We start from the raw sequence: 144,179 nt of genomic DNA, 5'->3' as shown, positions 1-144,179 counted from the left end.
TTTATGACGCTATGTGGTTTTTTCTCTACTTTACTTTTCTTAATTGTAATCTGCATTTCGTTTTGAAGGTTTCCTACAACTTTTCGTTTTTACATCGAACGTTAAAGCTTAAAAATTGTAAACGAACTTAAATTTTGAAATTATTTTAAAGTCTTAGTTCCACAGAATTAGTATCACCTGCAGAGAGAATACACGCTTCCATTTAATAGTCTTAATTCTTATATTACCGATATGAGAATTAGGGCTTGTAATTAAATATAATTTTTATATTCGATAGACAAGCAAAAAAAAACATTTTCAAGAGTTGGAGTCACCAAATAAAAGTTGAATCAAGGAATAATTAAATTCTAATTAAAATTCAATATTACTTTATACACTTTGATTGTCACTTACTTTTCCTAAACTCCTAAACGATGAGAAATTTTCAATATTTTCTATATTTATATGTATCTTTATTATATGTATATTGATATTGTACAGATATTATACTTAAAGTGGAAATTTATAATATCTGATTGTTCGGAAATGTTGAACATATAGTTTTCATTCAAAACAACTAATTTTTTGTTGTCCTATAGGAATTAAAATTACATTTGAGAATAATAGTTCATCAAATTTAATTTCACTGCACAGCAAAATATACATACATAAGCTCATAATATATGAATAAATATTTTATATAATTAATGTAAAAAAAATAAATAAATAAATTAAGTTGGAAAAAAGTTATTGTATAATCGCGGGAATAAAATAACAACACCTTAACGTGTTAAAATATTCCAAAAAATTTTCCAACATTTAATTCACTTGTTTTGCACTTACTAGACTCACTTACATACATTTTCGTAAATTATTCACTTACATTTATTAAATTTATTAATTTTTTAAGTTTTTTTTGTATTTTTCTTTTTTTATAACTTATGTATCAGAAATCTAATATAATATATATATATATATATATATATATATATTATTTATCTGATAGTAAATAATAAAACGAGTAATAATTGACCATATTTGCAGGTGTAATTGTATATATAAAGTAATAACATTTAAAACTTCAATTGAATTTGAAAAAAAATTTTTACTTATTCGTATATTATACAAGTACACACGCTTTATAGACACATAATACACACATATACCGTCATATAGAATGCGACATATGTATATATACGATTGCAATGTATAATTCGCATATTTCTGTATCTATTTTTAATTTAACTTTTATATTTGTCACAAATTCATTTCAGAAATCAATAGTCCAAAAAATTATAGTGTCATGTGGATTTTGCTGTAAATATTTAGAGGGGAATTGATAATATTATACAAAATTTACTAAGAAAAAAAAACGGCGACAGGTTCCCAGAAAACAAAAAGTCTTTAATGTAAACTATCCAAAATCATAGGGGATTTAAAATGAAGCATAGCTTTGTATCTACATATGTATTTTACTTAAAAAATAGAAATTATAAGAAATTTGAACTTTGAATTGCATATTAAAAAGTGGTGGTTTCCTTATCAATTCGTGCCAAATTAACATTTAACTTAACATTTTTATTAAGTATTTTAAATGTCATCTAAATGATTGAAATTTATACATCATAATCTGCTGAATGTCCAATACTGCAGAGTGCTATAGTATGAACATGAGTATAAGCACTAAGCCTTTTTTTAGATCAGTTGAAAAGTTGAGCTGAAATATATTCTTTTAGAACGGTTTAAATATGCAAACATTCAAAGAAACTGATGAATTAATATAAGAGCTTATAAGTAATAAACTTTTAAAGATGTACACGCAAATGCTAATATTACTAAATTTAGTGCTTTCTACACCTTTCTCCTAATTTCTTTAATGTATTCTTTGCAATATTCACTCTAATTTCTGTTTTTTCCTCAATTGTTCAATTTAACACTCAACCAATTCACAAGAAAAAAACCAAAAAGATATTCTTGATGTTATGGAAAAATATTTTCATTCAATATGTTCGTAAAGTGATGAAAGATCAAACTGTAATTTGGAAAAATCTACTAATGTCTTTTAAAAAAAACATTGTTCAAAATTTCAAGTGAATAATAATAAAATATTGGTAACACTTAATTTATAGAAATTCTAATAAAAAAAAAAAGTTATATACTGCATTTTGTAATGTACTTTTGTATAATTTCAATTATTATAGCGCAGCATTATATTAGACACATAATTTTTACATTATTTTAAATATGCATATATGTATATAAATATATGTAGATAGAGAAATTTTTATAAAGATTTGCATTAAAAGATAGACAACAGGTAATACGGCAATAAACTTTTTTTGTTTGCAGAAAAACTTACGTTCGAAACACACAAACATTAAAAGAATTCGAAATTGCAATTAGATAATAAAACGCAAATATTTGGAATTTCCACTCACCACAATATAAGTATATGATGTTTGTTCATATTTCATAAAATAATGGCCGCAGTTAAATCTTATTTGTTGACCTTATGTGTGACACAACAAATAAGATTTATACAAAAAATTCCATAAGCAAAAAATAATTAACTGAAATGAGGGAAGTTTTTTATGTACTCGTATCTTTTTTTCCAAATTTTATATTAGATATATAAAATACATACGTCTATTTGTAAACAGTGAGGTAAATGCAGGACGTTTATTAAAATTTATAATGATTAATTTAAGGCTCGCAGTAGGGAGAAATTTTTTAGTTAGTCAATTTAGAAAAGTATCCCAATTTATTTAAGGATTTAAATATAGAAAAGTAGTTTTTTAGTGTAAATAGAAGAATTTGTAATAGTGACTGTTGTCGTTGTCATAAAATTAATTTTCAAAAATAGAAATGATTAATATTTAATTTTTGGTGAAAGGTGCGTAAAAAGTGGCCTATTTTGGACTAATAGAAAGAAAGAATTTCGATCTGCATTGAAATCAAGTTACCGCTAATGCTTACACAATAGTTTGCAATTCAAACTTTTACTTTTTTGCAATTCATTAACTAGTCTCATAAAGTATGCGAAACCAATTAATTAACAGCAAAATATTTATCAAAACTCAAGAAATACAAAGTGTAATAGAAAATAAATATAATAAGTATAAAAAATGTCCTAAAATAATTCACATAACACACTTGAATTAAATGCAGATATTTAAAATAAAATAAAATTTAACAGTAAAAGAAAAACTGAGCTGCAGCAATTGCCCGTTCCAAAAAACCAAATTGGAATAATCAGCCAAACTACTCTATTTAATCATAATGTAGCATATAGAGGAATGTTTGTATAAATATGACACTAATATTAACCAAAGCGAGTCACTTGCTATTTTAAATTTTATTTATGAATTTTATTTTCTGTACAAAAAAAAATTTATTGGAACTATGAGACAAAAAACTAAAAATATTTTTATTCCTGTCGTTTGTCTTTTGTTTCAGTTTTTTATTCTATTTTTTTTATTTTTGTTTTTTTCTTTTTTTGTGATTGAATCATATGGGCACCTAAATTCATTCAATTTTTTTTTTGAATTTTTGTTCCCCCTTTTTCTTTTTAGATTTTCATTTTATTTCAAAGTGCTGTTAGTCATTTTAATTCAAGGTTTTATAATAGTCTCATTTTAACATGGATACTTGCAATTAACCCTATCACAGTACCTAGTGAAACAGTATTTTTTAAAATAATTTCGAAATATTTCATAACAAAAAAAAAAGATCTAGGTGAGATTCAAAGATTTTTCACAAGAAAACATAAAATAAAGCAACAGAAATCAAAATCAAAAACTTGAACGACTTGAAGTAATTGTGCCGGTTTTTTGCAAGAAAAAAAAAACAAAAAGAATGTACAACTATTTGAATTGAAAATTTTTATGCCAATCTATTTAAAGGGTTAAACGATTATAGAACTACAGACACAAATCATTATAATAAAAAGTTAAGATTAAAATAAACAGAACAAATACCAAAACCAAAAAAAAATTGTAATAAAATAAATTGCACTGAAGAAAATGAAAATTGATTTAAATTTTTAAGAAGTTCTATCTCTATCTACACTGCATTTTGAACTCACATAACACAGCAGAAGCGAAAACCAAAACAAAAAAAGCTCAAATATATCTTACTATGTTAAACTGTTTTCTTCATTATTGCATTCCCTTCCCGTATAACATTTATCAAAACCAAACTATTTCTGTGTTTAATTCTGATATTTACGGAAAAGCTAATCACGGTTCCGTAATACGAATCTAGTTTGAATTATTTTGGATAAATTCATTTTAAACAGTAATTACAAATGTAATATCAAATTGAATCATCATACATTCCGTAAAAATAATTTTTTTGTATGAATGACTCTCTTGTCTGCATACTTTTTTGCAATAACCCAGAACAATAAATTAATAAGTTGTTTTAAATTGCTTATGTCAACGTCATTACAATTTTCATTCAATCAAATCTACTTCAATTTCTTAAGTAAATTTTATACTTTATATGTTATCCTATAATGTTGTTATCATGGTCAAAGTATGATTATAACCCATACAACGCATTACAAACTTTCAAATAGTTAAATAATGCGTTTCGGTTATCTCTTACCAGATTTACTTACAAGTTGTTTATTATCTTCCATAATTTCCTGGATTTACTCAAAACCTTTTATTGCAATTAAAATTAAAAGTCAAAAGGAATAAAAATGTTGCATGGGAAATAATATATTTATTAATTTTGACTGCAACATTTTTAGTATTTTCAGTTTTTGTTTTTTCTAGTTGTTTTCCTTTTTTTAAGGTAATTGTAATGCAATCGATTCAATATAACACAATAAAGACAAACAAAAAAAACCTTAAAAAGTTAAAAATCGAAAAAAGAAACAACAAGGAAAACACAGCTAAGAAAAAAAATATAATAAAATCGAAAAAGAGTTATTACAATAATTTCTTTACTGAAAATGAATATCGTGGGAATAGGACCAAAATCGTGTCTAAATAGTTTTACTTTATTTTACTATACATGCATATATCGCGGTACTGATGGCACTAAACAAGTACCTATGCACAGTATACCGATAATACTGTTAAACTTTTGGTTGAATAACTTTTTCAGTTCAGTTTAGTAAAAATAGCTAGGTTTTTCTTTCTATTATATTCTGTATATACTATAAACTAGTGTCTAAAGGATTATTTTTAGAGAATATTTGTTTTTTGTTCTCGATTTTCGTTTTTCTTTCTTAACTTTTATTATTATACACCATAGATCTATATATGCTGGTAGTTAAAGGTTATTATGTTAAACTGATTTTGGTTAGTTCATCAGTAGGTTTTTTTTTTATATATGTATGCAGTATACTTTATATAGCTGAATAGCAATATAGTGGGTACAATATATACAAAAATATAATAATATAATTACATGGGTATACAAGGGTATATAAAATTCTCTAAAGAAGAAGAGTACATGGTGCATAAAATAAAATAACGTGGTTACGGTTATGAACAAATGTAAAAAAAAATAGAAGATTGTTAAATTAAAAATCTAGGGTAAATAATTCGTGTGATGATAATAATTTGAAGGTGTTGAAATGAATTTTGATTTTTTTTTATATTTATTTTTTTTTTATATTTATATTATATTTCTCTTTTGCATCAGCTATCTCTTTTTGGCATTTTGTAATTTTTATAGACAAGAGAAAATTGGTGATTTGATATAAATTTATTGCATTAGAGATAACTGCAGGTCAAAAAGAAATGAAGATTATGAATCCAGGCTTTTCTCTCTTTGCGAAATTTTCAAATTTCTACGTGAATTAAATTTATTTATATAAAAATATTTTATGATTGAACGTATATGATCCAAAAATTACATTTAAAGAAGATTTTATATTAATAAAAATATGCGTGTTAAAACAAACCATTCTTCCTTTCTTACATAATTTGTATAAGCCTTTGGATTTCTTTGAATAATCGAAATTAACATTCGAAATTATTGCACATAGAGGAAAATGTATTCTTTAGTGCGATAATTTCAAGCACAACTAAAAATTTGTTCTGAAAGTGACAAAGTTTTGAACTACTTAACAAGTGTACCTTGGGCATATTTACATAATTATCACTTGAATCTAAATTACTGTTTTTTTATGATATAGTGAAGCTTGCCTTTTCTAACTTTTTGTAAATTACTCTTTTTAAATCAGGATTTATTTTTATTTGTTTAACCTTCCGAGTGATAAGCTCAATTTTTCAATGATATGCTAACGTTCTCGATAATAATGTTTTTCTTACATTGGAACTTTTTCTCTATTTTCACCTCATTTATCACATTAAACGTGATTCGATTAATAAGAGTTCCATTGTATTATAATACATGATCTATGCATACAGCGTTATTAAAAGTGTTTAGCGATTCCATTTGAATAATATTGGTGAACATTTTGGAAAAATTACAAAAAAAAGGCTGTTGTGATCACCACATAACCGACCGCAAAGTATATTGCTTAGTTTAGCGGGAGTGCTTCAATAGATTAGCAGTCTTAATTAACATACCTAGAAAAATGTAAATTTGGCTCTTAGAAAAATGTTAAATTGACACGCAAAAAGGTGCAGTTCCCGAGGCCTGATAGGAAAAGTTGATCAATCCGTGACATATCAAAAATATACTCACATAAAAATTTCATGAAAATCGGTCCAGCTGAACTGGAGACACACGTGCACACATTAACCGACAGACAGACTGACACCCTTTTAAAAATAGTTTATTTACGCGTCCCAACTATGGAAAAGTACTTTCCCACTGAAATATCGACATCCGAAATTTGGTGCCATCATATAACCTTCTTTATTGTATGCAATGCGATTTGTGCTTATAAACAAAATTCTATAACATTATAGTACTAAAATACAATTTTCTGCTCTAAATATTTCAAACCTTGCATAATTTGGTAGAAAAAATAGTTTCCTTTCAAATTAAATTCAAAGTTGCATTCATTTAATTTAGGATTGTAACACATTTTTGAAAAATATAAACATTCTTTTAACTTAGAAATTAGTTTGCACAAATATATATGACACATATACGATTCTTACTTACTTTATTCTTACCCGAATTGTGTTGTTCTCTTTATTCTTACCCGAATTGTCAATTCCTATTTCAAACGTAAATTAGTTTTGTTGGAATTCATTTACGCTCCCATTTCTTTCAACTATTATTTAGCTTTCGAGCTATTAATCTTATGTAAAAAAAGGATTAGTATGAAAATATAAAATATGATTTCTATGTCTGCACTAATTTATTGTTCCACTTAAGTTCTTGTTTGATTATCCAGAAAATTGTTCATTCAAACTTTACAGATGGTATTATACAATTTTTTTTTCTATTAATTCTAAATATGATGACTAAATAAATATTATATAATTATTTTTATATCTTATCTCATAAATTTTATTATTTCTTAAGAATAGCACATTAACAATTTTGTATTTTCATTAATTTTTATTAGTGCGATTAGTATCTTTCTAGGAAGATGCATTAAATTTCGACACTCTCTCTATAATATATAAAGTTATATAAAACTGAACATATCAAATTCCATTAAAATTACCTTTTAAGTTCTGAACTAAATTATTTTGTATTCTTTTGGCTTCTGGCCCATTATCACTAAAGAATCATCGATCTCAATTAAAAATCCTTTTCAATAAAACGAATATAAAAGCAGTACAACATTACTCATAGACTTCTAAAATTTTATGCATTGTGTTCTTATATACTATTGATATATAATATATATATTAAAAGATAATATACAAATAAATATAGATAGCATAATATGATGTGGTATAATTTTTTCTATTTAAATTATTACGCTATTGTTGTAATAAAAAATTCTGTAGAATATTTTACATATATTCATGCAATATAAAAATTCTGCAATATGCATACGTACTACTTTATATATTTTTTTATTGTCTTATATATACAACTGCATCATTCTTAATGTATAGTTGTTTAGATATAAAATTCTGTTAAGATCTTTTGGGTTAGTTGAGTCAATTATAATCTCTTTTCTATATTCTATTTAAATAATAAAGCTAAAGTATAACGAAGCCAAAACATTGCAATAAGTTGATTAAATTACGATTTAGTTTGATTATTGTTGATTTCTTATATTATATGTGCCATTATTGTTGATTCTATAATGACTGGCTGTATTGTTGCCTGACTCTTTTTAAATTAAATGTTAAAAAGTTGATTAAAAATCATTGAAAAGATGAACGAATAAAAGAGATAAATTGATGAATTGTAAATTAAATTGTAGTTGAGTGGTTTATTGCGTTTATTAAAATTTTACAAGTTTTCTGTTATAAAATAAAAATATAATATTTACGTTAAGGAAATACGAAAAGCGAAAAATTTAAAAGGTACTTGATATAAAGTTGAAGCGGAGAATTGCTATTGTTTTGGCTCAATTATTAAAACTTCTGTGTTATAATTTTTGTGCTTTTTTCTATTTGTAATTATTTCAAAAGATTTATTATATATTTATTGAGTTTTACAGGTGTGTTATTTTTTTTTTTTTTTGAATTTTAGTACATTTAAAGTTTGTTTATGGTTAATTCATTTTATTTTATTTTAAATAAATTTTTCTTTATAATTATACAGAAATAAATATATTGAAACTTTGAATAAATGCTTTGTCGCTGATGAAATTTCATGATCATAAAATTCAAGGATTGTAAGTTTATGTATTTTAAAGCAAAAGTAAATTAAAATTTTCTTCAAAATTTAATTATTATTTTTAGAAACAATTTAGCATGTTATTATGAAAGACTGTTCATATACATACTTGGAAAATATCAATATTAAAAATTTTCTTAGTAAAAACATTTGCTATTTTACAAACTCACATTAAACACTTCTGAACGTTACAGGCTTATAACAGTACAATATGTACCCTCAATATATGCAATAACAATTTATTTAACACCATTTCATCATTACAAAGAATTGCTGCTTTAGATTATGTAAATGTGATATACAAAAATATTAAATGACACATCATCGTATGTCTTAACTATAAGGAACAAACCATAATCAAAAATTTCATTTTTACAATAACAATTAATAATTCTTTAATAACGTCTACATAATCAAATTGTACACAAACTTTACAAACGGCAGTGAAACGGAAAATTATTGACATGCTATTGTCCACAACAAAATATTGAAACCTTATTTAATGACTAATTTATTCACAAACGCTTGTTCTCAATAAAAGAACTCCACTTTGATACAGATAGAAAAACTAATTTGGCAAACAGAGTGCCTCTCAACTGATTAAAATGTTATTAGCAATGATTTTGTCATTTTATTTCCTAGTACTTATCGGTTAATTTTACATCGTAAGTTTACGTCAAAATCACGAAGTTAAAAATATCGCCTATATCACAAAGAGTGTGATTTGATTTTCTTTCGTATAACTAAAAGTAACTTTATTGAGTGGGCGCGGAACTAATTTTGGAGTATATTAATTACGTTACACATGTAGAACAGAATTACAAAAAAAAATTTTAACTCATTGCTCTATAATTATGTTAATCTCCAAATTAACCACAATATACATAGTTAATTTATAACAAATTTCTGTAATTATTTTTATGACATACAATAAGTTTTGATATAAATATAGGTTTGAACAAAAGTTACTCATCTGGCACTTATCATAATTAGAATATTTTAGTGACCTGTTATTATTGTTCATGAAAAATGTATATATAAATTCTGTAGTCATAATGAATGTGCATGGGAATATATTTATATTTAGGATTTCATATCAGACTTTATTTATAGACAATTAGATTGCCAAAATTTTCTACAATTTCGCGTAAGTTTTCTATAATTTTAACAAAGTTTATTAATCACTACAGTCATTTTGTGGTAATAGTAGCTATAACATAATTGACTCGCGATTTGAATGACCTATATAGCACAGTAACAATAGCTCAAGGAATTTTAAGTGGACTTGCGCTGTTAGAACAGTATCATGGGTTATTATATGAGTAGAAGTTATTACGCTATTATATGAGTACCACGAACTAATTCTCGCATCCATTCTTTTGTTTTTTCTTGGAAATAATTAATTTAAATACTTAAATTTTTTCTAGCTTACAGTTTATTTTTTTTTAAATAATATCTTAAGGAAATGCTACAATCACCATATTTATACTTACATGTATACATGACGTGTTTTTGTCATTAGTCAAATTTAATTGGTAAATTTTAGCTTGTACAAAAAATATGTTATTTCTATAAAAGTAGATTATTTGTGCAAGTACTTACATATAACCAGATTAAATTTTTATTTTTAAAAATTCTGTATATAAAGCATATATTATGAAACAACAATTAAGCTTCTTTGTTCTATTTCCCAACACATACATACGTACATGAATGTACCCATGCAAATAAGAATTTTATAAGTTTATAACTGTTTAGAAATTCTTCATTATTTAAATATAATATAATTTACTTGAATATAATTGGAAGTTTATTTTTAAAATAATAAAATTGTACCGCAGAAGCAATATTTCATAAAGTTCACAATTATAATAATGACTACAAGGTTTTTGAAAATTTCAGAAATTATTTTATTAGATTTCCTTATCAGATGAACTAAATAAATTGAACCTACAGTCTATGAAATGTTGTTTATGATTTTTAAATCCCTAAAGTTATTCACAATTTTCCATAACTTCTGAATAAATTAAAGTAATAAAACATTTTCAAATTTAAGTGGAAAAAATCTAATTATGATAATTTTTGAAATAATTGTTAAATTGGTGTATGCCATAAATTCTTCTTCTTGACCTAAAAAACATCAAATAAATTCTTATACTGTTAAAATTTTGAAAAGAAAATAATCAAATATTCACGTCATTTCAAAGAGTTTGACAATATTCGAAATGATAATTTGACTTTCCTTAGAGAGTCTAAAAAAAAACATTTAAGCTTTGATGTCTTTTATTGGAGGAGCTTATAAATTTTTTGTCTACATTGTTTTATTTGAATCAATTATTTTATTTAAATTTTGTCAGCGCGCGTTCCTGTTCTTAATAAAGCTATTTTTGTTTTTTTGTCCCACGCAATTTATCACCATGTTAAACGTTCAAATTGTTTGTTATGTTGATTGTGTAGCTTGCTTCGAGACTTTATCACAAACACAAAATTAGCCAGAAAAAGCCAGAAAAATTTTGGCTTGATTTTATCAAATGCTACTATATTTAAGCTTTTTGCAAAAATGTTAGAGTATAATTTGATTTACAGGAACAGAAAAACTCTATTTCTATTTTTGTCCTTATCGTCATGAAATTCATATTGGAATTTACTAAGTGTAATACTATTACATACTTTATCTCTGGAATGATTTAACAGCAAATGTATTTGCCTTCTATTTTTTCAAACAACAAATTTAATATTTACATTAAACTTTTCCCATTAAATAAGAGTACACAATTAAATAGTTAGAAATAGTTATATTTGAATAGTTAAATTGAATTTAAATAGTTAAATAGTAAAAGACCTATCCTAAAATTATTTAAATTATGTCATTAAAAACAAAGTGATATTTAAAATTAAACATCCGTAATTTTTAAGTGAATACCTAAAATTTTTAATGTTAATTTTAAAGATCTAATTATTTCTGTTTATTTCCACTGAACTGCTTTCAAAATTATCTTCCCATTTTGCTATTATTCGTCTATATAATACATTTGTGAACTGATAAACCATTTTAAGAAAACTTTGCAATAGCATTAATTCGGGAACATACAGTGAAACTATGATTTAACAAAAGGAAAATTCATTTTAGTCATTCAGTGAATTGAATGATTTCTTTTTAGAAATTCCGCTACTCTTTGATTTATGTTATATACTCATAGTGCATATTATGCATATAAAGAATCAAAAATAAAATTGTCACATAAATTATTGGAAAAACAAAAATCTTTTAATTTTCCTTATAGAAACCAATTTGAAAAATACAGAAAAAAAAATTTGCAGGCTAACAACTAATCATCTAATAAACCAATGAGCCAACCACAACTATAGCTAACTTACTCTGAGATATGGTGTTAACTTCTGTAAATATTCATTTTAATTTCAATAACATATTATTCTTATTGTGAATAGCAAGAAACTTTGCGCTATATTGATACGATTACTTAAAGTCAAATTAAAGTCAATAAATTTTTGCACTTTTTTTCTATTATTTTCCACGGTTGTTTCATTTTCTACTTACTTGCACATATACATATGCACATAAAATTTTTAACTTTTCTGTACGCTCTATAATTCTTCTATTTTGATCACGTTTGGTGCCAATAAAGTTTTTGTTCTTCAACCAAAACAAAAACGAAGAAAATTTAAATTTCTAACGAAATGCAAACGATTTTTAAAAAGACATTTTGTCTAGGATTTTTAAAACTATCAACAATAAAGTAAAAAATTTTACAAAATAATAGTATCGGACTAATCTTAGGGTACAAAACTCCTTGAAAAAATAAATTCAATTTTGCAAAACGAAATTTATAACACAAACAGACCTGAAAAGGAAATTTTATATGAATGTGTACAATTTTTAAGAGCTCAGTTTTTTGAATTTATTCCGAATATTTTAAATTAATTAAACAATTATTTTAGGTGTGCGTAGTTTTGAATTTTTTTTATTATGTTATGAACAGAATACGATATTGTTAATACTATACTCTGTATACTCTGCAAAACTGGTGTGAGTGTATAAAAGGTAAAATTTATTTATTTTCGAAAGGATTTTGAATTTCATTTCGACAGACAATTTTTAGAAATCTAAACAAAAATTAGATTTAGAAACCATTAATAAATTCAAACCTAAATAAATGTAAATATAAAAAAATAAAAATAATCTTCCATTATAACGTGATTTACAAAACTAGCCCTGTTAGAAGAAAATAATTTTTAAATTGTACTACTTTAAACTCGCTCCATATAAAGATTATTTATAAATAAATTAGGATTAAAGAAATGGTTGCAATGTTGGAAATATGAGGCATAGAAAATTTAGATTTTACAAACTTCGGGAAGCAATAACTTTCTGATGTGAAAAAAATCCCTCCATATCGGGAATGGATGTGAAAAAAATATCCTGTAACGAAATAAATTTATTATTTATTAGTTTCTAAGAGCTAGCTAAAACTTTAAAATTTAGACTTTTACATGTTACCATTCAATAAGCAGTCAAAAATTGGTACTTTTAGGGTTTTGAGAAACTGTAACTTTTAGAAAAGGAGAAATAGATAAAAATTTGCTTCAAAACAAATAAATTTTTAGTAAAAATATATTTGTATAGAAAATTTCAACAAAATTACGAAAAAAGTGAAAGTAATTAGTACTTGTTTCCAAATTTTTTTAGAAAACTTTTGAAAAGAAGTAATATTATAAAATATATAAATTAAACGGAATATTACGTAAAGTCATCGTCATAAGATGCAGCGCTAGTAAAAAAGCTGTCCTCCAGCTTCAAAGAAACAATAGCTCAAACATAACCAACATTTTTAAAACATAACCATGGAAAGGGAAATAAAATAGTTGGTGTTTGTAACTAATCAACCTTATTTTCTATTCACTTTAATTGCATTTTAATTAAATGAACCAAACTTCAGTTCATTTTAACAAAGAACAAACCTTAAAACATTTGACATTTTATTATTGAAATAGTGATTTTCTTTTTAATTTTTTGAAATTCGAAATATTGTCTATTGACCTATTAAAAATCAAATTCTTATCCTCTGAGTAATGATGAAGATTCATTGCATCCATTTACATTTAAATTCATTATTCGAAAATCTAATGCAGGTTAATCTAAAGTTAACTTGATAGTGGCAATGTAAAATTATAAAAGAGAAAGAAAAAAAATCTCAACTTTTGATTTTTGTTAGTGCTGACAATGAAAACGCTTCTCTGCCTTTTGTTGTTGTTGTGGAAAACATTACTCATAGAATGTTAAAGTCGAATAGACTTAAAATCTCAAGGTTTAAGTCATGGTAAGGCATGATTAAAAAATATCTTGTCTTTTTATACCCTGCACCTTCGTGAGTTATCTGCAGTATAGACATGTAATTAGTTTATATTCTTATTATATTCTTGCTCAGCGTAAAGTTCTGCGTTGCTTTAGACATGTCCTTCCGTCCGTCCATCCGTCCGATCGCACTATAACTCAAAAACGACACCAAACTTTCACAAGTTCTTTCTTTTAGACAAAGGGTTCGAGTAGCTGCCCTACAACTCAAAGAGTTCATTTTAAATTTTTCAAAAACTAATAAACGTATAAATGTGAATTTTTGTATCCGTGTGTCCAACTACATTCTACATATGCTCTTAAAATCTTTAATGGGATGGCTGCACCGATTCGGGTGGCTGCCATACAACTCCATAAGCTAATTTTAAATATTTGGAAAAATAATAAAGTCAGATTCATGAAACTTGGCAGTCATGTGTCCAATTATAGTTCAGACGTATTTGTGAAGTTTCTATAGAATAGTTTCACAGATTCGAGTTATTTCTATACAACAATGAAAGGTGCAGGGTATAATTCAATCAGTGTATACCGACTGAAACGTTTTTACTTGTTTTCTTAATAATTTCCTCTTATTTTCTAAATTTTCTTTTATAATAAGACGTGTGATGCTTTATGTTTGTGCTTATTGTTAGGCATTTCTGTTGTAGAGCAAATGTCATTTCTATTTGAACTTTCCATATTTCAATTTTATCCAGAAAAATTAATGCTTTTATGACGAATAGCAAAATGAACTCGAATTACATATGAATTAAGTATATAGAATAAAAACTCTCTTAAAAAATTTTTTACTCAAATGTTGTTTGCTCTAGTTTGCAATATTAAAATAAATATTAAAAATTCATCTTATAGAACCATATAGAAAACTTTAACTTCTGGAACAATTCTATAACATTTTGAAAACTGAAAACATCATCAAGTGTAAAAGTATTTTATTATACCTTAGTATTTTATATTATGATTTACCATTTTAAAATTTTTTATAATATTTATTTAAAATATTAAAAGATTCCACGCAACTCATGAAATATTGAAACTATTACTAAAGATCAGTATTCCAAAATCAGATAAGCAAAATTTTATATCAAATACTCAATCGAATGTTCCTATTCAATAGTTCCATTTTTTTTCTGTGACTAAGTTTTTCGGAATTTGTATGATAGCCGGACAACACTTTCGCTAAATTAGGGAATACTCTTTGGGATAGGTTATGGCTGGCCAAAACAGGTTTTATTAAGTGTCTTTCAGTTGTTTTCTTTTCCAATTTACCTCTTATAAATAAATTATATATAAAATGTCTAAAACTCCACCGTGCTTTTCCTATTTTATTAACCGTTATACAAAACTTATAGCCTCCTTCCAAGTCATCACCACCTGCTGTACGTCAATGCTCCGCTATGGAGAAGAATCTATAAATATAATGCATGTGTGAAAATTTTCAGTGTGACATAAATAAAATTGCTTATGTTAGCGTGTTTAAAGTAGAATTTTCAGTTCATAGGTTATTCAATAATTCTTACAAAATCCTTTAGTGCCGGTATCCAAATTTTTCAGATGTTGTTTGAATTCTGTCATGAAACGCATTTTTATTCGCAGTTGGCTCCCGAACTTTTCTTTGATTGCTACCGTTTTTTTTTTTATTTTCAAAAATCTTTTTTTCCCCATTGTGTTTATACAGAACATCTCACAACACAAGCTGAAAACGTCGTTCAATCACATAATAATTGTCAACAGATGCAGGACAGCTGTAGATCCAGCCACATTGCCGTCACTGGATATGTCTTTATAATTTCTGAGACGCAACTTCTATAAATTTATTTTGTAAAATTAATAGTCTAGTCTCTATAGTAAACGTTTAGGCTTTATTTCAGAATTTCAATTTAATTCCTCAAAAAATAAGGTCAATTAAGAAGTTTAACTAAAATATTTGCGGCTCTATCCTTGTTGGATGCTTCTAAATAAAGAATCCAAAATATTATTGCCTAACGTATTCAAATCTAATTTGATATTATTGTACCATTCAAACTAATTGCAAATACATAATTGAATCTCTAAGAAGCTATACAACTATTGTAAATGATAACCACCACAAAAAAATCACTATTAATCAAAATTTTTTAAATTACAATGCTCATATTTTGGAGAAACTTTTATTTCCTCGTTATAAATGCATTGGAATTTTAATATGCATTTCAAATTTGCGTGTTCTCTTTTTGTTGTTATTTGACTTCTTGTCTTCTGTCCATAACAATTATTGTAATAGTATATAATACAAAGTGAGGTTATAACACACCTTCGAAATGACTAAAGTTATACTATAATTTACTGTTACAACAGTAATGCAATAACAAGAGTAAATAAGTTACCAGCTTCTTTTCTTTTCTCAATTTTTGTTAATTTTTAATCGTAATTTTTTAAATTCCTATATTTTTCCAGTAACAAAAAAAAAACTTAAGAAAATAAAATAAAAAATTTGTTTTTCTTTTATGAAGACTCTAGTCCTAGCTATGTACTTGTACGTCTTCCAAAGTTAGAAAATTATATCAGAAAAATCAAAATGGGAAGAAAAGAAGAATAGAAAATAGGAGAAAGACTTCAAAGGAAATTTTACCGCAATAAATACAAAAAAGAAAAGCGTTTTTGGTTCTCTATGCATTTTCAAAAGTATTCCGTTTTATTTTTGTTACTTTTTCTGTTACTTTTTCTGTAGTTCTAAAAGTTCACCTTATAACAGATGAAAAACAAAATGAATAGAAAATACGAAAAAAAAAAAATATTTCAATTTTTTCGATTTGAAAGAGAGCATTGTCTATAGCAATAGTGATTTTTCCAATAGTTTTAAAATTTCGAAAAAGGGCTACCGGCATATGATAACATAACTAAGCGTTTTACATTTTCGCCATAACTCTTGAAAACAAGTTGAAATGAAAATTTTTAAAAGTTGAAATGAAAATTGCAATAATCGAGCATCATTTTCATTATATTAAAAACCTTGAAGAGCACAACAAAATAATGAAAATAAAAAAGAAAACATCACTTAACTAGATATAAAAGGTAGATATAAGATTTAAGATTAGTATTTTATGAGATACTTTGCTTAAGAAAAATTTATGAATAATTTTTTGCTTTTTGTAATTTATAGACCAAGAGCTCAATGAATAAAGAAATTTAAGCACGCAGTTCAATTATGTATTTTTGTTGTTGAGTTTTGAAAATGTTGCCACCTATATCGTTAGAACTGATATTAAAAAGGTTTTTCTAAATCCAATAATTACACTGAAAACAACAAGCATTATTTCAGACTGTAAAAGTTACTATAACAATTTCTGGATATCTATAAAATAATATAACTTCTAGATTTTATGCAATCTCTTTATTGCGATTTACTTTTGATTTTTCAAACGCACACTAAAAACTTTGCTAAAAATTCTAGATAGAGTTCAGCATTTATAGTAAAAGTTTCGATAGCAGTAAACCGTCATTAGTTTTAATTTTTTATACCCTGCACCTTCGTGAGGAGAACATTGACTTTGGTATGGAGTTTGTAACTACTTGGAGTAGTCATCTGCGACATGGACATACATATACATATATATTCTATTGCTCAGCGTAAAATTTTGCGTTGATTTAGCCATGTCCGTCCGACCGATCGCACGATAACTCAAAAACGAATACTGCAATCGACACCAAACTTTCACAAGTTGTTTCTTTAGTGCCAAGGACGAACCCCATTACAATTGGACCAATTTGGACAACGGGTTCGGATAGCTTAAATTTTAACAAATTCTAACAAATATACATTCTTATACATATAATTTTTTAAATAGTCCCAATAAGGCTTCGAAATCTTAAAAAAATACAACAGCTCTATATTTTCTTAAATATTTCACCTTTATAAATACTGACTCCTGGTCTAAAATAATTTTGTTATAAAATATTAAAAGTATTTGAAATATATTTTTTTAAAGGTTCATGACTATTTTAACGTCCTCAAAATATTCATATTTATATATATATGTGTATATGTACATACATAACAAAATAAATTCTTTTGTTGATCTCTGAGCAAATTGTTTCACAAAACAAAAATAATACATTTTCCTTTTGCTAGTTTGTTCAGTTCAGTGTTCAAATACATACATACATACTTATCACGTACAAAATACTATACATACGTTAAATATAAATAAATGTGTTTGATTCATTTGCTTCATATTATATTAAAAAAACTTATATTTAAAAGAAAAATATTTATTGGCCTATACTGTTAGTTATATCCCATATATGTATGAATGTATGTGGATATGTATCACATTTATGTTATTATTTACTATATTTAAGGATAAGAAGTTAAAATCTTTTGAAAGATAAAGATTCTTTATCAGATACCTTCTTTGGCGCCTTGATATAATGTCAAATATTATTTTAAATGAAATAAAAATTATTATAATAGCAATAGAAATTAAAAATCGATTTAAGAACCATTAAATTATCAATAAATTCCTATTGCATATACAAACAATATTTTATGAGAAATGTTGCAAATAAAGAATAGAAAATCGTGTTTTTCAATTGGGAAATTTTAGATCATTTTAAAAAATTTTTGTAATTGTTACAAAGTATAAAAATAATGTTAAAGTTTGAAGCAACTATTTCAAAATTGTTACTCCCGATTGTCTTAATGCTTTTAAGAGTCAAAAACAAAAATTGCAGCTCACAGTATTTTCATTAATTGATACCAAAATTAATAAGCATTAATTACGATGACAATCACACATCTATTAACTGAGCTAATCTGAAAGTTTTAACATGTATAATCTTAATCATTTTTCATAAAATTCTCTAATTCTTACTATGTCGGCGATTTAATTTCGTAAAACTCAAGTTTATTCGAGCTTATATAATGTGTATCCTTAATAAAAAGTATTATAATCAATACAAGAAATACCAAACTTATACGAATATCTACAACAAACAAGTAATTATAAATAAGATATGGAACAAGATGAGTTTTACTAGAATTCAATTTCAGTAACATTAACAGGTGGTTAAATATTCACATACTTAGGCTGCTATTCAATTATTCACAAATTTTGAAACATCACTATAGATATTGTACATAATTCAACTACTTAACTATAAAAGTTGAACATTTTGTTTGAGTCTTTCGTCTTATTGTTAGCTTTATTTTCTAAATATTTTATTTTGCTATTTACGTAAATTTTTTTTTTAATAAAATTAAATTTTTTAACGCAAATTATTGTACTTATAGTACACACTTTATATGTAGATTCTTGTATTTTTAATCATACCGATTGTAGGATGAGGCATCTAAAATATTTTACTATGTTCAAATATATTATTGGAAGTATTATTTACGTTTTCTCTAAATTGAGAAAAAGAATACACTCAAATTATGTACCTAAGTATATCATATTATACAATTATTTATATTATGCAAATACATATACAGATATTCTTGGCGTATTGTTTTTTTTAAACAATTCTTAAATCGTTTTTAATCACATACATATAAATAATAGCATTACTATTCTTTTCAATAAAAGTTAATAACTTGGATTTTTCCAATTCTAGGATAGTGCTATCTATGCATTATAAAAAATACAGCTAGTCACAAAAGTATTGACTCACAAAAAAGTGTAGTTTTTGACTCCTGTATATTGAGAAAAAATTTAAATAAGCCAAAGTAAAGCAATTTGTATATTATTCTTCAAATTTTTTTAGAATTTAAAAAAAAAAAACAACAAGAACAAAAATAACAACAAAAACAAAATTCATACTCCAAATTTTTACGCACAAAAGTATTGACTCATTATAAAAATATTCTTGAAAAATTGGGGAATTCCCATTTGTTAGCGGTTTATTCATTTGTAATGAGTGCTATAATAATTCTTAGCTGCCCTCTCATATTCCAATATTGAAGTTTAGCGTTTTGCGGCAATTAAAATTTAAAAAATGGGTAAAGTTCGAGAAAGAACATTGGAAGAAAGAAAAACCGTTATTTTTCTTCATGAGAAGGGGTATTCTCAAAGAAAAATTGGGCAACAGTTAAATATACCACAAAGCACCATTAAACATATAATAAAAAAATACACAACCCAAAATCTTTTAGAAAATAAGCCCCGTACTGGTAGGCCTAAAGTTTTGACCCCTAATGATGAAAGACAAATAATAAGATGGGTCAAAGAAAATCCGATGGCTAGTGGTGTAACCATTTGTAAAGAGATCCGGAAAGCGACAAAAACTAACGTTAGTGTTGAAACTGTGCGTAGGAGTATTAGAAATACTGGTAGAAATGGTCGTGCACCAAGAAAAAAACCTTGGATCGATGAAGTTAACAGAAAAAAACGTTTAACCTTTGTTAAGACTCATTTAACAAAAAATTTTGATTTTTGGGACAAAGTTATATTCAGCGACGAATGTAAGTTTGAAATTTTTGGATCATCCAAGAAACGTGTCTGGCGAAAACCTGGTCAAGAATTTGACAAACAAAATTTGTTACCGACAGTAAAACACGGTGGTGGATCAATAATGGTATGGGGCTGCATGTCGGCGAATGGCGTTGGTAACCTGCATTTTATAGATTCTACAATGGATAAATTCGTTTACCTTAACATTTTAAAACAAAATTTAAGAAGCAGTGCAGAAAAATTAGGGCTTTCTAATGATTATATGTTTCAACAAGACAATGACCCTAAACATTGTGCTTTCGTAGTGAAGGAATGGATCCTATATAATGTTCCAAAAAAGCTTGAAACACCTCCACAATCACCAGACATGAACCCCATAGAGCATTTATGGGCTCACTTAAAGTGTTCTTTGCTGAAACATGACATTAGAAGTAAAGAAGAGCTGAAATCCCACTTAAAAGAAGAATGGTCCAAAATTAGCACTTCCGTAACATCCAATCTGGTCCATTCAATGCCCAATAGACTTCGGAGTGTTATTAAATCAAAAGGATACCCAACCAAATATTAATATAAGATAAATTAACTTTTTTATTTGATTTCATATTTACTGAGTCAATACTTTTGTGCGTAAAAATTTGGAGTATGAATTTTGTTTTTGTTGTTATTTTTGTTTTTGTTGTTTTTTTTTTTTAAATTCTAAAAAAATTTGAAGAATAATATACAAATTGTTTTACTTTGGCTTATTTAAATTTTTTCTCAATATACAGGAGTCAAAAACTACACTTTTTTAAAATAATTAGAGGTGAGTCAATACTTTTGTGACTAGCTGTATGAAATTCGTATACATTGTAAAAACAATTCAGCCGGTATAAACCCACTAAATTATACCCTGCGCCTTCACAACCTGAGTTTAAAAATTTCTTTTTGAAATATTAAGAAGTAGCTTTCATTGTTGTATGGTAACTCGATATTCTAGTCTATCGAACTATCCAGTAATTATTGGACCCACGACTGTTAAATTTTATGAATCAAACATATTTTCGAATAAAATTAGCTTTTAGAATTGTATGGCAGCTACGCGAACCAGTACAGCCACTTCATTGAATTTCTTAGAGTATATGCAGCATGTAATGAAACACACCTATACAAATTAATATCTTAATTAGTTTTTGAAAAATTTAAAGTAACCTCTTTGAGTTGAACCCGTTATCCGAATTGGTCCGATTACAGTATTAGTCATCCTTGGAAAAAAAAGAAATTGTGTGAAAGCTTGGTTTCGGTTGTATTAATCGTTTTTGAGTTAATGCGCCATCTGACGGACAGATGGACAAACATGTCTAGACGACTCCTTCAATTAGTTACAAACTCCATGCCAAAGTTAATATATCCTTCACAAAGGTGCAGAGTGTAAAAATGCAAAAATTTTAAGAATTCACATAGTACAAGTTTTTTCGTCAAAAAGATAATCTGTAAGAAATACAAAGAAAATTGAATTTGTCTTAATTGGGTCCGAAACAAATATATTCTAATGTGTATGTATGTATATGCAATAAAGATATATGTATAAGTGCTTTTTTTCAACTGAATATTTGAAAAATTTTGTAATACTACATAATCGAAGTAAGACTGCATGTCTATAGTAATTTGGTAACGTTATGGTGTGCATACATAATTTAAATTTATTATAATGTTACAAACGAACTGGTAAATTTTAAATTCCTATTGCAAATGCTTCGTATATGCATAAGTGTATACAAGTAAATTATATCAAAAACGAAAATAAACGACACCAAGCATAAAAATTAAAATAATTTGCAAAAGACTTCAGTATAATGCGGCTAAATTCTTTTATAGTAATTGTAAGAAATTTACGCTTTTACTATAAGATATACACATGTACATATGTATATAGCATGTAGATAAGAAAATAGTTATTAGCGGAAAGAATTTATTTGAATTTACATTTATAAAATACTTTTAACTTCGTTCAATAATATTAAATCAAATAGCAACACAATTATTAACATTAATTTGTGTCAAAATATTTTAAAATTTTTCTCAGTACCTTTGTATAATTTTATATTAAACTTTTATTAAAAATGAACGAACCATTCTAGAATCGAAAATACAGCATAGAAATTTATAGAAATTTAGCAAACAACAAAGGAATAAGATCTTAAAACTCTCAGATGATTGAACTCTAAACTGCAATATTCTAAATTTTGCAAACGCAACGAAAGAACCCTCAATCTGAACCGAGTTTAAAACTAGAACTTTATTTTTAGCAATTTTCCAAAAAATTTTTGAAAAAAAGTGCTTATTAGTTTCACTCTGTCCGTCCGTTCTTCCGTCCGTCCGTCCGTGGACACTTTTTCTGTTTACAAAATTTCTACACCCTTGAAGATAGAAAGCTGAAATTATACGTACATAGATCTTTACTAGAAACTTATTTCCGTAGAACAAAATTTTTACCTATCTCCCCCCCCCCAAAACCCTAAAAACAGCCTTCTTTAACTATTTGTTGCAATGGAACCATAAGCATTTTCGAAATTTTGCAAATGCAGAAAGGCAGCAGCTTGCTTTCCCTAGCGTAGTATACTATAGATAAACTTTAAAAAAACAAAATGGCCGTTCAAATTTACCGTTATCTAAAGTCGTTTTTTTCCAAATTTTTGAATTCTTCTAGACCCCAGCCTGTAGAAGCTTGAAATTTTAGGGGGTTTTAGACATTAACAAATAGTTCATTTCGTTAGAAAAAATTTTTTTCCATCTTGACCCCCTCTCAAGTTATCGCCTCTTGAAATTTGTAAAATTTGAATTTTTGACACCTTATATTTTCGAAACCGCAAGCTTTTTCAAATTTCAATAAACGCAAAAAGCTAACGGTAAATTCCATGAAATTAAAAAATATAATTATTTTTCTTAACTCACACAATTAACCCTTAAAATCGAGCATTATATGTTAACCCCTCTTTATATTAATTTTTGCTTTATTTTATAGACTGCATGCACGCATCATCCTAAATATATGCAATCCTAGAAATAGTTTTGTATATGAATGAAAATAATTTTAATAGTGTGACAGGTTTATATAGACTGTATTTAAAAGCAAAATTTTCACTTGTTGAAGGTAAAAGTGCTACAATACAAACCATTGGTTTGACCCAACTTTATTAAACTATTAAGAACGGTGAAATCGGTGCAGAGCCAACTATAATTTAAATCTTCCAAACATGCAAATAAAAATAAAATTTTCTTTTGGAATTATTACATATTAGGATGTATATTGAGTGAATGTAAAGGTGTTCCTTTGCGAAACGTTATGTCGAGAACTTTTAAAATAATGAGTTCCACTTTAATCTAATATTCTAACCAAAACTATCCTATATTTCTAATAAAAAGGTTTATAACATGGGACAAAAACTAAAATCAAGATTTTCTTTTCATATTGTATTAAAAAACAAAAAACTAGACGCTTATAAAATCTTGTTTATTTAACTTTGAGGTATAAATGGCCAATATTTTATCACAGTATGATTCGATAAGACCTTGTCACCATATGTAAGTATACATATTCGAAACATCAGTCTAGCTGTATAACAAATAATATTTAAATCGGTTGACCTTTTTCAATATGACATAAAAACTTAAAATTTAATTCAGAAATGTAATTTTAATTGCAAAATAAGGTTGATCATTGAATAGATTACCCATAAGGTAAAGTATCATATTACATGTGATACCATATTATTGTAACTTTGAAGTCAGAGAAATCTAACTTCAAAGTTATATAATTATACAAATTTGCTAATTGGATTTATATCAACAATTATTCTATTCTGCTTTTTTCAAACTTAACAATGCAAATTTAATGTTTTTATTACCTATAGTAAAGTAGAAATATAATATTACAAATTTAGTGATTTTTGTTATTCAGAGATGTTCATAGAAAAAATTAATTTATAATGCATTGCTACAAATTACAAATTACAGAATATCCAAACAATTTTATTAGCACAAACAATATAGAAAAAATGTATAAAATACACAAATCAAAAATTTAAAATAACAAAAAACAAAGAGTATCTTCGTACATTTATAATATAACATACAAGAACGCAACAACTTTCGATGTCAAAATCATAAAATGTACAAATTGTTGATAGTTGAATAGAACAATTCATCATTTGATGGCAACAATATAATAATATATGAATGAGGAAACAATTATTATTGACGGTTATATGCAACTACATATATGTTTGTTCACATACATATATGTACATAGTGTGTAGTCAAAGTTGTAACGTATATTTTGTATTATAAAAATAAATATGTATGTAATCTTGAAGTATTGTGAAAACTTTTATATACCAACAGGCAAGACAAGAAGGCTTTAAAACTGAACACAAAATAACTCATCATCATCACTATAATATGAATATTGATCATGAGGTCATATGTATAGAAAAAAAATCTGATGTGGTCAGCACATAACCGACCGCAATGTGTATTGTCTAGTTAAGTGAAAGTGTTACAGAATATTATAAAAATGTCTGTTAAATACTTCTTTCCAATTTTTAGGACATTAGTAAGCTTATAGTTAGCATACCTAGAAAAATGTAAATTTGGCTCTTAGTAGAGTTTCGCTTTGTGCTACCCGAATTCCTTGAAATGCTCGCCAGTTAGTTTCGGTAACAACCAGAACTCAAATATCAAATTTCAAGGAACTCTACAATTCGTTCCGTAGATATGGTGAAAAATGTAAAATCGGCCCGCAGATCAGTTTTCGAGCCCTGATCTTTCAAAAAAATTTACATGTTCATTGTTTTAATACAAGCAATTCAAATATTAAATTTCAATGAAATCGGTTGATTATTTCTCTTTATATACACAAAAGTGTATGTTTGGTCCGTAGTAAACGTCTAGTTGCCGATGCCTGATCTTTCCAAAAAATTTACATGTTCATTGTTTTAATACGAGGAACTCAAATATTAAATTTCAATGAAATCGGTTGATTATTTCTCTTTATTAACACAAAAATGTATATTTGGCCCGTAGTAAACGTCCAGTTGCCGATACCTGATTTGTTCCAAAAGCTAGGAATTTTCACGGACGGTCAAACAAAGCTCATATATGAAATTTCAAGTAAATCGGTTGAATATTTTCTTCAAAATGGTGAAAAATGTAAAATCGGCCCGCAAATCAGTTTTCGAGCCCTGATCTTTCCAAAAAATTTATATGTTCATAGTTTTCATACGAGGAATTTATGTATTAAATTTCAATGAAATCGGTTGATTATTTCTCTTTATATACACAAAAATGTATATTTGGCCTGATTTCTTCCAAAAGTTAGGAGGTTTCATCGCCGATAGAGCAAGACTTATATATGAAATTTCAAGTAAATCGGTTGAATATGTTCTTCAATATGCTCAAAAATGCAAAACAGGCCCGCTAAAAAGTGCAGTTCCCGAGGCCTGATATATATCAAAAGTTGATCGATCCGTGCCGTGGTGGAAATAAGCTTACATATAAAATTTCATCAAAATCGGTTCAGCCGAACTTGAGATACACGCGTGCACACACAGACCGACAGACGGACAGACCGACAGACCGACAGGTTGCTAAAAATAGTTTATTTACACTTCCCTACTATGGAGAAGCATGTTCCCACCAAAAACTCGATATGCAAAATTTGTTGCCATCACATAACCTACCTATTGTTTACACAATACGGTTGGTAAAAAGAAATACTAAATAAAAAAAATTTAGAATATGTACACTTGTATGTGGTTGAACGAAATAAATAAAATTTAAGCTCATGATCGCTAAATTATTAGTCTACAAAGAGAATATTTCCTAAAATAATAATTTGTTCGAAATGTTGGTACAATTATTTCTGGAATTTTTTAATATAATTTTGTTTCGAATTGCCTATAGTAAAGTTAACAATTATATGTCATCATGTATTTTTGTTAGCAAATCCGCTTTAAATTCTCAGAGTGTGACCTCAGTTCTATAACAGTTAATTGTAAAGTGTAATTAAACTGCCCATAATAAAACTGACCTAATATTCTACCCAGCGGTATTAAAAATGCCCCCGTTTTAAATAATTACACCTAATTTTCACACCCTATTGTGGCCCTAAGCCTAATTAAATATAGTTAAAATTGGCAAGAACATTACAGTAAGTATGTAATTATTATTATTGAAATTGTAACAAAAGAGCGTTACAGATAATTTGTTTTTAATTTAGCAATTTACCAGCCTATAATTTTCTGTATCAGTCACAAATACAAAATTTCACATCGATCTCAAATCGAAAATTTCTTGCAATCTTTGAAAGCTTGGAATTTTCACGGACGGTCAAACAAAGCTCATATATGAAATTTCAAGTAAATCGGTTGAATATTTTCTTCAAAATGGTGAAAAATGTAAAATCGGCCCGCAAATCAGTTTTCGAGCCCTGATCTTTCCAAAAAATTTATATGTTCATAGTTTTCATACGAGGAATTTATGTATTAAATTTCAATGAAATCGGTTGATTATTTCTCTTTATATACACAAAAATGTATATTTGGCCTGATTTCTTCCAAAAGTTAGGAGGTTTCATCGCCGATAGAGCAAGACTTATATATGAAATTTCAAGTAAATCGGTTGAATATGTTCTTCAATATGCTCAAAAATGCAAAACAGGCCCGCTAAAAAGTGCAGTTCCCGAGGCCTGATATATATCAAAAGTTGATCGATCCGTGCCGTGGTGGAAATAAGCTTACATATAAAATTTCATCAAAATCGGTTCAGCCGAACTTGAGATACACGCGTGCACACACAGACCGACAGACGGACAGACCGACAGACCGACAGGTTGCTAAAAATAGTTTATTTACACTTCCCTACTATGGAGAAGCATGTTCCCACCAAAAACTCGATATGCAAAATTTGTTGCCATCACATAACCTACCTATTGTTTACACAATACGGTTGGTAAAAAGAAATACTAAATAAAAAAAATTTAGAATATGTACACTTGTATGTGGTTGAACGAAATAAATAAAATTTAAGCTCATGATCGCTAAATTATTAGTCTACAAAGAGAATATTTCCTAAAATAATAATTTGTTCGAAATGTTGGTACAATTATTTCTGGAATTTTTTAATATAATTTTGTTTCGAATTGCCTATAGTAAAGTTAACAATTATATGTCATCATGTATTTTTGTTAGCAAATCCGCTTTAAATTCTCAGAGTGTGACCTCAGTTCTATAACAGTTAATTGTAAAGTGTAATTAAACTGCCCATAATAAAACTGACCTAATATTCTACCCAGCGGTATTAAAAATGCCCCCGTTTTAAATAATTACACCTAATTTTCACACCCTATTGTGGCCCTAAGCCTAATTAAATATAGTTAAAATTGGCAAGAACATTACAGTAAGTATGTAATTATTATTATTGAAATTGTAACAAAAGAGCGTTACAGATAATTTGTTTTTAATTTAGCAATTTACCAGCCTATAATTTTCTGTATCAGTCACAAATACAAAATTTCACATCGATCTCAAATCGAAAATTTCTTGCAATCTTTGAAAGCTTGCAAAATTCGTTCCACTCAATTTGGTTTGGTTTCTTGTGGCAAATCTTACAGAAATTGTTCCCCATCCTAAGTCGATCATTTAATTTCAATGCTTTAAGAAAATGCTAAATGCGAAAATTTTGCTTTAAATTGATTGAATTTTTGAGTTTTTATTTATACATTCACTAATTTTTGATAAATATGTATATCGATAGAATTATTACTAGATCATTTAACGGCTTAGTTTCACTTAAGAAATATCAACTTATAACAACAAACTAAATTGGTAGGTAGAACAGACCATTTATATTAAGTGTCGATATATTTGTATTTCAAAATTTTAAAATACATACTACAAGAAAAGCACTAGAAGCCAAAATTCAGTACTAAATGAATTCGAAATCAAACAAACAAACAATCAGAACAAACAAATAAAATACATAAAAACATATGAAAACATAAACAAAAACTTTAACAAGAAACAGAACATCATTCAGCCGACATAACATTTGACTGACGAATAATGCCTAATATATTGATTTGATGTGACTAGACACAACATATATCTTTCTCTGTCTACTTTTTTTTTTCTTCTTTTTTATTTGTTTCTTTTTTTTTGTTTTGTGTTGTTGTGTAAAATGTTGTGATTTGTTTTTGATTTCTGAATAAATCAAAATCGATTATTGTTACAAAACGATTGATATTGTGAAGTTTTCCAATTTTCTTTATTTCATTTGGTAATTTTCATTTTTTTAGTTTTATTTCTTTTTTTATTATTCATGTTATGATGGTTGTTAGATGATTGACATAGTAACTCTGTGTCTTTGATTTTGATGCGTAAATATTTGTGTGGCATCATAGATAACTTTTTTTATTTCATTGGGCTTTACAAAATTAGAACAGGACAATAATAAATTTTCTCTGTTTTATAAATTTTATATATGAATGTATGTATGTATGTAAGTAAACACAATATAATGTATTATGAAAATGTAGAAATACGATGTAACAGCTAGGATTTCATACAGCATTTGTATAGAAGAATTAAAGTTAAAATATGATAAAATATAAAACTCAATAATATTAGAAGCTATAAGATTTATGTGTGGTATTTGAATAAATTTATTTTGAAGAAGTTTGAGCACTCAGATGACATCACTTACTTCACTGCTAGTTTTTTTTAAATTGCCATTTCAACTATTTAAAATTGTACTTTTGAATTGCAAAGTACGAGTTTTTTTTTCGTAAAACTATTAAATTAATGGAAAATATGTCAAAAATATTATTAAAATATTCATCGAGCACTATAAGCAGTACCGTTGTTATTTAGAATGACAAAATAAAATAAGTACACATGAGAAGTTTGTACCGTTCAAAATAATATTATTTATGTTATATAAACATAATTTTAGTTACAATTTTAGAATACTGCAATTTTTTACAATATTGCAATTTTAGACACAGGTACAGCACGATACATGCTATAAAAAAATTAACATCGGACAAATGTCGTTCATTAATAAGAACACGGAGTCGAGGCCTGTTTAGTGGATTTCGGAATGGCTTATAAGAATGTATGGATAGAAGGATTAATTTTTAATTTAATAAACTATGGATGAAGGATACTAATTATACGGCAGATTTTGCAGATGCGATATTATACCTTACCTGGTAGGTTTAGAGTGTGTATAGGAATGCACAGAAAGCCAGAATGAAACAGAATATCAACCATATTATTATTCAAATAAATACATTTATAGAATTGCCGGCATAAACATACTAGATAATTTTTTAATCAAATTGATACATAGACATTTTGATAAGGCATCGAAAACTCCAGCAAACGGTTTAATATTCAATATATTTTACCTTAATGTGGAGAATTTTAAACACACTTTAATATCGGGTTTGGTTGAACCTAAATATTCATGTACCTCTATTATAGCGAACTAAAATTTGATACGGTAAGCTAATATAGAGATACCTTTATAAAAAGAATTTACTGGTGATTGCAATAACAATAACAAATATTAAAAAAGGAAAGGCTGAGTGCAAATTGTACTTCCAGTATTTTCACATACAAGGTTAGGTATAAGTTAAGTTGATATAGGATTTTATATAATCGAATATTATTTTTCAAAAAACATAAAAAATAAAACAGTTAAGTTGATACATGTAAAATTCTAAACAAATAAAAATTATTATAACTCATAACAATATTAAAACACGTGTTCAATTTTCATAACAAAAAATTTAATAAAATGATTGTATATATATATATATATATATATATATATATATATATATATATATGTACATATGTATATTGGGCTTTGTGAAGCTCGCGTTAGGAATTGTTGGAAGTCACAAAGTAAGTCCTCGGGTACACTTGATTTTGAAAATAGTGTTTAACTTTGAATAATTTCATGAAGTTAGATAAGGAATAAGGAAAAACATTACAAAAGTTTGTTAATTTAATATGTTGCTTTACCTTACAAAATAGTATGTACAATGAGAAATACTCTATGCCAAAACCCGATGACGCAATTTTTTAGTATTTTTATATAAGATGCACTTAATCTAATAATCACATTCAATTAAAACTCTTTAAAGAATCGGTATCAACAATACTCGCTTTCATTATTTTCAATAAATTCTATTCATTTATAAAAAAATTTTTTTTGGTCTTTTAAATACACTCGCTTTATTATCCTTTATAATTCATGTTAAAAGATAAAAATAATTCGCGGTGTAACACCTTAAAAATTTAAACTGTACAAGCGGTTATCATATAAAAGAAATATTTTTCGTGATGAACTCAATAATGGAATACATGCACAACTATACAAACATCCAAACGTAAAAAATCAAAACAAATTTGTAATAATGTTTGTATAGTATGAAAAATTTAAAACAAAAAAAAAATATAAATGTTAAAGAGGACGAAAAAATTGCTGAAATCCCAGAAGTTCTTCCTTTAACTAAATTTCTAAATAAAGGAGCATAAAGAGGTGTAAAAAATTTGCTCTGACTTGATTATTGTGAATAACTGAATAAGAGTATAAAAATACCTCTATATTCCCTTGAATAAAAAAAAATAAAATAAATTCATGTAATTTTTTTAATTTTATTTCTTTTCGTTCATAAAGAAATTTTACTAGTGTATTTTAATCTAGTATCGAAATAAAACAAAAAGGTTATTGTTTTATAGTATAGAGAAAAAAATTTAAATATATAGGAATTCAATGTTAATGTCTCTATGGAAAAGAATTCACACAAATTCGGTAGATATCAAAAGCCATTCGTATAGGTGTCTCAATGCGTTCTAAAACATTATATTAATTCTTGTATGTATATACAGACAAGGGACAAAAATAATTAAAGAGGGAACAAGAGCAAAAAAAATAAGTATGTAGGAAAAATTGTGCAAAAAATATACAGGGTATTAACAAAAAATACTGTGACTTCATATATGCAAAACTTCGTAAACAACAATGAATACCAGTTGAATTGATCGAATAGAAAAATGGTATAGTTTTAAAAAAAGCAACAAGAAAAGCTCAAACTAAATCTAGAAGTTTATATCGAATACAGTATACAAAATGACGATTTAAAATATTATCCTCAAGACTTAATTTTACTTCATTTTCTCAGCCAACAGAAAAGAAGAAATATCGCATTCAAATTCTCATTTTCAGATTTCGCATTAGTTCTCAATACAAGTTTTAAAAATTTTAAAATATATGTCAAACAGACTTAATATCTTCTAAAACAAGTTGATCTAAATTTGCATATAAATCAAATTTCCGAAAAAGCGTTTAACATTGGTAAAATATTTCAAGGTTGAACATTACTTACTTTTCTATCAATGCATAATGAGACATTATAAAAATCCGCAATGCATAACGCAGCTTTTAAGTTTTGTGGAAAATTTTCTGAGGGTTTGCTATTTTTGATTTTAGAAATTTTATGACAGGTATTTTGAAAATACCTAATTTAGTATAATTGTATGAAAAAGGCTTGAAAATCAAACCTGGTGTGGTTTGTACGACGATTTTTCTAAAAGAAAAACTGGTCATCAAAGAGTTTTAATTGAAAAATTTACAACACTTAGAGACTTTTTATTATTTGAGAAAGCCTAACACAATGATTTCACTTTAGTTTATAATAATTCTAGTAAAATTTTGAATATTATGCTGAACTAGAATCGATTGTAAAACTCAAGTTTCAACAAGACAAATGCCTTTTTCTATTTTCACAAATTTTGAACTTAAGAAACAAGATTTGACTAAACTACTCTAAACTACTTTCAACTGTGTATTTTTTTATGAAATTTTTGTTCTAAATTAAATCTAAACAAAATTAAAATTTTCCCTCTTACTCACACAATTCCATATAGAAAAAAGAAAAATTAAAATAAACAACAATTCAGTTAAAATTTGCAATCTTTAGATTATGTGTTACTTCAAAAATCGTTGAGATGATTTTTGATCAAAATAACAACCATAGTCACGCTTTATTTAACTGATGAACCTAAACGATAATGAGTATTACGACCATTGAAAAATCACATACATACATAGATAGTTTGATCGGTTTTTTGTTCGGCATTTTTTTAAAAGTTTTACTTACAATTTTTCTGTATTACTCTTTTTTTTATTATTATTATTCAATATACTCTTGCTTCTGGGGATTAGAACATTATTCGGACCAAGTTTTACCTAATCCATAGTAAAAATCTCTTATTTAATAATAGCAAAGCATAAAAAAAGATCAATGTAAAAAATCAACAAAAAATGCAGTAGCAGAATTTGCAATTTAATGAAAACTTTAATGTAAAAAAAAAAAAACAAAAAAAAAATTTATTTATTTATGTCTTTCTCATCGTATAAGCTGTTGGTCGCTTTTTACTTATTATTGTTGCTGTTATGCTTTTATTTTTTTTAATTTTAGCCGAAAACAATTTTACACCTAAATTTAAAGTTAACAATATTAACAATTTTAGATTAAATAACAATGATAAGAGAAATGTTTCTTTACTGCGCTTTTCTTTTTCATATTATTTTTAATTTTTATCTATTTGTTCTCTTTATGCCCTCTGTATATATTGTATAACACTAACATTATATCGTAATTTTAAATAATTAAAGATATTTTAACGAACTATTCTTTGATGCAACTTTTTTTATAGTAACTTTTTCTATTTAATATTTTTGAAAATTAAATGAAAGACGGCAACACATTAATTGCGCTTATCATAGATGACACTAATGTTATCTATACTATTTTACTTTATATACATTGTGTATGTATATTGTACTAATTGTATAAAACGTATGCATGTACGTATGCATTCCATATGTTATATAAATTTTTTTTTTTAAAAGACGTCAATTCAAAATTGCTTAATCTGTTAATATTTATTTATAGGTGTAAGATAAAGTAATACAGATAATAATGGAAATTATGATAAAAACATTGTAATATGTAAATGATAAGTTCCTCAACAGAATCAAAATATTACTATACTTATTTCGAAGTGAAATAATCTCATGTTTACTTGTAAGTAGATGTATCTTGGTTGTTATGTATTATGGGTTTACATACAATGCTAAATTAATATAATTAATTAAACTACATAATGGTAAATTTGAACAAGGAAGAAAAGTATTACACCGTTCATACAAAGACGTGAAAATCCAAAAATATTGGAGAAAATGAACACCTTTAAACAAAATACTTGTATAAAAAAGATATTCTACCTAGTTAAGAACATTTAATTGTAAAACAATTGAATATGAAAATTTTAATAAATTTCCAACAAAATTAAAAATTCTTTTTTTGGTGAGTTCCACTATGTGCTCTTAAAATTTGTATATTTAGTAGTTTTAAGTAAAAGTTTGTACTACAATGAAATAAAATAAAAATAGGTATTAACAAAATACATAACTAAAAAGTTTCTTTGTATCTTCTCTTCCATTGTTAGCCCTTATAATAACAAATATTTCAATTTTCAGTTTTCGGTCGCTATTTATTTTTAACTTAAATCGAAATCGAAGATTTTAAATACCCCACTCAGTCATACAACTTTATCAAATTTGCAGTGACTTCTTTTAATTAGATAGGTTCCTATCTGAAAGCCCTGAAATTATTATGAGATCCCTAAGATTTTGAAAATAAAAAATGGAAATGTATAGAACATTGTCCCCTTCCTTTAAATCTTTATCTTTAAGTGAACTTTAATTAAAACATTATTTTAAATTTAACTATATTTAATTTTAATTATTTTAATAATAATATTAATAAGTAGTAAGAAAACAAAATTTTAAACCAGGAACACATTTGCTTTTCGAAGCTTCTTAGTTTACCAAAATGTAAACTTATATAGACTCATTATGGACAATTGCCAAATTGGTAAATTCGCTAGAATTTGGTTGAGCTGAAAAATTCAATAGAATTTGGTATTATGCATGACGAATGAAATTATTCGCCAATTTTTTTTGTACACTGACGTAGCATTCTAAAATATTGGCACTATTTTAAATTAAACTGTAACAATAAAATTCTTTGTTCTTTTGACAAATTCACATACTTGTCCTATCATATGTATAATCAGTCGCCAGATTTTTTTTCGAATTCGCAGTATATAATTCGTCATACTGTATGTATTCGTCAAACTTCTTGACGAATTCGCCATATATGACAATCCGCTCAGACCAACGGTTTTTTTCCGCGACAGAGAATCGCATGCCAACTATTTGAAACGAAATGTCGGTCAACTGAATATTTTAATGAAAATTTATGAGTTAACTCTGGCTATGTAACGGACTTTTATAAGAAAAGCTGTCAGGTTTTTCATGCTTGACTAAAGAGCTATTTAATATAATTTATTGAAATTCAATATTTGAATTCTACTTACCAACATATAGCTGAACGACCATACCATTCTTAAAATTTCGTTTGAAGAGCTTTTGTTTGAATGTCACAGAAATTGATTTATTAGAATTAATTGATCTTAAAATCTCAATAAAATGTCGTTTTCAATAAAGTATCGTTAAACAATATTTGTACAATAATATCTTCAATCAATTTAGAAAATTTACTAAAGATTTGCATTTTAGGTTTGAGAAATAATTTATTATACTCCTCCTATCAGTAAAGTAAAAAGTAAATCAGAACAAATAGGTCTTATAAAAAGAATATATTCAGTAAATAAGAACAAAAAGGTCTTATAAAAAGAATATATTCATTATTAATGAATTTTATTAAAGGCATATTTTCCCGGGATAAGCAACATTGTAAACTTACCATATTCTAACATGTTGAACGTGGAGTTTAAAACTCAAGTAATTTAACAAAGAAAATTCAATTTTGTTAAATATGTAATCCTTATTTCATGTATATAAAATAATTAAAAAATAAAAATATATTTGGATTAAACCAGAAATATAAATGCAGGCTAACTGTTTAAAAGCGTAAGAACATAATATATTCGAAGCGTATTATGTATAGGTTTGCAACCGCGATTGTAATGCTAAGAAATAACAGTCTGAGATACAGACACTAGTATATGTTTGAGTTCATCCCAGCGAAAACCCAAACATTAATTGAGTTAAGTTACCAAATTTGGCACATGATTTATTATAATAAATGCCAGAACCATTTTTAAATGGTGGTGGGTCGAGGAATTCCAATACTTACTTAAAGTGTTATTAAAATAATAGGCTCAGAAATTACAGCAGCTTTGTACTCAAAATTCGCACAAGCAAATATATTAAAATTAGGAAGCATAAATATTCAAGGACTATGAAAAATGATATCTTTGGACAGAAAAAGAATATCTTTCATATGCGCTATGATGTCACAAAATAATAGTCGATTGTAAACATTTCTTAAATCATTATCAGTTTTAAAAATTTATAAAAATTACCATCCTCAAATTTTCCCAATTAACAATTATAATTTAATCCAAAAATTTTTTATATTCAAATTCTATAAAATGCTTTTTTCTAATAATCCTAGTTTCTATTTTTTTTTGCTAATATTAAAATATTTTCGCCGAAATATTCTTAATTTTTCTTAAATTTATCATTAATAGCGTCCATTAACAAAGTAATATAATCAAAGTTGAAAATATTTAACGAAGTTATTCAAAAAACCACTAAACATGTACAATCAAAGTAAATCCTTTCAATATTCATGTCCAAATATTGAAAATGCATTCTCTAAAGGTGAAAACCGAATAGAACATTTTTAAAGTAAATATTAAGCTGTTCGATTGAAAATATTTGAACATGAAAAAAAGTACAAGAAAATGTAGAAGTAAAAAAATATAATAAAAAATTCAGTTAAACACGAAAACACTTTGGACGGAACCGATTCTTACATACTAAATTTTAACCATTGCATGAAAATAAACTGCAAAAAAGTATTTATATACGTACATACATACATACATTTATATATTGTATATGTTTCTATACAATACCTTGATATATAAAATATACTTAGACATAATGCTCATCTATTTAAAAAAAATTAAAAAAAATCTTGAAAAAAAATAAAAAAAAAATAAAGTTGACAAGTAATAGGAAAAATATTAAAGAACAGAGGCGCCGACATTTTGGTTGAATATCGATTATACTACTCTTGTCCTATAGAGATGTCCAAATGTAAGGAATCCGCATTGATAAATGGTGTTACATAAGCATGCAGAAATCCGACCCATAAACCATAATACATACAAAAATATACTCATACAGTCAGTCATATAAGTATACATGTATGTAATTGTGTTTAATATATTGTAAAAAACAATAATAACAATAAATAAATAACAAAATGCTGAATTACTGATCGGCATCTCTATTGCAAATACGAATTTGTTCTCATCTTGCATTTTTTTGGCTTGCATTATTTGTTTTTTTTTTCAATCCAATCTTGCTATATTTTGTACGTCATTAAGTGAAATATTCTTTCTGTTAGTACTAAAGTTTAAAATAATAATAAAAATGTAACAGCAGAAACATGAAAACATATAAAACTTAATATTCATTGAAAATCACCTTTGTCCAATAGAATGAAAAGAAAAATAAGCTGCCGTTTAGCTTGCTGTAAAACTATATAATGAGCAATTTGCTTTCGGTTTAATTAATTCAAACACTAATAGATGAAATCTCGTGGTCTACAATTCATAGTTCATTTTCAGGAAAAATTCAAGAAAATAATTTCGTAACTTGTGATAAATAATACTGGTATTTATTACAGAGGAATTAATTAAACAATACAAAAAGTCCCAACATAAAAAGTAATTTTATTTAAAAAATTAAAAATAAATTACAAATAACTTTAGAACTTAGTCGACCAGAATCTCTGAGATCTTTTTATCAACTTTACTTGAATTACCCTTAAATACATTCACACATATATTATATTAGGCGTTCCGGACAAAAGTTGCCTACATATACTTAAATCTAGAAATATTTATACATATTATAAGAATAGTAGTATCGTAAATATGCTAATATCTACTACATATTAATAACTCTAATGTACCTGTAAAGAAAAACCAACAACTAAAATATTAAAATATTTTGTACAAACAAAAACTATGGTTATTGATATTTAATAAATCTCTTGATATGGACATAGACCATCTTTTTTTATTCTTTTTTTGGTCGTTTTAGATGGATAACAAATTCTGAACGAAATGGTAATAAGAATAAAAATAATTCAGATATAAAACAAAAATTTAAAGTAGATGAACCCGTAGATTCGTAACTTATCCAATAAATTTTTTTTACAGTTTTACAATTTTGTGGTTTTTTATTTTGGAAAGTTGATTAAATTATATGCAAAAAATTATTTTTTATTTAAATACAAAATATTGAAACAGGTTAAAAGAACAATCCTTTTATGTCGAACATTACTATTAAAGTTTGACATAAGTCATTAATTCGAAAATTGAGGATTTTAATTAAATCATTTAGATTTCAAAATAACCGAATATTTATGTTACACATCCTTCAATTATGTTAGTTTGTAAATGTATGTATTATGTATTTTATTAGTACGTTATATGTATAATTATATAAATTATTATAGAAGCGCTTCTAGTTAAGCTAGAGACTTACAACAAAAATCGTATGATTAGTCCACTTAAATTTGAGTTCAGTATAAAGATTGGAAAATATTTCTTATAAGTACCTCAAAAATGTTCATTAATGTACACGACTAGGTATTAATTTAGATATATTTATAATTTTGCAATTTTAAATAAAGGGAGAACAAAACCTCGATTTAAAGTATGTACAAGAGATCTAATAACAGCTTGCAATGCGTTCAAAATTTTGGCATTATACACAAAATACAAATCCAAGAAAAAATGGAAATATGAAAAAAAATTAATTGAACTAATATAAAAAATGCTTTTCTAAAATTACTTGACTTCTTAATAAAGGTTTACTTTACATCTACTTACTTAAAAACTTTCCTATACAAAAATCCAAAAAATTAATTAAAATCGTTTTCTTAACCAAAACCCTATCATTAACACAGAATGTTATATATATGTATAGGTTTGTAATCATTTTTAAAAGCATTGTTTTATAGAGAGTTCGAATTTCTGAGAGTGTACTGTATCTAAACTTCATAGGAAACGAACACATTCACTTATTTACAAATTCAAAATATTTATTTCAGGCAATCCATATTTTTGCCATTATTTTTCCATGTACAATTTTTTTTACATTATGAATACAGAAATGCGCATGCATGCACATATACAATCACATTTAGTTAAATTATTTCTATTATGTTGCATTATGAATCGAGAAAATGGGATTTATTTTTTTCTCCTTTTGGAAAGAATGACTTGTCTTTGCTCAATCTTAAATAATATTAAATATTCAAATAACTTCAAAATAAAAGAAATAAAAGTGCACAGACTATCTGGAAAACTAGTTTTTTGCAATTTTGCCAAAAAAAGTAAAAATATTGCAAAGCTAATGCTAACAATCTTATGTTCCATTTCATTTTTTACTTTTTTGATTTTTCATTTTTGTTTTAATAGAAGCGACAAAAAGTATATTGCAGCCTGCTTATAAATTAATTTTTGTCAATTTCTGCAGTCGATTTTTGTATTTCAAAGTCATCAATTATTTATAAAAATATGAATTTTTTAATAAATTTCAAATGTGTGGCTTATGCCCATAATTTTAGTAAATGAATTTTGAAAATCTACAAATAAAATACATACGGGAGAGTACTATGTGGGCCACCTGCTGCGAAAATTTGAATCTAAATGAAATTCAATTTTTTTATTATTTGAAAAATTTTTTATTTAAAAATAATTTGAAATAAATTTTGTATGTTAATAAAAATAGTAATCTTAGCATGTGCCTAAAAACCGAAAATGTTAAAAAAAAAATATGACGCTTCCTCTCAGTTCTCCATTCTAGTTAATTATATTGAAGCGTTAACGTTGTCTTTGGCTGAAGCAGATATGTCATGTTGACTTAAAGAAGGTTAATAAATAAAGGAAACTTATGAAAGGATACTTAATCAAAGTTTAGAATGTGAAATATTGTTTAAAAAATAAAAAAAATGTATAAATACTTTTTTATTAACGAAAACTCCTGGAGGTTGTCTCAAAATGTTCTATCTCTTCCTTTAAATAGTTTCTTACAGTCACAGCTGAATAAATAACTTTGCTTCATAAACCAAGAAAATCGTTTACAAACTCAATATTCGCGACCAGGACAAAAGTTACTAGATTTTTATGATTTCTTGCACTAAAACTGGAAGAAATCGGAAAAGAACTTTAACAATTTCTTGAGTTCTACTTGGTTATACAGCTACTTTAGAGGTATTAGTCACAGTTAAGAATTTAACATTAAAATGGAATTATGGATAAAATATTTAGCGGTAATTACGAAAGGGTAATAATCCTTTTTGAAAACGTTTACGTTTATACACTATTACAACTATATACGAGTACTTAAAAACTTAAACCCTAAATAATTAATTTCAAAGTTCTAAATACTTGACGTATTACGAGGGACGTTACTGTAATTTTTCTTTTATTTCAAATGATATTAGTATTCCCTTTCAATTTGTTTATATATTGTAATATTCTAACGTTGACTAATTTCTTTTATAAAGATTCACTAATCGGTGGGGAATCTGGTAATAATAGTTATAAGAATAAGGACGGTTTTGTTGTACAGGCATAAACATATGTCAGAAAGATTTTAAAACATGCAATTATAAAAAATATTTGTACTTAAACTGACAAAGCTAAAATACATTAGATGTTTACTCGTACTTTAAATTATAATTTTTCAAGATAAATAGATTTTTTGACTTTTTATTTCAAATTAATAATATTGATAGTTCATAACCAATCCATGTTGTAATGCCCTTTTTATATATGTATCTTTTTATTATATATATCTTTTTATATATATTTTTATAACACCAGGTATTCATTCTTTATTTGGTTCTAGGTCGCTATTTCGTTTTTTTTTAAGGAGAGATGAAGTTTTTGAATAAGATATTTTTGTTATTTCGTGAGTAAGAATTAAACTTTTAATAGAAATTTATTCATTTCAGTTTATGTGCATCTGCTCTAAATGTTTCATTGAATTTACCTATTGAACACACGCAGTACATCAATTATAGGTGATCGCTAATATGAATGTCAATTATTGAATAAAATTTCCGCTTTAGCAGAAAAATCATCTATTAACATTAATGTAAGTGTAAATAATTGCAAAATACTTGCATTTTATGTTTAAAAAGAACAACAACACAATCTAGCATTTTTTGAGATTAAGAAAGAAGTATTAATTTATTACACTTATTTTGTAATGATGTAACATTAGTTTTTTTTCTGCTTTTATTGAATCAATAAATTAGATAGCCACAAGTGTACATGAATTCAATTTGTTATATGTATAAGTTTTTTCGATTATTAATTCAAAGTTCTTAAAATTCCATTCACATTTACTCAAAATATTATAAAACAGTTTTAGTTTTTTTGATTTTTTTTTCCGCTTTTTTCTTAAAACTATAATTTTCCATTAATGCTACAATTTTTGATCTTGTTGTTATTCCAATCTTTCAATCTTTATCTGATTTTTTTTTCTCTCTACTTTTATTTACCTCTCTCTCTCTCTACATTTCATTCTTTGATATTGATAATATTATGACAGTTTGATTGACAACTAATCTATTTCATGTAATCGTATTGAGCTCAATCTGTTTGATAGATTGCATATAAGGTGAATGGATTACATAAGATCGAATATGTAATGTTTCTATTTTCATCGCAAATAATATTGCAAATAACTAAAATAAAATAACATATTATACCTTAAAAAAATAAAAATAAATAAAAATATAAGAAAAAGAGTAAAACACAAAAATAGAAACGAAAATAAATAAATCTTAACAATATAAAATAAAATATGTGCAACACAACCATTTTCGCAATAAAATCATCAAAAGTAACAACAGCAGTTTGTTATGTTGGATCTATACAATGATGTACCTATACAAAATTAATTCATCATATTGTTGAAATTATCCTGATGGGTTTTAATTCAAAAGCCTATGGGATACTTTGAAATTATGACAAATTGTAATTTATGAGGTTGTTAATCTTTGTAAGTATTAATGTCATTTATGCTGAAGTCGTATTGTGGCCCGTACATATTTTATAATTCAAAATAAAACTTGTAACAAAAAAGAAATAAGTTACATAAATTATAAAAAAACAAGAATGTGGTTAATATTTTAAATTTAATTTTAAAACTCTTAGAAAACAAAATTTATTATGTAATAACAATTTAATTTAGATTTTCTTTATTATAACAATATTATAAATATTTTTATTTCATTTAATTAGAGTTACGGTAAAAATGTAGAGTTCTTACTTTTCTTTGAAAAAAATTGGCCCCGATTTTCATTTTCTTTAAATAATTTACGTAAAAATATGTTTAATTTTTTTTATATTTGTGTAATAAATCTTCATTTTCGTTGTCTTCAAGATCTATTAGATAGTGCTTTGACAATTTGAAATCAACATCTTTTGATTTTTTAAGAAATAAACTAAATTAAGCAATGTTCATTGTTTGTTTGAATTATAGCTAGGCTTATACTCTAATGCCATAAAAATATAATATTATGAACTAAAAATTAGTTGCAAACCCGTTTTTTGGAAAACTTTTTATGTGATATTAATTTTGGGGTTAGTAAATAGTGTTCATCTTTTTAAGGATGTTTTCCAAATGTATATACATATAACATAACAGAAAGGCTACAGCTTTTCATCTGATCTTATTAAGCAATTAGGGATCACCGGATCTTAATAACCTTGTTATCTGATAATGGTTTTTGAATTTAATTCACAAAATATAATGGTAATATTGTGATTTATTGGTTATAGAATTGGTAATTATATTTTAAAACGTCAATTTAACATCTAGTACAGTGCGAAAAATTCATAAAATGATATATGAAAATTAATGAGTAAAATTAAAATTTTAAGAACTCTATAAGATTTTAAGAACTCAATCATAAAAAATATACCCAGATATATTTTCATAATCCATGCCCCATAAAAAATTCCATACTAATTTAATTTTGTCGAAACAAAACAATCAGTAGAGTCAGTCAAAAATGTAATTTCTTCTTGTGAGTAGTCAATATAATAAATTCGAATGACCCATACTCATACTCACATAGTACATATTTATTTGCCCATAGCCCAAAAAAGGTCGTGACAGTTCACCTAAGTAATAAAAGTTATTCAATATTAAATTATTGCACTATTGTAAATGAATGCTGTTGCTGTTTTAAAGCTTTAATTTGACGTTTCTTGTACTTTATTTGGGTAAAACTTATTATTAATACTTTTGACCCTTTATTGTTCCTCAATTTGTTATAAACCATTTATCATTACAAATTTTTTAGCAACACTCTCAAAAAATTTAATTAGACCGGTACCATAAATTTTTCAGTGAAACCACTTCAAAATAGTAGACTCTATATTTCTTTAGTTAACTTATTAAACTTTGAAATGAAAATGCAGATATCTACAAGCAAAGTGAAGCTGACTTATACCTTTAACCATTCTAATGAGAGAAATTATTAAATAATTTATGGTATAACCACAATTTTTTAGTGATTACTTCGAAGGGTTTCTAAAATTTAGAGTTATAAAATTCTAAAAATAAAACACAAACTTTTTTTTTTAACAAAAATATATTAATATTCTTATATTTATTAGTTTTGAATTCTTTCACACATTTATAAACGAGCTTTTTTAATGTCATATTTACATACCTAAAGAATGGAATTTATAAAATCTTATCTGTTTTAGTAAAAGTTTAAGAATTCAAAAATTTTTAAGATTTTTTTAGGACAGAAAATTTTTAAGAATCCAAAAATTTGTACTTTTATTCAAAAGAAATTCTAAAATTTGTTTAATGAAATTTAAAGGAATTCTGAAGAAGTTCTGCACTATAGAATTTATTGTTTATTTATAAGCCTTTATGTTGATATTTTTTGTATTATATGTGATCCGGTATGTCATATTTGCAAAATAAAATGTTATCCTTAATATATAATAGTCCTGAGATTCTAAAGCGTAGCATCTTATTCTCAAAAGAGTTTATTGTTGTACCGTTTTATGTATATTTGTCAAATGATCAAATTGCAGTTAAAACATTCAAAAATTTGTTAATGAAACTTGGATCATTATTTTGTTTCTTACATATTAGCTACAAAACCGAAACGTTTGAAAAAAAAACCGAGCATTAATGGAAAATGATTAGGGTTATAAGCAAAATTACTTTTTAAAAATTTTATTTTGCTGAATATGCCAAAGATTCTTCGAAACAAAATAAAGTTTTATTACTTTTACTTAATAAATATGACAATAAGTAAGTTCACAAAGTTTCTACATCATTTCTATAAATCAAATAATTTTCATCTTCTTTTAATCAAAGAATTTCACAAAAAAAAAACATTTTTTTTCAAAAAGAATTTTTCTACTAAATAAATATTATTAAAAAAAAAATTAAAAATAAAAAAATCAATTAAAATAATTAAAAAAATAAAAAAAAATTAATTAAATTTATAAAATAAAACAACAACAAAAATTCAATATTTACAAATTACATAAATAAACTGAAATAATTGAATACAAAAATTCACAATATTAAATAATAAATTAATTCTACATAAATAACTTGATATTCAAAAATCAAAAATAAAATATAAAAGAATCAAAAGTAAAAACGTAAAAAAATCATAAATTCATTTAAAAAATTTATACTAAATTTTACTACTAACTCTTAAAATACAAGAAAAATTATTTTCGGACTAAAATTTATCATAATTAAAACTAAATTTTGAAAATTTTTTAATAACACTGGCTCAAACTGGCTTATGTCCCGCTCAAAAAACGAGCTGAAATAATGCTGTTTTATACAAACTATGCTGGCAAATTCATAATGCATACGTACGTGACATGCACATAATCAAGTAACATACAAATTTATAACTGGCCTGCAATATTAGTTTCAAATCAAAAAAAAAAAAATTTGTTTGTCTTAGATTTTCTTAGCACCAAGAAAATGGCACAAAATCACATTCATATACATATGTACGATAATATAAATATATTTTTCTTTTCTTTAAATTATTTATAATTTTATATTAATTATTAAATGTAATTATAATTAGTTTAATTATTAATAATTAATATTATTAATGATGACTCTGAAATACTGACAAATGAATATACTGGAATTCAATTCCTTTTAATTGTTTATCAATAACTAATGTCTTTGAACTTCTTCAATTTTTGTTATTTTCTGTACGATTCTTCCTATATCAATTTAAAATCTTACTAGCCGGATGTTGATTGAGATCGAACCAATGTGAGATCTAATGGTGCTGGTTTATTTCCAATTTCTATAGTTCTTAATATTGGTGATGCTGATTTACAATTTGGGCTCTTAACCGATAAATCAATTGGTTCATCTTGTCCATCACTACCAGAACATATACTTTTAATATTATCGGTATCGGTGTTAATTGGAGCAAAGAAATTTGTAAACGGATTTAGTACATTTCCAATAAATGAATTTGAATTTGTGATTGTATTGTAATTTTTTGAAAATAACGAAAAATTTTTTAATGGTTCTGATGAGCTTCGTACAAGTGTATTTATGTTAAATGAATTTAATAGAGAATTCTTTTTCTTACTACTATGATCGTCACTATCACGGGGAAAGTCTTCAATTTCATTACCAATACAATTTCTAATAACAATATCAGCACTATGACAATTAATATTACCAACACCGTCATCTTCGCCACTTACAATATTCGGCGTAACATCTCCATTATTATCATCAATTGTATCATTTGAATGAATTATTTGTAAATCTTTATTACTGTTACTATAATTTTCATCTGGATCGGCAGATGATGCACCTGAATCACTAGGTGATCGACTTCTATTTACTGGCTCAGATTTTGATTGAGGATATCGTGGTGTATTAGTATTGTTATTATTATTATTATTGCTGTTATTCAATTTATTATTATTTCCATTTAATATATGATATTGAGAATGATGTTGATGATTTGACGGTAAAAATGAATTCATTAAAATACTTGAATTTTGTAATGCCACTGATTTAATTGATGGATTTGTTTTATCTTGATATGTTTGTTTTGCAAGCAGATGCTGATGTGCTAAACTAAATTGTTCTAAATTTGATGATGTAATTTGTTGAGGTGAGGATGATTTATTATCATTTTTTGTACTATTATTATTTGTTGAATCATTATTATTATTATTATTATTAACGAAATTTTGTTGATGCTGTTGTTGCTGTTGATGATGTGATTGTTGTTCTTGAAGAAGACAATGAATTTTAAACCAATTTGATCGACGACCATATCTTGAACCGCTTTTAGACATTCCAACCAATAAACATTTCCTTAATCGACATGCTTTACACGCTGTTCTATTTTTTTTATTAATAATGCAATCACCATTATTCTTACAACCCGATATCGCAGATATGTTGTTATATGTGCGGCCAAAAAAGGACTGTAAGTAAAAAATATATATATACATGTATTTAATTTTGGAAAAAATTTTTGTGCAGTATAAAAAAATTTAAATTAGTCTTTAGAAAAAGGAGTTTTAATTTGAAAGCAATAAGAAAATGATTGAAGAATTTTCATTTAAATTTCTTCTCAAACTTTTAATGAAAAATGAAAACTCTTCCTTGAAGTAAATGCAAATTTAAGAAACAAATCCAAAAACATTTGTATTCAAAAACCGTATTGAAACCATTATGCTTTTAGCTTGTGCTGGATACAATAAAAAAATATTGGTCAAACATATTTTTTATGTTCAAGTTATTAGTAGCATAAGAATACCAGTTCGCTCCACAGCTTTTGAGCCTATATAGATCAAACTGTACACTTTCACATATTTGTTTTGAAATCGTCCCCGACTTTCCAAAAACATATTCTGAAAGACCCTTTAACATTTTGAATATGAGTGCGAATAACTCTACAAATTTTGAGACACCTGTTTTTCAAAATGGTTCTTACGAGATTTCAGATCGAAAAAATTGTCATGAAAAGGAGTTTTAAAATTTAACATTTACAAAAATTTGATATAATTTTCTGTCATATTATTGAAAAGCTCCCTGAAAATTTACAACTTTTGTTCAGTATTATGTTTAAAAAATTTAAAATTAGTTTGGCAAACCCAAATTTCGAAAAATGTAATGAACTTTTCGAAGTCCCATATTTTGAGAAAACTATTTCAATAAAAAGAAGTGGAAATTAGAAATAGGTGGGAATTTTAGCTCTGACAAAAACAAAAACTAATTACTTATTTATTTGTTTTAATTAAATGACGTTCTATTATATTTCAGAGTTTCTAAAAACTCACCAAGAAAATCTTTTTATTTTAGAATTGGTATTTCTTCGGTAATGGTTTAATTTTGTTTCACAACAGTGTTATATATGTATGTATAGCTTAACAATATACAAAATTTTTATCGTTTTCAAGGCCGACTGAAAATTACTGTTTTTTGTTTTGTCTGAAGTGCTTTGTTAAAAACAGACAGAAAATACAATAAAATAATGCGTAACATTTCACAAATTTGTTTCTTGAATTTCCTATTAATAATCTATCATAATTGCAATTTCAAAAAGTGTGGCATTAGAAAAAAATTGTCTAGAGTTTACATATAATTTTTTTCTATCTGGCACCTATGCTTTATGATTTTCAATTTATTAAAATTATTATTATAATTTTTTTCTCTTTTTCAGCTAATCTTTTCCAATTATATAATCACAACTAGTATCTAAAAAAAATTGTTTAACCTTCCTGTTTAATAATTTAAAAAACACATTTTTTCCACAGTTCTCACGCTATTTCTACAACAAAGAAACAAACATACATACAAACATGATGGAAAATTTTTTCTAACAAGTTATAAAGGTCGCGTTCCTCAGTCATTTCCTTTTTTTTCCAATAAGTTTTTTTTTCATTAAGTTGATTTGTAAAAGTGTAATAACTACTTTATTGATACCTACATGTGTACAATTATCTTGGTTCGAATACCAAAAAAATTTTTCTATATTAATTTTGTGCTTTTACTTTTTTTGTTTTGGATTTTTATCGGGTATCCGCCAATATTGAGGAATTTAGTTTTAAATATTTGGATTGAATTTAATTGATCAAAACAAATCATAATACGCTATGATTTTTAGGGATTATATTTGGGCCAATTTAAATTAATCGATATGTTAAAATGTCTACATTTGGTTTTCTTAAGAAAAAAGAAAAATCACGTTAAAATCAGTTCAAATTTGTGTTTTATTTTAATTCATAATTTACCAGCTACGATATAACATCCAGTTATATGCACCAGTTGTGCATTCAGTTATTATATAAAAATGACACTGTTGCAAATATTTTGACCGTCTTATTTGAATATTTGAAAAAACATTACAGGGTCTTCAAAAACTTTACATATTTTTTTCAAACAATAACAATCGATCACATGTTGCAGGTTGGAGATTTTTGTAAAAAAAGGCATGAGCTAGGAAGCAGCTGCACCTTTATTTGCCGCAGGTATCTGAGAATTACTATAGCCCTCTGCATAACCCACAATACCACCTTTATTACGACAAATATAAAAACTTATAAGAATTATAACCACGTATATATGCAATGTTAAGGCTGAAGAAATAATGTAAAAGTCTAGTGTATAGACCGAATCAATTTTATTTGTATTTTATACGTTATAAAAAAAATGTGTACAATAAATTTCAACACACACAAACATTGTGATATTGAAGTAATCAATCAATTTACTCCATTTGTTGTTTTAAGTGTTTGCCATAGCAAAATATTTCAAAAATTTTTATAAATTTGAAATGTTTTGCTTTTCTTTTTAAAACAATTAAAAAAATATGGTTTAGGTCAATCGACAGTCAGCCTTTTACAGGTTGTCACCACTTGTTCCAAAAATTCAAAAAGCAGTGTGAGCGTCTTTATACATAAGTTGATATTCAAAAATTATATAAAGTTAACCATGAGAAACCCTTTTACGAGAAGAAGAAACGGTACATAATGGAATTTGAATATATCTATATCTTTGAATTCATTACAACTCTCAGTAACCGTAATATGTAAAAAACCCTGTATATCTTTCATGCATACAAAAAATAAGTTTATGTTTGATAATTTCCAAACTAAGCATACTTTTAGTTTTCTCATAGCATCGTCAACATTATGTAGATCAAATTAATTATTTTGATAAGCTTTATTGAAAATCGTAAGTGTATTAACCATTTCCTTTAACATTAACATTTCAAAGGGGCGAAATGAAGTGGAAAAAAGCACAAAAATGCTTTTTTTTAACATTAATATTTCAATCAAAATGAGTTTTGGAAGATTTCGGATTGATTGAAATCAATAATTTTGTATTTTAATTTTATCTAGATATTTTATCAATGTTATATTTTAAGCTACTTTAAATTGGTTTTTAGGCGCGTAGTTGTTCAATTAATTTCTATGAGCCTTTGTTTTTGTTTCATGCGTATAAAAGCCTTTCACTCTCTTTATTTAGGAACTGAAGGTAATCAGATCCCATTTTTTTTTGACACTATGTAAACTTAATAAGGTTTTCAATACATTTTCAAAAATATATGACCTTTATATTGCTATATAAATATGAAGAGGGAAAAAATTGAAATTCACATGATTTTAATACATGAGTATGATGAGAAAGTGATACATTTTCAAAACTTTTCAATTAAGTTTGTTTTTTTTTTGTTTTGTGTTGGGAATTGGGATGTTTTCTAACATGAGGGCTTATGTAATTTTATTTCTTTTTATACTTAGGTTTGTTTTTTTTAAATACCGGACGTCATAGCTAAGTTGAAGACCATTATATAAAAAATTATAATCATTATAACTTTTTATTGATCTGATTATCTTGATTTCTTACACATATGTATTTTACAAACTGTAATTTACACTTGTATATGCGTTTATTCAAATGTGTAATAATAGTAAGAAAATATTTGATTATAATTGATTGAAATTTTTTTTTGATATTTTTGTTTATTAGACCTGAAAAGGTGAAAATGGTTGTTTTTTTTTAATTTTCAGCTCTATTTTCCGTGTATAGTTTTGTTTATGCTTTATTAATAAGCACATATGAACAACGAATTGGATATTTATGTTGGTTAAGCTTATTGTTAATGAGATTTTAAATTGATTCACTTTATTTCCCACGTCCTAAAAAAAAGTGTCTAAGGCTTTTTTATAAAATTTTTTATATTGATAATTTAAACTGCTTACAATATATTTTTATTTAAAAGAACTTGTAATTACTAAAATTAATTAAATAATATGAGTTTTTCCAATAAAAATCTAGATTATCAATTTTATTACACGCAATAACAATTTATTTAAATAAAAAACTATGGTAGCATTGGCATAACTCATAAAGTATTTTGACCAACTTAATAGAAATTTCATTCCCAGAATTTCAAAACCTTTGTACGTATATATACTGTGTATGGTAATTTCATTAGCCAATTAGTCTGTTATCACCGAAAGAGCATTTTAGAGTAAAAGAAAATAAATAAAATTGTAAATATTGAACTAAAGTTTCTTATCAAAAATAATAAAATAAAATCACAACGAGCCAAAACGTTTCATTCATGGTATTGCCTCGATCAGTTCTTAACTAAAAAGACATTTCACCAAAAATTTCTATTTTTTCAAAAATTTTTCAAATATTTAAATTAGCTTTTAATGTTATTTGGATGATACCCGAATAAGTTCAGTCGTTCCATTAAAACTTTCAGATATTTAATATCCTTATTAGGTTTTTTAAATATTGGTTAAAATAACCTATTTTAATCCTACACAACTCGGTCCAGAAAAGAAACAGTTTATGAAAGTTTGATGGTGTTTGCTTTAATTTTTGTTGAGTTATCGTGCGAGCAAACGGACATATTAAAGTCAACGCAACATTTTATAGCAAGCATATACGCAAGGTGATTCAGAAAGGTAGACAACAACATATACCATTATTTAGAGGATTGAAAATTGGTAAACCCTTTGTTCCGAACAGGGTGCCAAATCTCAAGGGTTTCCGAGTTCGAGGGATTTTAACGAATTCTCACGAAATTTCTTCTTATACAAGGTTTTTTTAACTTTATTCCGTTCTGAAAAAGTTAGGAACTTCAAATAAATAGTTTCCGAATTGCTTAAGCATGGCTTAAAATAAACATTGCTGCTTGATTTTGTATTTTATGTGTCTTCGGAATACCAAACATTTAAACTTTAGAGAAAATCAAAACAAACATTTCACTTGTTTAATTTTTTGAGTTTTTCTAACCAGATAATTCAGTAAGAAATTTTTTGAACCCTTGAAATTTTTTATTATAGAATTTTTTCCAGCTGCTTAAGCTTTAATGTTAGTCCTCAAACATTAAAAAATTTTTTATGGCACAGAAATTTTTTTTTAATTTTAAGCGTTGTAATTACTAACTATCATTAATGTTCGATGATAAGAGCCACTAGAAAGAACAGTTGACATTAATAACAAAATTGAAACGAAATTTTATAAAACTTTTAATTTGAAAAACAAAAATTGATTTTAAAAAATTTTAAATTTTTGAAAAGAAAAACTAGAATTTTGTATTAGGAAAAACAAAAAAAATCTAGTAATCAAAAAATTTTTTCGAAACTTTTCTTGGTAAAGAAAATTGATTGGTTTTTTATTTTTGCCAATTTTTATAAGAAATGGTACCTATATGGTTTGAAATTTTTAAATGCATTTTTCTCATATTGTGTGCATTTTAAAAATTTGAAAAAAATATTTTCGAAGTCTTGACAACATTTGGTATCTGAAGTTATTAAAATTATCCAGCTGGAGCGAATTTTTAAAAGCATGCCATATAAATTTTGACATTTATTTTAATTGGGAAAAAAAATTTTTAATAGAAAAATTTAATTTTTTTTAACAAAATGGAGTTTAGAAATTATATGGTAATAATATTATGAATCTAATAAATGGGATTAATAAATTGGGATAACTAAAGAAGTGTTCCAGTAAAGCACTTAATTTGAAATATGCGATTGAATAGAAATAGATTTGAAAGAAGAAAAACATATATTTTTCCCGAATTAGGTGACTTTCCTAGGAGAATTTGGTATTTGTCTTGAGAAATTTGTACATTTTTTGGGTAAGGAATTCTTATTTTTCCTAATTTTTTGATAAAGCAATATTAAATTGAATTTAATTTTAGTTTTATTAACATCTGGTGTGATTTTAATTGAATTTGTTGACCACAATATTTGCGGTTTTTGTACTATATCTTGTGTACCATAAACAATTTTTTAATGTTTAAGGACTTAATTTAAAGTTTAAGCAGTTGGGAAAAATTCTATTATTATATTTCAAGGTTTCGAAAAATATCTTACGAAATTAGCCAGCTAGAAAAAACTGAAAAAATAAACAAGGAAAAAAATTTTATTTTCTCTAAAGTTCGAATACTTGGTATTCCGAAGGTACATAAAATACAGAATCAATCAGTATGTATATTTTAAACCCTTACTATAGGCATTTCAGCAACTATTTGTCTGAAGTTCCATCTTTTTCAGAACGGAAGTTATAATCAAAAAAACTTAAAAAAAATGTAAAAATTTCGTGAAAATTCGTTAAAATCACTGGAACTGGGAAATCCTTGAGATTTGGCGCCCAGTTCGGAACAAAAGTTTTATCCATTTTCAATCCTCTAACCAATGGAATATGTTGTATACCTTTCTGAATCATTTTGTATATGTATGTATATACATGTTCATACTGCAAACAACTGCGTCAACTAATTACAGAAATCGTACCAAAAATTAATATACCCTTCACTAAGGTGTAGATTATAAATATTATTTATTATTGGCTAAAGTATCTTAAAAACTTAAAAATAGTATTGAAATTCTCATTTTTTGTAATTTTAAAATCTTGAATCTTCATTAAGTTAAAAGTTTTGAAATGTTGACATTTACCAATCAATTTCTCTTATTAACCTTAAAAAACTTGTTTAACACTTTTACCTGACATTTTTTTGATTAAATAAATTGTGACACATTCAGTGTTAAATGAACACTTCTTGTTTTTAGCTTTTAAAATTCAGACTTCAATCCGAGATCATTTAAGTGTAATAATTTTTGCTTCTTAATTTTATTATGAATTTTCCAAACATTGAATTCAGGATTTGAACTCGAAAAAGAAATGCAGAAAAAAATGGTTATTATCTTTAATCAAAATTCATTATTTTTACAATTCTTTTGGAATTTATAATTCACGATATGTAACGAAATCTGCAATCAAAATATATTTGTCCATATACACCTAATTATATGGTTAAGCTTCAATGTGTCAAAAGCACCTGTTTATAAACATTTTTCATTTTGCATATTATATTGTAATGAAATCCAAAACCATCAGTTCTGCTCATTAGGTTTATCTGATAACACTTTTTGTGTACATTCTTGTATTTTATAAATAAAATTTTGTTTATTAATGGTTTGGTATTAAATTCCTTCTCCGTCTTGGTCTTCTTTTGAATATGGGTTTGAAATGTTTCGTTTTGAACTTTATTTCAATCTCATATCATGAAAAATTTAAAAATGTGGAACATATATCCTAAATTGAAATATTTTCTTGAATTGCAGTTTGTGTACCTGCCTTAAAATTAAAATATATTTGGAAAATCAGTTCAGGTGAATGGCTTTATTCCCAAATTTTAAATGTCATATAATTAATCATAAAAATGAATTCAGAAGATCAAACAACAGGATAATTTCAAATTAAATCAATAAATTGTTCTGCTATTTTTTTACTTTTCTCTTATAAATATGAAAAATTCCTGTAGGGTCAATATTTCATTATTATATGTATACATTAATTTTTTTAGGCGAATAATCGAGAATTTATGACAAAGACGATGTAACACAAAAGTAATTAAAGCAAGTTACTTTTTAAATAAAAAATAATGCTTTTTTCTAAAAAACACTCATGACCATAAAGAGAAAATTTTTTAGCACTAGCTTTTTAGAAGAACGATAAAAAATTCTAATTTGGATGTAGTTTTTCACAAATTAAATTTCGATAATTTCGATAGGAATCCCTTTGCCAAACTATACAATCTATGTTAACAATAAGCTTCTGTATTTGATTTTGTTATTGTTATGAATGTGTGTAGGTTTATTTTCTTTTGAACTTTTTATACCCTGCACCTTTGTGAAGGATATATTCACTTTGGTTTGCATCTACTTGAAGTAGTCGTCTGTGGTATGGACATATATACAGGGTGATTCAGAAAGGTATACAACAACACATACCATTGGTTAGAGGGTCGAAAAAGGGTAAAACTTTTGTTCCGGAGTAGGTACGAAATCTCAAGGGTTTTCGAGATACAGGGATTTTAACGAATTTTCACGAAAATCTAGTTATCTAAGCTTTTTTGATTATAACTTCCGTTCCAAAAAAGATAGGGGCTTCAAACAAACAGTTTCTGAAAGGTCCATTAAAGGGCTTAAAAAAAGCGCCTTACTTGATTATGTATTTTGTGCACTTTCGGAATACCAATCATTTGAACTTTAGGAAAAATCAAAATTTTCTCTTTTTTAATTTTTTAAGTGTTTTCTAACCAGGTAATTTCGTTCGAAATTTTTTGAAACTTTAAAACTTTTTTTACAGAACTGAATCAAAGAGTTTATTTTAAATATTTTAAAAACTAATAAAGGTATATATATAAAATTTTGTATACATTTGTCCAATTATATTCTACACATACTCTAAAAGTTTTTTTAGGATGGCTGCACCGGTTCGGGTGGCTGCCGCACAACTCTAAAAGCAAATTTTTGATATTCTGAAAATAACAAAAGCCAGATTTTCATGAAACTTGGAAGTCGTGTGTCCAATTATAGGTCCGATATATTTCTGCAGGTTTACTGGAATTGCTTGACAGGTTCAGTAGCTTCCATATAACCCCAACAGCTAATTTTAAATATTTGGAAAAATATTAAAGTTAGATTCGTGAAACTTGGCAGTCGTGTCCAATTTTGGTCAGTTATATTTCTAAAGTAAAAAAATTTATAAAGCTATTTTTCAAAAAATAGGCATGTACGTCATGCTTGACCATATAGTGTCAAAGTATATCAAATAAAAACCATTTTAAATATTTTTAGAAAAAACAGCTAGTTTGTTAAATAATTATAGTTTAGAATAAAACCAATTCCATTTCCATACTTTATCGCAAATGAAGTTCGTAATGTTTAAAAGACTATGTTATCTTAAAAAAAATTGTTACGCAATAATTTTAGTGGTCAAATTAATCCACTTGTGAACTAAATTTGAATTGTTAAAACATTTTAAATATAGTGATTCTAACTTGCTTTAGAATATTACAAAGTGTGTCATGCTCTTATAAATTTCAATTAATCAAATTAAGGTTTTTTGTGGCATATTGAAATTTAATTACTTCGTTTACTTCGTCGCGTCAATAGAAAAGTTATAATTTTGCACAAAATTATTATAAAATTAAACTTACTTTACATCCTTCACAGGTAAAAGCTCCGAAGTGAAAACCTGCGGCTGGTTCCCCGCAAACCTTACACATCTGATTCATCTACAAACATAAAATAAAAAGGTTTTTTAAATTTAATGAATTTTATTTAAAAAAGGTATCACAAAGTTTTTAAAAATTTTTCCAAACACAATTTAATCAACAAAAGGCATTTTGTCAAAAACAAAATATCAACAAAATCAAAAATCAAACAAGCGAATAAGAAACTTTTTACTTAACTTTTACTTTTAAAAACTGGAAGTACATACATACACACATACATCAGATCTAAAGGCCACCGATAAACTCAAACATGAATCTTCTCGTAACTCAAAAAATAATGATTTAAATTCTCATGAGGCTAAGAGAAAAATTAATAACAAATTATTTTTTAATTGCTATCACAGATTTTTTTATATTGAATGCTCTGCGCTCATTTTTTATTCATAATTCAAACTTTACAATGTTGTGAACAGAATATTTTTATGAATAATAGGTAAACTTTTTTATACGTGAACAAAAATTTTATTAGAATCAATAATATTTTAATAAAAAAAAATATTCGTTTCAAAAAATGTGTACAGATTGTGTACGTTGTTTGATTATTTATTTAAAATATAAACTGAATATAACCTAAATAATTCAATGAAATTTTACAAAATCATATTAGCAAAATTTGATGCTCTACAGAATTTTCTGTAGAAATAACGAATACTGTTAACTTTCCAATGACATTAACATACTCTCCTACATAATATATGTTCAAACTGTATTACATATTACATATGTAATATTTATTACAAATAACAAAATAAGAAGATATTATAAATTGGATAATTCCAAAATTTTAAAATAAATTATGATATAAGGTGTATAGGAATGTATGTATGTGTATTTTGACATATTAAATTAAAAATTTTTTATTCTCGCATTGCAAATAAGAGCTGTTAATAGAATTATATACTTAAGTACAATTAAAATACACGATTACAATTAAACTTCTTTTAAAATATTGGAAACTTAGTTGAAAGCTGACATTTTAATAAAATGATTCCTATTATATACGAAAGCGGATCTAAACTTAAATATACCAATTATACAATACAATTTTGAAAGCACATTCTAATTCCTCATTCTTGCATACCTATTATGTAGCATTTCCATAATAATTATTTTATTTTTCCTATGTAAAACAATCGATTTTAAATTTATCTAATATTTCAAATTACTTACGTGCACACATATTCATAAACAATAAACAAAAGTAAAATATTAAATAAATCTCAATTGAAGGAAAGCAACAATGCAACTACAACAGTGTGTTTTTGTTTTTATTCTTATTATTTTTTGTTTTTTTCATTTTATCTTTTGCGAAAAATAATTTTAATTCTGATTTTATCGTTCCTAACAAATTACCTGCCAAAATGACAAATAAAATTATATAAACACACCTATAATACAACAGATGCCGCTACATTCGTTTTTATTTTGAATTTTTAAAGACGGAAAATAAAACAGAAATAAATAAAACAGCAATAGTAGCAAAGCAATAACAGCAAAAGAGCAATCACATAACAGCAAATCCGAATACGAAATTACGAATTGCTTTTCCTGTTGTAGTAAATTTTACGGATATTTTTTTTTTAAGATTATTACTAGTTGCTAATGCTATGTATATACACATTTTTATAACACTGTCTGTCTATATTAAGTAAGGTTACCAATTTAGTTGTTTTTTTCGTTTTGAAGTAAAAAAAGTCAAAATAAAATAATTAAAAATTATTTTATTGCAATATAAAGAAAAAATTGTAAATTATAAAGTTATTTTGGAATTCTCAGTTTTTTACTGAGAATAAATGAATAATATAAATTTTTTAGTCCTATAATTTCCTTTGGATCACACTTTTTAGTCAAAATTCAAATAAGAGCAAAAGCTGAAATTCTTTTCATATGTTCATCGCAAATATTGTTTTATAGTCTTAATAGAAAATTAGACAATAATATTTTATGTCAAAGTATTATATGTTTTCCAAGTTGCGATGATCCTTAATTTAACTTATTGATACGTAAGCCTTATTACACACGAAAAATTTTGTCTTACTAGCTTCTTTTATTCCAATTTTAGATTTTTCTTTCTTAAATTTTCGTTACATGTAATGTAAGAAAAAATTTAGATTTAAAAAATGTCAGTTTAATGCGACAACTCCAATTTTCCGACACAAAAAGAACATTTAATGTGTGTTATATTAAACATACACATGTGAAATAGGATCTTAAACAGTTCTTTTAAAATCAAACTGAATGCAAAACTTAGGATGATGCAATTTTTATTATTTGACATCAAATTGACTTGAATTTCGCTTCTCTTTTATTTTAGTATTTTTCCTGGCGTTTTTTGCTTTTGAATTTTTGGTTTTGCTTTTCGCACCAGTTTGATTTAAGACTCCCTTGTGATTTTTCGCTTAAAATTTATAAGTTTCAATGTTTAAAAAAAAATGTCTTATATTTTGATATTATTCTTTTCCTTTTCCTTGGTTAACAAAATCCAAGACAGAAAACTAATAAAAGCTAAATCGTACTGAATTCAATTAACAACGATTTTATTAAATACTCCTGGGAGTTTCTTCGCTTTAAGGTGATCCATATTATTACAAGGACCGGGCAGCAATAGGAATGAATGAAATTTTATAACATGGAAAAGAAAAAACAAAAATCTTTATTACTAGAAAATTGATTTGATAATTTATGCAGTAAAAAGGTCAAAACAAAAGTAAAATAAATCAAAGTTTTCAATTTTTTTAATATCTTCTTATTATACATATACTTGTACATATTAGCAAACCAATAACATGTATGTAATTGAAGATCGTTTTTAAAGTGTTAGGCATGCAAACAATCAGTACAACAATAATAGATACACAATTATAGATAAAAATGGAAAATCAAATATTGGAAATACTTTTTTAAATCTCATCAAACCCTGCATGGTGCAAGCACTTTATTTGGAAAAATTAGATTGATTTAATAAAAATAAGGGTTGAGACTTTCCAATGACAATAATAATTTTACAAGAATTCCGAATCGAACCAGAAATTGTTTTTAATATTATAGAAGAAGACATTTGAATTTAACATTTTTTATGTGGTATAAAAAATGTTAAATTCAAGAATATGTATATAACAGTATTATAAGAAATTCTTGTATTGTTATATGTTAAGACTAAATATGAATCAACAAATCATATATTATTTTCAACATTATGTATATACATCAAAATCTTTAGTTATCTTTTTTAAGAAAGCTTTCTTATACTTTATAGTTCGACTTTATAATTTTCCTGAAAATTGGATGCAAAATTGAATTTTAAATTAACACTCTTCGGCAGACCTTGCACATTAATAAAATTATTAAAAGAAAATATTAAATATGTAAAAATTTCCCCTTTAGGGTAAATTTAAAAGAGTATAAATTTACCCTTTAAGAGTAACATGAACAACTACGAAAAATAAAATTATGCCTCCTATTACAGAACTATGAAAAATTTTAGAAGAAAAATGAAAAAGCCAATCAATTAGCTAGAACAATATAGTTATTTTTTTTCGCTTTCAATAAAAGAAATTTTTGAAATTTAAAAATTTGTGTATTAAAAGAAATTGTTCAAATTTAATTTTATCAGCATCTTTAAAACTAACGGTTATTCAAATTTAAAGTAGTTGTTTTGTTTCAAGCCCAAGCTTATTGTAAAACTAAACCAAATTATCGTAATTAGCATTTTTTTAATTGTTGAAATTATGGATAAAAATACTATTAGACGTTCACAAGAAACCATAGCGTAATTAGAAAATAAAATCGAGGCCTAAATACCTTAAGTATTGATATTGCTACTCGTGTAGCGTAATATGCAAAAGTTTTGGATCTTGCAAGGCTACATCGTATTTGATTGGTCAAAATATGTGAATTCTACAGAAGTAAAGATTCATGACATCTCACTGTTGCTGAAGTATCTCAAATACCGCATTGTATGTGTATATAAATCTATACCCTATAAAGAAAAAATTTTTGCATTTATGTACCTACCTACCACGAAATGAAAATATTCTCTACATTACAATAGTGCAAAAATTTTTATCGATATTTATAGATAAAATCTTTTAATTTTTTTTATCTGCATTTTTATCTAATCAAAATAATAAAAATATAAATTAAAACTTTGTCTATAAAATTGAATGTCACAGCATGAGAATAAAATTGACGGGCGACAATTAGTTAAACCTTAAGTACCACCAAAGAGACTATTATTTTGACCTCACAATAATCATTCGATATTATATACAACAAACCAAAAGATGTTCATTAAATTTACAATAAGTCAATATACAGGAAAAGTAACACGACAAAAAAAACGTACCACATTTTAATTATATTTAATATTGTTGGCGCCAAATCTAGTAATTGGTATCAAAAACTTTAAAACGAATGACAATTATTTTTAAAACCTAAATACACGATATAAACTAAGCACAGAAAAATTTCCCACTGCAAAGTGCAGAAAGTTTAAAAAAATTTCAAATCAGAAATATTTTTTTTTTCGAGCAAAAACAATAAAATCGCGTTCTCTTAATTTTTTCTTTCATTATTATATTCATTTGCCTTATGCGTTTATATATAAATATACTTGTGCTCCTGTACCCCGTTTTTACAGTTTTTACCTTAAAATATTTTCTCAAGATTTCATATAGCCAATTTTCCAGATAATCATCCAATTATCAAACTGTTTACATATAAATTTGTCAGACTACTATCACAAAAATTGAAAATCAACTCATAGCATGTAGTAGACTGTAACGTAAAAACACATGGTAGGATATTAAATATCAAAACCTATTTGACAGATATTTTAAGATCGTACCTGAAAATTATGAACTAAATATACAGTGAGTTAAATAAAATTTTAAGACAATCTGTTAACTTATTCTAGTAAAACTTCTAGACGAGCTTAATTATTTTTTCAAATATTTAAAATTAACTTTTGGAGTTGTGTGGTAGCTACCCAAACCAGTTCCAGCCATTTGATTTAAATTTTCATGATATATAAAAGACATTGTTTGACCTATGATTGCAAAATTTTATATTAATAGTTGCATAGTAGCTAACCGAATTCGTTGACCGAATCAGTCCAATTACAAGAGCAGTTGCCTTAGCAGAAAGAAGCAGCTTCTAATAGTTTGTTGTTATTTTTCATTACGGAATTATCGTGCAATCGGATAGATGGATGCATGAACCGAGAGACATTTCTAAATCAACGAAGAACTTAACTTATATGTATATACTGGAGACGACTTCTCCAAGTTGATATCCTTCACTATGGTTTTACTACAGACGTTTTTTATAAAAAAAATTATTTTCCCATTTTAACGATTTAAATACCATTTTTGTCGGAAAACTTTGATAGATTCACTGTTAATCTTTTTCTTATTTTTAAATAGAAGAACAAAATAAATGAGGCATATGTGATACAAGTGAATAATGGTAAAAATAAGAGAGAAAATACAAATTGCATCTTGTTGTTTTCCCAAAGATATTTCTCTTTTATGACAATATTATAACCAATCGTAGAATAGAAACTATTAATTGTACAAACATATTATCGTAATCAGAAAAAATAATAGTTATTTATAAGTTTAACATTATAAAAACTTAACAGAAAAGTGTAACAAGAGAAAAGAAATATTCTTATGTTACAAATAATGATTGATGACACGTAAGACACGACAGCAAAAATTGTCACTGAAATATCTAATATAAGAAAGGAAAATTATAAATAAATAATGTATGTAGTATACGTATCAAGATTTAATAATCTGCAAATCCCTTTACAACATAATGGCGACAATATATTCTCCTACAAGAACTTCTCTCAAATATTTTTACAAAATTTAACATAAATGAGATGTGGATCTGATAAGTTAATAATTCAAGATCGTTTTGCTGATCCAATAATGCTTCATAAGTAAGAAAATTAAGTAGAAGTATATTTAAGTAATAATTAATATGTTTAATTATAGTTGTCTTACATTAAATCTTAATTCAAAAATGTGCACTATATCAAGGACCATATTTCGTTAAAGGTCAATAAACCATATAGATGAGCTCTCCTACCTGTGAACAAAAAGAAAAAAATTCCGGCTTTACCTTTACATTGGTTTAAAATGCAAATGACAAAGTGAAAAATCAATGAGTTATTAAGGAAAGTCTGGCATTTTAAGTTATTAAGGAAAGCAAGTAACATATAAATAGGAACGACATGATTTACTGATCCACAATTTCGATATTTCATTTGAATTTAACTTCAAGTATAAACGAGGAAAAATATAGTTGACCGTGTCAACTCTGTGATACCCGTACGAATTTGCTATTCTATGTACAAATAAATATGTCATAGCTGACTATGGGACAGACTAAAACTTTAAGTTACCACATTAATTTATGGAAAATTTCAGTACTCTGTTTTCAATATTTGCTAAGATATGGCCAAATACAACTATTGAAGTTGTATGGCAGCTACCAGAAAGACCCAAGCAATTTCAACGAATTTTATCAAACACATTGGCCCAACTAATTTATTCGTTTGTGTGAAATTTCAATACCACAGCTTTTATAGTTTCTAAGATATAGTCAAATAAATTTAGAAGTTGTATGGCAGCTACCAGAAGGAGCCAAGCAATTTCAACGTCTTTCATCAAACACATTGGCCCTATATTTCACCAACGTGTATTCGTACGGGTATAAAAATAATATAAATAGGTAAAATACACATTGTTTCCATAGGTATACTTTTTTATAGTATAATATTAAATAATAATTTAAAAAATCTTGTCAAAACTAAATATCCTTAATTTAAATGTAAAAGGGTTGTACAAAACTGAAAATTCTATTAGTATATTCACAAAAATTTCAAAACTTACAAAACAAAATTAATTTTTTAGGGCGAACGGTTGATTGTGCTTTTAAGATATTTTAAAACGACATAATATGTATATACATACAACAAATAAGAACAGAGTAGTGTTTTCGGAACTGAAAATTTCTTAAATAAATTGTAAGTAACTGATTATTTTCATCTACTTTTTCAGAACGTTTTAGCATCTTAAAATTATTTTTTCTGGCAAAAACTGCACTTATACTTCATATAAATTTAAACTTTTCGAATTTAGAGTATTTTAGTAAAAATATCTTTTGTGACTCCTAATTCCCTTTGTCCGTTATGACTACTTAAAAACCCATTATGATTTAAAATATTTTCAGTGTTTCCTAATTGAATTGCTTAATTAACATACATAATTGCATTATTTATAAATAACTAAAATTTTTCCAAGAACAATTTATAATTTTCTAAAATAAAAAACTTTCAAAACAAATGTTATTACTGTTAAAGTTTAATATTAAAAAAAAAATGATTCAACAATAAAGAGAAATTCTCTGCGAATAACTGATGGCACTCGTGCCTTTAAAGAATGAATATTGTGTTTTATTTCTCTATTCTGTACTTTTATTCCGATATCAGAAATCCCTCTAGCAATGAAATAATTTTTTTTATTATTTTAATAATTTTATATTATCTAAAAAGAAGCTCTTCTCTTGCATTTATTGTTTTTTTTTGTCCTATGTTACCTTATACTTCGGTTAAGCTAAAAATCACTTTCAACTCTATATGGAATTAGAGAAATTAATCAAAACATGTCACGATTCTCTACTTACATATTATTACATTCTATTGTATATGGGTACATTATAGGTGTACGTACCTTATTATGTAAAGATATAGTACAACAAAATAAACATAAAACTATAGAAATAATATTTACAATTTAAAATCTAATTATAGTCGACAAGATGTCATCAAGGTAACAGAACGTTACAAAATACTCTAAGCAGAAATTAAATTTAAGTAAGAAAAAATAAAATTGCCAAGTGATATTATGGCTTGACATATTAACCACACAATTACATGCACATAGTAATGTAAATCTACGTTATATGAGCGCATTTTGTACAATGAAATATTTTATTCAATATATTCTTATACAATAACTGTAGGGCATAGACATGTGTATATTATAAATAATTTAAAAAGTAAAATTTTAAATTTTGTAATTAAACAACGAATTAGCGAAACAAATAAAACCATTTACAAACACAAATTGAAAGACGAAATAATTTTATCAATAAACTTATTATCACTAATAAAAAAAATAATTAAATTAATTGAATAATGTTAATACTAATCCTCAGTTTTAGTCAAATTTAACATAAAAGCGATTTAAATAATTTTCCTACTCTAAAATAATAATTTTTTCTGCTGCTTTGGTCTGCTGTTTGTTTTCTTCAGTGAAATTTCTCTATACTCTATAGTCGAGGATTCAGTTTCCTAAGCTTTATATTTTCACACGTACTGAAGCAGTACCTAATGAATTGTTTTTATTAAAGGATCTTCTACATGACTTTTTAGAGTCAAGCTTCAGTTTCGTAAGTCATTATGTGACCAGGCTGCGCTTGCCAATGTTTTTACTTTATACCAAATGTATAATATATATTTATAATGTATACATATCGGAACCGACAATTGCCAAAATATAAGAATGGTATTTTTGCACAAAAAACAAATTTTTTAAGTGTTTCTTTTGTACAAATAACTCAGAAGTGGCAGTTTTTAAGTTAGAGCACTGTATAAGTATATATACAATTTTATAATATTAAGCTTAACATACCTTGTATATGTATAAGGCATAGTTTATATTAACATATTAAAATTTTATATTAATATTATATCATATAGACCTGCAGGTTTTGAACTTCGTATTAAGAACGGTGTATAACCACTGCACCATTAGTCGAGACATGAAGTTTTTACATGTATATATAAAATAGTACCATTTGTATTTCTTATGAGTAATTAGCAAAAAAGCCTTTTGCAAAGCTTAATTTATAAAAAACAAATTTCGCAAATTTTTAGAGCAAACATAGCAAGACTACTTGTGTTTAACATTTTAATGTTGCTGTATCACAAATCTTTTGGGGAAGTCTTGATGAAAAAATCTCCTAAATATGCAATGCACCCAAAAATTCATGTTTAACAAGAAATCCAAAGAAAACATTCTGGAAAATCTTTAGTAGAAAAATTGCTTAATAAATTAAGAAAATAATTTTCATTATAAATAGTTACGCTTTTACTGAAGGTTCTTCTTTCAATTTTCTTCATGATGAAAATTGTCTATATATAATTTGGCATTTATTGATCGTCATTAATAAAAAAAAATTGAGGCGAAAAAATATTTTTCATTTTTTCTCTTCTTTAAAAATCTCATAACTCACCTACAATTCTATTAAATAGTTCAAAATAGATTTTTATTATTATTTTCCGCTTTTAATAAGATCACGTTTGTAAAACTAAATTACATTTTTATTTGTGTTTTTGTTTTTTTTTTAATTCAAAAGAAAATTCTAATCATCTTTAATAGTACACTTTTGTAAAGATTTTCATTTTTCTTTTTCTTTCTTAATAATCTGATCAAAACACCTACTTTTAGCATCATCTCTGTATACACATAGTATACATTGACTAATAGTTTTGTATTTATTTTGCAGTTACAGCTTCCAATAATTCACTTTACTTGGGATGACTTAAAGAATTCTAATTACTTTTTTAATAAATAAAAAAAAATTATAAGAAATTGTTATGATCTATATAAATGTTTAAATTTTATTAAATAACCGAGCTGCTGATGCTGTTGAAAATCTTTTTATGGATAACACAAAAAAAATAAGATCTTCTACTATCAACCATCAGGCACGTACAACTCAAACAAATTGCAAGACAATGTGTTTTTTACCTTAGCTTCTTTCTTTTTTTTTGTTACTTAAAAAATGGACTGTAGAAAATTATGAAATTAGATGAAATTTTATAAATTTGAAGCGTTAAATTATAATAAAATGTAAAACTATTTATGCTCTATTTCATTTTTTTAGAAATAAAAAAAATATATAGCTACATAAAATTAAAATTAATTTAATATTCAAGCTAGAAATTTAATAAATGTTCATATTCAGATCAGAAATCAAATTTTTTCTTGTAAAAGTGGTCTTAATAAAATATTTTAAAAAATATTTCGTATGTCTCTTTATAAAAATTTTCAAGATTAATTAATCAAAAGTGAAGCACTTCATCAAAAGAGATTTTTAAGGCACGAGTTAAATTTTTCTTTTCTTTTTCAATAATTTTAAAATAAAGTTAAATATTTTTTCTAAATATAGAAAACTTCCAATGATCCGACGGTGATTATTTGATTTAAAACGATAGATGAGCAAAGTATGACTTCAAACTTTCATATTTATACTGTACGAATTTTTATCAATATCATTGAAAGTTACTTAAATATTTAACAAGCTACCAAGTACCGATACGATAAGGATTTAAATTAGTTCAATTCTTTATGAAGTAAAAAAAAAAAGCGTTATAAAATCGTAAGCAGAAGTGTTTGTTAAGTCATTGTGAAAAATTTTCTTACTCATTCTAACATAAGCAGAAATTTCAAGAAAATTCCAGTGCTCTTCGATATATTTGATGAACAATTGAAAGATTTAGAATGTTTTTTCTCTAAAGTAATTTATTAAAATGCAAATTTTCAATTTTAATATGATTTTGAAAAAATTTTGGAAAGCGTTGCAATAAATTCCATGTGATCTGCCCGCCTGTTCACCTGTTAACATAACTTCTACACTGTTTTGGATAGAAAAAATAAACTTGGCTCACAATAATTAGATCTTATGTCTCTCAAATAGAATTTTTAAGCGTTATTTTAAATCTTAGTTGTTACAACTTTGAAAATTGGATGTATCTCAAAAATCATAGTTTTAAATATTGATAAATTCTAATCGAATAATAAATAGAACAATTTTCTTTGAAACTTCTTCACTTTAAGATTTATGCCTCTCAAAGCTTACAAAATACCAATTTTCGGGCTCTATTTCTTTGGCACTATCAACTCTATTGAAATTCTATAAAAGAAGCCGTCCTTCTACACAATAGTATGTCATGTTTTTTTATCTTAACTAAATTACAATACAATTCAAGTTTTATATAAAATTATCACTCTATAAGATTTCTCGTAATTTTATGCAATATGATATAATAATATTGTTTTTATAGATCGTGTTCATAACTTAAATTTAAAACTAAAGACTTAAATTGTTAAAGAAAAATGTGTTATTTTACTGAAAATAGATTTCATCGACCACATTTGTTTTACTACTTTACCACACAAAATTTAAGTTCCAGAAGTAAAAGTAAGTATCTGTCGAATGTTTTATTTAACAAAATTAAATTAAATTTGACATTGAACAAAGAAATATGGTGCTCTCAAATTATTTTCTTTTACAACTGTAATATAACTAATTCTAGTTTTTACAAGTAATTCTAAATAACGGATTAATTCTTTACAAATTGAAAATGTACTTTGATTTAAAAAAATTATCTTAATGTTATGGTAAAATATGTTCCTCTCCTTCCTTTTTCACTGTACACTATTTAATAGAAAAAAATTAAGTTTTATTTTAGTATTATCTCATTAACAGATCATGATCAAATGATAATCGAAATTTTAAAAGAACATTGCATCAATACGAATGCATGCAATTTTCACTTAAAAAACACTATAATTAAACATTGAAAAGTAAAAATTAACAGATGAAAATTTCATTTCATTTTCATTTATTTTAGTTTTCCAAAGAAATCCATCCAATTTTTTCTTTTATTACTTCATATGCAATTATTGCTATATTTGCTATAAGATATTTTATAAATAAGAACGTATTCGTGTACATATATATATATGAAATCACATCATTTTATTATTAGCTGTTATAAAAAACCACTTATGGTTCACTGAAATTCAGTAAAGCTAATTTTAAAAGTCTTACTACTTAGTTATATTGTGTATTTGCATTGAACCAAAACAGAATTCCAATAATGATGCTACTTTAAATCAAAAAATAGAAAAAATATATAAAATTATTAATAATATAGTAATAATTTTGTAGATGTATACACCTAGTTCTAAAATAATTTATAGTCAAGGTACGTGATCATCAATTTTTTGCTTTAAATCGAACTAAAATATTATAGAATGAATTGAATTCAATAAAAAAAAAAAGCTTATACAAAGTGAATCTGGTTTAAAACGAGTGAATGCTAATTATTTTTAATGTTTCATCATTCCCAATTAATTTCTCGTTTCTCACATATAAAAAAATCATTAATAAATTATTTACATTTTATTAAACAACAATATAATAAAGTTAGGTCAAACCAATAGTTTGTAATGTAGCACTTTTCCCATCAAGTGAAAATAGCGCTTTTAAAAACAATCTGGCATTAACAAAATTACTTTCATTCAAAGGCGAATATATTTCAAAAATTGCATACATTAGGGATGAGCAATGTATACAATCTTTGAAATAAAACAAAGAAATTGAAAGAGGCGTTAATATAACGCTCGAATTTAAAGGTTAATTGCGTGACTTAAGAAAAATAAATGTATTTTTCAACGGCATGACATTTGTCGTTAGTTTTCTGCATATATAGAAATTTGGAAAAGTTTGCAGTTTTGTATGCTGTGGTAGAAGAAGCCAGCAACTACTTTTCTGGGTTTGCAAAATTATAAAAATTATTACGGTTTCCCTGCAGTTCATAGTTGAAAAATAAAATTTTTAAGGGGCTATATAACTTTTAGAGTAAGGGAGATAAGTAAAAATTTTCTTTCACGGAAATAAGTATTTAGTAAATTTTTAAGGCAAAACTTCAGGGGTGTAGAAGTTCTGTAAACATATCCACGAACGGACGGGACCGAGTAAAAATTATTTGCACTTTTTTTCAAAAATTTTTTGAAAATGTACTAAAAACTGCAAGTACGTACAAAATTGTACATAATATGTAGGTATAACATGTACCATATGTTATACCTACATATGGCCCACATAGCTGTGTATAAAGTTATTGCAAAATTAAATCTGGCTGAGCTGAATCAAATTATTAAATATTCGGGCAGCACTCTCTTCACCTAGCTTTCTGCATTTCTTACATAACAAAATCCATAAAAAGCTGTAATTCTACAATATTTCTAAAAAAATAATATGAAAATAAGCTAATAATAAAAAACCAAGTCATATTTTATTGATAATTTTATATTGTTCAAGGGTAATCATAAAACTGGCTTTAAAATTAAGAAAAAATTATGATTTAAACCTACATATCCTTGTTTTCTTCGATGTGCAATGCATTGTATACAGTACTTATCGTAAAGAAATGTACAAATAAGACATTTCTTTCAAATTTTTACTAACTGCATTAAACAAATTACACGAAGTCTTTTTAACTACCTGAAGCTGTCATATAATTATTTTGTTCAAGTTGCCAATAAAATGATCCACACCGGTTCATACATAAATATTACATTTGAACATAATCTATAAGTGTATTATAAAAATTTTTCTTAACTAAATATTACAAGGGCAATGATTCTCAACCTTGTTTTACTCAAGTCCTCCAAAAAATTCGTGTGTCCCCTAATCGTTCACGTGGCCCCCTCCTCATTGGAAATGAGTACTCATGTTTTAAAATTTATTTTTCGTTTCACTCATATACTCGTACTTATGGGAAAAAATAAGCATAAAATTGATTTAAGAGAGAATCTCATTAAGAAGATGCAAATTATTCTATTTTCTTACACACACAATTATGGATCTATAGCCAAATAAAAAAAATTTTCTCTAATTCAAAAAGACACAAAAAACGTTTTCAAAAGTTAAACCGTTCTATTGAACATTCATTTTTGTAATTCTAGATTTTAAAGTTAATATTAAACGATTTTGGAATAACTCGGGAAATTTTATTTCAGTATGTATCTACTTCAATATAGTTTAAACTTCTTTAACTTGTTGCCAATTTAAACTTCTTGGGTATAAAAATACATTTACAAAAAATAAGTTTTATGGTTCTGATTTAGAAAGCTTGCAGTCTACCAACTACAAAATTAAAATTAAGTAACGTCACATGTTTTTTAACTCCTTACTTCTTTGAAACCTTAAAACTTTGTCTTGAGTTTTTTAATAGTGAACGTATGCTCTTATTTTCCTTAATTCTTTATTTTGATTATTCATTGCAAAATTAACTGTTAGGATTGTTTTACTTAAATCTACATTTATTGAATTAATTATTGAAACAAAAAAACCTTACATATGTTTAATAATAACATTTTAAGATAAAAAATGTCGATAAAATTGATGGCTTCTAAAATAACACATTTCCTTTTTTATAAGCAATGATATAAGACGAACTTTCTATAGAAAACACTCTCCTGTTACTATAGATATACAATTTTCCATAGATTTAGGAGAGTTTTGAAAGTGACAAATTTAAGAATATTTATATTAGCACAAATTGTTGCAGTTAACGTTATCGATTAACATCAAATTGGACTAAATTTTAATTATGTATTTTGGTTAGAGCATTACAGTTGACTAAACTTACATTGTTGCTTTTAGAAAAGTTAGGTACTACTTACACCATCATGTTAACTTTGCAAACCTTAATAAGTAATAACTCGACAGAAGAAGGCGGTAAAAAAACTTTACTGTAATAAAATATAGAATTTGCTGGAATCAGTAAATCCGAGTTGCCGTTTGCAGGAGAAAAATGAATTTAAAAGCTAGTTTCAAATATATATACAGGATTGGTTTGAAATCATCTTAACTTCTGCGATTACTAAATTTATAAATTGTTTTTGCTAGAATACATTATCTATCTTATCAGCCGGAACCTGAATCATCATGATTTTCAGAAGAGGAAGTTTAACATAAAATGGAACTTTTTAACTTAAAGGAAAAATTTTATCCTAGAAAAAAGTTTTTGTACTAATATTTATTTATCTATAAGATATTTTAGTTTAATAGCATGTCCATAGGAAAGTTTTAAATAAACGGAAGAACAGACAAAGCTCTAAGAACTTTAGTCGTTAATACATCTGGAAATAAGCTTGAAAAGCAGATGAAAGCAGATGCCATCATACTTATTAAAAAGTGTTTTTGTTTATTAATTATACGGTTTAATTATTTTCGAATAATAGTAGCCGTATTAAAATGTAATTGAATAAATGGAGAAAAAACTAGTTTATCGAAAGGTAAAAAAACTGATGACACGCGGATCAACATGTAATCTATAAAATTAGTAGTATAATTAGTATTTGGGACAATTTTACTTTATGTAAATGTGATTTCTTAGTTTATTTTATTTTTTATAACTTTTCATGGACATACACATTCATGCCATAGAGTTTGCGAGAAGTTAAAACGAATCATCTCTAAGACCACACCTTTTGATACAACAAAAACAAAATTACATATACTTTTGATAAAATTAAAACTGAAATTTTTCAATTATTTTACTACAATTTCGGATTCAATACAAAGTTGAACTTGGATCTAATCTAGCATTTTGCATTGTTTGTAATACATACTTAAAAACATTTTTTATTCAAATTGAATTTTGTGAGTTCAGATTTGATGACAAATAGATAACATGAACATTGTTTTTTCCAAAAATACATATGTAAATTACCGTACAAGCACATAAAATGCAATCATATCAAATGGTAGTTTTACAAATTCATAATGATCGACAATTCTTAAGCAATTATATTTAGTTATAGATCAAAGTAACATCATTCTTTGTTGATCTAATCGAAATTTTGTTGTACCAAAAGTTTCATGTATAGCAACAAAAGATGACATTTAAAATGAACTTGATTTCATTTTACAATAATGTCTAAAATTTGAAACATTAAATTTGGTTTTTTTAGATTAGGAATGAAAGATTTACCGCAATATATATTTCAAAAAGTCGATTTATAGACGTTGTATTAGGTGCATCCATACTTTATGTATGTGTAACCAATTTGTATATAGTATATTTGTATATACAACTGTGTTAGCATTAGTATATTTTTAATACATATTATGTTATTTATTTGAAGTACATTACTTCAATAATCTTTTAAAATTTAAATTAAAACAATAAACCATTGATTAAGATGGAGTGATAGAACATGAAACGTCAATAAACATTAAAGTGCTCCTTCAATTTTAAATCTTGCTACTCAACTAATAAATATAATTTACTTAACAAAATGTATAAAATCTATCATTATTTACAAATATATTATACATGATGTCTAACACTCGATGAAACTTTTTAAGCAGGGTTTTAAATTAAGCTCTTTAATTTTTTTTTTTAACAAAGAAGCAAGACTCGCACATAAATGTTTTCTCAATTCTGCTTATAATTATTACTGAAATAGAGAGATTTGACGGGAACTGTGCAAAATCTATTGTATCCTTTATAGTTCTTCACAATGTAGTCAAATTGCATCTGACGCTATATGAGAGGTATGCGAACCGCTGCTTCAGTCACATCTAAATTAGGGTTCTTGATTTATATATCATTCATCTGCAAAAATTGGTTGAATCGCTTAATAAATTTCTAATTGCTCACTGCCGAAATAAAGGACAGACATAATCAAATTCAAGTATGTAGACTTATTAAAACACTATAAACTGAAACACATATAGATAAACGGATGCCAAGGTCGTATGATTCAAAATTTCATTCCAAAAAACAAATTTTATTACAGGGCGAACATTTTCTACATTGCTTTGCAATTTTAAAATATTTTAAGTAGCAAAATGTAAAAACCAAATATGTATTATGCAAAGTTAGAGAAACAGGTTCTCACTATTACCGCAGCTGTACACACATCTTTGAGATAATATGGCATTTAATTCAAATTATAGATTGAGAATATAAAAAAGATAATACACAACTACATTGGATAAAATAATTTTGTATTCATTTTTTTTCTAGTAAATTGCTTTTGACATAATCTGCATGATTAATTGTTTATTAATTTCTAAGGGCCTCCAAAAAAAAATCAATCCTCGTGAATATACGCGTAAATTTATACAACAGCTGATATGAAAACAAATTTTAGAATACAAAATACCTGTTAATACAACCAACAAAAAATCAATTTGACTCATACAAAAAAGATAGAAAACTAAAAACTTAATCCAATCTGTTTAGGAGCGTTAACGTGTTAAAAAAATATTGAAATTCAAATATTTTTTTTGTGCTCAAAATTTAATTTACTGTTTTTTCCTTTTCGATTTCTTTTCTTTTTCATTTTTTTCCACGAATGATTTAATTTTTGAATATGAAAAATTGATTTAAGATGCTCTAATATTTTATAGAATTAACAAAATTAGACAACAAAAGAAGAAAACAATAAACTGAAAATTGCTTTAAAATTAGTTCATATATTTGTGTGTATGTATATACATATGTATTCGATCGCATTATGTATTTAAAATTCAATAAAAATTTTTCCGAATTGGATTTTACTACAAAGATAATTTTTGCCCAACTGTTTTTCTTTTAAATCACTATTTCCGCTGTAAGTGCACATTTTACATTTAATACATTTAATTTTAGCCGTTATAATTCATACAGTTATGGTATAATTCTCAAAACTTTCCCTTCTTATTGGAAATTGAACCCAAAATCAAATATCAAATCAGAATAAAAATGCGAGTAATTGCTTCTTTGTACAAGGGCGGCTGTTGTTAAAAGGGTAAAACAATATTTTAGCATAAGCATCAACACAATATCCAAAATTAGATAAAAAATCAAAAAATAGTTATTAAAACAACGTACATATAGTCTACGTAAAACTTAAAAATTCGGATAGTTTTAGAGCTAAAATAAGTAACCGTAAATAAACTGCAACTAATGACTACACACATTATGTTGTACCCCAAAACACAAAACAGAAAAGAAACATAAAAAATAACTTACTTTTACCCGATACCTTGCATCAGCCGTCGGCAAAGTGTGACCCTTGGGCAGCATGCGGCCAATTCAACTTCTAAAAACATATTCGATTGTGACAATTAAAATTTGAAAATTTTTTTTCAAAAAATTTTAAGAAACTCGAGTGGACTATACTCATACTCACATAGTACATATTTTTCTAAACCCCACAAAAATTTGCCGACGGTTGCCTTACATCATTCTTCATCATCACGCTTTAACATGGTATGTATATATTCGGCAAGTTCATATTAATAAATAATTTCGATATTCGAACTACACCATTTAATAATATGAGCTTGTCTTTAATGACATTTTACGACAAATTGTGATATCATACAGACCTTTAAAACCGTTTGAAACTTTAAAATAACTTTAAAATTACGACACGAAACTTGAATCCAATTCAAAATTAATTTTAGTCAATTGCAATTACTGTACTATTTTTTACTGATTTCAAATTAAAACAATTTATAAATCACCTTTTCAAATTAAAACTTCAAAATATTTTTGAACAGAATTGGTTGCTGTGAATATTTTTAACAATTTATAAAAGCATAAAAAAAACAAAACAAGCAAAATAAAAACCTCATTTTATAGTACAGTTAAAAAATACAACTATAAAACGCCAACAATTTATATTTAGAATAAAACGTCAAACAATATCTCAGGACACAAAATCAGAATCGTATGTTCTTTCCTCATATATGGTGGAACACAAAAACTATAAATATTGCCCAAAAGTATACAATACAAGCATTTAACAAAACATAAAATAAGTATAAACAAAAAAAAAAGCAAACCAGATTTTTAAAATTAATTATTAGAATAAAAGTGGCCATAACACACGCTTCTTTATTACAATTGTGACTTAATTTCAAGCAGTAGACGCTGTTAATATTGAAATTCTGTTTTGATCTACAAAACGTTAAAAAAAACACAACAAAAATTGTAAGCATTTGATTTAAGGTGATGTCTTAACAAACGAGTTCTCGTATATTCAAATTTAATGAGTTTCATACCACCTGAATAAAGTAAGAAAAACTATTAATCATCTTTTTTTCTTAATCTAATAAACGCTGCGCTGGACTCCAAATTTTTTTTTGTTTCCCAAAAAAAGAAAAAGATCAATTTGTTGTTGAATTTAAGAAAAAAATTTGTTTGTTTATAAAATTGTAGGTATACACCACATAAGTGTAGCAAAAAAAGTTCAGTGTGTTTTAAGTTAAAGCAGCGATCGATTATTAATTCATGAAGGTAATGGAATTTTAGCTAAAAAAAGAAAATAAGAAAAACAAAAAAATAATGTTTTAAATTAGATGAGTGGCTTGAAATTACATTAGAATCGGGATAAAATTCTTTAACCTCTTTTGAGCTGAACAAAATTTCAAACTATAAAAATGAAAATAGAATAATAAAACACGAATATAATCCAATTAATTTGAATAAAAGATTTTCAGGAGTATGGAAAACTGTAAGCATTCAACAGCAAAATTTCAAATTTTTAGGTTCCAAAGAAGTTTTGTTAATGGACCACGATAAACCTTATTAAAAACAAAATTTTTTCCTTTAATTGAGCAAAATTGAAATCAATTGATTTCTATGCAATTTTAATGTAATTCATATGTATCTTTGCTTAGATTTTAGTATTGAATTTTTAAATCTACTGCCACTCCATTCTACAATTTTGCTTAGATGGAAATTTTCAGTGTTTTCCTATTTCGATGAACTTTGATATTTCATATATGTACTCAATAAATTGAAATAGAATTTAAAAACGGATGTGATTTGAGCCACACACAACCAACAGCATTGTCTATTTTATGCATTATTTATAAATACTATAACAACTCATTTTAAATTTTAAGGTATCTAATTGCCTTCTGATAGTTAGTTCCTCGTATGAATAAAACTCTAATATTGTATTTTCAAAAATTCCGTTAATTACGTCATGAAACATAATCAAAAACATAAAACCAGCCGAAAGGTCTAATGCAATTTCCACAACCAACATCAACATGACAATATTGAAGCCTAAAAAAATTTTTTAATACCTCCTTATATATGAAAGGAAAACAATATAGATTTGATTCCAAGTAAAAGTTAAATTTCAGCAAAACCTGAGATGCAGTAGTTTATAAATAGAAAAAAATACGAAGACACGGACTTATTTCTCAATATAATTTATTTATGTTTAGGTATGGCAAGTGAAATTTGCTTTTTTTATACATTTCTTAACGTATTAAGTGTGGTGAATATGTAAAAATTAATTAAACCCAACATAAACCATTGCATTCATTGATTTTCAAATAAAGGTTTTCCTAAAAATTGCCTCTTCAATTGTAACTATGCATGTATTTCTCCAAGTGTCTAATACACGTGTTAAAATATTTTATCAGTTCATCTCAGACGACATTAAGTTTCGAAATGAGTTTATTCCCTTCGGATAACTTCATATTTTAAAAACAATTAAGGATATTAAACATTGCGTAATACTAAAAAAAAACGAAATTTTAAGCAGCTCAAATATGGTTTTCCGAACTTTTGACAAAATTAAATTATTCAATAATTCTCTTTTTCCAATAGACCTAATTTTCGAAATATTGTAATAAAAATTACCTAATTTTTGCTTTTAATTTATTATCGTTTCTGCGAGTACGTACCAGAGTACATCTTAAATTTGGAATCGTGGGAATACATGGAAAGTTGGAAAGTGGGAATCGTAAATCTCAAAAAATTCATTCCATATAAAAATTATATACGATAAAAAAAAAATTTGTTGTGAGAATTTCTAAGATAAATTCATAAATTGCGAAAAAATCCTTAGATAAAAAAGAAAATTTACAGTTCTTGAGATTTATTTAACACTTGAAAGGATTGAAAATTCCCTTAAAACTGAAAAATCATACAACTTTTAAAAAAATAAAATTCTCAAAACAATTGTTAGGAATTCCAATTAAAGCTCATAATTTAACATTAAATTTCAATTCCAATTATTTTATACCATTTTTTATACAAATATGCTCTCATATGTTTGCTTATTTTTACAACAATTTCCAAGTGCTAAAACGCACAGCTGCATTGTTTATTCTTTATTATGAAAATAAAATGAAATGAAACTGTTTTTTAAATGTTAATTTTTTGGAATAAATATTAAGTGACTACATTTTTTATGCAAATGCATTACATAAAAACTTCTTTTAATCCTGTTTTAAGGATTTATTATCAAAAAATAAAAAGAAGAATTTAAAATCACTTTGATTTTAAATTATTTTAAATTAAAAGTAGTTTTCTCCTCAAAATTTCCTACATGTAGTTTACGTCATACATTTTAGTTGAGGCAACCCCAAAATCAATATGTTCAAACTTATAATGTGCAAAATGTACAGGAAAAACGACAAAAAATTTTTTTTTAATTTCAAAGGAATTCAACAATTTATAATAAATTTATGATTGCAAATTGTTTTGGAGTTTTCGTCTTTCGTAGCCTTCATACATACATACATAAACTAATTTTTTTTTCTTTATTTTTTCTCTTGTAACGTCAGAGACAACTTTTTAACAGTAAATAATACTTTTTTTTACTTGTTGTTCTTGCATTCATGTCGGTATGTCTTCATTATTATACGAAAAATATCTGTCACAATTGTAATCGTGAAATGATAATTTGTCCAAATTTATGCTACTGTCTGTGATTATTTGTACTCGTAAATTTAAAATACTAAAAAAAATGTACAAAAAAAAGTGAAGAAATTTTTTTCTTTTAATTTTTTATTTCCTTGGAGACAAGCTTTCACAAAAAAACATAAAATTCAAAAGCAAAAATTATTTTGAAATTCGATACAGCTTTAAAGAAAACCTATAAACTTTTTGTCCGCCTGTCCGCCTCAGGAAATATTTTTCGTTTTTAATAATTTTTTTATCTCAGATTTTTCGTTTGGTAAGAAAAACTAAATTTATTACTGGTTAAAAACATTAATGTTTTTATATTGTAATAAAAAACTTAAATAATCTTGAAGGATATTTTATTTGTTTGTGTAGATGTGCAATTTAACACAAAAATTTTGTTTTAATTTGGAAGAAAAAGATTGAATCAAAACAAATGATAATATTTCCAAATAATACTAGAAAAACCTTTATTAAAAAATATCAGAAAGGACTAGATGGGAATAATTTATGGGAAGGGCACGACAAATTAACTTAAGAATAAGGATCACAATCGCAGGCAGCTATAGGGATGTGGAGCTGATACTTAGTTGCGTTCGAAATAGTTTAGGTCGATTTAATAAACTTAACAAAATATCAGGGTTACATTGCTCTGGATACCAATGCAGATTTCCGTAGGTCACTGACGTCCCAGAAAATAAGGAAACTTAAAAATACTTCCTGTGACCGAAACCCTTCTGTGCAGCTTCGGAATGATCGTCTCGGTGACCAACAATTTAAGAAGCTTCTGTGCGACTATGGCCAGCTAACACAATGGTCAAAAACTTTGGTAATTATGGGTGCGTTTAAAATCCAAAGGGCGAGAGCACCTCCACTTTCTGTAAACCGATGGACAAGAAATCTGATTCAAATTCTGGAAGATTAAGTAGCTTTGGTGGTTACATCCTTTAACCATGAAGCTCTAAGCGCATCATACTGGGAAGATGCTAATCTCAAATCTGTTACAACATGTGGAAGCGTTCAAGTCGAGTTTACCATAGCATTTTTTTATGGAAATGTGTAGTTTTAAAAGTATTTATATTATCGTTTTGATAGTAAAATTTTCAAAAAATTTTTCAAAGTTTTCATTGAATTCTGTATAATTTTTTCAACATTAAAGTTCTGTTGAATATCTTAAATGAACTCATTCTCAATTTTCTTATTTCTACACTTTTAATGAAGTAGGCATTTTTAATGAAATGCAAATGGCTAAACTAAAAAAGCATGTGCATTCTAATAAACAATAAATAAATTTAAAAAAAAGTACCTTCTGCATTCAAGCACAGGATTTAGTAGAAGTAGTGAAAGTAAAAATCTTTGAAGAAAATGACAATCCAAAAAACGATTAAATTTCTAAGAAAACCTTGCTTGATAGCCTGACAAAAGACTTTTCTGAAAACTGACAAACTGAACTTTTTTATACAACTTCCATATTAAGTAAATCTTGTATCAATGTAAAGTAATTCAATGCTCAATAAAATAATTTTTCAGATTTGTTAAAAATATTTTAATTTCTTAATATGTTCGTTCGTTCCATACAAATAAAATACCGCCGAAAACACACAAAAAAAGTTTCACTCTACTTCAGAACAAAAAAAAAATCGCATAATTTTCCATTTTTATTATTTTTAATCATTTTGTCTTTTTTTGTTTTTGTTTTTTTGTTTTGTACTTTAAAGAAAATAAATAATTTTCTTCATTTTCCTCTTTTTTTGATTTTTTAGTTGTTTTCCTTCTTATTTTTGTGTATTGTTTTTATTTTTTCGTTTTCTTTGCAAATCCTTCTTTCAATTACAATTCACCAGCTACAAATATGATGTGTACTATACCTGCTCGACTAAAAATGCTTACAAAATTATTATTACACCATAACTAAAAACAAAAAATTAAAAGAGAAAAGAAAAAACAGAAAAAAGTACGAAAACAATTAAAAAATGTTATTACACCAGATTCATTGCGCGCATCATTGAAAATCATCTTCAAATCAACTTTTTGTGTTTCTTTTTAATAACCTTAAAAATGTAAAGGGATGTTGAGTTGAAAGACATTCCATTTTATAGGTCCGAACACAAAACATGCTTGGATTTTTAAAATTTAAAGAAGAAATCATTTTTTGAACAAATTTATTGGCATAATTTTGAGTCGCAAAAAAACAAAACCAAAATCAGACCAAAATAAGCGTAATTTTTTCTCAATGTAGGTATACCTTTGGTTAGCTTTTACTTTATTTTGTTCATTTGTTTTTTTGTTTTCGTTACTGTTACTTTGGTACCCTAAAGTAATTGCTCTCCTCCTCTATACTAATATGTACTACTTTATTGAAGATTCATTGAAGAAAGTGGTGCTTTAATTTTTGTCATAATTTTTTATCACGACACAAACATAGCTCAGAAGAGAATGAAACCAAAAAGAAAATTAATAATAATTTTTTTTTATATAAAAAAATCGAAAAGAAAAAAAAACAGAAAACTTCAAAAGAGTTGGAAAATTGCTTAAGAAACTTGTTCGGAGGCGTCCAAAAATTCAAAAACACAAAAATTAAAAACAAAAAAAAAATGAGAAAAAAAATTAACAATAAAAATTGCACAAACTTTAACCAAGACAAAAAAAAACCAAAATAAAATTGAAGCCTTCATCAGAAAATTATTAGGTCTACCTTAATCGAAACTCATAAAGATATGTATGAATGGTCTCGTAAATTTTAAATTACGTTCTTGCAATAATATTTATAAGTACATATATTCAATGGTGGACAGATTGCCAGTCTTATAAAACATTTAATCAAAAGTAATCCTCGTCGTTGCATTGAGATATTCCACCACCTCAAAGTTGAGATACACACCACTTTCAAAAAAGCAGTAAAAATATTTTTTTAATAAAGTTGGCTAAAACCAATGGTTTGTAAATTAGTACTTTCCCCTTTAACAGGTGAAAATTCTTCTTTTAAAATTAATCTAATACGTTGTTAAAATTACATTCATTCTATACACCAAAATTTACTATCATTCATATTTCACAGATTGCATACATTTAGGATAAGGCAAAAAAAAAAACGCTTAGAGTTATTAACATAATACTCGAATTCATGAAAAATAATTATATTATTTGAAAGATAGGGGGACATAGATAAAAATTTTATTTCACGGAAGTTTCTTGTAAAGATGTAGCTGCATATGAAATTTCAGTTTTCAATATTTAAGGGTGTTGAAGTTTTGTAAACATGTCAACAGACGAACATGTCAGAGTGAAACTAATAAACAATTTTTTTCGGAAAAGTGCTAAAACTGAGATTCAATTTAAATTCAAGTTTTCAAGTATTTTTAAAAATTAGCAAAATTAACTGTAAATGTAATTTTAATTTTTTTCAAGAACAAAATTGTTTCTATAATTTTTATATTTCTTTTATAACTTTGAAATACTGAAATTTAATTTTGAATTCGGGCAATTCTGCGGCCATCAAAATAAGGCAAAATCCCTCAAGAATGTGGACTAAATTAATTTTTGGAAAAATATACAACATTTTTTTTTTTGTAAAATCAAAAATTTTAAAATTATTAGGTTAAATTCTGTATTCCCTATTCTAACTTGAACTTACTGTTCTTTGAATTTTACCAAAAATTTCACTTAACTTGATTGGTTGCACAGATACTTTTATTATACATACTGTGCAAACAACAGTTGAATGTGTCACAATTTAAACTTTTGAACTCTTATATTGTCACGAATTGAAATGAATTAATCTTAAATAACATACAATTGGCAATCCTATATTCTTGATATAACAGAAATTTGTACATTTAGGATACTAAACAACAAAAGTTCATGTTAAAAAATTTTTTTTTTCATATCAAGGGTTTGATGGTATATAAAAATAAATAAATAATCGCCAAAATTGGTTTTTATGATAATGGGCTAACAAGTTTCACTTGCTTTTGTTTTATTTTTTTATTTTTTCATTGGCTCAGTTTTTATTTATCGTAGTTATTCCGATATTGCATGAAGGTCTCATCTTCATTGATTGTAAAATTATTATTGTGTAGTTTTATTTAGATTTATTTTAAATTTTTTTAATTCGTAGGTAAATCGTTTTTATTCATATTAGATTTGAGGCGAGTGAATGCATTATTATAATTCCTAATAAATTAAATTGTTACTCTATTTAAAGTATCAAGCAAGATCAAAACTTTTATGTAATATTTTTCAAAATTTCACTTAAAGATTTGAAGAATTCTTTTTAGAAATTCACTAATTCTCTTTCTAACATGTCGTCTTGAAATTCACTAATACAACTTGGGATCTTCAGTTAATAATAATGGTGTTGTAAAAATAAAAGATGTAAGTTTTGATGTGACATTTTATTGATTGCTAAATTATAATTATAAAAAAATGAATACCAGAGATTGCAAGAATATCTAGTTAGTTACAATTATTTTTCCTGTTGAGCTTAACTGTCATCCTATAAATAATCATATAACCGTACTGTTAAATAAATATAAACAAAAGCTGGTTTTCAAAAAATATTTCTGATAGCTTCAATTTCTTCGGTGGTTTGTTATTAGAAAATAATTCCAATACCTTATCGAAACCAAATCAGCTTTTAAACAGTTGTTGGAACCGGCCTTACAAACTACTCATCATTTAAAATTATATTTTACTTTCCTCTGATTTTTGCATACATTTTGTTACTCATTACGATTTTTAGTTTTAATTACTATTATTTCTGGCTTATTTTCATTTTAACTGTAAAATCCTTGAATACAAAATTGATTAATCAGTTTTTTTCTTCATATTCAACCGCATACTTGCTTTGAATTTAAAATAAAAAACGAATATTAATCTAAAAATATAATTATGACCCGCGATATTTTAAAAGATGATTTAATTACAATTCTCTTCTGTTAACTCTTTTAATGTGACAACTAAGGTTAATGTTTAAAAAAAAAAGTATTGTAATATATAGTAAATGCATCTAAATACACAAATACAAACACTATTGAATAAATTATTATTTTATTAAAATTTCTAGTTTTAATTATTCATCATAATTGCTATTCAAATTTACAAATGCATATTTTTAATAGTGCTCATCTAGTAAATCTATTTTTAAATGCAAATTATATTGAAAACGTTTAAAAATGATTCCGTGTAATTATACAATTTATAATTATTATAAAGTTTAACTAATTTATCGCCAAACGATAATAAATGCATTCATTTATTTGTTTATTGACTTTTTGTACGATGGGCATTTAAAAATTACAATACAAAGTATATTGTAATTGTACAGAGCCATAGTCATTAAATGTCAGTTTACTTTTGTAGATTTCACGTTGTACATACATAGGGAAACTTGAAGAAATCATATAATTAGTTACAAAATTTAAGAAAATCTTTATTAAAATTAATGGAAAACAAAATTAATTAACTTGCGGATATTGTACGCCAAAAATCATATCGGAAATCAAATAAACTAATAGAAGAGAAGAAGGAGAAAAGGAAGTAAGGCACATCATATAAATGTGTTGAAAATATAATTTCAACCTGGAAATAACTGAAGAAGAACCAGAAAATCAAAACTGAAAAGACCGAACTTTGTGTACAAACAAAGCATGGAACTAAAACACAATGAAGAAGCCGGTGGAAACATTTTGTTTTTGTGAACTCTTCCACAATAATTGGCAACTCGGAAAAAAAACCATATGATGGGCAAAGTTTTGAACAGGAATAAACTGTTTCCTAAGAGTTAGAGATGATTATCGAAAAGATTCACTGAGATTTTTTAAATTCAAATTTTATCGAAAAACCAAATTTTCCAATTCTAAATATTTTTTTTAATCTTATCTAATATTTTGACTAATTTTTTTCTCTACGTTCCTGAACGTAGTTATTATAGTTGATTAACTTTCAATAAATATTGTGAATATTCAATAAATTTCAAATGTTTTTTTATGTAAATTTAATTTGTAAGATCTTTATAATTAATCGTATCAATAAATTATAATTTTTATTAAGCATGATGTGCAATTAATATATGTTTAAGATTATAAAAAAATAAATAAATGGCTATTAGTATTCTAAAAAAATCTCAATCGCATTTACGTGTAAGTAATTGTAAAAACATAACAAAATCGGCGGACGATTTTCATTGTTCACCCAGAACAAGAGCGGAACGGCACACATACATATATGGAAAGAGAAGTAAAAAAAAATCGCTAGTTGTAAAATAGGAATTAAGGCTTTTCCGCGGTGGTAATTTCGCTCGATTCTTTGCCATCGCCATTGAATGTGTGTTTCTTAAATGAATTCTGACATTTCGCCGCATAAAATCGCTTTTGTTCTCCTTTCACCTTAAGAGGTTTGAAATCGGTCTCTTAAATCGGTTCTCTGTAAAATAGTTTTCCGCTAAGTTCCGCTAACGTAGAGTTTACTTTTAGTTTTGCATTAATAGTTTATAGTAGTTTGCATTAATAGTTTTGCCTTTAAAAATTTGAAAAATTTTTGATTTCCTTTAAAGAAATTTCAAAAATTACGTCTTTTTTACGGAATAAAAAAGAATTTTGACAAGAAAAAAAAAATATGTCTTTTTAAAAACGAAAGTTTACATGAACTTGGTTGGTTGACATTTTAGTATGATATTTCGAAAATTTTCACAATCATGCACAATATCCGTTTAGAATAGTCCGAATTCAATTCTAAAACCGAAAACAAATACATTTTACAAATTATCACAATCCACGAATTACTAAAGAAATGTTAGATTCATACTAGATCTCTTCTAAATATCTGTTTGAACATACTAAAATATTAAGTATGTTAGTGTACGTTAAATTTTTGTTTAAATTTTTATTTTCAATGATAAAATATTTTATGTATACGTCAGAGGTGGGGATACTTTTTGCCCATGGAGGCCAATGTAGCTTTTAATACCAATAAATACCAATAAATGAAGCTTTTGTTCGGTTATTGCTGTACAAATTACATTTTTTTATTTTAAATTCAGTTTTTATTTATTTCAAATTAAATTTTTTTTTCAATTTGAAGTCAATATTTTTTTTATGCTTACATACATAAATACATATAAAAAATAATAAAATTATATTAAAAAAAAAACAAAAAATTGAGTGAGATATTTGCATTTGTTTTTTACTTGAAAGCAAATTAATATTTTAAATTACACAAATACAAAAAGCGGAGGGGTGGGGGCCGAATAAAAACCCCTAGAGGCCACATGCGGTCTCGAGGCAGCAGGTTCTCCACCTCTGGTATAGGTATTCAAATAGAAAACATCTATAATTTAACATCAAATTTTGAAAACTTTTTGTTGGCATTGAAAAAGTATTTTACAAATATTTTTAATTATATTTATATGATTTGTTCAAATTTATAAGCAGATAACAAAAATATTTTCTATTTATAATTAAATTAGATTAGAGTAGCAAGTAATTCGCAGATTTAAAAAAAATTGTGACTTCCATATAGGACCTTAACATTCTAGACTTAAAAACTCAAAATCTAAATACTTTTACAGTTGTTGTTTCGTTTGTCCTTCCTCCTTTAAGTATTTCTTTAATATATTTCGCTTTTTGGATTCGCTTCTTACTTTTCTATAGTGTATTTGAAATTTTAGTTCTTTAAACACAAGATTTCTATCTTCAAATTCGTTCAATTCTGTTACAATATTTTGGAAAATAAAGTATTTTTTTAATAATTTTTATGCTTTTGGTAATGAGTAACGTTTAATTTTTCTAAAATTTTTTTAATTGAATTATGATTTCAAAATTTTCAAATGCTGAACAGATGAATATATCGCTTTGAGGTTTCAGTAAGTAATTTAATATAACTGAAAGTATTATAAATTTACTAATGAAACGTTGTAGTTGTGAAATTAATAAGTAATGTGCTTATTACTTTAATAATTTTAACTTAATGGAAATTTATTCATACAACTGCAGAACAGATGGATGACGTAATCAAAGGAACGAGTTAAAGGCAGAAAAACTAAAAAATTTTTCTCCTCGAACTGGACTCGAACCAGTGACCTACCGCTTTCTAGGCGGATGCTCTACCAACTGAGCTACAGAGGTATGAAAAAATGGCATGTAAACAAATACTTAGTAATCATATAGATTACAGCATAAAGCAATGTAAAGTACATTTCGCCGGAATTTAAGTTAAAATAACTGAAAGTGTCAAGCCTTTGATGATTTTCCTTGTTGTAATACTCATCTCGCTCTACTTAAATCTTAAAATATGTAAAGATGAAGCAGAATTTCACCCACTGCAACTGCAACTGAATTAACGGCCAAAATAATATCTAACAAAAATAGATACATTGGTGATGGATTTACGTACATTACGAGTACAAATTTGGTTATTTTTTTTTCTAATTTCATTTTATGAAAACTTATTTTTATCTTTTCGATTATTTCAACATTAGGTTCAAAATAAAAGAAGGTGATGCTCATAATAATCTATATTTGTGTGTAATTGCATATATATAGGTATATGTGAGTAATGCTTTTAATTTTTTCTTTTTCTTGTATCTGAATACAACATACTCGTAAGTTTTACAAATGAAATCAAAAAGTAATGAAATATATGTTTTTTTTTATACTGGTAATAATTTCATGTAGAATTTAAAGAGGGGCAGATTAATTTTTTAACCTATAATAGGATTTGAGAGTATTAAGGAGAAAAAATTTTTTGGCTATTTTTTTTCTTCTCAAAAATAAATCATTTTCATGGACATGACTATTCTAAATTTGTAAGCATTTCAATAACAGCATTTTCCACCTTTTATAGAGCAAATGAGCTTAAATTAATGATATTAAATTTAATGTTACGAGGTGTGAAAGTGCGTATACGTACCAATATTCGAATTATAGCAATGGAAGCAGAATTATTAAAAAGGTAAATAGAAAATAATTTTGTTTTTCCTTCCTCTCTATCTTTCTTCAAATATTTGTATGTCTTTTTTCTTGCTTTTTTTGCCTTAGTTATTGAAAATAAATAGAGATAGAAAAATATCAGCACTGTCTATTTTTTTGATGATAAATTTTGGGTGCAAAAATTTAAATCCAATTTGATTGGAAATCCTGAATTATAAAAATTAAAATTAAAAAAAAAATTGTGACATTTTTATGGGATCAGTATAGCTACTTAAATTCCTAATAAAAGAAGTCTGACCCAATTCAGAATATATAGCACAATTTTTCAAATTTGAAAATGTAGAGATTTTTTTATTAAGATGCCCATATCTTAAAAAATTATTTGTCAAATTTGTAAATTCTTTATGGTAATTTTAATATTAGCCATTTTTAACAATAAATCAAAATTGAAAATTGTTCAATAATTTTTATTTAAATACATTCTTTCATTATGGTTTGGAAGATTTTCCTGTGAACAACAAAATTAACAAATTATGCAATTAACTTAGAATTTTATAATATTTGCATTTTGCGTATTCTGCATATATAAACACTTAGATTTATTGTGGTGACTGTATTTGCAATTGCAGTAAACGTACTTACACGTAAACCTATCTTTTTTCTATATTTTAACCTTAACAAAAACTGTAGCATAAAACATCTTCTATAAAAAATGCCGCCTTACAATAAATAATTGCAACCAAATAGAGTAATTGAAATTATTGATACGCAGCCCTTTCTGCGCTTGCTAGGTAATCACCATAATCATTATTATGCATAAAATATCAATATGATATAAAAACAAACAAACTAAAGAACTCAATTGTTTTAATTGCAAAAGGAAACTACGTTATTAACTGAAGCATTGCAAACCAAATCATCGAAACTTATTAAATTTTTAAATCATAACCCTTTACTTTCGTGTCTATATGACAACAGACATAAACTGAAGAAAATTATTTATAATGTCAAATATTGTATAATTAAGCAATTTAAAATTTATCCCTTTCCGATTTCATTTTGTATTTGTTTTCATTATAAGCAATTTATAAAGAAAACTTATATAACAGCTTACTATGGAAACAAAATAAAAATTTTTGAAATTTTGATTGTCTGGAATTCGATTTTACCAGGGCATTTGCAATTGATGTTATTGCATCATTGCATGAAGTGCATCCCAATTAAAGAATTGACAAAAAGAGATGACTACAGTAGAAAATTTTGCAATATCGTATCACATATACATATATTTGCTCATTATAAGCATATTGAAACAGAAGGCAGAATTTTCTTCGTATAATTGTTTAATTTGTTAACACCAACTGATATAAAGAAATAACATTGTAAGACAGGTAAGACAGGCTAGTTAACTTAATGATATATGAAAATTGAAAAGTAATGGAAAAAGGTATAAGACATAATATGAAAGCTTTTCTATATATAATTGTCCAATATTCTTTATATAATTTTTTAAAACAATATTCTTTTAAGGGTGCAGCAGTACATGATTTCATTTTAAGAAACAGATTATTATTTTAAAATTTATAATAATTTGCTAAAGTATCTTTATTTCTCACCATTTTAATTAAGAAAACGAAGAAAATTAAAACTTTTCAAAATAAAAATGTTAATTTAAAACGTTTAGATGTATCAACAAAAATACAGAAAATTACTAAAATTTTAGTTACAAATGATTTCGTTTAACGCATTTTGAAATAGTTTTTTTGTTTTTCTTTAATTTTAAGGCATTAAAAATTGGTAGCACGCATCATACATAAATTAATATTTTAGAGTTTTGCCATCATCAATTTAATATGAGAGATGTGAAAACAATCAATTGTTTTTTTATTGTTTTGTATTTTTTTTTTTTTGGATACTTCTCTTTTACCATATTCCCTGTCATTTCATTGAATTCATGAATCAATTACAGTTATATAAAATCATCAAATCATTATTTATAAACACAATCGAATCTCTTATAAGGGTATAAACTGCCAAATCAAAATGGTCAGGTCAATGCAAATAATATAAAAGAAGCTGCTTCTTTGTTTTTCGTTTTGTGTTTTCTTATATTTTTTGTAAATTGAATTAAATGACAGGTTTTATACGCTTTCGGATACAATTTTTCTCCTTTTCTGGTACATCCTAATGGAATTTTAATTTGAACACGGAAAACTTTTAATTTTAAGAATTCACGCAATTTTCAAAATAATTTTTGTTTATAAATATTCTTTCCCTCGGCTTTTTAAACATGGTAAGTACAAATTTTTTTTATGGACTGATATCAAACAAACTTTATATGTATACTTTGTAAAAGAAATTACAATAAAACTTGAAATAATGCTCCGGTTACGATGTGCGAAAATTATTTTAAAATTATAGGATTGCACAAAAATTAAAACAAAAAAAAAATATAAAAATAAAAAAAGTAAAAAGGCCATTTAAAAAAAATTACATTAAATTTTTCATTTTCATAGGCAGGTAATTGTATTGTAATAACTGATATTTATTATAATCGATGATGGAAGCCGCATTATAAAAAATATAAACTTATGCGCATATAAAACTAATGGAAGAGACATGAATTTTGAATTTAATTGTTTTTATTTTGGAAATTTGTTTTTGTTTTGGAAGAAAAAATTTGAAGCTACCAGAGCAAAAACAAAATGCAAAGGTGAAACAAGACAAATTGAGAGTAACCTGCACGTAAATTTAATGTACATGATACAAGAGTTTATAGATGTGAAAATAAACAACATTATGTATCAAAGAAAAAAGCTTGTACAATGAGATCAATCTGAAATTTCATATAATATAAATGAACTAATACACTGGGATGATGAAGTCAAGAAAAAGTATTTTTGTACCACGAATAGTTGTGTTTAATTTTATTTATGCCAACATTAGTAAAATTTTGAAATAACATTCATTCAATTCAAAGACGTCTTCTGGCTTTAATTTAAAAATCTTCTTCCGTTAACACATCCAGGAAAACAGAGCAGTACGAAAAGAATCCTAGTATCTATTAAAGAAATTAATTATTTTTGTCAAAAAATGTTTCTGAATTCTGCAAATTATTTTCAAATGCCAAAAAAATTCCTTTTATTGTGTACAAAATAAATGCTTATTTTTCTTTACCATTACCCGCATGGGACTGTCGCTAAACAGCAGTCATACAGCAGTTTTTATTTTCTGAGATCATTGAGTTTTAATAATATGAATGATTAACGCCTGCATAGTCATTTAAGCAATTCTATAGAATTGGTCATTCCGTAATTGGCCAAAGTCTAATACTGAGTTTATATGTTATAAGATGCGTCAGTAGGATATTAATAAGTTTATATATTTGTTTATTTTTTTGGATTAACAACACTAACTATAATGGTAATTATTTTAATATAAATTTTAGAATTGCAAAATACTAATTCCATTTTAATTTCACTATACAACATTAGATACTTACATACATACATTGGGTTTTCAATAACTACTCGGCTTTCAATCCTAGAGTTTTCAGTTGATAAAAAATTATTGGTATAATAGGACTCTGGTTTTTTGAAAATATCAAATGAACATTTTATTTTGAAAATGCCAACAATATTAAGAATTTAAAAAATTTAAAATTATACTTCAAAATTTTTTATAGTTATCATATAAAAATTGCGATGTATTAGAATAATTCTATGTAATTATACCATCTTTATTAGAAAATGCTTCCTTTTACAATTTTTAGCAGTCCTCAATTTATTTAATGTTTCATTCTTTTCATAATTTTTTTAAATTATCTAAATGAATTTTTTGTCTCTCTTTGTGTTTCCTAGTGTATTTTACATAATAATATAAAAAAAAAATGATGTAGGTCCCACAGATAACATTTTATTCAGCATAACGTTATTTTTCTATTTGAACTGAAACTAAAAATAATGTGCACTTACTTTTGAGTATCAATAATTTAGTGAATTTTCATATTTAAATCTAGCCAATTATTATGGTAAAAGTATACACTTTATTAGTCCAGATGAGATTTAGAAACATTTTTATTTACATATTATGTATTTGTATATTATATTTTTGTATCAGTAACTATACTTATATCCATGGTATAAAGAAAAGCAAGATTTATGTTTTTAGTGATGTGCCCCATCTAATTAAACTTTTTAGAAATCATTTCTTGGATTCAGGAATATTTTTTGAAGAAAAACTAATAACAAAGGAGCCACTAGTGGAGTTGTTAGAAAATATGTCCTTATTTGATTTAAAAATAAGCCGTATAACATCCACCCATTTGACGGTAAAAGAAGCCGAAAGACAAAAAGTAAAATTTGCTACACAACTTTTTTCCCACACCAATTCTTGTGCTTTAAAAAGAATGGGAGCTTTAGGCATTGCAAAATCTCAATATTGGCTTGAATTATCAATAATTCTTAAAACAGTAAGTTATTTTTCAGCAAGTTTTAAAAAAGTGATTAATTAGTTTTTTTTATTTAAGGTTAACGATTGGTTTGATTTATTCAATTCTAAAGTACCTAAAATTGATTCCCGGCCACGAATGGCTGCTTATGGTTTAGCTGCAGAGGAACATGAAAAAATATTAACAGACATCAATAACTTAGTTCAAAATATGCGAATCGGAAATAGAAAAGAATTATTACCATTCCAAAAAGCTATTTTAAAAAATAATGTTGCATTACAAATGATGTATAAGGATTTAGAAGCAAAATACAACACAAAATATTTGCTAACGTATAGGCTAAATCAAGATCCATTAGAACTTTTTTTTGGAATTATGAGAGCAAAAGGAGGACTATATGATCATCCTTCCGCATTACAATTTAAGTATCGTCTTAGAAACTATTTGCTGGGCCGAAATGAATCAATCATATCTCAATCTGCAAATGTAGAAGAAGATCGGGAAGCAGCTTTTAAAATGAATGTTGATGAAGGGTATTCAATTCCGAATAGTAACAACGCAGAAATTGAAATCGATGATTGTGAAAATCTCTTAACAAATAGGATGCTTTCAGATTTAACAGAGCCTACTATAAATGATACAATTGAAGAATTGAATGATTTAGAATTTGATGGACTCGAACATATTGGAGGATATATTATTCGATCGCTCAAAAAAAATATTCCAAATTTAATAGAAAACTATTGTGAACAAAACCCAACTACCAGTTTCACTTGGACTGATATGGTATCCGAAGGAATGTTACACAAACCTAACGAAAACTTTATGGAGAAATTACAGAAACTTAACCAAATATTCGTAAACTATAATTCTAAATTATCAAGGGTCAACCTTAATTATCTAAATAATCTATTGACGCTGGCAAATGATGTAGAATTAGATTCAAATATAAAAAAGAAATTTTTCCGCTGCAAAATATTTTTTAAAATACGAATAGATAATTCTGAAATATCAGCAAACAGTCGAAAAAGAAAAAGAAAAGTAAATAAAATTTTAACATAATGTTAGTTTATTTTCAAAAGTTTTAAATAAAAAATACTAAAAAATTATAATTTAAAAGTTAAAAAATATGTTTAATATTATTGACAATGAATAAGAATTAAAATTTCAAAAAAACTAAAATAGTTTCATCTTTTTTTTTTAAAAACAAAATAGGTCTTTTATGAGAAACTTATATTTTCCTATTAAACAATGTAATTGTACATAACCTAAAAAAATTTCTACCATGCAGATGACGTAGATGCGCAGAAAATACAAAAATTGAAACTCTGAATATACTACCATGTTTTCTTTATACCATGCTTATATCTACACTTTATTTTCTATACTTTCTTGGTTTATGTCTAATATTTAGAGAGTGTGACTATATTTTGCTTGTTCATCTATAGGAACTGTTATACTATCTAAACTTCAATTTTATATTTATAGGAGTCAGTTTCAATATTAAAAAAAAGAGCTTAAAAATTAATATAATGCTCTAATAATGAATTGTATAGATAGTGGTCCCGAAATTTTCGATATAAACATATGTACAAATCACCTGTGAACAACTGGATAAAATATTGTTTATAGTTAAATAAAAAAAAATCTGATGTGATCAGTACATAACCGATTGCAAGGCATATTGCTTATTTTAGTGAAAGTGTTACAGAAGATTATGAAAATGCATTTTGAACACTTCCTTTCAATTTTAAGGAAGTTAGCAATCTTTTAACTAACATACCTAGAAAAATGTAAATTTGGTAAAATTTCGCTGAAAAGTTTCTCAGTTAGATTCGATAACAACCAGAACTCAAATATCAAATTTCAAGGAGTTCCATCATTTCATTCCCTAGATATGGTAAATGTAATTTCATCAAAATGTGTTCAGTCGAACATGAGATACACCGTTGCACAAACACATCGACAGACCGACATCTCTCTAAAAGTAGTTTATTTACGCTTGCGTAAACTATGAAGAAGTGCGTTCCTACCAAAAATCGACATCCAAAATTTGGTACCATTACATCACCTAACTCATTGCATAGAATGCGGTCGGTAAAAAGAACTGCATATAAATTATCCCATCGTTCATTTTTTTTATTATAACTTTACATTTATTTATAATATAAGTAATTCACAAATTCTCTCACTCTCTCTTTTAGCAATTAGTTTTAATAACGACGTCATTTAATTGGTTGAAATTTAATATTTTTCTATTTACTCAAAAACAGTAAACGAAATTAAAACAAATATAAAACTAAAATAAAAAAAAGTATATTCTCACTTTTCTTTTATTAAAACAAAAAATAAAACAAAAAATTCTAATATCGTAAAAATTTTACGTTATACCGCGTTCAGTACATTCTTGGGCCAGCACAAGATTTTAAAACAAGAGGTAAAAAAGAGAAAAAATACATACAAAAAAATTAATAAACCGAATTGAATAAAAAAAATAAAAATAAACATGTAAAATAAACAAACGTTAGAAATAGGCGTGGCCTAATTTTTTTAAATAACGTTACTCCGACATTTTTGTTTTTATTAACTTTATTATTGCTATTATTCATACTAACATTCGGTTGATCGGTCAACCGATCGTCTAATATTGTTATTTTTTTTTATCTTTCTTTTCACTTGTTTTTCTTATTACCCACATTTGCAATATTTAATTTTACGGTATATGTTTTTTGTGCATACTAAATAAACAAAAAAGCCAATATTGTTGATATAATTATGTACTAGACTAGCATGAGTGTATACGTACATACATAGTTGTTTTTGTAAATATTGTAACGGCGTGTAACGTTATATACCGCGTTAAACCGTTACGATCTGTTATACAAGCCATAACATTGCACACATTTTTTATTGTGGGAGAGAGAAAATAAAATAATTTCGCTAATTTTGTCTGTCAAGTTTTTTTTATTTAAAAACAAATTATCTTAAGAAAACGAAAGATAAATTTGAAATTATAAGATTTTAATTCCAGTTTCAAAATGCTCACATTATTGTGATTTTAGTGTTATAAACACGTTGGCATTGCATATAAATATGTAAGTAATAACAAGTTAGTGTGTAAGTATTGTATATGTACTAAAATATTGACATTAAAACGAAACTTGCATAAGAGAATTTGTTGAAAATTAACGTAGGTATAATATTGTGATATACATATGTATAAATGGTGTATAAAATGGAATTAAATAAACGACATATGTACATATATCTATGTACATATACGCATTAAATTTTTGTATTAAGAACTAGAATTAAGATATTACAATCGGAAATTTTTAGAAAATAAAACAGACAGGTTAAATTTTATAAACAATGCGCGAATTTTATTTTTAAAATCCCTGAAACATTGAATTTCTAATAAATTGTTTCTAATAGATTAGATTGAATTTCTAATTGAATTTTAAATAGAAATATAAAAATTCCATAATATATCTGGCCAAGGTATTTTTCCATAATATATCTTTATAATACAAAACTGCACTTAAAATTGCTCGGGAGTAGTTCAAAATAGTTTGTAAATAAAACATAATTTGTTATTTAAAACCTTTTATCGCGGGGTAAAAATTAATCTAGTTTGTAGCCTGAAATAAATTCAAATATTAAGAGTTTCCATTTTATTCTCCATATAAAAGTTCGAAGACACGTAAAAATATAATAGAGCTACGTGAGCTCTGTGGTTCAATCTATCGAAAGAAATCCATGAATTTATGATATGGGACCAAATTTTGGATAGAGTTCTTTGCTTCCACACAATCAACACACCCGGTCTGTTGTAATACTCAGTTTTATCTTCTCATGTACTACTGACGACCCACAGTCTGGAACTATTACTACCTTGCAATCTCTGTCAGAACAATATTCCTATTTTGCGTACAATTTCGGAAGTAAATTTTATATAAGTATTTATTTTCTGGATATATGTAGAAGGATACCATATAGGGTTTCAATAATAAATATTGTTTCTTCTGACAATAACAGACAATTTGATTACAAAGACCTTAAGTAAGAAAGAATTTAAGATGTTTCAAATTTTTTGAAAAAAGTAATGTGAGGCAGTAAAGGAAATAAAAAAAAACGAATAGAACTAATTTAAAGCTCAATATTTACGATATATGAAATGTTTTAATTCTGTTTCATCACTTCTCTGGAGTTTCAATTATTTAAATCAATCGAAGCTTTTTAGTTTGTTTATTGAAAAATTTTATAAAGTACACAAGCATGCGTACTCAAAAGCATGGCGCTATGCATCAGCATTTATTAATGCAGATCTCATTCTTTATTATATGAAATTTCACAATTTTCTTAATCACATGATGATAGTGTTAACAAAAACTTTAAGAAAAATAAGAGTTTCAATTTTTAAATAATTCACAAATTCATTACAATTTGAACTGCCTTCTATATTTATTTTTATTAACTCCATTTAACTCCACTTGTTGACTTCCCCAGTAAATTTTAATTTTGAAATTGAAAAAAAAAACAATTACATTGTTTTTGCCTTCATTCGAAATCTTCGTTACCTTCAGCTACACAGTTTATCTCTAAATAAGGTTCATGCTAATAATCATAAATCATTTTTGTGATGATTTGATTCAATCTCAAAAAAGGCAGATGAGTTCAAGACTCTCTTTGTTATTTCATTTTTTATTTGTTGTGCAATAAAAAACGGAAATAAAATAAAAATTATAAATTCAAAAAAAAAAAAAAGAGAAGGAGATGCATAGACATTACACCTTTTTATTTATGAGTATAGAATTACACATGTACATGTGTACATACAAATGAATTGAATTTTTAAAATACAAAAAATGCCAAACAATCAGACTCAAATATAATTTTACGCGAACCACTCTATAATTTATTCGTATAGGTATATACACTAAAAAAGAAAATATTTAAGATAAAAAAGGATAATAGAAAAAAATAACGATATTCAACTTAAGGCTATTTGAATGTAATCAAAGAAGGAAAAGAGATAAGACAGAAAATGAAATGACAATAAAGAAATTGTCAATTTTCCGGACAACTTTGGTACTGGTTTATAACAAACAATTTTAGTTTAATTACACATTCAGCAAAATGAGTTGTGTTGAGCATGCCAACACTACTTATTATCAACTGCGATCACAGCTCTTCTAATTCTTTAATAAACATATTTATTGGGAAGCTACCTTATCATTTCGGCTCCTGCATATTTGTGTAAGTTTGATGATAATAATTAAGGCATTAAAGTATAATAATACACCTATGTGTTTTCCAGTTAAACAAAATTAATCATTTTTTTTGAATGAGGCGTTTAACTATATTGTTCACTTTCTTGGCAATACTACTACACTCTTAGGGCCATCAACATCTGATAAAACAAATAGATCAGATAAGATTTAGCTTTCAAACTAAATTCGCTTTTTTGGCTAAAAATTCTATTATGATAGTAAAATTTTCCAAAAAATTCCACTTCGTCTAAATTTTTAATGAACGTTTTTCTGATTTTAATTTTACATGTTAAAACACTCTAAACTACGATGACTTACAAAATTCGAATATGAAAAATTCGAGATATATCAGCTTATCTCGATTTTGTACTGAGTCAAGTTAAAGGAGTTCGAAAGTTATAAGAGAAAGTCTTCTCCTACAACTTAGTGAAACGTTAATTTCAACCAAAATGTGAGTAATAAAATCATACAAAAAATGAAATATTAATTAAATGGCAAGTTTGGGCAGTTAATCAGTCAATCAATAGATAAGTTATGTACTATTTGTAACGCTACTTTAAAATTCATTAGTTTCTATTAAATGCATTCGATTTTAATTTTAATTTGAAGAAGCAAAAAAAAAACAAAACTGTATCGAGATTTCTATTTTTGAAGTAAAATAAGATCTCTCTGTTTTCACAAACTCCGCACGCTTATTATACATCAATAGTTTTAAACAATAATTATTGTAAATAAAATTCTATTTAATTAAATTTTTAAAAATTAAACTAACCGTTTAGTGGCAACTTTCAACTGGGTTTCCTTCATAAATAAAGAAATTAACAAAAACATAATTTTTTTGTTTTTTTTTTTGTTTTTCATCGTTATACGACGGTAATAAAAGTGTTTGCATTACAACGATTCCCTTAAGCGTTTCTTACCTTTGTATTTTTTTTCTGTTATTTTGTTTTCTTTATCTTTTTATATTGTCTGGGACCCAAAAACTTATTTAAATGGGCATACATACATATAAATGTCATGCAAGGTATTGTAAGTTTGCTTAACCCTATTCTGAATCTCGTATTATATTTGCGAGCTTTAACATGTACAGATTTCTTCAAATGAAAATTTTACTTTCATAGCAGGCACGCAGTCTACTTAAGTAAAATGAAAGTCTTTGTTAAGTTTGTTTTATTAAAATACATGGATAAAAACTGTGAAATTTTTTTATATAACCTAAAAAAAAGTCCCCAAAAAAAGATTCTAATCTAAGACATTAAAGTGCAGAATGCGTTTTACCGGTGATCGCATTCAGTGATTTTAGTGATACTCTCGCCGAAACATTTTTTTGAGTATGGTTTATAAATAAGTTGCATTATCAATTCGAATCGCTTCAAATTCAAAAGTAAGTCATTTTAAAAAATTAATACTTTTAATAAGTGTAAAATATTTTGTACATACAACTTTGTAATAATATGTGTGCCTATAAAGGTAACTTTTCTTATCCAAAATAATTTTATTATCATAAACTTCACCAAATACACACTTTTCTCCCATACACACTTTTTGGTTATACACTCCCCAAAAAACCGAATAAACACAAGATCACACATATAGGCGAAATCAAAAATTCACAAAACAATGCAAGGGTTAATTGAATTTATGTTACAGACATTAAACTCAAAAACGTATACCATCTCCTTTATTGTTATTAAAAATACATATAAAGAATTTTATACGAAGCAATCAAAAAACTAGTAAAAATAAAAACAGTAAAAAATCGAACAGATATTTTATTTGTAACCCTTTTTATAAACTCGGTGTTTCGGGGCATTTATAGATTACAAAATGCAGGAAGCAAAAAAAGATTACCCTTTAGTAACTGTAAATTAATAGACTTGTTTTATTGAAGATGACTTGTGATGATCATAAAATACTCTTTCCTTCATCAATCTAACATATATAAGAGGTTGCATAATCAACTTGGTTGTGTTTGTTTTAAGATTTAATATCAGATCAAATATCAGATCAATATTTTTTGAAAATAAATCCAAGAATCAGATTTAGAAAATCAAGTTTCGGTAAATTAATTATTATTTTATGATAGCTTATATGATTAGAATTCGAAACCTTTGTTATAGCGTTCTCAGTGATAACTGTACAAAAAGAGAATTTTTGAATGGAATATTTAGTAATTTTTAGGAACCTGTATTTCTTAAACTACTAAATTGCAATATATGCGTTTATTTATAATTTCCGGTTCTATAGGTACCTTTGTTTCCTGAACATTGTATATAGAATATAACATTAATACGACATTGTTTTTGGGTTTCGGTCATCTTCTTATTTATTCATCGCAATGTAAAAATCAACTTGCAGGAACAAATTTTTCTCAATAAAAGCGTAAATTTCTTAACAAACCCTAACTGTGTTACGCTCTAAAACTTCCTCCTTTTAAAATTTCAACTGGATTTATGATTAAACAACTTGAATTTTAAATAATAACATGCAAAAATTAAACTACATTTATAAATTGTCATTTCCTTTTATGAAATTCACAATATAACCAGTAATAGCATTCTACTCGTGGTACGGACAAAAAAATTTCAATCGAATCTGTGACAAAAATGCAACAAAGACAACAATTTTTCGTGTTGTTGCACATTCATATTTTTGCGTTCTCCAAAAGAAGACCTCAAAACAAAACGAATAATAATGTTCTTAAATTTTTTTTAGTTTTTGTTTTCAACAGCACAGTAAAAGATGCTCACAAGAACAAAAAAAAATGTAACACGTCAAATAAGGGCAACAAAAAAACAACCAAATGAAATTGTGAAATAGGAAAACAAAAACTGAATTGATAGCAAAACGTTTTTAACCTTATTTGTGAGAAGAAATCATTGACAGAAACTAATGTAAAAAAACTCATACCTATTTTTCTCTTTGAAAGTCCTTACAAAGTGTGGAAAAACTTTAAATTTTAAGGGATTTAAATTTGAGTACCAGAACAAAAAAAAACTTGACCATTTCAATTTTGTTATACCCGTTCGAAATTTTACCACAATATAAATTTTTATAAATATGATACGTAGCGAGCCTCGCCCTGTTTCTTTTTTTTGTAATGCGAATTTTCAGTATTGTGGCTTTAACAGTTTTGGGGTAAACTTATTTTTGAACCGATGCATAAAGCTGCAAATAGAATCCAAAGATAATATTTTCCTAAGATTTCCTGTTGTAAAGTACTGCTTAAGTGGGAATTTAATAAAATGAGTTTATTTGAGTTTTGAGTTCTTAAGGAACACACGATTTAAAATTCGAGGTTTTCATTGTTAAGCAAAATTGAACTGTTCGTAAAAGTACATCTGTTGAAAGGCGCGAAACTTCTTAAGTTTTTATTATATTTTAAAAAGTACTTAAAAAGAAACTATAGAACTTAAAGTATTGAAAATTTCGAGACGCAGATTCGTTGTTTAAAATTTACAATCAGAACAATAAAGTTGGACATTATTTATCACAAAAACAATATCATTATTAGCTTATTTTTATAGTAACAAAAAGTTTAGTTCCCCAATGTCTTACGAGGGTAAAATTTTACATACATGAGTAATTTTTAAATTGTTACAATTTCTTACATACTTTTATTTTTATTAAAAGTAAACAAGTTTTTTTTTGAAATTTTTGCTACTAAAACTAAAAATAACTTAACATTACGAGAAATCGAAAGCGATTTCTCGTAATGTTAGGCTGCTAACGCTGTAGCAAAAAAAAAATTAATGCGCCATAAACAACATTGTAGAAATTAATAGACACTGGAAACAAGAATGTGCGATATGCTGCAGTAACAAAATCACAATTGCTACACGAAGTATTGGTAAATAAGCAGAAAACTTAAATATAGCAAATAAATCCGAAATATTTGAAAAAGTTTCGCAAAATCTTGCTCTAAAAAGAGGCAACGCGGCAGAGGAATCTTCAAAAAACTTGCGTAAAAAGAACTTCAAATTACTTTAATTATTTTTATGAATTAAAAGGAGGTCTATATAACTCAAAAGGAATTGTAAGGAAACGTTATTTTTCTTATTTCCAAGAGGCAATCAGGTAAGAGATTTATAACCTCCCTGTCACTAAAAGCTTTTGCTATCTTTTCCTAATAGAAAATATTATAATATTATAAATACTTATTTTTAAAAGACGGCTACATTTAACTAACTTTTGACGAGAAACAAGTGTCATATTAATAGTCTCTTAATAAACGCAGCACACCTTCCTCAACCCCTTTTCGTTGCTCTTTTTCATCCATCGGAATAGCAAAATAGAGTAGGAAGAAAACAAAAAGTTTTGAACATGGCCACATCACCTTTTTTAACCCGCTTTTTTTTATTTATTTGCAATGAAACTTTTTTAGCTGAAAAGCTTGCTAATTATTTATGAAAACAATATTATATTGGCCCAAAAAATATCGCCCGTAAATTTCATCCGTATTTTTTAAAACGCGCTACGTGAAGTTGTTGGATATTATTCGATAATATTGTGATTTTGTAAAGTTTAATGTTGGTTATGTTCTTAAGACTAAAATCTATTGAAATAATATTTTATCACATCGCCGCTGATACGCCTTAGAAAATACAAGAGTATATTTTACAGAACAAGCAGTAAGCAGTGCCAGGAAACCAACTCTTCTTTCACCAAATTAATAACAAATATCCAAACAATTTCATTCCTCTCTGTACCTGCACTCAAGAATTTTTTTTTTTTAAATTTTTACTAAAAAAAAATTTTGATAATTTTTTAAAAAAATCAATTGCCCTTGACTTTATTATTTCAACAAAACAACAATAAAAGAATGAAAAATGAAATAATTTTGCAATCATCTGATCCTCACTTAAGAATGTTACACTTTTTTTGTTTTATTCTTCGGTGGAAATTAGAAGCAACGATTGAACCGGTTTCTTTTAATATTTATGAATTTTCTAAAAATAAACACAAAAAAAAAAGAATATTGTTCCTCTTTTCAAACTTGAGAAACAACGTTATTACCTCCTCCTTGCAAGTAACGACAAAATATTTCAACTCTATAAAAATTTGTTAAGAATTAAGAATTTATTAACAAACAAAAAAAATAAAATGTAAAAAGAACAATGCCAAGCTGCAATCTGGTTTACTTTTAGAGTAAAGTTAATAAAAATTCTGGTAAAAAAAATTAAAATAATCTTGAAATTCCATAGACCAAAAAAATAACCAGAGGACAGGGAACAAATAATTTAAAATTAAAGGACTTTATATCCTGTTATCCTTTTTCATTTTTCATTTTTATGACATTTAAATTAATGATCTCAACATTTTTAACAATTTTCTATAAGGATCATTTATAATAATCCGTTTGAATTGAATAATAAGAAACGTGAAATGTTGAAGAATAAAATTTGACTTCTAAAAAAGGATAATAATAACAATAATAAACAATTTTTAAAAAAATAAATGTTTGTTGTCCCTTTTTTTATAAATTTTGTACTTAAAGTGAAGTATACACAATATTTTTTGCTTGTTTTGTTTTTGTTTTTTAAATAAATGAGTTTTTAAAAAAGTCAAATTTTTGCATAAGAATTCATCATATTTGTTCTGCTCTTTTTTTGATTCATCAACAAGATTTAAAAGAGGAAATATATAGGGCGAAAAATATTAGTAAATTTTTTTAATTCAACCGGTTACTATTGGTTATATGGCACTCAAACAATAACACTGTCCCACAACACAAATGTGGGAAAAATAATATAAAGATAGCACAAAGGTAACACGTTCGCGGACGTGAATGCTATAGTACTCAAATTTTATAGCCAATTTTTATTCATTTAATTCATGTCAGTCTAGTTGAAAAATATTATCTATATCGTAGTGGATGCTATAACATTCATTGTATATAATGGCTAAAATAAAATGTTCTGACTATTCTTATAATACATGTCTAATCAAATTTGAAATATTACAACTAGTTTCAAAAATAATTGCCTGTATATTTTGGTAGCTCTCGGAAATTTTTAGCGTCCGCGAACGTGTTATAAGCTTTTACTTAAACTCCTAACACAATAGCGATTTTGTGATCAAATTTATTGTACATTTTGTTTCGATGGGTCTAAAAGTAGTTCAATAAAGAATAAATGAAACACTTCAAATTGAAAATTGTGTAACTAGAATAAAATGATTAGAAGCCACACACAAGCGTGTTCGATTAGTTTCTAAGAATATATCCTAAGATTTTAACAACAACAAGATGCAATTTTGTACACAAATAAATCTTATTGAATATATTTTTTTCTCTGGAAATAAAAAATCTTCCTAAAACATGAAAATACAAGTTTTTTATAAAATTTTGCAAATTTTGTAAACGCTCAAGCATTATGATTTTCTTCAGCTTCTCATTACTTTGATTTCCCCATAAAAGTTCAAAAATATGACTTTGATCATCCTGTTACTGAAAATCATGTCCGCATGCCTTTATTAAATTAAGTATCAATACAATTCAAGCTTCATATTAAAATGAATTTTTTTAAAAATGTTTTCATTACTTAGAATAAAAACTAATATACATACATAAACATCAGTTGTAGGCCTAAAGTGTCAAAGAGAAATTGAATCTTTGGCAAACCATTTGATTCACCTCATTTTCTTTTAATTGCTTTACTATTCCAATATACAAATCGGTTCATGAAATTGTTGTAAATCAAATAAATAAGCAATTCCTTCCTTGACTAACTCTATTTGTGTAACCAGAAAAAATTATATAGCATACACATGTCTGCTAAAATCCGAATAACTAATGTACATATGTACATATTATACTTACATAATATACGTTAAAATATTGTAATACTTTGAATAAAAAAATTCTACTCTGAATCTTAGAAATATTAAAATGCAAGAATTTATTAATAAACAACATTTTTCTACTAAAAAGAAGAAGAAATAAATTCCTGATTAATTAAAATAATAAAAATATTTTAAAGAAGGTACGTGTAAAGTTTATTGTAAATTTATTTTAACCTTATGTCACACAAGATAAAATATTTGAATCTCATAAATTTTAATTTTTTTTTCTTATCTTGTACACTTAAATGTAACAAGTATATTGAAATATTAAAAATCCTGCAATTCGAAATAAAAAACTGGCTTTTCATCCAATACTAAAAATTTTTTAATATTAAAAAATATTTCCATAATTTTCTAATTAAAATTCACACTATTAAAGAGTCGTAAAATAAAAATTATTTTTATTTTTTTCATTTCAATTTGCAAAAACCTTTTTTCCTTACTCTTTAATCGATTCCATTTGCACTCAATCGCGATTATTTATTGTAATTTTTTTTATGTTTTTTTTTTTTTGAAAAGTAAAATAAAAATAAAAACTTGTATCTCATTAATGTCTTAATTATGATTGGAAATTTGGATAAAAAAACAATCTGAAATCTCAAACGATCGTTTTATTTATGAGCTCAACAAAAATAAAAAAAAAAACAAAATGAAGAATTTCCAAAATGACCATAGAATATTCAACTTGGATTTTGTTGTTTTTGCTTTTTTTTCTTTAATTTCGTACGCTTTTTAACAATTTTACTTTTCAAAACATTTCGTAAATTATTCGCGTGATCTTAATTATCATCACACCACAATCCACACTATTGCGGCCATAACTATTCCAATATTTCGGTTTTAAACGTTTTTATTTTTCCGTTCTTCTTTTTCTTTAAATTAAAAATTATGTGCGAAATATTTTTGATTGTTTTTTTCATTAAAATAAATTTAAAAAAAAATGTAAATTTGAATAAAAAACAAAAACAACAACCACTGAGAAGGTGATCAACCAAAAAAAAAAAAAATTAATAGGAAAAATATTTTCATTGCTCCGCTGTTTTCAGGTATAAAAATGCTCTTTATCTTTTTCTTTAATTTTTTACAGTTATCACAGCTGAGTCTTTGAAATCGAACAATGCTAAAAATGTTTAGAAAAAATCAAATGACTCAAATCGAATGACAAAAAAAAGCGAGGGAGTGAATTGGTAATTAAATTTGAAATTTATTTTTCAAGAAATTAAGTGGTACGAATGCTTTAATAATAAATAAATTTAAATTTGGATGAAAATGAATAGTCGAAAACGCATAAATAAAAACAATTGAATTGAAAATAAAGACATTATAAATTTTAATAAGAAGGGAAGGATAAATAAAGGTCATTCATACGATCCAACTTGGACAAATCGATTTGATTCAATAAAAAAACCTCAATTCTCCATTTTAAAATTATAGTTTTTCTTTATACGAAAATTTGGTAATAATTTTCGTCCTAATAAGCAGTTTTCATCCCAGTGTTACATTTTACTTTTCAATCAACCCATTAGTCGAATATTATTTAATACCACTCAAACGGCCATAGGACAACAGTGTTTTTTTTAAGAATGTTTAACAGAAAAAATCGACTTGTATAATAATTATCGCTTTATCGCATGAATAGAATGGGAATTTAAACATTTTCGACGGTACACTAAACCGAAATCGGAATAATTTTGATAATATACTAAATAATCTTTTAAAAATTTGTAAATCTGCAGCAAAATGGAAATATAGATGGTTAAGGTATATTTTAATTGTTAAACAGGCTTAATGCTGACACCATTAATTCACAGTTTTCCTAATTCCAAACGTAGTAGTAAATTTGTGATATCTTTTAAAAATAATTCAATATTCAATAGAAATGAAACAATGAAAGTAATTTGCATCCAATAACAAAAAAACTTATAAATTTCTTTTTAAATTTGATTTTTTTTTTAAATTTGGTTTTTAAAAAAAATGTTAAAATGTTAGTTTAGTTATTATTAAAATTTATTCAAAAACTTTAATCAATTGTTGAAAAAAATGCTAAATTTCTTAATATTTTAATACACCTGGCAATGACATGCAATTTTTGAGTTTTTGGACATCGCACTATGATGAAGCCTTTAAAAAATCTAGTAAATTTTGAAAAAAAAACAGTTATGGTATGATTTAGCGTTATTCTTGGAAAATTTGCTGGAGTTGTTTTTTCTGCAGTTTTCCGAATTCTATCATCGCCAAATAAGGATAAGTAAATACATTTGGAAACAAAATATCATTATTGCGTTTGTATTCAACCATAATTTTAATCATTTTTCAGTGGTTGGATCGGTGTTAGTTCCGATAGTTTGGAATTGCAATTGTGAACAATTATTTTATAACATCATCTATTTTCAAAAAATTCCTTTGTTTTATATATAGAATTATTAATAGAGAAATACTAGAGATTTTTGACTTTGACCTTCTCTTTTATTCATTGCCTTAGTTCTGAAATCGTGATTTCTTTTTGGGTTTTGTTTAGCAATAACCCGAGAAACTTCAGCTCAGTATAGGTGCTTGATGTTACTTATCTTGCGACGGATTAGAATGTTAATTTTAATTCTGATTGCTTTGATATAATATCAAAAAGGCTACTTGAATTGCTCTTCAGACACTGCTTTACTATTTTGTCTTAAATTTGGCTTTACACCTTTTTCCTCTAAACTTTAACGTTGTTGCTTAGCAATTGATATAAAAGATTTCAACATTGCTGTAAAATTTTTCGGCACTGACTCTATTTAATAATGGTTTAATAATGGAATAGCATGTTAGTGATGCTATTCTATTATTAAATTCTTTTCTATAATTTTACGAAACTTTCAAAACATTTTAGAAGAGAGGTCATTACCCTAATTTTAATTATGTTACGGTCGGTGTTAAACCAAAATATCAGAAAATTTAAATCACATAAAAAAGAGAAAAATTTTGATGACACTGAACTTTAATTGTTATCAAAGAACGCACACATTTACAAATACAAACACTAACTAACTTTGATTTTCGCTTTTGATAAGATTTATTTTTGATCTCAAAATTTTTTAAACTCATTTTAAATTCTTTTCACTTTAGTTTATGTAATTAATAGTTTTTTTTTTCTATCTTTAAAATGCTACATTTTTAATACAATAAGGCCACCAGACGGTCCGGCTAATAATCCAATATTATTTGTAGTTATTAGTCGTCATGACTAATTAATTTGATTTTAAAAAGACAGAAAAAATTTATTTAATTTTATTAAAATATGCATGGAAAAATTTGATATGGAAAAAAAAAATAAATTAATAACAATTTATAATATTAGATTATGAGATGAGTTCACAATAATGATGATTTGATTTGGGGCAAAAATTCCATGTAAAACAAAAGATTTAGGCGAGAAACTTTGTAGTTTAGAAAAAAAAATTTTTTAAATTTTCTTTTATCTTAAAATTTTTTATTTTTGTTTTTTATTAGTTATTTATTTTTAACGTTTAATAACTTATACTTTCATTTGTATGTCTCTCAACACATAAGCTTGTACTGCATTTTTTATTCAAAATCAGATTTGTACAACCTACAGGAATATGCGCAAGATTGAAATTGAAAAAAATTGCACAGTTCACTATTTCAGGATATAAATACGTTTGGCGAAAAAATTTGGAATTCTCAAAGAAATTATATTTTTATTATATTCAACTAATTCACTTAAAAACTACTATCAACAATTATTTTTTCGGATTTCTTCAAAAGAGATTTCTAAAGAAAATTAAAAATTACATTATCAATGAATTTGAGTAGTCATTCCCAGTATCAGAATTATCATAGAGTTAGACCAGAGACAATGATGTTTCGAAAGCATTTCGTATACCAGATAAAATAACTATGTAATCTGAGTCCCGTTCAAATTTCAATTTTGGTTTTCAAATTTAATTTTAATCCTCCAATCTTATCTTACGAAAACACAGACTCAGCAAATTATTTATAAACGCATCCAAACGCAAGCAGTTCTTAGAGCAATTAGTTTTAGCAGACATCTTAAATTCAAACAATAATTTAATAAAATATTGGCTTTCCAAGCTAAACAAAAAATGAATTTTAAATAATTGTTAAAAATCAATAAATTTTCAGATACAGCAGAATCAGCACTTCCCTACAAATTCTGATGAAGATTTGAAAAAGAAAATCTCACATCTTTCTTTTCATTATTATTTGCAATTAAGTAGTGCAAATACTTACAGCACAATTTTCTTCAAACTCAAAAAAAAAACTGAAAATTTTGCAAAAATTAAATGTGAAATACTAGAAATGAGTTTATAAACGAGACCAATTATTCATTTTAAATGCCTCATAAAAATGCAGTCATAATTCATTTTGCGCCATAATTCTGCAAGGAAACAGCTTTAACCTGAACTTTAAAGGCATTCCTCTTTTCTTCTTTTTTTCTTCATTTTATTTTATTTTATTTTGTTTTCTGTTTTTTTAATTTTCTACACTGATTTTCTCATTTATCTTAAAAAATGCACTTGATTCTTTCAATCTTCAAAAAAAAAGCGCGAAAAGAGTAACAATTTCTCAGCGCTTCAACATTTAAGAGAAAAAACAACTCAAATAGAAAAAAATCAGCAATAACAGAATCAGTTATGAAACAAAAGAAAAACGGAATATGTTAAAAAATTTAAAAAGAAAAAATTAAAAACGCACCCAAGATCCGATTTTTATCTTTTTAAAGGTTAAAATGAAGCCAAAGAACGAACTGTGTATGTGATTTAAGAACACAAAAAGGGTTTGGAATTCAGACGATTTGTTTGTTCTATTTAAGAAAAAAAAAAGAAATTATAAAGAAAAGGTAAAAACAAATAAATAAACAAAGCAACCAACCAACATTCAAAAGAAAATGTTGACAATCTCACGTACAAAAGCACTTATACGCAATTTTGAAACTGTGCAATTTTCGTTTATGATTTTGTACAAATTCATTCACATGTAATCACTTAACTGTTTATGACATATGTGGAATGTGCAAAAAGGTATTTCTTCTTAACTTTATTTTAGTTTTTTTTCTTGTTTTTGAACATAAAATAGAAGGAGCTATGCTTAATTTCAATCTTGCACACACTCTAACTTTCTTTAGATAAGAAGAACTTTAAAAAATTTTATGAAGAATTTTATTTTTTTTTTTAATAAAATTAACTTGAAACAAATTATGAAAAGTTAGTTGGAACATAACATATAAGACCTTAAATTTAAATCACGTAAGTTCAAGGTGACCTTTAAATATCACAAAATTTTATACAAGCTGTATTATTCAAGTAGAATTTTCTATAAAGTAAATAGGTAAAAATTTAAGACTTCTGTCAGAAATGGTCGTATATTATAAAGAGTGGGGGCTAAATTAAACACGAAAATTTAAATTTTCACATCGCCTGAGTCATTTTGAGATGGTGAATTGCGGGAGAGTCATAATAATCTGTCTATTAAGAATAACATTTCAAATGTATTCTTCAATGTTCCACTTCATTCTAATGATAACAAGTTTTTTTTTATTTGTTTGAAAATTGTTCTTTTCCTTTATTTTAGCTCTTTTTCAAAAAAAAAATCTGGAAAAAAAGTGCATATTAGTTTCACTCCATCTTTTCATCTCTTCCTCGAAAAAAGTTCTCGGTAAAATAATTTATGAATTCTATAAGAACAACAAGGATTACTTTTTGAATCTTAAAAAACCGTCAACAACACTTCAGACTGTCGATCTTATCCTTTCAATTAACCCGATTTACCCTTTCAATTAATCGGATTATTCTTAAATTCTAACAATTCATATTATAATATAACAATTATGCCACGATAGGTTATTTTATTACCGATGAAAATTTGCAAAATATTAAATTTCGACTCAATTTTGTTATAAATTCTTGGAAATTATTATTTATGATTTCGTCTACATCTATGCAATTGTTGGTTATAAGAGAAGTATTTTAGGGAATCTTTTCTATTTGGTACATAGATCAAACACTACATTGTATAAAATCAGGCTCTGAACTGAAACTTTTAATGGGGTATGTGCTATTTTGTAAGCCATCATGGTTTTAATCAACTACATTTTTTGAATTAATACTCGCAGCAGTTTGTTAATATTTGTACTCTATAATAAAACAATAATAACAAAACTTTGATATTGATCTGGTCACTGGACTTTAATTAGTTTAACAATTGTAGCTAAATGATGGTATCACAAAAACTATCGAAATAACAAAAACAACTGAACAAAGGAATGAATCAATATTAGCAATTACTTAACATCAATCACTCGACTACAAGTACACACTTTTTTTGTGCTAAAAAATAAAATCTGCCTGTGTTGTCTGCTTTTTTTCTCTTTTTTCTACTACATTATTATTTTTTATTAAGAAAAAATAAATATTACACAATAAAATTGAATGAAAATATCTCAATTGTTTTTAAAACGCGGTGATTTTCAAGCATTGCTTTTGTTCCTTTATTCGTTTAGAGGTTTTTTTTTTCTTTTTTTCGAGAATCGAGAATCGCAAAAAGATGTCATTCTGATTTAGATTTTTTTTGCTTTATTTTGTTTTTTGCAACAAAGTTTTGTGATCGCATATAATCCAACATGTTCCAATTAAAATCACTTTTCATAAACATGTTATTCAATAAAAACTACGTTCATAACATTATTCCATGCTCTGAAATTAGATTTCAAATAACATAAAATACGAAAAGAACGAGTAAAATTGAAAAGTGAAACACTCACGAATAAATTTTGAAATTTCGGGTATAGCTTTTGCTGAAAAACACAAGCTACGCAATTAGCGATTATTACATGAAGTAAATTTAAAGAAAATTAACAAAAATCATTCAAATTATTATTTTTCGGGTTTTTAAGGAGGTTATTTAGAGGTAAAGGTTTCTTTTTAATCCTTTGCATTATAATTGTTTTTCCAATTTTTTCTTGGCCAACTCTGATTTAATTTTTCTGGTTTTGATATCATATGTTAGGTATGAAGTAATTACTTAGAGTTACTACCAAATGCGCGCAACCTTACAGACGAGAATACACTCAATACTAACAATAATTGAATTGTGCATGCATCAATAACTGTTTTGTCACGCCAGAGGTGACTTCAGAGTTTTAGAGAAAAATATTTTTGCCATGCCCGAGGTGACTTCATAGTGCAAAGGGTTAAATCACTAAAATCGTAGGTTAAAGTAAAAAAACTTTTGGATTTTTAAAACATTTATAATAGAAAATAAATTCAATTTAGGAAATTACCACTTGCAAACATTAAGAATCATTCACATCGCCTGAGTGTTTATGTATCTAAATTTGGGAAAAACATGACTTATAAGAACGGTACTATTATAAGAATTAAGTATTTTAACATTTATGTAGATGTCTTTAATTGCATCTTACATTGAATGAATTATTCCCGAAAGAAACCTTCAAATTAAAAAATCATTATCTTAAACATTTTATACTCTAACATCAGCTGTTTCACTTGTAGGTTCAAGCAACCAGGCCACCAATCGTTTCAGTAAGAAAAAAGAAAAAAAATGGTCCAGATCTAGCCATAAGAGAGTTAATTATTCAAAAAAAATATTGTTCTCTTAGTTTTTCTGAAAAAGACTATGGTATACAGTTACATTGAGGTAAAATTTTTAGTACAATTGCTATCAGCTTACAATTTACAATAGAACTTTTAAAACAATTAAAGTATTATTGTCAGTTGATTAACATTTTCTCGTTTTTCTGAAACGCAACAGAAAATCTTCGAGAAAAATACCTTATAAGAACAAAAATATTTACAAAAATTCTTAATTTATAAAAAAAATATCCTACAGTTGTTCTCGGTTTTAATTATAAAATGCTCAATTAATTTTACAATTGCAATTAATTAAATACGATGATCATTATGATGACGATAAAGTGAGGAACAGGGAATGGAACAGAGAATAAAAAAATAATTCAATAATATTTGATTATTTAGCTTATGTTAACACTATGAATTGTAAATCTTTGAACGATAGCCAGCACAAGCGAATCATTTTTATTGTGAACGGGTTTTTCCGATTTGAGATTATTCTCTGTTTCTTTTTTTTCTCATACTCCGTCTAATTCAATTGTGAGGAAAAATAAAGGGAGGCGAAGACTAAAGGGGGACTTTTGATTAATGAGTTTTAGAATATAGAATTTAATTTATCGACTTTAAATCTACATATACATATATATATATATATATATATATATATATATATATATACTTGTACTTATTAATTGGCGATTATCTAAGCTAATATAAGATTTTTTTAAATTGACATTAGTTACCTTGATCAGATTTTTAGTAATTCCGGGTGCATTTTAAATGCGCACAAGTATTCAACAAAAGTAAATGCGTTATTGGAAATGCAATGCATTTTTTTTAGTTATTCTATAAATATTATTTTTAATTTTGTTATGTTGTTGTTCTCATTATTACAGTTTTGTCATTAATGAATGTCCAAGATTATATTTGAAATATTTTAATGTTATAATTTTTTTCCGATAAAATTTAGATCAATTTCTTAATGCTTATAGACTATTGGTTATAACAAAACAATTTTTCAAGTTTAAGATGTACAGCAGTGTAGTTTCATTGATCTAAACGTCTTGATATACATTTGTTCTTTATGTACAAATTAACTATAAATAAATAATAATACAATGAATTTTAAAAAATATAAGCATTATGTAAAATCAATTAAATTATAATAATAAATTAATTATAGATTCAAAATACCTACATTTAGAAAAATTTACTGTTCCCGACTCCCAAACAACTAAACTATTTAAATTATCACTAAATGTCTCAAAGTATAGAAATACCTCATTACTGCACACAATTTAAATTATTGAATTTTAGTAGCATAGTGTTTTTGTTAGATTCACTCATAAAAAAAAGTCTATTTTCCGAATTACAAATATCCAAACTAGACGTCGTAGACTAATAAATATTACTTTTGATTTTTAGAGTTTATCACATTTTTTAACCGAGACCTTAAAATTTAAGAGAACTTGAGAACTGTATAGAGAAATGTACAAAGCGTTTGCTAAAAGCAAAAATTTAATAAAAAGTTAAAATTTTCAAAATGAAAAGTCAATCAAAAATAGTTTTATTTGTAAAAGCAAGGATTAACTCTGTGGCGGTTACTTTACCAGCCACATTTTATTAAGGAGATAAACGTTGCCTTCATTGAAAGTTAAGAATGCAGAGCAAAAATTTTGCAAAGGGTATTTATTAAAAAATACAAGCGTCCCTTTTGGTCTTAGTCTTAAAAGTTTTGCTTCTACAAAGTTTGCGATAGTCAACTAACTATATCTACTAGCTTTATAATTTTTGCTATTTTCTTGAGAAAATTTGTATCTTATCTTAGTATCACACATTTAGTTCTTGTTTAGAGCAACAATACAATTGATAGTAAGTTATGCCTGCAGTTGAATAGAGAATGATGGCGCCTGGATCTTAGCTTTCGTATGACTTAAATGTGTTTGTCAAAAAATCAGTTATTTTCTGCAGAGAAGGTTCCATATGCCCCAGAAGAAACGAAAGGCTGTTGATATTTTGATCCCAAATTTTTCTGATAAATGTTGACTAAAACTTTAATACTCAACTTAAAAAGAGAAGCTTTTTATCAATTTTGAAAAGAATCTCATTTGGATTATAGAAAAACCATTTACACTTTTTATTTCTTTGCCTTTTTCAAACGACAAAAGAAAATTAATTGAAATATTTTAGATTTTCTTCTTTGGCTTTTTTCAGAATTCAAATAGAAAATTAATATGAAAACAATTTTTCATTTATTGATCTATAGAATGATCTAAAAATATAAAAAGATGGAAATAAAATATCGTCACTTGTTAGTTTCGTGTATATTGAAAATTTCTCTTTTGTTATTCTCAAGAAGAATGAAGAGAAACTGAATTTTAGTTTTCTTTTTTTTTTAATTTAAAATTCTTTTATTAATTTCTTTGAAATATGAATCTCAAAATTCAAATAGATTTGACCACATTTCAATAATAAAGAAGATTCACTTCACAAACTATTTTATATAAAAAAGAAAGCCATAGAAAAAAAAGAAGTTGATTTTGGTATCTATATGAATGGAACAATATGGTGAGATAATGATATGCATGAAAAGGACAGACTATAGACATAATCTATATTTCGTTAGCTTTTTAGCCTTCTCCATTCACTGATTGAACTACAGCAGTTACAAAAAATAAATAGCTCACCAATTTGTATTTTCTAATAAATTTCTATTTGGTTTTCTTTTGTACAGGCGGCTTTCTTTAACTGGAATTCATTAATGTACTACAATATTGTACCTTAGTTTTATTCATTATAAAATTCATTGTTTGCCATTGAATTTTGGAAATGAAATTATTTATTCTTAATTAAAATAACAAAATTTATTTTAAATACTTTAAGCTCTGATAGATTTGGACAAGGTCCGATACAAAGGTTCCCCCTTCTTGTAAAATTCTTATGGCCTTTTAAAAAGTTTAGTTTTGCTAAAAGTATTTGTAACAAATTAAATAAAGACTTTATTCACAGTGTCAAAAGGAAAAAGAACTTTGCAACGATGAGCTTACATCGACTAGCAAGTAAACAAAATTCAAAACGTCAATTAGAAATAAAAACTGGAAAAACTCATACTTCAATTACATTTTCTCTAAAACGTAGAAATTTTGAAATATACGCACTTACATGATGGTAATTAGGAAGGATATGGCTAATTCCAGTTGAGGTTTCGTTATAAAATGGGCAAACGAATTTGAAGTTGATAAACATTCGTACACTACTCATTTTATGCAAATTTTGAATTATGCTTACCAGGTTCAATTAGCAACATCGAGTGTTGACATTTCTTGGTATTGCCGTAATTTTTTAAGGGGTTCCAGCTTTCGTTAGAAAATTGGAAATATAAAAAAAAGTGATTTATTTATACTTGCTCCCTTAAAAAGAGATATTAATTATTTTTAGCAAATATTTTTCGATTTTATTTAATGGGTTTTTTTTTAAACCGGATCCATAACAAAACTTTTTGACTAAATTTTGAATCACAATTTTTTTTGCTCCAGAAAATTCTGAAGAAAATTGTTTATTTTTTCTTACTTTTCATAAAAAGAATTAAAAATTTATGCAAAATTTAACTTAAAAATAAATGAGTAATTTTAAGCTTATACGCATATTTTGCCATCATATTTTTTCATTAGAATTTAATCACCAGGTAAATCAATGGGTGTTGCCAAATATAATAAAATTTTTTAGAAAAATTTTAGAATATTCATTTCCATAGTATTCTTAAAGGAATATACATACTAGGAATATCTGCATAAAGATAGTTATAGGTATACAAGGAAAAATGATAATATATTAGTTCTAATCAAGTTCGAATCCCAGTCAAAAAACATTTTTCTCAATTGAAAATTAAAGGGAAACTCACTCCATTATTCTTCCCAGTAAAAGTAAATAAGAAAGAAATTAAATAATAAGACCCCAGTGAAGTGGTGCAGTTGCCACGATTTTTAAATAATGGCAACACTTAAATCATAACTTTACGTAACATTTTAACCAAAAAATCGAAAATAGAGCGACTTAGTTAACACTATAAAAAAATCTGAATAAACGACAAAAAAAAAATTTAGAAATATTTTAACATTCCATTTAAAGGTTTGGGGTTTGTCCACTGTTTCATTTTCTTTGCTCTGTTATTTAAAGATGCCATTTGTTTATGACAAAAGCTGGCCCCAAAGTGACAACATATTAAAGGCATTGTGATTCAATTTTTTTTTTGTTTTTTTTATTTGGAAGCAATTTATTGATGAATTTATAATTTCAGATTTTTTTGGAAAAAAAGCCACCTAAGAAAAATGCTTAGATGGAATTTAATTTATGCATTTTTTGTCTCTGGCGATTTTGGATTTGGCTTTTAATATGCGTGTAGTTTTTGGTCGTTTTTTTGTAGAATACAAAAGAATTTAAATTAAAAATTAATACAATTTCAGCGCGAGATATAAGAATTTTTTACATTTGAATTATTTTTAGAGATCATTATTACTAAACTAGTATAAGTATATATGTATATTTTTTCTCCAACATCATTTTATTGTAAAATGAAAGAGGTTAATGTAATTTTAATTCAATTCACAAAGAGCAGAGCATATTCGATTGAATTCTAGTTATAAAAAATTTTAAGATAGCAATTAATTGTAGCATTTCTAATAAAAATAAAAAAATTATGTGTATACTTATAAAATTGGGGTTTTTTTTACTTTTAGTGATTGCCCAACATGTGGTATGCAAAATCTAATTTAAATCGATTAATTTTATTATTATGTTGTTTTACAACTTTATATGATAAGACATGAATGATATTTCCTTTTTTAGTTTCATAACTCCTACTTCATATTACTTATGCAGATATTGTGTGCCATTAGCAATTCAATTTCTGTACAGATTTAATCATTGCATTTGTCATCATCTATTGCTAATATTTTATGATTTTATTTTCAACCGAAGATTTTCCAAATTTTGAGTTTTTGTGCTTCACTATTGAATTCAGTTTTGTAATTGTGTATTTGGAATTCCCTTGGGCAAAAGTATTATGCATTCGGTTTCTAAGTATTTAAACCAAGAGTTATTTTCTATTTCACAAACCAACTTTTATTTCTGCATACTTAGCACCATATATGTAGGTATGAAAAAAATAAAAATCCCACTAAAATAGTCTCTTAAATATTACAATAAAAAGGGTAGCTGAAGCCAATAAAATAGTGTCTTCTAATGTAAAACTTTCGATTTCAAGTAAACATGTATACTTAGTGTTTATCAAAAAGTGAAAAATGTTACTGATTCGTTACTAAGTTTGAATATCTTTTTTAAAGGTTTTTATTTCAACTCGTTAGCCAATCATAACTGTTAAAGTTTTATTAAACAACACCATATAAAAAGAACTAATGCCATAGATTTTATGTTTAAGTATAACTAGAAAATTGCAAATAATTTTTAAGTCTATTTCAAGTCACTATACAAAGTCTCCAGTGCAAAAAAATAACTAGTTTGAAAGCCGTTTCTAAATTAAAACGAATTAAAATAATTTACACAATAATTTAAATTTAATATCAGAGTGTATGTATGTAAATGAAGATTACAATTTAAAAATAAGGAATTGTAAAGAATAATCCTATATCTAAAAGCCCGCTTCTGCTCGCTCATTTAAAGAATATTAAAATCCTAAAATTATAATCCAATTTTATTTTGTTTTTATTTTAGTAATTCGAAATCAGAAGATGATATCTTAATACTAAAATAAACATTAAATTTATGCCAATTAATAGTAAACTTTTCATCTCCCAATGTTTTGTGTAGCTTATAAGTTTATTTTTTTTTAAATCGAAATATTAGTAAATATTTAAGCAATTGAAATATCCTACAAATGCATTTTTTTAACAGATATTGATCTAAAATACTAACAACAAATTATAATAAAATTAATAATAATTCCTGTGGGAAAAATGAATCGTAATCTTTTTAATTTCTCTAAATATTTATTACCATATTGAGATTATGTAGAATACATTAAGAAATTAGAGGTATTATATAACATGCTTCCGTTTGCAACATAATATTTCTAAATAAGTTCAATATTGTGAAATAGAGAGAATAATTTTTAAAGATATTTTTACTAAAATAAACCGTTGATCACTCAATTAATTCTGTTTTAATTATTTTCGTTCTTATGTATTTCTTATATTTTCTTATGTATTTTCCTCTTATATATTCACACGACCTTCTTGTATGATCGAGTAATCGGCAATACTTCAAAAATTTTCGCTATTTAAGTAATGCTTCACTAATTATTTTAAATACGTCAAAAATTATTTACTTTTTAAGCGCTGTAGATTACACTATATGATAACCAGACACCATGATCCAAGAATGAAATCTATTATGGACTTCAACTAATAATCATCTTATGTTCTTTCTTGTTCAACAGCAATAATTTCGATAAATTAAAACACTCTAAAGAAGGCAATTTCTTATAGATCTTCCGTGACGCAGGTTCGTACAACTTTATATATAATTTCCCTAGGACTTACAAACTGCCTTATGTAGAATTTCTTAATCTATATTTAAGCAACGTGGATGGATAATACCAACTTGAAATTGACTTATATTTGCATTAAATGAATCCTATATTAAATGTACAAGTAAATATAATAAATAAAGGAGATTATAATTTAGCATAAGTTCCGGTTATAGCATAAATAAAAATACTAAATACCCGCATAACGTAATTTTTTTTTGCATATTCCTTTGCATGCAGGTGTATTTCTAATAAAAAAAATCAAAAATTAAAAGGTAGCAATATAAAAAAAAATTAACATTGTTAAAATAACATGCATGTTATGTTCATGCAAATAACGTCCACATACATTTGAACATTGAATTTAATACGAAGATGTACGTAATAAGGTAATCGAAAGTATTCTGATCACTTTTAACAAAACATTCATACTTGTATAATATTGCATTAGAAAAAAAGATATTAAAATTGTTTTAAATGCAAATCTGATTACATAAAAACATGTATATTGCAACTACTTTTGCTGCTGCTGCGAAAATTTTATACATTTTAGTACAGTAGCAAGAAAGGAACCTAGAATATGTACATATGTATTTTGTAGTTATTTAAATAAGAGGTAATCCTCTTTAAGATTTACTACTTCGTAATGCACTCTTTCTAAGAGTGTAAATATGTATGGACATTGAAATGAAATATTAGAATATGTCAGTAGTCCGTAAAATATAATTTTACTGTTATCATTGAATATTCATAACCATCCCTTTTCGTCTTTCATTACACTTTACTTTATTTATAATGTAAAGGAATTATGGCCGATACTTTATGAATTCTACGGTACATATTGTGATTATAATAAAAATTAATGTTAATTTACTAATAAAATTATTTTAAATTTTTTATAAATGTATATTTACAGCCTGATCGTCTATCTCGCTATTTTACTCGCCAAGTGAGAGGTAAGTGACTAACTATCATATATTTGTATAATGTAATTTTCTAGTGAGAAAAATTTTTCCTTACTGCGTACATCGTTTTTTTCCAAAATGTATTAAAAAGTTGTTTCACTTTATTTTTGACGGTGACGCGTTCAGTCGATCATTTGAGAAAAAATGCAAAAAACCAATGAAAAAATCTTATTGGAAATATGAAATTTGCATTAGAAAATCGGAAAATTCTGATTGCAAGTGAATAAAAAAGAGATGAAAAAACCAATAGACGATCAGGTTCTTAAAATTTTTCTCATATAATATTACACGATACACGATTAGGCTCTTAACATTTATTTAATATAAAGTTTTCGTCAGCTTCACAAAATTTGAACGTTTTGTCCATATAATGTTTCCATTTCTTCAATATTATTTCAGCAGCAAACATTAGGTATTCACTAATCTTATATCAACACCAAACATTCGATATCCTTCATTTCGAATTTAAATATGTTAATGAATATTAAAATAAACAAAAAGGAGCCTATTCGAATTTTTGCACTTGACATTTATTTGAAATAGTTGAACATTATTTAAATTTTATTTTTTATTATAAACTAGTAAGGAAAAAGCAATCAATCAAAATATCCCGGGTAACATTTGTTGCCAAAACATTGTAGTACTGAATTTGTTGTTGTTTTTTTAAGCATTTCTATGCAATTCACACACTTACATATATGTATATATTAATCTTTTTTTCGATGACGTAATTTGTTTTGAAACTTATAAATTTACCTCAACAAATTAGCTTCAAACACAAATAGTTCTAATTGAAACAATTGTAGTTCTGTTAATATTAATTCTAGCGTCAATTACAAGAAAACATAAAATTCGAAATTCAGAAACACCTTAAATTTAAAATGCATCAGAAATAAATTTGGTAATGTTTCGAAAAGGAAAGAATGTCTAAATTACGACATATTGGAAATATTCAAGTTGAAAAAGTTCTAATTTGCGGAATGATGCAAAATTAATTTTTTAATTTTGTGCGTTTATCAACAAATTTCCCGTGACCTTACGAATTTTTATCGAATTTTGTGAATTCCAGAAATTCAATGAAGAGACGGGAGATGACAACAATCGGAGCCTTTCGCTTTAAAAGTTTTTATTATTGTAGATTGTATTGGTTTCCGTAGAAAGAAATAATTAAGGAACTAGTTCACATTTCTATTATTTGGAAACTAAAAATAATAGCTAACAAAAATCCTGTCGTAATCAGAGAAAAGTTACTGGAAGCAAAATATGGATTAAAATTTCAAAAATTTACGACTGTTCATTTATAAATGCAAATGGATCTATATGTTTAATAAATCGTCTTTTCAAAAACATGAAATATATACATAAGTGTCAAAATTTAAACTAATTACATGTTATACGGTTATAGTGATTGACATTAGGAATTCAATCATTTTAAAAACCAACTCCAATATGAAGATTAATTAATGGTAAGCATCATAAAGAGAAAAAAATTTTATTCATTCTCTCTTATTCTATGTATATAATTTTGCTTATGAACAAAGTCCATTTCAAATTTTAATGATTGCATAGTAATTCTTCAGATTGCGGTGGGAAAATTAAAAAAAATATATTTTAAATAAATAGCTAGTAGCTCCGGTTTTAATGTCAAGTGGAAAAATTTGTATATGAGGGTCGTCTCTTTTTGGATATCGTATTTTTTTTTTTCATTTTAATATTCCATAGCTTTTCATGTCTATCTTCCTTTCTTTGGCAATGAATAAATGACTTGTAATGAATTAAGCGATGATCTCTATTGATTTTACAACAATTTTTTGTAATTTAAATTGACTCCTCCACATATAGGAACAAAAGAAAATGTATGTTATTCAAAATAATAAAAACAATAAAGAAAATATGGTAAAGTGAACTCTTTCTCTTCAACCTTATACACTCTGTTTTTGTTATTCTAGTTGTTGTTGCGATATGTGGTTTTCTGATTTAAAATTTTGTGGTGTTCGTCTTTTGTTCTTATTTCGACCTTTAGTATTTTCTGTTTTAATTTTCTTCTTGTTTTTTTGCTTCTGTATTAGTCAATAGTGCATAGCATTCGTAAAGTAATGAATTAACTGAAGCATCTTCTCGTATATGTCAGTTTGTGTGTCAATCTAATGATAGTTAAAACAGATGGAAAATAACAGTTTTTTTGAAGATAAAAAGAAAATAGTTTTGCGGTTAAAAATTGTTAAAACCATCAAACAAAAAGAAAAAAAATTTAAAACTACTGTTACAGTTGCAAAATTGAATACAATGAAAATTAATAATAAAAACAGAAAAAAAGTCTTTCAAAAAAAATTTTGTACATCGTTTTTATTGCTATGTTAGGATTCGATTTGATCGTTGAAACGAAAGCACAGGTTATGACTCTGTAAAGACGCGACGCTTTTTCTCTTTAAGTTCATGTTCGTTATCATTAAAATTCATACAAAAATAAAGGTTCAAACTAATGGTTAGTAATGTAGCACTTTTCCTTTCAGCAAGTGAAAACATTGCTTTTAAAAACAATCTGTCTATTTCATACATTATGAAAATTACTGACATTTATATATGAATGCATTTCAAAGATTGCATAGTTTTTAAAAGGATGAGCAATGAATGCAATTTTTGAAATAACAGAAAAAAAAATTTAGAATGAGCAATTTATGCAATTCTTGGAACTATCTATATTATTAGAATCGTCAATATAATGGTCGAACTTAAGGGTTAATTGCACGAGTTAAGAAAAATAATTATTCATTTGGTGTATAGTTAAAGACGGACAAGTCATTAAATTTCCATTTAAAGTAAAGTTCTAAGCTATACACTAAGCGCATTATTGAAATAACATATTTGAAATACTTCAAGAGAATAGAAATAATTATTTAATAATTATAGCAAGTTATTTTACTTGGAATTTATGAGGGACATAATTAAACTTTATTTAAGTTTTACAGTTGATTCTACAGCAGTCTACATAAAGGCATGTTTAAAACTACTGCTTTTAACTAGAAACTATACGCATATTTACTGTGACATTCAGAATAAATAGCATTCAATCATATGACTTTATAATAAAACAAAAATGTGATGCAGTCAGCACATAATCGACCGCAATATGTATTACCTAGTTTATTGAAAGTGTTACAAAAGATAAAAATGCCTTTTCAACACTTCCCTTCAACTTTAAGGAAGCTAGCAAGGTTTTAGATAGCATTTTTAGAAAAATCTAAATTTGGCTCTTAGTATAATTTCACTTTTCGCCACTCAAAATCTCTGAAAATTTAACAAGCTAGTTTCAATAAGAACTAGAACTCAAATATCAAATTTTAAAAAATTCAATCAATCCGTTCCGTAGATATGGTAAAAAATACAAAAATTGGCCGCCAGTTCGGTTTCCGAGCCCTGATCTTTCCGAACAATTAATTTGTTAAATGCTTTAATATATCGAATTTAAATAATAAATTTCAAAGAAATTTGTTAATTATTTCTCTTTATTTATGCAAAAATGTAACATTGGCCACAAAAATTTCCAGTTCCCGATGTCTGATATATCCCAAAAGTTGATAAATCCGTGTCATAGCCAAAGTAAACTCATATATAAAATTTCATCAAAATTGGTTCAGCCGATCTTGAGATACACGAGTGCACACACTGACAGACAGACCGTTATGCCGGCATATCTCTAAAAATAGTTTATTTACGCTTCCCCACTAGAGAGAAGTGCGTTTCCACCGAAAAATTTTAATTTTTGTTTGGTTCAATTAAAGTTAAAAACTGGTGCTCGTACGACATTTGTAAGTACTTTTTCAAAACAATCCCAATGTTCGATATAGTTCATAGCCAAACTTTAAAAAGTAGATTCTTGTAAAATTATTATTATTTAAAGAAATTTTTATTCAAATTTTAATTGATTCAAAGAAAAAAGAAAGAGTTTAAATATCAGTCCATATCTGATGATGACAAAATTGCATATCATTAATAACTTTGTAACACAAACCTAGGGTTGCCATATTAATTAAGTCACCAACTAAAGTTTTTCGAATTTTACAATAAATTTTTATTGCAAAAATCCAAAAGTATAGTGAAATATTAAAAGTTTTAATTCGATATCTTAGAAAATTTTTCAGAAGTCAAACTTCAAGAAAATGAAAGCATACAGAAACTAAATCTTATATTTTCTAAAAATTTTTGAAAGTAAGGAAAACGCATTAACTGAATGTGCATAAACAATTATTACAAGACCATAGTTAGTTTTTATTTCTTAGCAAATTAGGCCACTTAAATTTTTTAAATATTTTTATACAGAAAATATTTCATATTTTTGGTATTTCGAGAGCCAAATTAAGCGTATAATTATAAAAATTTTGGCAACATCGTTGACAGAAATTTAGAAAAAATTTCTTTTTAACTAACAAGGACTTATAATGTCTCAACTATTAAAATTGCAATTTTCTTATAAATGTTCATATCTCTTATTTAGAGCATTTCATCCCATATCAAGAGGTTATATAGAGAGTCTCAATAAAATGTTTTAAATTTTTCGTCTTATTTTTTTTTAAATTTGTAATGGTATAGAAAAATTCAGATCACCAACAATTCAATTGGAGTAAGAAATGAAAAATTGAGGAAAAGATGAAAATGTGGTTATAGTGAAAGAAAATAATTGTAAATTTTTATTGAATTGTAAAGTTCACAGACCTTAAATTTTATTATTTGCGATTTTGATGTTTCCCTCTAACAATAAAATATATTAATAAATCACGCTTGTGTATAGTTATATGTAAAATTACAAGCAAGACAATATTGAGTAGTATAACTAGAATAGGAAAACACAATGAAATCGTTTTGAGACACTTTTTATTAATTTAAATTTTTTGCGGTACTGAAATAATCTTTACCGCTTAATTACAACCTAATGGTATTACAATTGCGGTTGAAAAGTTCAATATCTATAAAAATTTTTTATTAAAAAACAACATACTTTTAACTTTGTTAGAAATGATCAATTTTAATAAATTCAAAATCTAAATTAAGTTTTTTAAATTTGACTATAGTAAATCAAAAGAAAAGAGTGATCATATAGCTAAACTGATAATTCAGAATATTTAAACCGTAAATGGCCTGACTAGAGCACCTTCCTCAAAAGAAAGGTCTTTCTCAATAATATGTATAACTACATATAAAATAAAAAAAATAATATACAACTAGTAACGATATTTCCGCAATATTCGATATTAAATATCAGCAAAAATAAAACAATAATTGATATCTAACATTTAATATAAAAACAACGGTAGGCTATTCTCCTGCCTATCTATGATATCCATACCCTATCAAGGGTGAAAAAAAGAAAATAAAGACCGTAGGCAGGTATATAATAAAACATTAAAATAAATTCCAAAATGTTGCGGTAATTTCATCAATAAACTAGTACAATTAAATTATTATCACATTCTACAATATTTTAACTATGCTGCGACAAGATATCATTAAATTTATAAATTATATATACTAAAAGATCCTGCTACATTGATTTTAAAAACACATACCCGGATTAAGAAGTTAACGGTAATTTAATATATTAATTTAAATCTTTATGTCAAATATGTTTAAGCTTTAAATTATTTTAATTCCTACTGTATTTCATTCCTACTATTTACAGGAGTGTAAAAAGACTCGAGCATAGAATAGTTATATATGTATATGTGTGTATATATACATATTTACATTCTATATTACACATACATATAGTCGCATCCTATTGTGGTGATAAATAAATTTGAAAAATATTGTAACAAAATCAGTTTTAAAATTATTTCTACAATAATGCAAATTTATATGACAAGTATTTAGCTTTATAAAATAACGTTTAGTTTATGAGAGAAGAGACACAATTATGTCGAAAACTTTTGGATATTACGGCAGCTACCTAAAAAACTATCCTAAATAATTTTTTTGAGTTTGAATGTGAAACCTCTTGTTCAAATTTACGGTGATCGCATTTTTTAAAAAAAAAATATTATTTTAAAATGTAATTGGAAAATCACCCAAATCGTAAAGTAGGGTCCATGTTTTTTTTAAATCCGAACTCTTAAAAAATTTTATATTTAGTTTATCTTAAGATGAAAATAAAGTTAAGATTCAACCTATTGAATCTAAAATTAAAAGACGGAAATACAACCACAAATTTTTTTGATTTCAATAACAATCTTAAATAATAAATTATAAGTATCTATTAAAAAAAGAACAGCTTGTCTTGCTACTTTATAATTATTCTTAATTAATTAATCTAATTAATTAACCCTCATTTAGATTTACATAATAATGAGCAAAAATAACACAGGTTGCTATTATCCATACACACATTCATATGGACATTTGAATGTTTTAATTTTACTTTTAATAACTAATTCATAAATTAAATAAAAAGTATACTCCTGCTTAATTGCTGATACTTTTAACAAATAAAAATGATCATGAAAAACATTGTAAAAATATCAATTTATATACTTATGTATATAAATACAAGATTGTTCATGGCGATTATAAGTGTGGGATCTAATTCTTAAACATATTTCATAAAGTTTTGATCCATCCTTCGATAAATGTGCATTAAAAAATAAAAAAATCGATTTTCAATAAAGTTCGAACAAATGCTTAACAGTAGCACATAAAAGAATGGGAAGTTTTGATGAATTTCAGCTAATGAACTCTTGTCGGAAGAGGCTGCATGAGTAGAACTTATTTATTTAATAGGTATCTATTTTGGAAAGAAATAGAGATTTTTCAATATTTGTTACTGTATGTTCATATCATTAAAATTATTAATAAATAATATTGTAAACCCAAAAAAAAGGTAATTATAAAAACCACCTCATATTTATCAAGTAATGGTTCAACCCAATAAAAATCAAAAAAAAAATTAGGTCGTTGTGACATTAAAAATTGCTATACTATGTGAAAATATATAAAAAATTTTCAGATCTGCAGATCAAATATTGCTTATAAAATTTTAAAGCAAATTCATCATCACTTCTCATTTTTCAATCCCAATCAAATAAAAATGTTTGGAGACGATCATGATTTTCTATACTGCGCACCATATAAACAAATGAAAATACTTTACAGATTTATAAAATTCTGCTGAATATCGAAAATTGACAGCAATTTAAAATTTAAAAAAAAACAGGTTAACTTCTACAAATTGCTTAATTTTTGTTACACTTGTACTTTTAGTTTAAACGCCTCTAATTTATATAGCGCCCAGGTACAAATTCAAATTCTAATAAATATTGTTAAAAATAAATAAATGTGTGAATAAGAATTATACTCACATTTTTATTTCAAATAACACATAAGTATATACGTATACTATGTAGAAAGTAAATAATATACATATAAACAAAATATGTATGTATATAGTCGTCTGTAAATTAAATTTATGGAGTAAATTTGCTTATTTTTCGCATAATTTTGCAATATAAAGTAAAAGAAAATCATTTATGTATACATACATACATACGAAAGAGTATTCAACACCCTGCACAATATTTTATTTACTTATTAAAAAAAAAAAAACAATTTCACTGCTAAAAATAATGTCATGCAGCAAGTGGCGCAGTAACTCATAGCATTTAATTGTGCTCTGTACAAGTGCATTTGTGTACAAAATTTTGCAGAGAAAATATTTTTATTTCTTTTTTATTATTTTCTCAAAAATAAATGTTTTCCTTTTTAATTTTATTTAGTGATTTTGGGTATTTATATTTGTTTACTAATGCGGTTATATACATATATATATAGATACGTACTATTAACTGTTATACTATTATAAACGCATGGTAAGTATATATGTTTGTGTATATTTATGAGTTCATTAATTTTTTTTACTTGGTTTATTTAAAGTTTTCATCAGCACTAATTTTGTAATTATTTAATTTTCTTTTCGATCTCATTTCACATTAAGTACTAAAATAAAAGTAATTTTTAATAAAATTTAAATAAATAAATTTAAAATTTAAAGTTAAAATTAAAATAATTAATTTAATGTTGTATTTATTAATAAATATTAAATAAATAATTAAAGTTATGAATATAAGAAACAAAAAATTAAAATATAAAATTAATAGAATTGTATGAATGTGTATACATATGTGTGTATGTAGACTTTTGTATTAAAATTAACCAAGTTTTGTTTTTGGTTTTTAATACTTAAAATGTTATTACTTAAAGTTTTTGAAAAGAATATGGTGTAATTGAAATAAAAAATTTGAATTTTTTTTGAAAGTTGTAATAAAAAAATTAATCAGAGTATGTTTCACATTTTAATTAGTGTCAGGGCAGCGACATCTATGTTTAACATTTACGCAATTGTTATAATTATTACTTTTTTATTTATCAAATTTTTAGTAATTTATTTTTAGTTATTAATTCATTCCCATATACGAGCACATAAGTAAGTGTACATAATATATATAAAAATTAAATTTAATAAATTATATTGTAGACCAGTTTCATTGCATTCGTTATTATTTACATACGTACGTACTCGTACATATAAAAATTCTCTTTTTATTTTAAACACTAATTATTTATAATTTAACACTTTAATTTAAATTTTTAATAATCATATTTTCGCATCAGATATGATAAACAAGTTTTTAAATTATATACTTTTAATTTAAATATATACATACGAATATACGTACATACAGGTACATTTTTGCATAGATAAACATTGGCTGAATATAAGTATATTATGTACATATAAATAAATTGTTAATTTAATTAATTAATAACATTATTTTATTAAAATTATCAATTTATTATATTTTATTCCATTTTGTTTTTTAACCTTAAATAAAAGAATACTTAATTTGCTAATAAAAAAAATAAAAAAAATGTATGAAATAAAAGAAATTAATTATGATTAATAATATGAGACAAGTTGTATTTTTATATATACGAATACAATATTCAAAATTGTATATATACATAGATATATGTATGTATAACATTTCATGTGCATATTTAATTAATTTCACACTTCTGTATATCTATAATCGATTTTAAATTAATGATCATTAATAACAAAGGTAATCTATGTATAATTATTACTTTATAAATTCTATTATTAGATATATATACATACATATAAAGTATATACATACATATACATATAAATAAAGCTTTGAATTCTTCTTTTTTCAATAGTGATTTTGAATTGTATGAAAATGCAAATTCTTATAATATAATTGGATTTATATGTCTTTAAAAAATATTAAAAACTGTTAAAATATAAGAATTATAGCGAGCATTTACAGTCTTTAATGAAATTTGATCATGCATTACGTAAAATTCAGAAGATATGAAATATCTACAGTGCATCTTTAAAACGACGCTAAATTTATATTTAGTACTTATATATCATTTTAATTGTATAAAATCCTAAGCGTATTACATTTCTATAACACTAGCCTATAACTAGCATATAATGTAATGGTTTCATTCCCTTAGCTTCACATTTTTATTCAGAAAATAAATATAAAATTCTTTGATATTTAAATCTATAATTTAGTTTGCTACTTTCATTTTATTGCCAAACTATTGCAAAAGTATATTGTTACATCTCAGTTCTTCATTGAACATTGATGAATTTTGTGTAAAATTGCTTTTTTTATTCTTTTATTAAAACATTTAAATAGCAAAGCTTATTTTAATAAAATTTTTAACTAAAATGTCAAAAAATAGTAACCTTAACTACAAAATATGATGTTAGCTTAGTCGTTCATTGGAATTTTAAGTGCAAATCTCGCATATTTTAACTACAGTGCAATAATAATATGTTATTAAAATCAATTCTAACATGTAAGGTAAATTTTAAGTCAAGGATACTGTTTCATATTAAAATAAACCCTTCCAAATACCAATAATATGCATTTCAAAATTCGAATTTTTCTAATAAAAAGACTTAGAATCCGATTCTTCATTTTCACTGTGTACTCTGCAATATGAAGAGTTTAATTCATAAAATTTAAAAGTGCACACTTACTTTCCATCACTATTGCATAAATAAACTACTCAATTGAATTGAAATTCATCTTCAACTATTCATACACATATAAACTCGTTTTTATTCCATACTTTACTGTATATATAAATATATATATATATATATATATATATATATATATATATATATATATTTAAATTAAAATATTTAATGTGTTAATGAAGAAAATATTGTGTCCTTCATAAGGTAAACAAGGTAATTTGATTTTATTATTAATTCGTTACTTACCGATTAAATATTTTCATCTTTTTTTGTATTTTAATAAAGTACAAAATGCTATTTTAATCGAAATAATGAAGGTAACATTATGCACATTACATTTAAATTATTTACAATAAATTAACATTTTAAATCATTTAACACTGCTTCTGTTATGTATTTTACAATTTGTATATTTACAACTTTTATTATGTATGAAGCGGTTTTCATATAAGTAAGTACATATAGAGTACACATATTGTGTCAAGTACTTTTGTATCTTAACACCTGTATTGGAAGAGTACAGGCATAATATTTTTAAGAAATCTACAAAGCAAAATTATTTTTTACAATTATTTTTGCATAATTTTGTATTGATATTATATAATTTTGAGCTACGAATGTGCAGTAAAAATCTGTAATCATAGGAGAAGTTTAGGTTGGTTAAATAAACTATATTCACTTTTTGGAGTCATACGTATTGATTTGCATTTCTAGTTCTCGAACTTAGAAAATAAAGCATAAAAATGCATAAAAATTCACTTCTATATGCAAATAATTAGAATTTAAGAATTTATTAGGATCAATACTAGAAAGGACAATATTATCAAGACATGCACGCGTTTTAACTCAAGTTTAAGACAATTATTTTGTGTTCAATATTTTTGTTTTATTATACATATTTAGGTAAATTATGAATTTTGTAATAGACATCGCTGGATATTATTACACCCATTATTTATATCCCATTCAGGATGCATTAATTCGCAACCTTGTGTACATTTAATTTTAAAATTCCCTGCATTGGGAAATTAAAAATTTACTTAATTTATAATTATTTTCATTAAAAATATATTTACTATACACAATATGTTTAATATAAATTATATACACATATCTACGATAGATAATATAGTAAATTATAGTACAAAAAAATTAATAAATTAAAAGTCACGTTTTTCTATTTGTTTTTTTTTAATAATTTTACTCTTCCTCACAATTAACTCTTAGAATAAAATATTTTAAATAAATTCTTGAGCACAGTGAAATTGTCTATAATCGAACCTTTGGAAATGACAATGAAGTTTTAGTCGTTATGTAGAAAACAAATTGTTTTTACATTTTGAAAATCTATATTTTCAGAATACTAGAGTTCTTTGTTTCTATAGAATTTAATACAGAAATCTTTATTTTTAAATATTCTTAAATATGCTTAAATTAAAATTAATAATTTTAACTGCAAATTTGTTTAAAATCGATCGATAAATATGAACCAAAAAAAATTTAAATCTGAGCATATACTTGCTACCTGAACGTATAGAAAAATTTTGTATTTTGTATTTAGTAAAATTTCTGCCTGAATTGTTACACATCATTCGGATGGGAACACAATTGGTGGAAGCCGTAGCAAATTGATAGGAATATGCCGTTAATTGGGTCTTTACAAAAATTTTGATTTATAAGAAATTTGCCGTTCCTTATATGCTTTTTGATAGAGTTTATTGTTGAGAGTTTGAGATTATCTAAGATAGTGAACTAACATTTTGCACTATAAAATTACTCTTCCAAAATAAAGTTTTTCCCGTTCCTTGCTAAAATTCGATCTACAAACAATAAAAACGCTGTATCTTGAAAAATAATATTGGAAGAATAAACACTTGTCAAGTAATGCCAATGAGATTTAATTGGGTTATATGCAATGTTGCAACAATGCTTATTGTATTGCTTATGCAGTGCAATCCAACCTTTCAAAGCACTGCCTCAAAACCTATACTCTTCACATAGACTCAAGAATTTCGCGAAGAACAAAATCCTTTCTTTTGTGCATCAATGCTGCACATTCTTTACAAATTTGCCTTGAACATTAAATTTCTGTTCAAAATTTGGAAAAGATATACATAAGTATTATCTTATTAAACCGACCTGACCAATGGTACAGTGGTTATTGCAATGGACCTTAACAAAAGGGTCTCAGGTTCAAAGCCCAGTCAGGTCTGTATAAAAATTATATTCAATATTATATTTATTTAATATAATTATATTTATATTTATTCAATATTATATTGCTTTATACACATTACATTATAAGATATAAAACGTAAGAAACTGTTGTTCTCGGTTTTACAATATCGTGCACCAGCCCTATGCTCCACTAAGGGGCGGAGTTAGGGATAAAAAAAATAAAAAAAAATTATCTTATTACACTTTATCATATCTATAATCCATTGCTTGTTGCTTTTTTTTCTTCAAATCAACAATTCAGATTTAACTTCTTTAATATGAATTTTAAGAAATACAAGAAAAACGGCTTCTGCTTATTCCTACATAATAGTAATGTACCTATAAAACTTTAAACTACAGTATAAAATAAAACTATAGTAAGTACATTTTGGAATTTCATAAAGTTATCTTATTATTAGAAAATTTTGCTTGTCGCAAGCATTTAGGTGGAATGCGATAAGCTAAATGCCACATTTATTACCATATCAAACTGCAACTTAAAATCAAAACCTGAGTTCCAGAAAAGCGCCAAGATCGTTCAGAAAACTCCCTCCCTTAATAATCTTGCCATGTTTACAGAATGATCACAGAGTGATTATACCTAATCTTTGAAAAACCTAACATTTGAATTTAAGCAAATTTTCACTGTAATTATACCTAACTACAGTCAGATATTATGCACACGATTTATTTGTGAAGAAAAATAAAAATTATTGTATGAAAAATTAAAAAATAGCGATAGAGGAAAACATACACGTGTACATTTTATTTAAGTAAGTATAAATAGTCTAATAAAAGCTTTGCTAAATCTTTGTGATAAATGACAATTAGAAGTCATATTTTATATCATTATCATACGTTTTTAACCAATAATGAACTAAAATGGAGTTGTATAAGAATAAATAATTAAATATACAGATTGAATATTTACACATTATAAAACATATAGTAGTAAATATATGTACAACACCATGTAGATGCATCAGTAAGCTAATAAAAAAAGTTCTGTAATTCTAATATTGATGATATTTTATTTTAATTATGAGTCACAATCACTAATTTAAAAAAGTTTTTATAAGTAAATAGTTTTCCTTTTGAACTTGGAAAATAAATTTGTTTTTGTGTTAAATATTTTTGTCTTTAAATTTGAGGCGTTTACTAAGTTTGTGGATAAGCTTAATAAAGTGGTTAATTAAATTTTTCTTAAAAAGTGGTTAATTAGGTATCTCTCCTGACAAAAATAATTTTCAGAGTAAATAGGAAAGTCTATTTACAATAAAACACAATTAAGGAATAAACACAAATTTGACAATTAAAAGTCAAAACGTAACTTTTCGTTTTGGATCCGGGACACGAAGGGTAAATACTGTTCAATGACTAGGATTTATTGAGTACCTGGTCAGTGTTTTTAATACCCCAATTTACTATTATCCAACAATACTCAAACAATATCTAAAGAGCGGATGCAAACAATTAACCAAATAAATAACAGCGTTCGCCCTTGAATTAAAATGAAAGTCCAGTTTTCACTAATTTTTATTTTAAAGTTTAGAGGTTAGGTTTCATTCCCATATTACAAAATTAGCGCCCCATTGAAAACTTCTTCGAAATACAATGTAAATGTAATAATTTTTTCATGTCAATCTCATTATTCCTTATTTGTGTTTCGTAATTTTTAAACTGTTTTATATTTATAACTTTTTAAATATTTTTATTTTTGATGAGTTTATGTTCTAAAATGCAAATCGAAAATGCATTGAAAAAAGACACTTTGGGGATATGCAAAATGGAGAAATTTATTTAGTGCGCCATTTCGCAGAAAAGCAAAAAGAATAATTTTTCTTTTAGCATTCAGTTTAATTGTACGACGTTTTGAGGGGCAGTTCCACCTGCTTATACTGCATTTTCATAAATTAAATATAAAATATAAACATTTTAAGCCTTTTCTTTATTTATTCGTAAAATCAAAACATTATTTAAAATATTTAACCAAATATTATGGTAATAAAGTAATTTTAAGTAAAATAATTGATTCAAGAGAGCTCCATAAATAATTTAATTAATCAACTGTAACTACCTTAAAATTGTAAGTCTTAAGAGAGAGAAAAGACATAAATTATATATAATTTTAACGAGTCTTTATTTGCAATAATCTAAAACGATCCTCCAATTATTTTTTTAATCTATAAGAGCAGATGTGTTATAAAAATATGAATATAAAGGGAATTCCACTTTTACAAAATATAAACGGAGAATCAAAAATTTCTCAAAATTAAATAAGTAAGAAGGTAATAAAATTGTTTTTTAAACAAAACTTTTTAATAAAAATATAAGACATGTATAAAACGTTTCTTTTCTCACCTTAAAATTTTTGATATCAAAATGGTGTCACATTTAAAATAATATTTTGAATATTTTCAATAATTGCCAAATTTTAATTAATGTTCTTCCGTAAATGTAGTTTTATTATTCAAATTAGTAATACACTCAGTAAGTACATAATTTTTATTAATTTATTTACTTTATTGCATAAAAGTGATTTTTTGGTAAACGGAGCAAATTTTAAGAATAAAACAGCCATAAAACTTTACAATATTACAAAATAATTTTAATTTGAAGACTGGAAAAATCTTTTACTCATTCTTGTTTTGATAATTTAATTAAATTTTGAGTGTGTATGTATATTTGCTTGAAACAAAAATACTGCTCGCTTTTCATTCACAATATAAGTTTTATTTCACGAACACACTGTAAAATTTAAAAATTTTACTCCAAAATGAATTTTAATTAATTTATCTTTTTAATTTTTATTTAATTTCATTATACTTAATTGTCGTACAAATTAAAAAATCTTCATGTTAATTAACACTCAAATCTCTTCTTAAAATTAAAATTTTATTTAATTTTTGCTTTTTAATTTAATTTAATAATGATCCTTAGTTATGAATTATTTTTAAATTAAAAAATTAATGACAAAATGCAGAACTTTATTTAAGCATAACCAACAAAAATTTTAATTACATGATGAACAAAAAATAAAAAAAAATAAAACTAAAATTTTAAGCCTCTAAAATTATATTTCTATCCTGTCACTTTGTTTATTTTCACGCACTCTTGTGACAATAGTTTGAGCTTGTCACAGATCATAAACACATAATATAATATGTATTTGTTTTTCTATAGTTTGTTACATTAGAAATTTTAATTAAAATTTTGATAAAAAAAAATAAGAAACACAATAATAGAGCACGCCACATATAAAAAATTCCAAACAGTGATTCCTAAAATTAAGTATCCTCTTTTATTGTCAAAAATAAGACGGAAAAATACTGTTGCCTGCTACGAAAATATTCGAAGTATAGTAATAGTAAAGCTTCCCAAATGTTACTATTTCCGTATTTATTACTTTGTTTTCTTTACTTTTTTTTGTTATGCTCACGTTTTATTTCTCTTTTAACCGATATATGTTTTACAATGAAGAGTCAATTCACGACTGAGGAATCTATTTTAAGATTTAAAACTTTGAAAAAAAAGTATAAAGTTATTTATTTTCTGTTTTTTCTTTTTTGCTTTTCTTCTTGTTTTAAGTCGCGGTCGAATACTGAACCAAAAAAAAAAAAAAAAACAAAATTAAATATCAACAATAACTGTCGTGTTATTATTATTCAACCACCGTCGATCTCGATATCGTTATTTCGTGTTACTACTCTCCGATATCAACGATATAAAAATGAAAACAAAATAATATTACTTTCGTATACAAGAGATGCTGTTACTATTTTATGCTCTACAGCTGATCCGAAACAAAACAAAAACAAATAAATGATCATCATCATTATTCAGCATTCAGCACCATTTACAGCAATACGAAAAATAAATAACAATAACATATTATAGTTATACAAATAACAAATTCCATAATAGTAACTATCATGACTGTAATGTTAAAAGATTGAACAACAAAGAGGATGATGATAAGAAGTTACTTTTTCAAAGTAAAACGCACAAATAACAGTAAAAGAAGAGACGAAAAGAATAATAATAATTTTTCAGTATTAAATTACGATAAAAGATATTACGCATAGTGTCGTAATAGTAGCTTTGTTAAAATTTTACCATTATGGTAGTATTATGGAAAATTTTGATCGTATTTTGTAATCATTGTGCATACCATCGTTTACCCCTTATGAATAACTAGTAGGGAACAGTAGTTTTTAGACAATTTTTTTTATTTTGATTTATAAAAATAAAAATGCATTTAAAAAATCATTTATTGAATTTTTTTTAAATGATAAGAAATTTTTTATTTTAAGTTTTGGGCATAAAACCGAAATAGTGTTGTAGCTGCTGCTACAATTGCTAAAAAATGTGATCAAATCATAGTATTTTGAAAGGCATAGTATTTTTGTTTTGAAAGTACTTTGCTTAAATTTTTTTACCATTTCTCTAAAATAACTCAAATCAGGAATCAGAAAAAATTTGAAAATTAAACCATATTCACAACTAACTTTAATACATTTATATTTTTTAGACCTCCCATAATTTCATCCAATTGAGTATTTTTCAATTCATATCATTTGAGATTTTACTTTTTACAAAAAGTTACTGAAATGGCAAATGACATGACTAATAATCCCTTGATTATCTTTTAAAAATAGCATCTTTATACAGATGCTATTTTGTTTTCTTAACTTTCTTATGAAGAATCTTAAAAGAAGAAACCATCTTTGATTTCAGAGTTAACAAAGCATTGAATCTTTACAAAATTATGAATTCATAAATTATAAGAAGTAAGGAAAATACAAACAAAACAAATTTGAAAGTTTCGATTTTTTTATTTTCATCAATATTCTCTTGCTTATGTCAACACTCAAAATGAAGAATAAAATTTGTAAAGTCATTATTGTTACAATACACGTTATTTTTTCAAGAGGATAAAAAAATATAAATAAATTGTTTTTATTAATTTTTCATCATTTCAGCACTTATACTTGCAACAATTAAATCTTAAGGATAACTGTGTTACAATTTTTTATTATTGACCTAATATTAAATAAAAGAAGTCATAACATTATTTTATTAGCGTTACCAGCTTTTCTGGATTTCCCATTGTACTTGTACTATCAGAAGCAACTTAAAAGTTGAAATTATACTAAACTCTATTGAAGCAAAATAAAAATTCATTACAAAATTGACTTGTAAGCTAGGTAATATTATTTTTTTAAGCCCAGACTGAAACATAAAGCTTTGAAATTTAGATACCACATTTCAATTTAAAATATGATATGAATGAAGTTCAAAGCAAAAATCTTGACAAAATATAGCTAAAAAGCTTATTGCTTTTTAAAAGCTAGGATATCCAAACAAACTTTGGCATTGGCACTCGTTGGATCTACATTCGCCACCCAAGGGCTACTATCTTGTTCACCTTCAAATGTGGCCAAACACATTCATATAAGGTTAAACTTTTAAAGTGATCTTCCATTTTTAAAAATTCTAAATGAACTTAAAAAACTCTATATTGGTTTTGAAACAATTTGGTAACTATGTAAGTAAAATTCGAGCTGTTAATAAAATAAACAACTGCCACTAGTTTGGCCGTTAAAATTTTTGTTGTAGAAAAGCTTCTAATTTAATTTATTTTCGGTAAAAATGGCAAAAAGCCAAAATGAGACTAGATGAATATGTGACAAATTTTATAAATCAACTGCTTGACATTGTGATATCTAAGCTAACTTTTGACAATTTGACGCGCAATATCAATTTAGGAATAGCGTTTACCAAATGCATAAATATTTTTCCATCAAATTCATATATATGCATAAATATTATATCAAAACTAATTCATATAATGATATTCTTTGCACAAAAACTAATTACACAATTTAGAATAAAAATTTAAGACTCTCCATATTATAAAATTTCCGTACTACAAATAAAACTTAACTAGCGTCTTAACAGTTCATTTAATAGAAATTCTTCTGTATCGGTTTCATTTATTATGAATTTTAAAAATCTTTATAAAAAAACAAAACGATTATTGTTCATCATCCGATTAAATTTTAAATTTGAAAACCCCTAATAATTATATAATTAACCTTTGCAAATTAAATTATACATTTTTAAGATTTTTAAAAATGCATTGAAAATTTATTTTGTTGTACACATAAATCAAACTTAATCGACCATATAGCTGTAACCATAAACAAAAAAGTAGCACATTATCCTAATCTCGATTGAATATCCTTCAATTTGTTATGAAAACAACTAAAATCCTTAAACTCTCTGATCACATACTGTTCTTTTATAATTATGTATTTATATCGCAAAAAATTAAATTGAAAGAAAAGGTAAACTTATAATTGCAAACAAATTTTTGCATACAATTTTACTATAACATAGGTCAAAATTGTTATGAACTCAATGTAAATGTCTGGTTTAAATTCAAAAGGATGTGTGAAAACCAAAATTGTCCTTGATTCTTTTTTCAATATTGACTTCTTATGCACAATGGGTTTTGTAAAAGCAAAATATTTTTATACACACAAATGCGTACGTTTGTATGCACACATTTTTCAAAAATACAGAACTTTATTTTAGTTCAGCTAAATGAAAAATTATATTTTGAAGAGGGATCATTTACAATTAAAAAAAAACAAAGTTGTTAGGATATCACAATAGAGAGTATACCGTCCATTATTATTGCTTATCCCATTGAAAATCATAAATTTTCAGAATAGAAAAAGCATAAAATGGAAGAATATGTATATTTGTAACAGTATCACATATGTATACTTAAACATACGGAGCTACAAGTATGTATATGTAAAAATAAATTATACAAATAGTTATTGTTGTCTATTAAATCTTTAGATCAATTCCCCTTAAATTCATTTTCCTTTTTCATAATATAGTATGATGGGCCATAAATTATCGATTATCATCATTAATGATAGTTTTGCTGTGAATTCAAGCAGTTTTTGTTGTGGCACAAAACAACATTGTTGCATTGTTATTAATATTATTTTGTTGACAAAACAAAGTAATGAATTTAAAAAAAAAACTAAAAATTTAAGTATCTATAATAATGGTAATAAGTAATAATAAATACAAATATTGTAAAGAATTTAAACTGTTAACTATAGGATAAATTGCTAATAAGATTCTCAAATATTTTTGAAAACAATTCGTAATTGACGGACTTATAAGACATTTTTTCTAAATCGTCATGTTGTCATTTATACAATCTTTTAAGAGATCCACTAAGTTTTCTTGTTTTAAACAAATAATATAAGGCTAAGTGTCTTTTGATCATTTTATCGAAATCTATGCCATAGCGAATTTTTTCAATAGGAGATTCAAACTTTACTTAAAACTTGGTGTATACATAATTCAAGATTTTGTATTATCGACGAAAAAGCTATATCGATTATTGTAAAATATTCCATTTCCAAAATATAGAAAAATTAAAGACATTCAACCCTTAGAAAAACCCTCAGGAGACAGAATTTTAAACAAAATCTTTTAGACTTACTGTTATGTTTTTACAAACTAATAAACGTTTTTTTAGAAGGCATTATAAATTGAATTTACTCTGATTCAAATCTAAGACACATATTAAATTTCCTTAACCGACGTCGAATTTTGACTCTGTAGGTCTAACGCCAAAGTGATTAATCGAATTACTTGGTGTGATTACACGTAAACCCTATTTAATTTGGATTTAATAAAAAGAACAATACAATTGACTGCTATTAACTCCATAAGTAATTAACTTATATTTCATAAAATACAAAGGCTGTACAGTACTCTGATTTTGCATAAAAAAAATTTTATTGCTTATTTTATTTTCGATCTATTTTAAACTATTTTATTTTCGATCAAGTAAATTCTAGCAACAAGATTTTATATTTTAAAATTTCTTTCGAAACGGACCCACAATTTTATTTGTCATAAATATTTTATAATCCTAGACATGTTATTATCGTTATAGTTGATATGTTAAGAAATAATTGTTTTATTTTACATACACATTTTTCTAATGTCATGTTATTACATTTCTTAAAATCGTATAATACATAATAGCTCAAATTTAAAATAAATGTTAGAATTAAGAAATAAAATTTCAAATAAAATTATAAATTTTTCTTAAATTTAATAATTAGTCTATATTTCTCTTCGGCAAATTACTATAATTATTGAAAATTTCAAATCAACAGTCAAAAATAATAGTTGCGCCAACTCATATGTACAAAAATAAGCAGTTACACTATGACCCAATTATGTATGTATGTGTTTTATAGGGTTTTCGTAAATAAAGCGGTCAGTTAAAATTTAATGTCATTATATTGATTGAGTCAATTTTATTTTGAACTCTTTTATAAAAATATTATTTGTATTTAATACTAAATTTTCACCTTTAAAACATTTGATCCGATTTTAAACTTAAGAAAATAGGGATAATTTTTTTTGACACGCAAAATATTGTTTATGTTTATCTATGTAATCGAAAATAATTGTTGTGGGAAATCCAAAATTTAATAACTTTGTTAACTACACAACAGCCACGGTATAACTTTGTCTTAACCACAATAACTATGGTATAACATATTATAAATTTAATAACATTAAATGTAAAGGCATATTAAAACTTTTCCCTGAAAAATTCTCTATTTCTATTTTATAGACGAATTATGGTCTGAATTTCAAATAATTTGAAGCATTTGCGTTTTCAAAATTAGTTTAAAAATGTTATAAGCAAAACCTAACTTAAAAAAAAAATGACAGAAAGTGTGCGGTCAAATTCCTCTAAGAAAATCTGTACTTAATATCAAAAAAGAATTTCTCTTTTTTAATTTTTAACATTGCATGAGAAAATTAAGTACTTTGAATTTTATATTGAGAAAACAAAGTTCGAAGAATCTAACATTAAATTTAGAATAAATTTTAAAGGGCTCAATTGTTTTACATTTTTTATTTGAGCTAGCGAAAAATATGTGTTTAGAAAAACAACTTCTTCCTTAAGTTCTGATTTTCGCATGTAAAATAATTTTAGAACAGTTTGTGTCGACAAAGCAATTTAAATTAAATTAAAAATAAAACTATAAAATTTTCGTATAAAAATATTTATACTTTTTTGCACTTTTCCAAAAAAATTTTTATTTTTAACTCTGTCCGTCCGTCCGTCTTTCTATGTGTCTGTTTACAAAAGTCTACACCCTTGAAGATAAAAAGCTGGAATTTTATATGTACATAGGTCTTTACTAGAAACTTAATATCGTAGAAGAAAATCTATCTCCCCTCTAAAAGTTATATCCCCCCAAAAAACCCTAAAAGTGTAATTTTTTAACTTTTTATTGCAATGAAACTACAAGCATTTTTGCAAACAAAAAAAAGCAGCGGGTTACTTCTACTACCGTATCATACCTTATTTGAACTTTAAGAAAACAAATGGGCCGTTAAAATTTACCGTTATAAAAAATCCACTTTTTTGAAATATTTGATATCAATTTTCTTCTAGAACTCAGGTTGTAGGAGTCTGAAATGTTAGCAGGTTTAAGACACTAATAAATAGTTTATTTTGTTAAAACAATATTTTTTTTCAACTCCACCTCCTCTCTAGTTATCGTCTCTTAAAATTTGTTAAATTTGAATTTTTGGCGCCTTATATTTCCGAAACCGCGAACTTTTTCAAATTTCTGTAAGCGCAATGAAATCCATGCCATTAAAAAAAAATAATTATATTTCTTAACTCACGCAATTAACCATTAAAATTGAGCATTATGTTAAAACCTATGTAAATTTTTTTTCGCTTCAAGTTTTGTCATAGCAATGTTTTGAAATTTTAATACATGTATCTTCAACAACAGGAGTTTTTAAGATCTCTTTTAAACGACATTTTTTAAGGGGTTACCTTTATTCACATAGTATTTTGATATCTAGTGGAGAATAGCCTGAGTTCCAATCTTGAAGTTTATCGCTCGCAGTTTGTAAAATGCAAATATTGTCATTTCCCGAAAACAATTTTTTATAATTTTTTTACTATCAAGACACAGATATTATGAATAAATAAAAACACACATGGTATTGACAAGAATTGATTTAAAATTTTAAGAGGGTTTATAATATATGTGTCCCAATATGGGAATTCAAATTAATTACACGAATACAAATTAAATATCAAATATATAAGAAATTATACAAAACATAAAGCCTAAAGGTCTCATTTTAAATAAGTCAGAAATTTTATGAACATAAACTTAACAATAATGTATAAAACATAATATTTAAATAATTACCAACTACTACAATAATTTAAAATAAAATAATCATAAGCCTGATTTTTATACCCGTAAAAATGTAGTGTCCCACACCATTTTTTAACACTAACCATTGTGGTATTATTAATTTGCGTCACCGTTTGTAACGCAAAGGCTAACGGTCTGAAATATAGGCATGAGTATTATTAAGTTTTCGACAACCGTCGAATTCTGAATCGATTGTCATGTCCTTCCGTCTGTCCCAACGATAGCTCCGAAACTAATTGAGTTAAGATCACCAAATTTCTATATAAATGCTTTATTATAGTGAAGCCAGTTCCATATTTAAATCGGATGTGATCGTAACAGTGGATCAATTACCTACCATACAAATCAATATATTATCTCAACAATGATTAAAACTGTTGTCTAGAAATTTCGCCAAACTTATATAGGTTCTATTAGGACTATTAAGATTGGTAAATGTCATTAAAATTGCATATTTTCATGTGGTAGCCGCCAGAGATCTTCAAAAGTTATTTATCCATTTTTGAACGGACAGATTGAAATTTTGGACAAGCAAATATGTTAATGTGACCATTATTTTCGTTGTAAAGTTCGATGAGATTACTTGATACAGTACTTGCCATATTAAGCAAATATTCAAACTGCAGGTCCAAACTTAGGACAAATTGTAAAAATGCTATATTAATAAGAGTCCCTAAATAAAACAACATCAAACAGTGTCTCAATAACATTCAACTCTTAAAATAATTGATTCGTATGAATATCACAAAGTTAGCACGGTCAACTCTTTATTCTCGTTTTATTTTTTTTAATTAATGTGTACTTAAATAAACATTAAAATATCCTCAAAAATACATTTTGGTTTTAATGACAAATTACAAAAGTATTCCCCCCCGAATTCGTTATAAATTAATAATAATAAATAAAAGCGAAAAAAAAGGTAACCAAAAAAATTAACGATTTTTGTGTTCGCCCACTCTACATTTTGTTGTTGCAATATACCAAAAATTTTAAATGCTAAAGCCACATAGAAAGCTTAAAAACGATTTTACGATTGTTTTTAAAAATTAAACAAAAAGCGAACTGTTATATTTTTCCTTGTTTAAAAATTTACAAAATTAATTTGTTCGACAGACGAAACAAAAGAATTTCTTCAAAAAAAAGCGAGAAATTTTGCTCTAAATCATAATCATAACAATAATAATAATTTATTGGAGAACGTCCTCGAAATAAAATAAAAATTAATTTTAAAAAAACATGAAAATCTTCTTTAGAAATGTTTTTTTCTTTTTTTAAATTTTATTAATACTGAAATGCAACAAAAATAAATGATTTATAAATTGAAACTTTCTTTCCGCCCTTAAAATCCACTTTTAAGTGTTGGATGAAAAATTATCTGGTGTGAAATTTTCTTATATGCCACCATAAAACAGTTAGGAAGCTCAAATTTTTAGCCAAAAAAAATATGTAAAATAAACACACATACACACATACCTATAACATTTTTGAGTACTTACACACATACAAAATTTTTCTTGACTCTTCGTTACCGTTTCATTCTTAATTTTTGCTTTACATAATTTTTTTTCTTTTTAATTTTGTATTAGCACATCTTCCCGTAATACCGACAATAAAAAATCTTTTTGCAACAAATTGAATATGACTATAAATCAAAAGTTTAATAATTGGTCATAAGATATATATTAAAATTACATACCTACATACATTATATTATTTTATATTTTATTTATACACCATGAAAATGCATAATTTTAATAAATTTATACAGTAAGTTCTAGTTTGAAATTGTGTCCTTTTCCTATCGTTACTATGCTTTTCAAGTTTAATGTTTTTAAGGCAGCGTGAATGCCTATTTAAGGAGAGGAGTTCGTATTTCCTGAAATTTTACTGCAACTTGTTTCTTAGCGAATTATTAAAATAGACAGTCAAAAGAGTTTTGTTTTGAAAAGGTTAGATTATTATTGAGCATGATGAATTTTATGTTAATTAATGGAGAATTACATAAATATTTTTTTTAAGAGAAATGCTCACTCAAAAACACCAAACGTAAGCCACACATTGCCCAGTGGTATAACACTAAACTTTGACTAATTATTCCAAAATCCTGAAATTTAAAATTTTTTCGCTTTAAGTTTTTCATTTTACGTTAATAAGTTCAACCCGCAAAGATAAGTAAATGCTTTGAAAGTATTGAATAAATGCTTTGAAAGTATTATATTTTATGCAAAGACGAAAACAAATTAGGAATGCGGCCAAGTTAAGTCGTTTAATTTAAAATAATCTTAAAATTACAATTATGTTTGCCATTATAGTTTTTAAGTTCTGCGAGTAAAGTTTTGGACTTAAAGATTTTAACAGTTGTTTTAATCTGAATTAATAAAATACAAAACGCACACAATATTCTTCATTTCACTACTGGTGTGTTACATGTCAAAAGCATGCTCAATAAATCTAGAAAATATTTACAAGCAATATAACCACACCACTAGAATATAATCGACTGTACAGAAAAGATTTTTATATATTTTAAGGATATTTTCATTTTATTTTTTTGTAAGCTCAAAAGCACTTCAGTGTGCCAGAGAAGTATTTGTGCTCGTCTAAAATATTTTTTTTTTTTGTCCCTTTGTGAAATTCTGGTGGGCCGGTTTTTTTGGTTTTTGTTTTTGGGCATCCATAAAATCAGAGAATTAAAATAAATACAATCCACAATGTGCGTTTTTCTTTCTTAATTTTTTTTGTAAATTAAAATTACAATGAACGCGTATTAAAAAAAACTATAAAAGGATGAAAAATGATGAATTGTTTTTCTGATTGCAGCATGAAAATTAAAATTAATAATTTGCACAAAAAAATTTTTGTACATATTTTTATTTTTACTTACCCGCTTATAACAATTTCACACTGACCAAAGGTATAAAATACAAGTGAAGTGTATGTTTATAAAAAATCACGAAAAATTTTCAAAAAATATGAACGTAGATCTTTTTGAAGGGAAACATAAAAAGTAAATCGAATTTGGAATCTGAATTTAACTCTAATTCGATTTTGATCAAAATTGATGTGAATAAGTGAATTTTAAAAGTAAAAATTATCGTATATTATCAGATTAAATTTTTTTTTCAGAAATCAGTGTGCTTATATGCAAATGAAAACGATTCCAAGTGAAGCAAAAAAAATTTGGATTGAAAAGTATAATTATTTATTAAAATATAGGTTATTTAACCCATTTATTGGATACGTTCATTTTTTTGCTTTTTTTTATTATCGAACGATTGGCAATCATTTATAATCGACGACACGCACAAAATGCAGATATCGATTGTCAAACTAGATCATCATCATTTTAACAAGGAAAGAAAAGAATTTATGAGGATTGAGGACCCTGTGTATATCAGAATGTGTTAGTATTATAAGATTTATTATTGTTATTATTATGCAAACAAAAAATAAATTAAAAATGACACAGTAAGCAGCGAAAGCACGAAAAACCTAGTCATCAAATCATTTTCACAATAGTACATATTTTAATGAGGAAGAAACTCAACCAATTTCATATTATTTGAAGTTTCCTTAAGCGAGCCTTGCCACGATAACAATGGCGAAACAATATTCCCCGAAAAAAAGTATATCTTCAATCACCCTAAGAGAACGTGAGCTATGTGACAATAACCTATCTTTATAAAGTAGCAGCTAGCCTAAACCACGCGAATGGAGAAATCTGGAAATAAGTTATCTTACTTGTTAAGATCACTTAGAAGGTTAATCCGCCTTAGAACCCTGCACTCTTGTTTACAAGAAAAATTAACCTGACATTTTTTAACGTTCAACTCTAAAACGTTATTTTAATGTAAAAAGACCCTTTTCTTTATGTATAATATAAATCTATTAAATTTAATTTCCGTAAACCTTGAGCAGACTTTATTTTTAATGTTCATATTTTGTTACATAAACAATGGCACATCTTAAGAAGCTTCTTGAAGATTAATAGAAACGAGAAAAAATAGACTTGACCTTCTCAACTCTGTGATACC

General features: G+C 25.6%; 1 protein-coding gene across 1 annotated transcript; it reads right to left on the bottom strand.

The window, feature by feature from the left end:
* Positions 1-45,014: 45,014 nt before the first annotated feature.
* Positions 45,015-132,296, bottom strand: LOC129605976 (protein embryonic gonad-like). The gene is made up of 4 exons (XM_055516017.1): positions 132,200-132,296; positions 55,283-55,360; positions 45,292-46,229; positions 45,015-45,174 (listed from the first exon to the last, which is right to left on the bottom strand). Exons 2-4 carry the CDS (start codon positions 55,358-55,360, stop codon positions 45,015-45,017), a joined length of 1,176 nt encoding a protein of 391 aa, XP_055371992.1. The 5' UTR covers positions 132,200-132,296.
* Between the last annotated feature and the right edge of the window lie 11,883 nt (positions 132,297-144,179).

The sequence above is a fragment of the Condylostylus longicornis genome, unplaced genomic scaffold (genome assembly GCF_029603195.1).
Source record: "Condylostylus longicornis isolate FDR11 unplaced genomic scaffold, ASM2960319v2 ptg000016l, whole genome shotgun sequence".
NCBI classification, from domain to species: domain Eukaryota; kingdom Metazoa; phylum Arthropoda; class Insecta; order Diptera; family Dolichopodidae; genus Condylostylus; species Condylostylus longicornis.
Note: the sequence above shows the minus strand (reverse complement) of the source record. Positions and strands in the feature narration are given on the sequence as shown.

What these genes read in the sequence shown, in the direction of transcription:
- LOC129605976 (XM_055516017.1), bottom strand. Translation starts at nt 55,360, where the DNA reads ATGAATCAGATGTGTAAGGTTTGCGGGGAACCAGCCGCAGGTTTTCAC. An exon ending in TTACCTGTGAAGGATGTAAA is followed by an intron (nt 46,230 to 55,282) that starts GTAAGTTTAATT and finishes TTTTACTTACAG; the next exon opens with TCCTTTTTTGGCCGCACATA. An exon ending in GAACCATTAAAAAATTTTTC is followed by an intron (nt 45,175 to 45,291) that starts GTTATTTTCAAA and finishes TAATATTAAAAG; the next exon opens with TATATGTTCTGGTAGTGATG.